This window comes from Manis pentadactyla, chromosome 2, assembly GCF_030020395.1.
Source record: "Manis pentadactyla isolate mManPen7 chromosome 2, mManPen7.hap1, whole genome shotgun sequence".
NCBI classification, from domain to species: domain Eukaryota; kingdom Metazoa; phylum Chordata; class Mammalia; order Pholidota; family Manidae; genus Manis; species Manis pentadactyla.
In genome coordinates, this window is record NC_080020.1 from 23907798 (window position 1) to 24051976 (window position 144179).

The window sequence follows — 144179 nt, forward strand, 5'->3', positions numbered from 1 at the left end:
GTGTGCCTGTCTGAGTTGGTGAGTAACTTAGCTTTTTTGGTATTGTTCTAGAGTGGATACTGGTTAAAATTACCCCAGGAAGCTTTGGCCTGGTTCCAGACACATGGGAAATAGACTTCATGTGCCAGCCGAAGCTGATGCCTTCACGGCCGCTTCTCCTCCCCGTGGGGCTGCACATCCTCAAGGCCCCCACAGCCTGCACTCCAGGCCTCAAAACTTCAGCTGCGCACAGGGGACCCATGGCCTCTAAGGCCTTTTGTGGGGTGAGAGCGTGGGAAGGACTGAGCTGCAGTAGAGTTGCCTAGTCCTGGGAGACTCCGGGTGCCCTGGGGCCAAGGTATTGGGCTGAGAAACTTCTCATCCGGGTGGGATGGCTGGTCCTATTCTTACCAGGCCTCAGACACACAGAGATCCTCAGTAAGTGCTGAATGGTCTTATATGGATGTTGCCTTTTTCTCTTTCTGGAGTCTCAGTTTTCCCATCTGTGAATGATAGATGTGATTTAGGGTTCTCCAGGGTCTTTTCCAGCTTGGCCAACTTCAGGGCTTTAAAGCAGCTTTCGTTCTGGATGTTTAAAGGGTCTAATTCATGAAAAGGCAATGGTTAAGTGTGTGCCTGTTCCCTGGTCTGGGAACCTCACTGGCAGCTGGCCTTTACCAGTTCCCTGGTTTAAAGGCAGCAGCAGGGAGCTCAGAACCTTTGGAGGGCTGGGTCTACACTGTGCCCCAGAACCACCTTTTTGTCTGAGTCTAAATGTTTCGTATTTTCCATTCTTTGGTGGGAAACTCGCACTGCATGAGCACAGAGGCCTCGTTTGCCTCCTTCAGTGCTCCATCTCCAGCATCTAGCACAGTGCCCAGTGCAAAGTAAGGCACAGGGCTTGGTGAATGAACGAATGCATGCATGCGCAGAGGCCTCTTAAGAGAGCCCCAAATCTGCCCCCACTCATGTTGCTCCTTCATTGAAGCAAGGCATTCCCCTCTCCCCCTCCATTCCTCATCGACCCCCAACTCTACACTCTACGGTACCCTCTTTGCCCCCCAGAGTACTGAAATTCTGCTTGGGTCACCTGCTCTAGGGGTGCTGTAGTTTTAAACATCTACTTCATGGCACCCAGGACTACTGAGGGTCAGTGTGGCCTGTTTCCTGTTTTGCCCGACATATTATTTGCCCCTTATTTTGCAAATGCTCCCTCTTCTCCTAGGGAGCTCTGGGGGCCCTTGGGGGCTTCTGTCCTGGCCTGAAGAGGCTAGGGTGGGCTCTGGAGCAAAAGCTTCCTGCCGGGTCCTATGCTCTCTTTCGCTGCTTTCAGGACTCTCTGGCCTTCCTTGTAGGCAGGTAGGTGATGAGATCCAACTCTCAGGTTTGGGCTTGGCTTGGGCATTTTGGCTTGACTTGGTTCTGAGCTGTTCAGGCTTGCTTACCCAGATAAAAGAAGTTTCTGAGGAAGCAGTTCTGCTGCAGTCAGGCTGGGGCCTGGAGCGAAAGGCCCAGTGGAGGACTGGGATTCCAGTGCCACCATCCTGGTTTGCCTCTTCTGTGCACACATCCTTAGGGATGCAAGGGAGGGATGGTTGTTAAGGGAAACTTTTGGTATTGGCCTTGGTCCTCTGGCCTAATACCAACGGTTGTCAGTTACACTGCAGCCCATGGCAGCCATCTTCATTTCAAGCACAGACCAGGAAAAGATGCCATTACACACTGATCTCACTGGACTTGAGAGGAGGCAGGGGTGGGGTGGCACATAGCCCCACCTGCATGTGGTTGACATTGGTTCAGATTTTGGTTCAGGGGTTGTGGGAAAAGACCCTCTCACCTTGGAGCTGCTGGCAGCCATCTCTGACCACGAGAGAAGTAATGGTGCTGACACTGCAGTGCTCAATGCCCACCCTATCCCTGGACTTCTGTGATAGCCAATAAAAAAAACCCTTTTATTGCTTAAGCCAGTTTGACTTTGGTTTTCTGACTTCAGCCAAAAGCATTCTTACCTCCATGTCAGCTTCATAATTCCTGTAATAAGCAACAAATGCATGTTACTTGGACTTTAAAGGCACCATCTCTTTCACTACTACTACCATAACTTCCACATAGTCACAACAACTTCAGAGCCAGTTTGGGCCTCTACCTACTTGAAGGGTATTTAACCCCACGCTGAACTCAATTAAGGAGAAGCTCCAGATTTAAGCTCGTCCTATGAACTCATCAGGAGAGTTTGGACACATTATTTCCTCACTTTGGGCTTTTATCTCCATCTCTACAAACAGGGAAGTTAGCTGGATGACCTCTGGGACTGTTCCTGTGAGGAAAGCCACGGCACTGGTGGTGTTCAGCAGTGTGGTGTCCTCCCTGCCCGAGGCCTCCTCTAGAGCCAGATTTAGAAGTCTGGGTGGGGCTTGGGCATCTGCATTGGGTTAACCTCCAAAGAACTCCACCCCAACACCTTCTTTTCCTTTTTTCTCTGTGGGGGTGAATGTTTGAGGGTGAGGTATGGCTTGCTTGTCTTGCAAGACAGATCCATCATATCACTTCTCAATCCTTGCATAATGGTCAGTTCTGAGGTGCCAAGGAAAAGCCTTCCTCTTTCTACAGCCTGACATATATACCCTTTTCCCACTGGTTGCCAGGAAGCTCAGAACTACATTGCCAGCTCTGGGTAACCATCTTTTCCTTGGGTCCAGTATACTGGTCATCGATAACATGCAACATTGTTGAAAGGCTGGGTGTCTGTAGCAAGTCCTTAACTAGGTACCTCACATCTAGCAAGCCCACAGTAAATAGGAGCCACTATCACGTCTCCCATTTCCTGATCTTCCCTTTTACTTTATTTGTAACCACCTGGTTAGATGTTTCATTGCAGGTGTTGCCTCAGGTACATTTTAGGAGTAGACAATGAAAAATATATAGAAACTGGATTCAGAGTTTGCTGCCTTATATACCCTCCCATAATTATCCCGTTCTCCTTGTTAGAAAGCCAAGTCAGAAGCAGCTTGAGAAAATGGACTTTTATTTCTTCTTTAAAAAAAATAAATACAATGAATACACTGGCATGAATTTCCTTCCCTTCTCTTACCCCCTTAAAAAGAAGCAGGCACTGTGAGAATCCTTAAGATAGAAGAGCAGAGAGCAGGCCACCTGGACCCACACTGGAGGGAGAAGATGCTCAACACGAGGGGTCAGAGAAGGGTTTGGCAGGCGCATGCGGCTGGTACAGCCTTGGCCGCTGTAGGGGTGTCCTGGTCCTCCTTCGGCAAGGGAGAGGCACTCCAAGGCTTTCCCCAGAGCCCTCACAGTTCTGTCTTTACCTTATGCATCAAGTCCTTTTGGTCAATCTTGTCTAGGTCCTGGTACCAGCGGTTATAAGCCAGCAGGGCCACATTTTTGGCAGCTACAGCCGTCACCTCCACGGAGCTGGCCACCCACTCCAGGGCATTGACGTGGAAGAGCAGGTCGTGGAGTGCGAACGGCGGGAGGGTGGCATGGGAGCCGTACAGTGGGTGGGCCTGCCACTCAACCGTCTGCACTGAGTAATAGGAGCGGAAGAGGGTCTTTAGCTGAGACCGCAAGAGGGGCCTGGGGGACTGGACTCGCCAAACGGCTGCCTCCTGAGGCTGCTTCTGCCGGAAGGTGGCTGAGATGTTGACAGGACAGATGTTGTCCAGAGCACAGAAGAAGCTGGGGAAATCTGTGGTGAGGATACTGGCAAAGGGGAAAAGCTTAGGGTCAGGAAAACCAAAGTAGGAGGAATTGAGGTAGCCGTGGACCAAGGACACGACCGCAGGCTGGTAGGTGCCCTGGACGACAACAAGGGGCGGGTCAAAGCCCTCGAAGGTTATGGTGCTGTGGCCATCTCGGTGCAGAGGACTGGCGATGACCACGATGTCATATAAGTCGGAGCCACTGCCCGCCTCACTCTCATACTGTACCTGATACAAGGGTTTTCCTTCTGGAAAGAGAGAAGACAGCACAAAAGTCAATTTATTTCTTGGCTTCAACCCACTGCACTCCCATCTGGGGCCCTGCCTTTAGGGTATGCGACCCCTGGTGCACTGGGCTGTCTAGATGGTGAGCTCTGGTCTTTCTACACTGGTGTGGTTATAGGGCAAGCACAGGATTGGCAGTCAAGAGACCAGAGTCTTCCTCTGGCTCTGCTGCTGACCAGCCCAGAGAACTTGGCTAAGGCTGTGGCTTAGTGGCCCTTGTGGTCCAATGAACAAGGCTAGATTAATGCCAGTCTCACCTCTTTGGCTGACATTTAAATTGGGACAACAGTGCCCTCTGGTGTCTCTTGGCAGTGCTGGGGCTTCCCACTGGTGTTTCAGAATCATTCCCTAGTAGGTCACAGACTGTGGTTTAGGGACAGAAAAGGTGGAAGTGTTTATAGTCAAGGAATGGAATAATGCCCCTGCTGTGTCCACTCACCTGTCTGGAACAGGCCCACAGAGGTCACTGTGGCGTGGATCACATTGGCCTTGGTGAGCTTCAGTAGACCAGAACAAACCAGCTTGTTGCCTCCTTCCACTGACCACAGGCTGCCTTGGGCCCCAGCTAGTGACATGGCTCCTGGGCAACAGGGGAGAGTGGCCAGTGGGTTCTCAGCAGGCAGTGGGGCTGCAGAGCCCAGCACCATCTTACCTAGGCCTCCTTCCCAGGCCAAGACGCTTCCCACCCATGAGCACAAAGAGACAACACACACACAAACCAACAAATAATTCACAAGGCTATTGACTGAACACATTATGCTCAGTCCAAGAGCCATCTACAAAAGATCACAGGCTGTGTGATTCTACACAGACTGCCTAGAATGGGCAAATCCTTAGAAACAGAGCAGATTTGTGGTTGCCTAGGCCTGCAGGGCTGGGGGTGTTGAGGGGGTAATGACTGCCGCTACGGGGGCAATGAAAATGTTCTAGACTGTGGGTACAACCACACAGCTCTACGAATACACTTGAAACCACTGGCCTGGCCTGTACACTTCAAATGGGTAAATGGTATGGTATGTGAATTGTATCTTGGAGGATACACACAAGATATTGGAGGAGTGAGCAGGGAAGCCTCCCGGAGGGGACACTTGGCGGGGCCTGAAGGCTGGGAAGGAGCTAGCTGTGCCAAGAGCCAGAGCAGCAGTATTCTGGCCACATGGGAGGTGCTTGTTAAACAGAAACCTTTTCATTGATTTATTCAACAAAACTAGGCTGAGTGTCTCCAGTGGTCCACTCAAGTGTTTGGGATGTAGCAGTAAACACAGGAGACACAGCTGCCCTTGGGAAGCCTATGTCTAGTGGGAGGAGATCAGATACGTAAATTAAACAGTCTGCTAGAAGATAATACCTGCAGGGTAGGGCAGGTTAGGACTGCTGGGCAAGAGACAGGGGTAGCTTCAACTAAAAGGTAACATGACTGTACAAAGACGAGATGGGGAACAAGTTTACCATGCCCAGCTCAGAGAAGAATGTTCCAGTCAGAGAGCGGCCACCCCGAAGCCCCAGGGTGGGAGACTCTGGAGCTCTGAAGATGCAGTAAGGAGGCCAGAATGGCTGGACTGGGACTAGCATGTGCGGAGGTGTGGGGCCTGGACCAGGTAGGGCTTTGCAGACTGCCAGAAGGACTTTGGGTTTTATTTGAAGGAAAGTAGGAGCTATTACAGCTTTACACACAGGCCTGACATGTCACTTGTTTCAAAAGTATCATCTGGCTGATGTACTGAGACAGCCTATGTGGGGTACGGCAGCAGGCAAGGAGACCTGGTCGGAGACTTGCAGTGATCTGGGTGAGGGGTGCCGGTAGCTTAGACCAGGGGGGATGCAGTCAGGTTCTGGACACATGTGGAAGGTGGAGCAGATGAGATTTCTTGCCAGACCATGTAAAGGATATGAGAGAAGGAAATGAATCACGGTTTTGGCTGGGATGACTGAAGGGAGTTTTTACCAACCAAGCTTGGAGACTCTGGGGAGCAGGTTTGAGGGCAAAGATCAGGAGCTCAAATGCTGAGTTTGAGATGTCCACTAGACCACCCAGTGGAGACATAAGGGTGGCAGCTGACACAAGTCTACAGTTCTGGAGAGAGGTCTGGGCTAGACATCATGTTTGGGAGTCAGCAGGTAGAATTTAAGGCCTTGGAACTGGCTGAGTTCACCCAGAGACCACTAACAGTTGAGAAGAACCCAGACAAGCAGGCTGGGAGGAGAGGTCAGGAGTTCACGTGCAGTTCCCTAGCCCGGAATACCTCCCTGACCCCAACAAACTCCTACGGCACCTTTCACGGCCCAGAACGGGCACTGTGCCATGGGGATGACAGGCCCTGAGCACTCTCCCAGGCAGCTTTAGCAGGGACCACTCTTGTGGCTTGGAGGATGGTGGGCTGGCATGTGCCCACTGTCCCCAGTGATGAGCTGGGAAGATTGCATACACTGAAAATGAATATCCAGGGGCTCAGAGGCCCCAGTGGGGCAGCTCCTGAAACCAATCCAGTCAGGAGTGGTAGAAACACACTGCCCCTGACACCTGCGCCTTGCTTTCACCACCTGTGAAGTGGGGTGAATACCATTTCCTGCCAGCTCAGAGGACTGTGGCCAGAATCAAATGGGGTTGGGGAAACAAAATGCTTAGGTAACTGAGCTAAGCCAGATAAATGTGAGATTATTATGGCAGCTCAGCCCATTATGGGCACCCCTGTGGGCCAGGGAAGGGCAGGGGTGGCAGCCCGAGGGCCAGAGGCTCACCAGCAAAGGCGGACATCGCTGCCGACTGGCCGTAGCTGGCCCGCAGGACGGCAGAGACAACGTCATCGATGAAGCGCTGTGTGACGCCCACCTGCAACAGGGACTCAGCCACGGAGCGCTGCGTCATGTTGATGAAGGTGGACTCCCCCAGCGAATAGAGCAGCTCCTCCACACCCGAGAAGGCATAGCCATGGGCCTGGTATTTATAGATCCTGGGAGACATGTGGAGCTGGAGCCCTCGTGCAGATGGGCCTTTCGCTGACCATTCAGGGCTGGGTCACTGAACCTGGGGGGCCCAACAGGCACCCACCCCTCCTCTCCATGTAGGGGTGAGGGCAGAGGCTATGTTTCCACCAGCCTGTTTGCTGGTTGTGGCAGGCCTGTCCCACCTATGGGGACAGCACAGAGGGAAGGGCAAAGACCCTGGAAGCCCCTAACCCTGGCTTCACACGATGGCTCTGAATGACTTAGCACCTCTCTGCACCACTCCCTGCCTTGGGGCACAAACGTCTCACTCAGCTGGGACAGGCCCACCCCGCCGACATGTCCCTCTCCAGTGGCTTTAGCTCTGCACTGGCTTCAGGGACCACACTGGCCCCGACGGCGGCTGCCTCCCGCTCATGCTATCTGCTAGCCCGGGTCCGGCCTCCCCTCTGGCTCAGTCTGGAAGGGTTCCCACTCACTCTCTGAGTTCATGTCCTGCCCCTCCACAGTTCCCCAATCTCAGGAACTGGCATTTGCCTGGAACCATCTACTGACAGGTTTCTGGGTGGGCTGGCCTTTGAAGTGTTGCCTCTGCCTGGGTTGCTTTGCAAACATGTTGAGTTTGGTTATCAACACGACACCCAGATGGAAGTCATCTCTCACAAACGTGAGAATTCAGCATGGTAGGGTGGATAAAATTGACAAGGGAGAAAAATATAAGAAGAAAGAGGGGCAAGGACATAACCTTTGGGGGATCTGGAGAATATGAGGACGAAGAGCCATAAGAAGTGCAGTCATGGAGGCAGGAAGAGTGGAGAAGTGCCAGGAACCAGGAGGAGGCCTGGGGGCCACACCTGAGTATCTGCATCTAGGCCAGGAGCAGGGAGAGCCTTTGGGCGGGCCTCTGAGGGACAGCTGGAGTGCCAGCCTGGCAAGGAGTAGACTGAAGAGTGGACAAAGTGAGAGCAGACCACCTGTCCTGGTTATCTGGAGGTGAAGGGGTTGGGCCAGGACCCAAGGAGGACAGAGTGGTCCAGAGAGGTGCAGATGGGAAAACTGGGGACAGCAGGGTTGGTAAGTGGAAGGCCCACAGGCTGCTTGTGGCCCACAGATATGTTTCATTCGGCTTAGAAAATGAACTGGTTGCACACACTGAAAAACTGAGCGATTTCACATGTGACTCTGGATTTCCAGCTTCTTTTGATGAACCAGATCTGGCCACAGGAGACTGGCATTCCTGTAGAGGCAGCCTTGCCCTCCAGGGCACTCTGCTCCCTGCGCTTCTTGTCCACCCAGCTGCTTCACTTACTCATACCCCAGGGTGGCCCTAGTAGGTGCCTGAGTTTCCAACCCATGCTTTTATTTATCAGTTTAGCCAAGGGAAAGAGAAGTGCTAGAGTGACAAAACCAGAGAATACTCCTGCACCACATGAGCACATTCCTTATGCCGGGACCCCCTTGGAACCTGGGCTGAGATGTGCTGAGTCCTCACACCCAGCAAGTACCTTCTCCTCTTGGAGGAGTCAGGCTGGTTCCTTCCCCCCTGTATCCCTCTTTGCCTCCCTCCTACAGCCTGCCCAGTCCTACCTCATGAACTTCTCCATGACCTCTTCCACCCACATCTGCAGCCTCAGGAAGCTAATGCCGTATTGCCACCAGAGGCGGAAGAGATTCAGCAGGTACCAGTCGGTCTCCTCCAGCACGAAATGCTCCCCGCTGAAGATGGCACTCCTGCCTGCCACCTCACGCCGGTGCCTCAGCCCTGAAGAGACAAGGAGGAGCCCCTCATGTCCCCCTTCAGAGGGCCCCCCAAGAGACCTAGCAGGGCCTGAAGTGAAAATTCAGGGCCTTCCTGAAGGATGCAGAGGGACTGGCTCCATTAAAGGGAATAGAAACACTGTGGTTTGTTCATCTGGGCTGTTTCTTTAGAACAATGAACAAATGTACTGATAAATGTTTGGCTGGCTGGTCAAATGGAAGGGACAATTAAAATATGTACCATTTTACATTTTGTCAACAATGATTCACTCAGCCATGAGTGATGGAAATTCTGATGTCATCCTGGCATATCCAGGGGCTGACAGCTGCTGGGCTTGCTCTGGGATGGCAGCCCTGGGCATCGAGATCACATGGAAACAGTCATAGCACCTTGCAACCTCCCACACACATCAAACAGAGCACTGGGACTTAAGCATCTCACCTTGGCTTCTCACAGGCTGGGAAGAGGCAAACAGGTGTTGCACCCCCCACAGTAAAGACAGGGAAACAGATGCTTAAGGGTTCCCAGACCTACCCCAAGTCATAGGCTTTTGTTTCTTTTCCTCCCATTCCTGTCCCTGAGCCAAAGTTCCCCTACTCAGAGGGAACAAATACACTTGTTCAGCATCCTTCTGATACTGTGTACACTCATAAATGTGTATGCATCTATGAGTTATGCCTACCCAACCCCTCCATACTGTACACTGCTCTGCACCTTACTGACATATTGTGTCTCAAAGACTGTTCTATAGGCGGGCATGAAGGACTTCCTCATCCTGGCTGCTGAACAGTCTGCTGTGTACTTAAACACTAATTCATTTACTTTCAGACCCCAGTGGGATCTGCCATTACAAACAATGCTGTAATGAATACTCTTGTGTTTATGTCCCTTTGCACCTCTGCAAATCCACCTGCAGGATCACTTCTGAGAAGTGGAATTTCTGCATCAAACAGTGTATGCCCTGTGGTTCTGCTGCATGCTGCTGGGGTTGAATCCAGCTTTCTCACTTACTACCTCATGGCCTTAGCCAAGATATACACATTTTCTGAGCCTCAGTTTCCTCAGGAGGAGATAGATTGCCTACCTTGCAGGCTGGTAGTGAGGATTAAAGATGATGCCTAGATACCAGGTTCCTGGCAAGCACACAGCATATGGAAGCCAATATGATTATGATTATTAAGAGGCAACAAATTGACAGGGAAAGAAACTGGCCTGGGAGTCAAACCTGAGTTCTAATCCCAGCTCTGCAACTAATTCACTGTGTAACCTCAGGCAAGTTCCTTCCCCTCTCTGGTCTCAGCTGCTCCATCTGTAAAATGAGGAGATTGGGCTACATTGACCTTCTGGCTTTGAGCACCAGGGTAGTCTCAAAAGGGCCCAGGGGCTGTGGCCAGCCCCTGGGCTGGATGCTGGGGCCCCAGGATGGCACACTCACCCAGCTGCTTGACGAAGCCCTGCATGTGCAGGCTCAGGGAGTGGAAGGAGGCGGCCCCGCTCTCATAGTGCTGCTTGTTGACTGAGATGGTGGCCAGGCGGCCACCTATAGTCCCCTTCTCATACACGTCGATCTGCACCCGGGGGCCGAAGTGCTGCTGGAGGAAATGGGCCACTGCAGAGCCCCCGATTCCGGCCCCAACCACAGCTGTCAGCAGTCAAGGGGAAAAGACAGAGCATGGACATGAGACTGCAGGTCACACCTTTGTGGCCTCCTGGGTCAGTGGCTCTCAGGTACTTCTATTTTACAGGTTTGTATCATCTCAAGAAGGAAATCTACAGACTAGCTCTCAGCAAAGCTACTAATAAAGAGCAAAGTACAAACCTGAAACCTGAAACCACTTACTGTCATGCTTATTTTATAAAGAAAAAGACTTTAGCAGCAAAAGAGCAGAAAAGAATCTCAAAATTCATGACGATCATTTGAAGAGAATACATTTAGTTTTATACAAACTCATTACATTGTCCCTATTTTTATTGCACTTAATTGGTGAAAACTGGTTTACTGATGGGTACTGTTAGGTTGGATCACTGTTTGGAAACCATTTCTTTTTCTTATTTTAGAGGGAATCTCTCATATTTATTGATCAAATGGTTGTTAACAACAATAAAATTCTGTATAGGGGACTCAATGCTCAATGCACAATCATTTATCCACCCCAAGCCTAATTCTCGTCAGTCTCCAATCTTCTGAAGCATAACGAACAAGTTCTTACATGGTGAACAAATTCTTACATAGTGAATAAGTTCTTACATGGTGAACAGTACAAGGGCAGTCATCACAGAAACTTTCGGTTTTGATCACGCACTATGAACTATAAACAATCAGGTCAAATATGAATATTCGTTTGATTTTTATACTTGATTTATATGTGGATCCCACATTTCTCCCTTTATTATTATTATTATTATTTTTAATAAAATGCTGAAGTGGTAGGTAGATACAAGATAAAGGTAGAAAACACAGTTTAGTGTTGTAAGAGAGCAAATGTAGATGATCAGGTGTGTGCCTGTAGACTATGTGTTAATCCAAGCTAGACAAGGGCCATAAAACATCCACGGATGCAGATTTCTCTCAGAACGGGGGGGGGGGTGAGGTTCTAAGCCTCATCCCTGTTGATCCCCAGTTTCTCACCTGATGGCCCCCCTGCGACTGTGCCTGTCTTAGGTTGTTCCTCCCTTGAGGAATCTTACCCGTCTCTGGTGAACCAGTCATCCTGGAAACCATTTCTTAATCCAGGGGTCGGCAAAGTACAGCTTGTGCACCTAATTGAGGCAGATGCCCGTTTCTGCCCAGTCTTATTGAATGCAGCCACACCCTTTAGTCTATTGTCCATGGCTTCTTTCAGGTAGGTAGAGTTGAGTAGTTGCAATAGAGACTGTATGGCCTGTAAAACCTAAAGTATTTACCCTCTGGCCCTTTACTGAAGCAGTCAGCCAACCCTTGGTCTAGTCCAATCTACCACCTGGCACTTAAATCATTTTGACATCTGTGTTAACAGAGCCTGGAATGTACCCTCTGACAGGACACGCGTTACCGTGTGAGGCACTCTCTTCCATTTGGGCTCTTGTCATGAAGTTTCTGCTCATTGAGGTCTTTTTGGGTCTTATCATCTACTGACTTTACTATTCCTCCTTCCTTCCTGTTATTTGCAAACTTAGTTCATATGCCATCAGTATTCATATCCAAGTCACTGATAAAGACGTTTCACAGGATAGGGTTCTGAGATGCTATTAGGAACCCTGTCCAGACAGATACTAATCATGAAATAGCACTGAGAGGACAGTAAAGCGGCTATGAAATTGCTGAACTAGGCTGCCATGCTACCCACAATTTTCCCCAGCATCTATCTGAGACACAGTTTTCCTCTCATCTGACAGCACAGTAACTCTATCCAAAAAAAGGGGATAAATCTCGTATAATTTGTCCTTACTGGACCCATGCTGGACCATTTTTTGCCCCTGTCAAGGAGGCAGAAAAAAGGTTCTTTTGATTTTGCCTCCACTTATTTACCTCACTCACCTTCTTGTCCACCTCCACTTCTCTTGCTCTGGAGCACAAGACTTGCTCCCTCATGCCTGTGCCTTTGTCTGCATCATTGTCTTTGTCAGGAAGGCTCCATCACCCTTTACCTTGCTGACTTCTATGGCCCCATATGTCATTTTTTAGCTTGGCTTGTCTGACCCACCTAAGATTAGTCAGAACATATGCTCCTGCATATTCCCACAGAATACTCTCCTTGCCCCTGGCTGAGTTATTGGCACACTGCACTCAAAAGGGTCTGTTTAAGGGCTTACAGCAGGTCATCATGCCCCCAGATCCTAGTGGGCAGTAAAGTTCATTATTTGTTGCATCCTGAAAGAACAAACCACTTCTTCCTACTCACTGTTGAAGAAGCCACTTCCAAAAAATCCCTTAACCTTTTTTTTTCTTTCTTTTACTGTTTTTTCTTCCTGTTCTTCTCCCTTGGCTTGAGGTGATCCCGTAACCTTTTTAAACATTGTGTTTCCCTCCCCTCCATTTGCAACAGCATCCCACATTACCCATTTTTCCAAAGAAACTGGTATCACAAGGTCTAGAAGCTGCCCGAGGGCTATAGGGAGGCAGAAGACCCCACCTCACTGAGAACCAGCTCACTGAACACCCACTCTCTATTATGTGAAGCTCTGGGCACAGGATGTACCAAACAGGGCTTCTGTCCTCTAGTCCAGGCAGGAAGTGGACAGACAGACTCACGCACAATTAGCTATGATGAAACATGACTAAATGCAGCAGCATGTTCCAGGGAATTCTGAGGAAGCAGTGAACTCTGCCAAGGGTGTGGAAACTGGAGACATAGCTTTTACAGGGGAAGTAATGTTTGATCAGGACCATGGATAATAATCACCATTGCCAGTATGTGGAAACACATTCTCTGCAAAGGGAACTGCTGGAGCGGGCAGTGTGTGGAACTTTGGGAGACTTTAAAGTGTCCAGTGCCACACTGAGGTGTTCAGATTTGATCTGCAGCAGTCTGAGGGTTAAGCAATCATAATAGGAAGCTCCTCGTTCCCATTGTAGGTAAAGTCTAAAACATCAAGGGTGGACAGAGGCTCCTGTCAGAAGGCTGAGGACAATCAGGAAAGCTACAGGGCAGCTTTGGCATTGCTAAGTGCCCTGCCCTGGATGATCCCTGGGGCAAAGTGGGCAGGGCCAGCTGTAATGAGGGAAGCACCAAGTTCTGCATTGCCAGAAACAGTAGGGCTGGTAGCAGGCCTTCCCATTCCCCAGTGATCAATGTGGAGTGTCTTGCTCTACTGCCCATTCCCAAGAGATGGGGGTGTGTGCTGTACCTCCAGACACTGCCTTCCTCTTTCCCATCCTTCAGAGCCTCGCTCAATAGCTACCTTCTCCACAAGGTCTTCTCTGACCTCTCTAGCTCTTAGGATTCACTCTCCTCTGAAAACCCTGAACTCTCAGTCTCAAGCTGATTTCTGGCATTCTTTAGTCTGTCTTAACCATTTATGGACTGAGCTGTGATTCTGTAATCCAAAAAGCCTTAGCACTGCATTGATCCCAGTAAGTCTGTGGTGCCCCCATGGGACATCCCTGCCTACTGGGATACACAAAGGGTAGCCTAGTGGAGTAGGGACTGTTCCTCTACAACAGAAACCGAGGATCTATGCCTATGGGAATTTTATATGAGGGACTTGAAAATGTTTAGGAGTCATGTACAGTTAAAATCACATTTGTTAAGAGAAAAAAAAAACTAAGTACATATGGAACTCTAATCAATGAATTGCATGATGAAGCACTTAGCAAAGTGTCCTGATGTCTGCAATTTATTTTGAAAAGCATTAAATTGTAAGCTGGATTAATGGATGTGTGATATGTATGTGATAAAGGAAGTATAGTAGCAATTTGTTAATGGCAGAATCTAGGTGGTGGGTATACAGATGATCATTGCATTTCTAGTTATTTCAACTTTGCTGTATATCTGAACATTTTCAAAATAAAATACTGTGATAAAAACCAAATAAGTAAAATGACTGCTGTTAAAAGTTTCCCACTGTTATCAAGCAAAACTATCTCAAGCAGACCTATCATGAGTTCTATCCCCTCTCCCAGAGATTTTGGCACATATGTTACTTCTAGTAAGCCCTCTAGAGCCCTCCCATAAGCTGTCGAAGACCGACGGAAGGCTCTTCCTCCACATTACCGTCTTTTCTCAGCCTTAGCACTAACTTCCCTGTATTGTGCAGTCTCTTCTCCAGAGAGGAACTAGGGTGCACTGTGCCTGCTACAAAGAAGGCCCTCAATAAGTCTTTGTGAATGACGTCACCCAGACCTTGTCCTCTCTGTCATCCGGGCATCCGGCAAAAGGCCAGGTCCACCGTAGATACGCAATGCTTCTGGTGAGATCAACGGCCAGCCCACCCTTAAGCCTCTTTCTCGCCCCAGCGATCCCTGGACACATGCCCATGCCACCCTCCCCATCAGGACCTTGCCTACTACGGTCCCCTTCCTCGCCCAGTCGCAGCTCTCGCCTCCTCCTTACCCAGCTTGTCTCCCAAGGACCCCTCCCTCGCCCAGCTTCCATCCCCTTCCCCCACCCTGCCGCTCCTGGTTAAGAACACTTTTCCCTCGCAACCCGCCCCAGCTCAGCACCCCACCCCGTCCTTCCCGCACCGATTTTGCTGGGCCGGGCATCTCCTGTAGCGGCGGCGGCGAGGAGCGCGGCTAGCGCGGCGAGGAGGCGTGCAGCACGGGCCATGGCGGGCGGCGATTCAGACTGCACGCCGGCGACCTGGCGAGCAGGCTGGCCCTGGGCTCACAGCCCCGCCCTGCGCCCCACCGGCCGTTCCGCCCTGCAGCCTCGCTGGTTACAGCCTCTCATTGGACGAGCATCTGTCCATCTCCAGCACGAGGCCCTCATTAGCGGCCTCGCTCTCGGGGCCGGCTCTGTCACTGGCAGCTTCCGCATCCCGCCTCCTGGGTGCTGGCTCTTCATTGGCTGGCTCATCCTGTTCCGGCGCAGGTGCGCGTGCTTCTGGTGCTCAGCATCAGGACCAGGGCCCAGTTACGGGAAGATTTGTCGAAGAGAAAAAACTCGTTTTGACGACCTCGGTCAAGGCCAACTCTGAGAGTTTGTTTCCATACTCTACCTTTCTAGGTGGTTGTGACAGTCATGTGAGAAAAGGGACGTGAAACGGCTGGGCAGTGTCTACAAGTGCTGTAAATTGCTTACACAGCACGCAGGCAGGGTGGCTAACTACCCTGTGCATTTGCTGGAACAAGGCCAGATGCTTTCGAGACTGCTGTTACGTGTATTTTCAGTTTCTAGTTTATATCTCTTGCCTCTACTTAAAAAAAATAAAAGAGAAGGGTTTTATCCACTTTCTTCTCAGAGGAAGGAAAGGTAGAAGGGATAAGCTTCCATTTTCACTAAGAAAAGAGCAGCTCAGTGTGGTTAATTTATCACACTGTGAAGGCCAGATTCTTCTCACAGAAAATAAAGTAGGGGATGAGCTTCAGAATAAATAAGGAAAATCCGTATTTATTTAGTCAGACTATGGCTAAGAGACAAAAACAAGGTCTTCAGAGAATAGTAAGAGAGTTGAGAGCTGGGATTCTAAATAAGCTTTTTTTAACAGGACCAAACCAGATTACAGTAAAGTTGTAGATGAATAAATGTTTCCCATAATATTTTTTTAAATTTTGGTATCATTAATAAACAATCACATGAGCAACATTGTGGTTACTAGACTCCCCCTATTATCAAGTCCCCACCACATACCCCATTCCAGTCGCTGTCCATCAGCAGTAAGATGCTAGAGTCACTACTTGTTCTGTGTCCCACAGTCTTTTTTTAGAAATCTTTATGGCAATATTTCCATTTCTAAAGACTCAAAATATCCCCTTATATTTTTTTGTTAAACAACATTCATTGATGACTTTGTACCGAGTTCTCTTATGTGCTGACTTAATCTGATTCTTGTAGTTTTAGTAGGGTAAATCATATGAACTTTAATCCTTCACACTGATAGTGTGTAAGTGTATCAAAGTAGTAGGACAAGTTCAAAAGAGCTGTAAGAGGAAGAGCAAGAAGTGTAATTGTGGCCAAGGTGCAAAACAACTAGTGAGGCTGGGTTTTCTATTGTTAACAACCCATCCCAAAACTTAGTGGCCAAAAGTAACAATCATTTATTTTGTCCATAAATCTGTACTCTGCGCAGGGCTCATTGAGATAAGTTCATCTTTGTTCCATGTGGTGTGAGACGGGGCTGTTCCACTCAGGGCTGCAGGATTTACTTCAAGATGGCTGCTTGTCAGCTGAAAACTCAGCTATGGTCCTCAGCTCCACTCCACAGGCTGCTTCAGCTTGCTCTCTTGGTTTAATGGTGGGTGGGCATCCAGAAATCAGCATAGTGACACTTCTACTGTATTCCATTGGACCATCACAAAGTCCAGATTCAAAGAGATTTGTAGTCATGTTTTAAAACCTCCTCAGTGAACTTGTGAATGTGGGCAGTCTGAGTGCATAGAAATAAGAATATACTTACTGGCACTGGGAATATGAGAAACAATGGATTATAGAGCCAGGGTGTACAGGTCACGTTTGGAAAAACGATGAAAATACAAGGCAAAACTGCAGGAAAGGCTGGCTCCAGAAGTTCACCCTTCCAGGAGGTTGGGTATGTGGAAGCCAGGCTGAAGATCAGAACAAAGCCACATGTCAGTAATCCAGTTGAGAGAATGCTCAGAAGCCCAGCAGTTCAAGTTGTGAAAGCAGATAAGACAATTAGAACCAATAAACAAGCAACAGAAAATATGACAATACCCAGATAGGAAGGGAGAAACAGGTGTCCAGACCTAAGAAATATACAGGAACCAGAAAGAAGCAAGTTGAGGGAGAAAAACAGACAAGACTCCAACATCAAGACAGGGTATGGAATACCTGTAGTGTATCCAGTTGGCTGGGCTGCTGTGAAATCTCAAGGGACCTCCACTGAGCAATGGTGAGTCAGCCATCAGTCAAGTGACCATAACATGTCAATATACAATATGAATTAGGCGACAGACACTAAACATGTGAACCCCAGTGATGTCAATTCTGGTTTTATTAAAGTTGTTTCTCAGTATTGTAGTTCATCCTTAGTTTTATTTGGATTTACTTTACGTTTAAGAACCTTTCTTCATTTAACAAATTCTTTGCCAGGAGAGAGCACCAAGTAACTTATGACAATATCAAAGTGATTCCTTTATGACAGTGAGGAAAATCCCTAAGACTTGTGGAATACAAGTACAAAAACATGACTGGGACCCAAAGTCACACAGGTGACTTAGCTAGAATTTATGCTCAAATCTATGCCTACCAAGCCTATACTCTAGTGTGCCATGCTGGCTCCTGCACGCCCTTCAACTTTTTCAGATACCTACAGTTATAGCTCCATCTTCTAAATTTGTACTTTTAACTGTAAAACTACTAAATAGTAAAAGAAGCTAAAATTATTTTCAATCTGTCTCCTTCAAAAGGACGTTGCAAGGCATATCAGAAAACTCTTCAGGTAATCAGAATATTCCATATCTAAAATTATGGGTCTTCTAATCCTGGTAATGACAGCAAGTAATTCAAGAACACATAGGTATTTATAATTGACTTTTTTTGTCACCACCTGTCAAAGGAATGAAGGTAAAAAAAGGACATTACTATTGTGACATCTGGCTACTCATTACATTTACATTGTGCACTTGGTGAAATGCCAAGAGGTTCTGGTTTTAAAATCTTACCGTGAGTCTTTTGTTTGTATCTTAAAAGCATGTATTTGTTCTTTCAAATGTCTAAATCTCGGGGGGATGGTAAGGCCCAGTGAAGAATGGCTTTGTTGATACATGTATATAGTGTGTGTTAGAACTATCTGTGATGTCTAAGAGGATAACTTTTACCATTCCACAGATGGGGTCACAGAGTTCTAATATGAATGCGTTTACTTTATGGGTAACTAACTTAAACCTAAACCTATACAACCTGGACATCTAACAACTTTTAATTGTCTGCTGGGGACATATTTGTATATTCATCATAGAACAGTTTAATCTTAAATGACTGACGTTAATATCTGGTTGTTCTTTATTCAAGTTCTTACTGAAATTCAATTTACTAGTTTCAGAGATTTTTGAGTCTACTAAAATTTTCATTTCATTTTCATATTTCAGAGGAAGCTGAAAGGGCGAGATTAGATAATTAAGGCCTCTTTTAACATAAAAGTATCCGTAACTGACCTCCTTTCTAAAGTCTGATGTATCATTCTATTCACTCATTCACTGAATTAATCTTTTATAGAACTCTAGCTATAGGTAAAACTGAAAGAATAAAAAATATACATATAGGCTCATTAACTCTAGGAGGTCAGTACATAAAAGGGAAGCTGAATGTTTATACATGTGACATAAGACAGGTAAGAAAAATAGGAAATTAAGCTTCTCAATGTAAGAGGTAGTAACTTGTGAATACCAATTAAAACAAAATTCAGCCTAAGTAAATGAAATGAGAAATTGTTGAGAACCTAACATTTCTGTTCTGATTACATCCTGACATAATCACATAAAGGATCATAAGGTAAATATGACAAAGTGACAGAGGATTTAAGGGCTGATGGAAACAGAAATTGTGGGTAACATTACCTATGTAGACAGATTTGGGTCATTAGCTGCTGGTGTCACCTCAGTTTCCCTGGAATAAATACATACCTAGGGAGGCTGAAAATTATTTGAAGATAACTCAGCAGAGAAAGCACAAGGTTTCTTGGCCATATTTGCTTGAAAGGGACCTGGTATCTTAAATTTCTTGACACTTCCTGCCTTCTAAGATTTGCCTGGGCCTTTAGCCCTTGTAAATGAGAATTGGAAAGGAACTGAACACAAGGTCTACCTGGCATGAACTACAAGAACAAAAGATGGCTAAAAGGAAAATAAAATAAAAAGAAGTCTTGAACATCTATGTGCATAAAAATCAACTCAAATATCTAAATTCATACATCTATAAAGCTTTATCATCTAAGTACACAAATGTTGAACCAATCCCTACCACCTCCTTGTCCCACAAAATACAAGATGCTATACAATTCTTGCTACAGGGATCACTAAAAAGGAGTATTTTGCTGCAAATACATAACATATATGCATTTCCACCTTTTAAAAAGATTTTGGATTGAAAGTCATCAGATTACCAATTTAAAAGTAATTTTCTTAAAACGTATTTTGACAAAGGCCATAGGAGCACCTGTCACATTATTCATGTGCCCAATGGCAGGACTTCTGATGATGAGACCAAATAGGTCACAATAAATCAATAGAGTATCTTAGAAATAAAGCCAATATGACTAAATCCACAACAGATTACATGAAATACCTCATGTACAATACAAACCTAGTTTAATAAATAAAGGGAACACAGATAGATGACAGTACTCTGGGAGGATATTCAGTTCCTTGTGGCCCACTCACAGTCTTCTCTGAGACTCCACTGCCACTTCCACCTGGGCAAGTCTAATGGTGCGGCCATGAAGCTTGTAGCCATCTTGCCTTACTAATGCCACGGTGCCAGGCTGCACCCCAGTACCAGCTGGCACATGACAGATAAGTTCATGCTCATGAGGGTCATATTTGTCACCGATGGGTGTCATCTTTTCCAGGCCATGTTTGGCAAATACACTTTTCAGCTTTGCTTCTAAAAGTGACAACCCCCGGAAGATCTTCTCCAGAGTGAGCTTCTGGTCCCCAGGCTCTGTTTCTTCAGAAATGCACTCTGTAGTCTTCTCCAAAATGTCTGCCACCTCCACCAAGTCCTTACAGAAACTCTGAATTCCTACAGAGAAATGACACTTCTTTATTGTTTGTGAGGAAGTCACTGTTGTATGGTGGAGGCCCAGGTAAATGTATAGTATACTGGATACTCCAGGATGTGGCAGGATTGCCACCCAGGACTCAGGGATCATCGTCAGTGATTATCACCTCAAACCACCTGACAAGCCAATGCTTCTCTTAGCAGGCATAGGACTAAGAAGCCTGTCTGTAAATGGGAAGATGCTTAGAACCCAAGAACTAGGTAAGATTATATACAACTGGCTCAGAAACCTGTCCTTCATAAACCTGACCATTTTTATATGCTTCTTGTATTTTTGTTACTATTTACCTTTAGTACTGAGTTGTGTACATTTTAAAAATTCTTGCCTGTCTCAGTTGTGCTAAGGCATGCATTCTCAATAGGGACAAGGTATTAGTATTTCATGGGGGGGACAAAAATGAAAGAAACAGTTGACAAGACTGTGCTAAGCAGGAGTCAAACGTGGTTTACTATTGAGGACTGGCTAAATAGGAATAGGAAAGTAAGATACTCCATAGATAAGGTGAAATCTCTCAACTGCCTGCTATGAAGTTATATATACTTGCTGGAGATGGGCCACAAAACTTGTCTAATCTTTTTCGATAGAGTTACACAAACTGTTATAAGAGTAAACTCAGTTGTTGAGAACTCTTATTACTCCCAATGCTGCATCTTGATTTTTTTTAGGGAAATGATAGTAAAGAATATCATCATTACATTACCTATGATAACATCAAAGCCCTCAAAGGAGTTGGTGAGAAGTGTAAGACTCTGTTGATCTGGTTTTAATCCAGGGACCGGTTTAAGGCCCTGTGCCAGAACAGGCAGCCACCTTAACTGCACTCAGAGGTAAAAAGGAAGCAGCAAGAGATGATAGAAGAGAGATTTCCCATAATTACTGCCTGGATTCTCAAAGGACTGACTGACAGAAAGGTAGGAATTCAACCTTTAACTTCTGGGTGATAGAGATCCATTATAGCTTCTTCTTTTTTTAAAAAATTTTTTATTAAGATATTATTGATATACACTCTTATGAAGGTTTCACGTGAAAAAACAATATCGATACTACACTCACCCATATTATCAAGTCCCCACCCATACCCCTGCAGTCATTGTCCATCAGTGTAGTAAGATGCCACAGAGTCACTATGTGTCTTCTCTGTGCTACACTGTTCTCCCCGTGACCCCCCACACCATGTGTACTAAACATAACACCCCTCAGTCCCCTTCTCCCTCCCTCCCCACCCGCCCTCCCACATCCCTCCCCTTTGGTAACCACTAGTTCCTTCTTGGAGTCTCTGGGTCTGCTGCTGTTTTGTTCCTTCAGTTTTGCTTTGTTGTTATACTCCACAAATCAGGGAAATCATTTGGCACTTGTCTTTCTCTGCCTCCGCTATAACTTCTTAAGCAAAACAAGTGCAATAGGATTCAAATTCATCTAATAATAACATACATAATGGATTTGAGGTGCTGGGGACATGACAGATGGGCAGGAAGATATAAGAAACAGGAGAGCCAACTGAATTAGTCTTGGTGTAATATAGTCTGGCATTTAAGAGGAGGCAACAGAGAGGAAAGAGTGAGACAAGCAGGTATTTCCAGGAAACGAGACTGGTGTGATCAAAGCTCTATCAGATACCTCCCAGACTCCTGCTAGGGACGGCAACCATACATATTCATGGCTGTTAATGAGATCAACTGAAAAAGTACAGGAGATTAGCCAAAGGCTTGAAAATTATGCCAGTAAGATTAAAATTCCACCCAAGAGAAAAGAATGTCTCTGACAGACTATCAGGGACATCAAAGGCAACCCCTGGCTATTCAAAGGAAGACTCTTAACAGAATTTTGAAAGCAGTGAGCTTCTGGGCTGACTTGTACACTGCCATGGTACAAAGAGTCCTGGCTCCTAGTCAGTAAAGTTGTGTTAATTTGGGTAAACAGAAGCCTAGGTTCTCTTGTTTGTATAGTGGGGGGTTCAGTCTCTGATTCTATTCTAATTGTGTTACTTTTATAGACGGCTGGTGTCTGCATCATTTCTTAGGGGTAGAAAAAAAGAATCTATGTGACCTGCTTAAGAGATGGGTTACTGAGACAAAACTGTAGTTTGCCCAGGAGTCACCATGCAATATTATATAACAAGTAACAATAAAAAAACTTTCTACTTTTTCTATGTCAGTGCTCACTGAGCAACCTCCAATTTTTGAAGTATTCCTGGCTGCTAGGAGGAAATGGTCTAAACAATGATTTATGTGGCATGTTTTGCTAGACACATTCTGCTCTAAAAATGAATGAATGAGATTATCAAATTCTTTTGAGTTTAGTGAATGTGTGTTTGTTCCTGGGAACCTTATTAATTCTTCGGGAAAGTGATATAAGCCAGTTCCTAACTCATCAACACTCGACCTCTGGTAAGCCAACTCACCCTGCTCCCAGTAAGCAAGAAGTCTTCCCAAGTCATCACAATTGGTCTATGTTTTACAGAAATCCCCTGTAGCTCAGAGGTCAGCAAACTTCTCCTGTAAAGGGCTATGTAGTAAATATTTAAGGTTTTGTGGGACAAGAAACAAAAATCATGGACAAGAAACAAAAATCACAAAAGTGAAAATAAATTTTCAGATATTTTTATTATGGAATTCAGAACTGTATATATGGACTAACAGGCAGAAGGCTTGGCCTGTAGGCTGTAGTTTGCCCAGCCCTGCCCTGATAGTTGGAAAATGTAGATGAAAACTTGGATGAAATCCTAGGATTACAATTTGGGGGTCAGTACATAGCTGATACTCAAAGCTTTGAAACGTAATGTCTATAGCACTGAAAGAGAAGCAGAAAACTGCCAAAGAACTGGGGCTAGACAGGATAGAACTGAAGAGAGTCCCATGCACAAACAGCAGATAAAACCCAGAGAACAGGGAGTAGTATGATATAGGGGAAGGAATAATACCTTAGGGGTCAGGAGATTAATAGACTCATATCTACATCTATTACCAATTAATTTTTCAGCTCACTTGTGAAAGGAGATTGGACTAGATAGCATCCAAGGACCCCCAAGCACCTTCATTCTATTACAGTGAAAGTACAATGCTCCATATTAAATTGTAATGTTCCATATCAAATTACAGCAAGTAATCACAGATTTGTCCTCTACCCTTGAATCCCTGTTACTCAACTGGTTATTTTTATGAATACATTTAGAACAAGATGTTGGGCATTTAGTGAAATATTTCTGAAAGACTCTGAAACTGATCAGTAAGACTGGTCAATGAAAAAAACACATGTGATCTAGCACAACCTTTATGGCTATCTTCTTCTATATTGTCTAAGCTTTTGTCTTTGAGTTATTTTATAACTTTGCCAAGTTGCAGAATACTGATAGTAATGAAAATGGTTCTTGTCCATAGTAGTGAAAACTGGTGGAGGCAGAGTTGATTACTCCACTATGGATATAGGCCAATATTGCTTTTATAAAGCAAATTTCACCATTCCTGACTGCCTATGTGTCTGCTTTTGGGATTCTCCAATGAGTACCTTAATGATTCACTTGTTCATTAATAAGTTAAACAGGTTTGTCTAAGCACTAGAATGTCAAATGTACATGCCTGAAAAATGAAACAACAAAGCATTGTTTTAGCAAATGGTTCACCTGACAACATTCCCAATAAGCACACAGAAACTTATGAGAAGAGTGGAAGGGCAAGCTAGAGATCAGCTAAGCACCCAGATGTGTTCTTACTATGTTCAGTGTGCAGAACTGCCTAGTAAATGTCATTAAACTAAAAGGCATTTAAATTTTTATTGTCAGTAAATCTCTCACCAAATATCTTGGCGTCTTCTACATATCTCTGGGTCCGCCTTCTTATATTTTCACCATTGGCTACAGCTCTCTGGTATCTCATCTGAATACCAAAAGCAAAGTCAAAATGATGAGAAAACACACGCTGACTGGTGAAAAAGAATGTTTTTGCTTACTTTACAAGTTTTTTCCTCGCAGTAAGTTTTTATTAAAAAAATGAGGTGTTGTAGGAACCTTAGATCAGCTACTCCAAACCTCTGGCCAAAGCAAGAACCTGATCTTATAGCAGCCCTGATACATCATTTATCCTGCTAGTCTACACATTTAACACGTTTTCAAGCTCATCAGCTTGAGATGACAAAGCTTTTATTTTTCACATTCATCCATCACTGACACCCTCAAATTTATTTAACTGAACTCAACTCTAGGACAACCAAAAGTAAGTTTTAAAAATGTGTCATTTATTGGGAGGGGGTTATTTTAGCCCCTTTTATCTTTCCTTTCATTCTCGTAATTCCTGGTTCCTTTAATTGCTCTCATAAGACATGCTTTCCAACCATCTTATCATTCCAGGTGGTCTTGCTTTGGAGTTACTCTAATTACAATCTCCCTAAAGTGTGTCTGTCAACCCAGCAGCGGCAGAGTATGCCAGATGCAGTCTGACTGGCAGAGTATGATGATAAATGACCTCACTCATTCAACATTTACTGACTGTCTACTACATTCTAGGCACTGTAACTCTTTTGAAGCTACCAAAATATCAGATATCTAGGTACTGAGACACAACACAAACTGAAACGAGATTACTATTCTTAGTTATGTTTTGAGCTACCACAGTACTTTGCTAATAATATACCTATAAGAGAGTAAAGGTAGGGTGAGGGATAAAAAGCAAATTAGAGGAAACTTAATTTTAAAAATTGACATAAAAAACTTTTACTTGGATATTAAAACCAGAGAGAGGATGTAACAGATAATATAAAATCTACTCACTGTTAAATCCTGGACTTCCTTCTCCAGTTTAACAGCTTTTAACTTTAAGGTTCGTTGTGCAAGAGAGGGCCCAAGCTCATCAGGAGGGTCCTCAGAAGTGCAGGCCTCACCAGCAGTTCTCTGGGTAGCAGTGCTGAAAGGATGCAGACATCCCCTACAGTGGGAGGGAGGCGGTGCATGATGAAGAAATGCCATCACATACAGACAAAGCCACAGCAGAGTTCAGAGATTGGCAAGTTTCCCAGATTGACTCTCTAGACAAAATGTTTCCAGTCACAGTAACTTATAAAGTGCTTACTAAGTACCAGACAGTGTTGATGGATCTTTATGTAAATTATCTTTTTATTTCCCAACATGAGATAAATACTATGATTCTTCCTATTTTATAGATGAGAAAACTGAGGCTCAGCAAGGATTTTGACTTGCTCAAAATCACATAGCTAGTATTCTCTTAGCCAGGATACTGAGCACCAGGCAACAGAAATTGCCAGAAGTAGGGACATAAAAGTCAGCAGGAGAAAACCAAGTTCTAATACCCAGAACCAGTGGGGCAAAATCAAAAGGGGGAATTCAAAACACAAGCTGTACATTTCTGGTTGAATCCTTCATTTTACAGATGTGGAAAATTAAGCCCAGTAAAAGGACCATGTCAAACTGGAGTTAGGCCTAGAATTCTAAAGCTTTCTTGACCACAAACTCTAAGTAAGACTTTTAGGTAAGAGAACCTCTGCTAAGAGAAACTCTGTGTAAAAAAAGTAAGTCAACTAAATACTTACAAATGCTAGGTGTTATGGACTGTGAACTGTAAGCAGGTGAATAAAATAGATTCTTGTGTTCAATTTTGTTTGTAATCTAGAATTTTGCACAGCTAAAATGTTTGACGTATAGTTCAGTTTACATAGGAAGAAATTTAGAGTAGGAGCTAGTTTGTAGATCTTGGATTGTAGCAGTTCTGACTCCTTCAAAACATTCCCATTATATCCCTCCTGGATGCTCATAATTTGAAGTAAAATCATCAAAAAAATCAATCTGTGACTACAAAAGGTCTTTAAAACACACAGTTTATTTATATAAACTGGCATACAATAAAGAGTAGTTACTGAGGTGACTTCTGAGCAAAGGTTTACGGGGGATAAAGGAGTTTGCTTCAAGAAACACAAGAGGGAACAGTCAGTACAAAGATGTGGGCAAAATGTCTTTTATCTTCCAGACTTTACAGGCCAGCCCTGAACTCAATTATTGTGATCTGATGTCAGATTACATATTGTTCCAAATTTTTGATTCAGAAAATATGGTCACCATAGATCTGGAGTAAATCACACAGGGTAAAATACCTCCCTCTTTCTATATATACCCCTAACAAACTACATTTATCCAATTTAAAGTGGATCAAAATATTCTCAGGGCTAGCTTAAAGGTAAAAAGGCCAGAGCTGCAGTCTGGAAGAAGGGAATTGTGACTGATCCATTCAGTTCCTACTGCTTCAGAACTGGAGTGGGTGAAACTTAATCAGATGCTATCTTTTTTCTTCTGGTCACTTCCCTACAAGCCCTAGGGCAAATTGCTGAGGTCAGGTGTGGTGTGTTAAGATAAAAAGGAGGCCACAGTTGCGCAAAATTACGATTCCCCCACGGCTTGATTTACATTTCAGGGGTCTAACCTTACTACCCTCTCTCCTCAGTCATTTTTACTCTTTCTGAGGAAGAAACAGCTGACGAGGAATCGTCCCTGAAAATAATTCACACCGCTTGCTATTTAAAAGGGTCGCTAGAGTCCTGGTTGGCTTCCAGTCTGGGTTCCACCATTTCCCGAGTATTTAAGTTTGGGAAAGTTACTCAACTTTTCTAAACCTCAGTTTCCCCAATTAAACGTGAGAATAAAAATACTCATCGTTTTGCAGTCGATGTAAAGCTAGGGGTAAGAGCAGCAACTCTTCCTCTTTCTTTGTAGAAACTCTGCCTTTCCACAGGCAAGTGGAAAGGCCATCTGGAGAGACCTAGTCCAACGCCCTCCTTTGACCGACAGGTAGTTAGGGCCGGGTAAAAGTCCACGGACTGGCCCAAGGTCACACAGTGGGTCAGAGAAGAGAATTCCAATTTACCGGCAGACACGTAAGCTGGGGAGAAGAGGCCGGGAGAAGTACATCCCCAATTCGGGAGAAGCTCCGGGCCGAAAAGAGTTCCCACCTTACGAGCACATGACCTAGGATCTTTCCACCTTCCTGGGCCTGGCAAGGAGGCGGGGCTATGAGCCTCAGTTTCCCTTCGTAAAATGGGGCCGTGAGCTCATCCTCTTTGCAGCAGAGAGTCTGGTGGTTCCTCCCTCTCGCCCTGAGCCGACAACCGACCCTCCGGCTTCCTCGTTCCACAGCGTCCTCAAGTTCCAGACATCCGGCCAGCCTCGCTTACCTGCCATCGGACGCGGCAGTCGAGGTCAGGAGGCGCTGCACCCGCCGCAGGGCCGCCCACAGAGACCGCGCGGCCATGTTCCCGTTCTCGGCTGACGGAATCAGCGCAGGCGCACTCCCTGCAAGCGACGAGATGCAAGCGAGATACCACGTTTCCCGGCAGCCTTCGCGGGGGTTTCCCTCTCAGGGCCCAGGACCTAAAGCTACATTTCCGGTTGTCCTCGCGCGCAGGTGGTGTTCCGTATCCGGTCTTCCCGAAGATACGCAGGACTTCCGGTCCCCTGTGTATTTGCCGCGTCCGATGGGTTCCTGCCACAGGTTAGGCTTTGTGCTGTTCGTGGATTCTGTGGCGAACAAAGGGGATCACAAATATACTCCCATATAACTTACGTGAAGTTATAGACACAAACAAATGCAAACGCGATATACAGTCAAAACATGGCTAGTGTTTAAAAGTGTTGGGCATGGCGCTGCGGAAGCCTAGGATACGATATGGCCGTGTGGGGAGTTTTCCCAAACGAAGTAATATTTGGACTGAAAGCTGAAGAATGAGTAGACGAAAAGAGGTGGAAAGTGGTTAAGGTAGAGGTGAACAGCATCTGAAAGACAAAGACTAGGAGAGTATTTCCAGTTAAAGGCTGAAATACTAAGGAAGGGGAGGGGCAATACGGGACACCGGTTAACCCTGGCCAGACCACGCGAGAGATTTAAAAAAGTTGAAGCCTGACTCCCTCCTCTCTCACTCTTTTCATCCTTCCCCACCCACCACGAATTCCCTTGCTTTCTGTTTCTCAGCGTGGTGTATTTCCCCATTTCCCGGCACTAAAATGTAATCTCCATTAGGATGATTTTTTTGGTCTGTTAGTTTCCAATGATCAGCGGAAGAGTGCTTTCATGTAGTTCAAATATTTTTTTTGTTTAATGAACTTCACTGTAATGGAAACACACTACAAACTCTTTACATGCTTAAGGGGTTACCTTGACTGCTGTATGGAAGAGATTGCTTAGTCTAAGAAAAGAGGTAGGGAGAGAAGCTGTTGGACTGGTCCATGCAAGGGAGAGCTCTATTCTGTCCTGGGGTCACCTCTGCAGAGAGACCTTTGTAACTACTTAGTCTAAAGTAACTACTATTTTAGGTCTTTCCCGCACATTTTTGTTTTCCATCTTAGCATTGTATTTCTTTTCTGTTTTTCCACTAGAGTGTGAGCTTCATGAGGGTGCTTTCTTGTTTATAGCTGTGATTGCTGACATCTAGTACAGTAGGTGCATATAGTAGGTGCTTAATTAATACTTGTTGAATGAATGAATGATGTTAGTCTCAATGGAGATCAGAAGAAGTGGATGAATTTTAGATTTAGTAGGGAAAACTGACAGGATTTGAGGATCAACTGACCGATGATTAGGGTTGAGGACACTTGGGGTTGCATGACTAGTTACTGGATAGTCCCTAATGGTCAAAAGTTTTTTTAAAGGGATGGAAGTATGCCTTTATTCTGAATCTTCACCGTAGTGGCTTGCTTGTGCAGGAGTTAATTAGGTTATATTTTCTCTCTGCTTGTCTGAATTCTGTGAGGACAGAGCTGGAGTCTTTTGCATTTTTATATTCTACCAAAGGTTCAGCTCAAATGTGTTGTAATCAACATTTTATGTTTCCTTTTGGCCTTGAAAGGAGAGTAACACGGTGTAAAGGAGGGATTATAATCCCCTTTTACATCTGAGAAAATTGTGGCTCAGAGATATTGATGTACCCGTTCAAGTTCTCTCACGGAGGATCCAGTGACACTAGAAATCTGATAGTCCAGACACTTGGCAGTGTTGGGAAGGATGGAGGGTGTAGTCTTCCTCAGACCCAGAGCCTATACTTTGAAAAAAGACACCCAACAAGGAATATAACAAGAACTGGCATCCATGCTTTAGCCATTTTGCTTACACTTTTCTTAGCTGTCTAATGTACACCAAATGTGCTGCATGCGTGGATCCAGTCATTCATCTTTTTATTAAGGCTAGTGTGCTTCTGAATGCTGAAGTGCATGCAAGGGGAGGGATGGATAAAGACCATGGATAAAATAGAGCCTTGGAACTAAGAAAGACTGCTGTCTCTACCACTTCCTAACTGGCATTCAACAAGTTATCAAACCTCTCTGGGCTTCAGTTCTTGAACTGTGAAAACTGGGATAATGGAAACTGTCTCACAGAGTTTTAGTGAAGACTAAAGGGGTAATTCCTGGAAAAGTGATTATTTAGCACCAAGACTGGCTACATGACTTAAAGGGCCAAAGGAAAAATTAGAGTCCCTTGTTCATAAATTATTAAGAGGACAACAGCAGAGCATTAAACCAAGCCTAGAGCCCAACCAACTTTTGTGACTACACAGGTTGCATTCTATGAAGCTGGCTTTGGCTAACACAGTGCCTGATGTATGGAGTGCTCAATAAATATTTATTACTAATTATCTAGGTTTCCCCACTCAAGGAATCCAAGATCTATTGGCGGTAAAAGACAACCCCAAAATAACTGCATGAGAAAGAATCTGACACACACTGAGGACACAGTTGGAATGTTGGGTGTCATTCCAGGATCCACCTTTTAAAAAACATTGACAGGATTATGTGAGCTCCTTTTTCATTAAAGACATTTAGTGGAATCTGGATGATAACTTTCAGTAATGGATTGGTTGCCTTTTAGCTTTTGGTGACTGTAATTACCATGTAAAGGTCATTTCTTCTTCAGTGCAAAGAACACAGGATTTTGAGTCAGAAAATTCTGACTAATAAGAACCACTATTTACTGAGCATTTCCTATTTCTTGGACACTGCAAGATGCTTCCCATGTATTATCTCATTGAATTCTGCCAATAGACTTGACAGTTATGCCTCTAGCAAGTGTCCAGAGGTTATTCTATGATTTCCCTTCTCTCCCCTTGAGCTAACCTCTGAGCTCTTGTGTTTAAACCGTGTTCTCTTTATTAGAGGGAAGTATGGTAAAGACCTACGAAGTGCCCACAGTGTTGAGAAAGGAGTGAGAGTGGCACAGTCAGGAAACTGCTCAGGATTGGAGGTCCTTACTCCCCTATAAAAGTACCAAGTGTTGGTAAGAGGCACTTAAGTGGCAGAAATGAGCCACTGTCCTCTTGGTTCTCCCTGATAGTTTTACTTGGTAGCGGATAATGGAAGGTTAGACTGGTGGGCCTCTGAATGCAAGATAAAGATAAAGACATAAAGACTGTCACCTGGATTTTTAATCATAGTTCCTGGGTGCCTGAGTGTCATGTAAAATAGGTAAAGGACTTAAATGACAGCAAATGACTTCACCCTACAATGCCTGAAACATCCTATGACCATTAGAAATACATGCTTCTGTCACTGAGTACCACTGGGGGCTTAAAATAATGCCAGCTGCTGAACCTCTCCTTGCCTGCTGCACACTCAGATCTTTGATTTGAAAACAAATCTGGGGTTCCAGTAGCTGCATCTAGTTGTATAATTTGCATATTCTCTGAAGCTTTTGCTCATTTTTATGCAAGGAGGGATAATTCTATTGATTTTTCAGCCTATTTATGTTTCCCAGAGTTTGTCAGTAATGCCCAACGTGAATCCATTAGCACAAATGTGACTGTGAAAGAGCAAACCGGGACCGACTCCATTTTGTTCTGTGCCCTCCATCTTGAGTAACTGTGTCCCTGACGTGACCCCTTTCCGGTTTTTCCCGTGCCCGGGAAAGTTCCCGCGCAAGCCTCCCCGGCCGATCAGCCAAGACCCACAGCCTTCCCAGCCAATCAGCTAAAGCCATAACCATCACCCCACCAACTGCCCCTAGCCCCCTATAAAACCTTTGTGCTTTTGAAACTCGCTCTCTCTCCAGCATCTTGCAGCTGCGTCTGTGCAGATAAGAGACTGAGCTCGAGCTAGCTCGAATAAAGGCTCTTTGCTTTTACATAGGACTCGGCTCCCTAGCAGTCTTTGGGGATCACAAATTCTGGGCATAACAACTGGATTCATGTCTCATGTCTTTGTACTGCACTGTGATGCTTCAGCACTGGCTTCCTTTGGACTGGGAATGGGATGCTGAGAATGGGACGGAATGGCTTATTCATGTATGCTTTCATTTCTTCCGAAAGGAAAACAAAGACATTTCACAAAACTTTTTCAATGTGCAGATTTCTATCTCCTTCCACCCTTGTTTTTCACCCTCTGTAAAGTTACAAGGATGTCCTCTTTTTCTCTCTTCCTTTCTAGTTCTTCCCTCCCCATATCCCTTATAATCATGCAGACAACAAAGGCTGGTCTTTTGGGTGCCCCAGAGAATGGTGTCTTCTGGTGTCTCTTTGTAAAAAAAAAAAGAAAAGATAGACAATCTGGTGTTTCCTTTGGAATGAAATCTTCATCCTCTATCTAGGTCTTCATTTCCCATTCCTGAGGTAAAGAAAGACAAGACATGTCAGTTTGTTGAATATTCTAGTGTAACTTGTAGGATAAGAACACTCCACTGCAGCTAATTATATAAAGATCACTGGCTAGATTAGAGAGCCGTGGGTCTTAGTCCCATTTCCTATTTCTGTAGCCTTGGGTAAGTCATTTCTCCTCACTGGGCCTCATGTCTAAGAGGGCTCAAATGTCACAAAGTTTGTCTTTCTCAAATAAGGAAACAGGCCCAGAAGGAGAAGGATGGGGGGGACTGCAACTGGCTCCAGTGCTGTTCCCACAGCACCTTGGGGTGGCGCAGGAGGCTGATGGGAGAGAAGCCAGAGCATTTTGGTAAGGAGGGTGAAGGCAGGCAGTCCACAGGGCTCCGTTCCTTCTCCTGAGGCTTTTGAGTTCATCTGAGTCATAACCAACACTGAATGGCTTTTTACCCATAAACAATGCACGGGATTTCCAGCCAACCCTAGAGGTGAAGGTGTGAACCTGGGTAGAATGTAATAGTTAAAAAATTCTTGGTGGGAGGATTCTTCAATCCCTCTGTGGGCAAAATTGTATCATTTCCAGAATATCTCGCCTGGCTTTAGTACATCTGCATATCAATAGGTGTTCAGAGGTGGAGAGAAGTATGGCTTTAGTGCATTTGCATCATTCCTCAGGGGTGGAGAGAAGTTCATCTCCATATCAATGGGTAATTATCTGGGCAAGGAGGGTTTATCTGTACCTGAGAGGTGAGGGGAGGGGCGGTTTTTGTCTTCTGCTGGAGCAGGAAAGAGAAATGGCCCCAGACTGCAGTTTGTGAGCAATAAACGGATTTTAAACTTTATTTCTCCCTTTGACTGATTTCGGTTTTTAGAGGTATTTTGCCCCAGGATTTCCTCTCCCCCGACTTAACACCCACCCTGCTCCTCTCCCAGCCTTCATCATCTAAACCACAGTTTCTCGGGGCAATGACCTGGAAGTCGTCCTTGATTCCTTTTCTCCATCCTCCACATACTCATCAGCAGATCCTTCAGCTTTACTTCTAGAGCGAGCCACTTTATATCATCTCCTCTAAACTTGTCTTATCTTTCATCTACATGACTACTTCCAACTGGGTTCTCTTGTCTCTTCATCAATTCTCAACATAGCTAGAGCAGTCTTTTAAATTTTTAATGGTCTTTTAAAATTTATATCCAAAAATTCCTGCTCAAAACTTGTAGTGACTTTCCATCATGTTAGAAGATAGCTTTCCCTTCATGTCAGAACAAAATCCAAGTTTCTTCCAATGGCCTACAAGGTTGAAGGTGAAACAGATTATGGCCCATAGGACACATCAGGCCCACTGCATGTTTTTCTATGATCCACCAACAAATATTGGTTTTCACATTTTTAAATGCTAGAAAAAAATTGAAATAATAATAATTTACCTTGACTTATGAAAACTATATGAAAGTCAAACCTCAGTGTCCATAAATAAAGTTTTGTTGGGATCCAGCCATGTTCACCATTCATTTATATTGTCTGTGGCTACTTTCTTCCTACAGAGGTAGAGTTGAGTGGTTCTGAAAGAAACCATGTGGTCCACAAAACCTCAAATACTTATTTATTTAACTTTCTAATATATATATTTTTTATTTTTATTAAGGTACTATTGATATACACTTATTTAGGTTTCACATGAAAAAACAATGTGGTTACTACATTTACCCATATTATCAAGTCCCCACCCATACCGCAGTGCAGTCACTGTCCATCAGTGTAGTAAGATGCCACAGGTTCACTATTTGCCTTCTCTGTGCTACACTGTCTTCCCCATGATCCTCCCCACATCATGTGTGCCAATCATAACACCCCCAACCCCTTCTCCCTCCCTCCCCACCCACTTTCCTCACCCCTCCTCTTTGGTAACCACTAGTTCCTTCTTGGAGTCTCTGAGTCTGCTGCTATTTTGTTCCTTCAGTTTTGCTTTTTTATTATACTCCACAAATGAGGGAAATCATTTGGCACTTGGCTTTCTCCACCTGGCTTATTTCACTGAGCATAATACCCTCTAGCTACATCCATGTTGTTGCAAATGGTAGGATTTGTTTGTTTCTTATGGCTGAATAGTATTCTATTGTGTATATGTACCACATCTTGTTTATCCATTCATCTACTGATGGACACTTAGGTTGCTTCCATATCTTGGCTATTGTAAATAGTGCTGTGATAAACATAGGGGTGCATCTGTCTTTTTGAGTCTGAGAAGTTGTATTCTTTGGGTAAATTCCAAGGAGTGGAATTCCCGGGTTAAATGGTATTTCTATTTTTAGTTTTTTGAGGAACTTCCATATTGCTTTCCACAATGGTTGTACTAGTTTACATCCACCAGCAATGTAGGAGGGTTCCCCTTTCTCCGCATCCTTGCCAGCGTTTGTTGTTCTTAGTCTTTTGGATGGTGGCGATCCTTACTGGTGTGAAGTGATATCTCATTGTGGTTTTAATTTGCATTTCCCTGATGATTAGTGATGTGGAGCATCTTTTCATGTGCCTGTTGGCCATCTGAATTTCTTCTTTGGAGATTATCTCTTCATGTCCTCTGCCCATTTTTTAATAGGGTTATTTGCTTTTTGGGTGTTGAGGCATGTGAGTTCTTTATATATTTTGGATGTTGACCCCTTGTCAGATATGTCATTTACAAATATATTCTCCCATACTGTAGGATGCTTTTTTGTTCTATTGATGATGTCCTTTGCCGTACAAAAACTTTTTAGTTTGATGTAGTCCCATGAGTTCATTTTTTACTTTTGTTTCCCTTGCTCAAGAAGATGCATTCAGGAAGAAGTTGCTCATGCTTATATTCAGGAACTTTTTGTGTATGTTGTCTAAGAGTTTTATGGTTTCATGACTTACATTCAGGTCTTTGGTCCATTTCGAGTTTACTTTTATGTGTGGGGTTAAACAATAATCCAGTTTCATTGTCTTGCATGAAGCTGTTCAGTTTTGCCAACAACAGCTGTTGAAGAGGTTGTCATTTCCCCATTGTATGTCCATGGCTCCTTTATCATACATTAATTGACCATATATGGTTGGGTTTATATCAGGGCTCTCTAGTCTGTTCCATTGATCTGTTTTTGTGCCAGTACCAAATTGTCTTGATTACTGTGGCTTTGTAATAGAGCTTGAAGTTGGGGAGCTTTATTCTTCCTTCTCAGGATTGCTTTGGCTTTTCAGGGTCTTTTGTGGTTCCATATGAATTTTAGAACAATTTTCTCTAGTTCATTGAAGAATGCTATTTGTATTTTGATAGGAATTGCATTGAATCTGTAGATTGCTTTAGGCAGGATGGTTATTTTGACAATATTAATTCTTCCTATCCATGAGCATGGGATGTATTTCTGAGTCAGTCACTTGTTTTTCATTCCACACTTTCTTATTTGCAATTCTTAAATCCAGAAAGCTCTGAACCAAAATTTTTCTAAAGTGTTTTGGCATAGACTCATTTACTGGCAAGTTTGACCTGAATTAATACAAGGTGTTAGGCTGGAGGAAGGAAAAACAAGGACATGCAAACGGAACAGAGAGATACCGTAAAAGGAGAACAGACCAGACCCCAAGGTCCTTGCCTTATGTGGAAAGGGGACAGCTCTTCCTGAATTCCATCCTTCTGATGTGCCAACTAAGACCCGGATGTCAGCCTCCTCCCTCTTGGAAGGAAAAAAGTTTCTAGTTGTCTATCATGTCACCTTTAGCCAATCATACCTCTCCACGCCCCCTAGGATAACTTCCCACTCCTCCCCCTCCTAACCCCTTATAAGCCCCCACCTCCCTGACTGGGTGTGACTTCCCTGGCCTGTAATACCCAGACTGGGGGAACATCACCTGGGAATTGCACTCAAATAAACTGCCTGGCCCTTTGTTGCCTCTCATCGCCTGCTTATTTCGGCTAGAATTTATCTTACATAAGGTTGTTTTAAATCCAGTTTCTCCACATGGTGTGAGTATTCATGTGTCTGCTGTAAAATTTTCAATGTGTTTGCTTGCAGGGTCATTCCTGAGAACTTGGGGTTTTTCATCATATATAGTATATGTACCATATTACCTTTCTAAGTTTCAAAAGTCTTGAATACAGCTGGCCCCAGGAGTTTCAGAGATGGGACTGTGAGCCAGTATCATGAAGTGGAGTTGAAAGCCAGGCTGCATCCTGGCTCTCAGCGTGAGGCCCTGCGTGATGCTGGGCAAGCCCTCCTCCCTGATCTTCAGTTGGCTCACCTATGGAATGGGTCCTTTTTTGTCTCAAAATACATTGTTGGCTCAGAAACCAGGCAGCTAAGTTTTTTTGGAACTATGTTAAGAAAGAGTAAATAGGTTCTGAATGAGATTTGAAGATCTTCTCTGAGAAAAGTTGATGAGTTTTTTTGTGTGGCTGTATTGGCAATTCTTTGCCTTTCTCACTGGCTGATTTTTTGGTTCTTGGTGAGATCCCATAGAAAGGAGGCTCTGAATTAGATTAGCTGAGCTATTGCCATACCTTGGCTTTCTGTAGCACCCTGCCTTGGTTGGAAGTTACAATGGATGGGCTCCTCTTCCTCAGCTCAGAAACACAGTTGACAGGGAGAGGTTGCTCTGGAGGGTTCTGGGGTTTATTTGCAGTTTCCTGTTGATGACAAGAAATAGTTACATAGGTGAAGTCTCGTGCTGGACACCCATACCTGGCTTACCCTCCAAAGAATGCAAATAGAAGGCACTTTGCAAACCTGCCAGCATCAAACAGGGTGAGGGAAGTAACACACGCAAGTGCCTTGGAATAAAGGGGAATGACAGCTGGAATCACTGAACCCTCACTACGTGCCAGTCATTACATGGATTAGTTTATTTAGCCTTTCCAAGCCTATGAAGTAGGTACTGTTATTAATCATCGTATTTTGTAGATAAGGGAAGTGGGAAGGTCAAGTCATTGCTCAGGGTCACACAGCTAGTGAGTGGGAGAGCCAGGATTCAGAAGCCACAGCCCTGTCTCTTACCCTCTCTCCCATATTCCTTCTCATTTTCTACACTGCCTTCACCCCTTAAAATTTCCAAATAGTTGCTTAGCACCTTACTATGACATATTAACAGGTAAATCTGCAGGGAATTTAGAGAAGACTTCCTTTATCTCCAAAGGCCATCAAAAGTATTTGAAGTGGAGGGAAAAGTCCTCTGGAATGTGAAGATTGGGCATAGTGGTGGGAGGAAGCAGCTGGCATGAGTAAACCACTTCTAGCTTCTCCACCAGCCTTCTGTGACTCTGGGAAGTTTTGTCACTGCCCTTAAGCTCTTCATCTGTAAATGGAGTTGGAAAGCCCCAGGGTGAGGAAGTGTAAGGGCAGAGGAAACAACTCTGGCTTGAGAGTCATGGGGTGTGGTCTGACTAGGCAGAGTGACGTTGGACAATAAGAATAAGAATACAGTTCCCAGTGTCAACTCATACTCATCAGACAAGTAATCTCATCTCTCTGAGTCTCAATTTCCTTGTCTGACAGCAGGTATAACTTATTCAACAAACATTTATTGCACTTTTACTGTTTTTCAGACTCTGTAAAGGGCTAGGGCTATGATGATAAAACATACATAGTCCAGTTCTTAATAAAAATACAATCCAGTGGGGGAGACAGACAGAAAGGACACAAATACACACACACACATATACATATGTATACACAAGCTGAGGTTAAGTGCTATGAGGAAGAATAACAGATTGGACTGTTGGTAATTTAGACTAGTCGTTCCCAAATAGGGATGATATTGCTCTTCCAGTAGTGTTTGGAAATCTCTAGGGACATTTTTGGTTGTCATAACTGGGCATGGAGCTACTGGCATTTAGTAGGTAGAGGCTAGGGATGCCACAAAACATTGTACAGTTCATATGATGGTCCCCTATAAAAAAAGAATTATTGATCCCAAATGTCAATAAGTTCTGAGGTTGAGACACTGGTACAGATTGAGGTCAGAGACTTCCTGAGGAAGTCTCATTGAAGGTGAGAATATCGACCTTGCAGGGTTGCTGGGAGCATTGGAGATAATGGATGTAAATCCTGAAGACAGGGCCTGGTGCGCTGTGGATCCTAGGAAAGAGCACGTGTACATGGCTGAAGCAGGGCTCTGGGGTCAGAATGCCTGGTTTTGGAATCTTGTATCCCTTTTAGAGCTGAGTGACCTTGAGCAAGTCATTCAACATCTCTGAACCTATTTCCTTGTCTGTCAAATGGGGTGATGTGGATAAAATTGTAATATTTCCAGAATATCTCACCTGGCTTTAGTACATCTGCATGTCAATAAGCATTCAGAGGTGGAGAGAAGTATGGCTTTAGTGTATTTGCATCATTCCTCAGGGGTGGAGAGAAGTTAATGTCCTTATCAATGGGTAATTACCTGGGCAACGCAGGGCTTATCTGTACCTGAGAGGAGAGGGGAGGGCCGGTTTTGCTTCTGCTGGAGCAGGAAAGAGAGACGGCCCGTGACTAGTTTGTGAGCAATAAACGGATTTTAAACTTTATTTCTCCATTTGACTGATTTTCAGTTATTTTGTCCCAGGATTTCCTCTCCCCAGACTTACAGGTGAATACACTACCTCATAGGACTGCTGTGAAGATTGTATTAGAGAATACAGGTTAAGATGCTGTACTGGTCTATGGTAGTCAATCAGTACAAGTTTGTTATTCAACAAATGGTAGTTTTATCATCAGTAACCTCAGTGCCATTCTAAGATCACATTCAGGATAAAAAGTCAAATGGTGGGGCTGCAATGGAGAGAACACAGGCCAGAGAACTTGCTCAAAGAGTCCCCTTTCTAGTTGTGCCACCTATGGCATGTCCCCTCTCTGCTTTGGGCCTGTCATCTCATCTGTAAACAAACATAACTCCCACCCCACAGAATGACCATGAAGATCTGTAGCATGTGAAGGGTCAAGGAGCAGAACAGTGGGGACTCACCCCACTCCTGCTCTTGCTGCCCACAGAGAACCCCAAGGCTGGGCCCCCTGCCAGGGACCGCTGCAAGCGCTCCTTCACAGCCACCAGCCGCAACTCCAAGTCGATCCGGCGCTCCTCCTTGGCGCGGCACTGATCTTCCAGGGTGGCCATGCCCTCCTCCAGAACCTTTAACTTTGCTTCTGTGTCCAAAGACAGTGATGAAAAACCGCTGAGCCTGGCCTGGAGCATCAGGGAATTTGGCAGGGCCGTAGTCTCTAGTGTGCCCTTCTTGGAGGGCTTTTCCAGCCCTCAGTCCTGATAAAGAGATAGACTTTGGGCCTAGAATTCCTATGCCAGATTGTGTGTTTTTACCTGCTTGGGACCCATTTCTCCATCTTAGAGACAGAACACTGATTTTCTGCTGGGAAACTACCTTCTCCATTCTCTGCCCCACCCCCATTCCCAATAGTTTGGATGGGGCTGACCTCACTCTTAGTTCCAGGGATTGGTACATAATTTAGACCTGGCCCATAATCATATATCCATTCTCTAGTCACAGTGACTGGTTTAGGGTTCAGAGTTGAACCAATCAGAGTGAATCCTGGGGCTTTTGTGAGGGCCACTGGGAAAGAAGCTCTCTGCTGGGCTGGCTGAGAAGACTGGGTGAGGGCTGGAGCTGCATAGCTCTTATGCCCACCCCCGTGAGGGGTACAGATTGAAACCAACATAGAGGAAGGCAGAATCAAGAATTAGAGAAATAGGATTTCTGTGTGACATTTAAGTCCCTGGTTCTCACTACACCTGATCACTTAATTATATTTTTTCTTACTTTCGATGTCTAAGCCAGTTTGACTTTGGTTTCTCTTACTTGTAACCAAGCTATAACACAAGGCTTTACTTTGACCAGGGGTTCCTACTGGGATTTTGCTTCTTAATCAGTTTAACTCAACAAACCTGTACTAGTATCTTCTTTGTGCTAAGATTTGTGTTGGTTCTTACTCAGGTTTGCCCTGAGGGAGACTGCATTGTAGTATTTTCCAGTAATAGTGAAATCTTCACATCCCATTCTATTCCATGCATGCATTCATTCATTCATTCATCCATTCAGTAAATGCTTATTGAATGCCAATTATTACCAGATACTGTTCTGGGTCCTTGGGATATATCAGTGAACAAAATTGGTGGAGATCCTTGCCTTTATGGTCCATGTGTATGTGTATGAGAGAGAAAAACAATAAAAGTAATAAATGTAATAATCTAATATGTTACAAAGTGATGTACTATAGAAAAAAAGTTAAGCAGGACAAAAAGGATAGCCTGTTTCAAATTCTGTTCTGACACTTAGAAAGTTCATACTTATATTGAAACCAAATTGTCTTCCTATACCTCCTTCCCACTGATTTTGGTTCTTGGCCACACAGAGCAAGTCTTATCCTTAAGTCAGAACATTTCAATCTGGAGCTCATGGATTCTTAGGCAATCTATGGCTGAGTTCAGGGGCACATGGGCTTCTAAAATTGTTCACAACACTGAATTTTTTTTCCTTTAGGAAGGGGTCCATAGTTTCTATCAGATTCTCATAGGGCTATGTGGCCTTGGACAAATTCTATAAATACAGGATCTCTGTTCTCTCCAGCATGTGTAGAAACCTCAGGCTGAAAGTGTGCTGAACTGCAGCTACCGAGAAAATTAAAAGGAAACAGAAGAAAGTGAGGTGCAGAGGAACTCAGAGCAGGCAGAGCCTGCAGGGGTCAAGGCCCTAGATTTTGGGAGGGGATCCTGAAAAACTGTCCCTGTCTATCATTTTAGCACCTGGAACAATGTCTCACAGAGTTGGTGCTCAGCACATATCTTTGAATGAATGAATTACTGTAAGGTTCAAAATGATATTACTTACTTCTTTGGTTCTAGGACACACTTTTTCACATTTTAACATTTCTAAAATCAGATAGCATTTTACTACATTAAATGTACATGTTTTTGTGATGCTTTTTCATTCCCTTACCCAAAAAGAAGTTATTAAATTGATGATACTTCCATTAGGCAGGAGAGATGATGATGCTGAAGAGAAAGAGGAGGATAAGGAGGGGAAATAAGGGGAGGAGGAGTCCCCCTTTCCTGGATAAGAAACTGGGTGACCTGTACCAGTGGAGGTATCAAGGCTGAGCTCCCCATGAATACTCAGGACACACCCACATTGGTACCTGGGCTGCTCCGGATGGCTTCCTTCAGCTCCCTCTTCTCCTGTCTTAGTGCCATCAGCTCAGTTCGGATAGTCTCTTTCTCTTTCTCCAGCTTCTCTTTTTCTACCAGGTACTTTCGGGCATCTTCCTCAGCTCGGTTCTTCCCATACTTGTATTGATTGGCACCTGCAGGAAAAGGCCCTCAGTTTTGACCTCTGGTAAGGGTACTTGGGTGGTGGTAGCTTCTCTCCCAGCCTCAATTACTCCATCTATAAAATGGGTATATTTAGATTTATATACCCTTATATTTATTATATTAATAATTATATTTATTATAATTAATATTATAATAATTATATATTATAATTATAATATATAATAAAAATATATTATAATTATAATTAACCCTTATATTTATTATTATATTATATATAATAATATTTATTATATTACCCTTAGATAAATTTAGTATGAATCCTCTAAGGAAGTAGGGAGCAAAAGGAAGGCAATAGAATACAGGGACTAGGAGCAAGGGCTTTGGAATCAGATAGACTAAATTTGTGTTCTCTTTTGCCCTTTCCTGGTTGAGCAACAGGAGGTGAAAGTGAGTGGTTGGGCTTTTGTGCCTACCCTCTAGACCTTAGTTTCCTCATTTGTAAATGTGGATATTGATCAAATCTCCCTCTCATGTTGTTGTAAGTTTTAAAGTGAGATAATTAATAAAAAGTACTTAGTGTAGTACATGGGAAATAGTAAGTGCTTGGTAAATGTTAGATAATATAAAGCAAATTTTGTGAGGTATAACACACTTTGTTTTTAAAAGGGTATGTTTTATAGTCAACTCTCAGGTATATATATAAGTATAAGACAAGAAGCCAGGTACATATAGTGCAGATCCATAGAGAATTGAGACCTTGGGCTAAACTTAAGCTTGGCACATTTTTTTTACTGGGAAATGGGTGGGGGCAGAGAGGGACCTAGTAGTCTGCTATAGACTGTACAATGGTGCACAATAACAAATAGTTATGGCAAAATGTATCAAGCATTTATTATATGTTCATCTACATGCATTTCCATTTATTCCTCATAAAACTTAGTGCTTGATCTCACTGCTAATGGTGGCAGAGCCCAGGTTTGAACCCATGTCTGTCTAACTTCAGGGTCCATGCCATGTAATACTACTTCAGCTGGGGCAAGGCCAGAGTCCAACTCTCAGGGAAAGTTTTATTTATTTTTTGCTTCAGACAGCCATATACAGCCCTTTGCAATCTGGTGTGCTGTGGAGTGATTCCCATGGGTAACTGATAATTGGGGGTCTTTTCTCTCCAGTTCTTGTAGGCAATGCAGTGGTCACCTAGTGACCCATGCAAAAATGAGTTCCTGTCACAAATACCCTGCAACTTAAGACTGATCATACATAAAGCATGGAGGGTAGAGAAGGGGATCCATACTTCCCCCAGCTTCCTAGATAAACAGTGGCATCCTAGGAGAGTTGGCTATCAGACTTGGATTTTATAGACTGGTAAAATAAAAATTAGTGGGTAGACCACCAAAGGTTGTCAGCATTATATATTATCAGATAAGGACCTTAAAAACTCCAACTACTATCTGTTACTCCCAATATTTTATAAAGTAAACAGTGTTTTAACATCCAAGCAGAGTTGGAAGGACACAAATACAGAATAAATACTCATTTATATTGAATAGATTTATCTTTATGAAAAACTTCATGCACTATGCAAATTTTTCTCATTTCATTGCAGTTGAGTGCAAACTTCCTTAGGGACTGAACCAGCAAGTGGATTCAGCTTTGGGAGCTGCTGCCCTGGTTTCCCTTTATGTGTCAGTACCATGGAGAGCAGCAATTCTCAGACCCTACTCTGTAATACTTAAGTCACTAAAATGGTGGTGAGGAAGCGAACTAGATTATAATGGGTAAGTTGTAAGGGGCTGTAATTCTGTGAGCCTCACAGTACTAGTGATAAAATTTTTGCTTCAGAACTGCCGAAGCACCTTTCAGAAGAATCAGGGCTTCCGTAGTGAGAAAAAAATGTAATGTTTAGTTTCCACGTTTCTAATGTAATTGATGCACAAATGTAGTATGTATCAGCACTTCATTCCTTTTTATTGCTGAATAATATTCCAGGTGATTTTAGGGGAGCAACTTCTGTTGTTTCTGATGAGAAGTCAGCTGTTAATCTTATAGGGATCCTTTGTAAGTGATGAATTGATTTTCTCTTCTGCTTTTAAGACTTTCTCCTTGTCTTTGGCTTTATCATTTTGATGTTAAAAAGACATGATGTGCACATGAAAAGATGCTCCACATCACTAATTATCAGGGAAATGCAAATTAAAACCACAATAAGATATCACCTCACACCAGTTAGGATGGCCAACATAGAAAAGACCAGGGAATTCAAGATGGTGGCGTGAGAGGTGAGACAGAGAATTCCTCCCAAAACCACATATAGTGTGAAAATATAGTTAATACAACTAGCTCTAGAACACCAACAGGAAAGAAGGCTACACCAGACTGCATACAGACCTTATGAACAGAGCAGACCTCAAGAAACAGGGTAACGTATGAAAACCTTGATCTGGTGGGACCCAAGCCCTTCCCCCACATCAGCTCACTGGCAGGAGGGAGAGAAACAGAGTGGGGAGGGGCGGAAGCCTAAGACTGCTGAACACCCAGCCCTGGAGATCTGCTTTAGAGCACAGACCTACATTGTGTGGTGCGCTGGAGGTTGTTGGGGTTAGGGAGCTGGGACAGGTGGAGTGCTTGAGAGACTGAGATTCTGGCCATTTGTGGAGGATGGGGATCTACATCCGGCTGCTCTGGGACAAGGGAAAGGCAGGCGGTTTGAGAGGCTTCCTAGCAATGAGAGGGCTGCTGAAGGGGTGGGATTTGCATGGAGCCCACTGCACGGGAGAAGGGATAGGTGGACAAGGTTGTCTGGGCATGCTCTGCCCAGCAGGTTGGGAACTTTGAGGAGCATCAGGCACTCCATCCCCCTGGCTGCCTACTCATCCCTGAAGCCCCACACTGACACGCAGCTTGCTGCACCTTCGTCCTGGCATGCCGGCACCTGCTCACAAACCAGCAGTCACTGCACTGGCATCAGGCAGCCAGAGGGAGGCCCCACCTACAACAGCTAGAGACATGAAGCACAGAGACTTACACCTTGTGTGCTGAGCCCACTGGCTCTGACACTGGAGACAGGCACTGCAGCTGGGAATCAGGAAACAGCTCTTTCCTCCCCCCAGGCAGCAGCGCTGCTCCCCTATGACCCCCAACCTCAGTCTAGGGGCTGAGCAGCTCCAGAGGCGAGAGCTTCTGGGCACTAGAGGTCATTACATAGAATTATGAAACATCAAAGGAACCTGGTTCAGACCAAAAATCTCACAAACCCCAGAAAAAGGGCCAAATGAAACTGAACTCAACAATCTTCCCGAAAGAGAGTTCAAAATAAAAATCATAAACATGCCCATAGAGGTACATAAATATTCAAGAACTCAGGAACGAATTTAAGATGGAGATTCAATCATTAAGAAATTCCATATCTGAAATAAAACATACAATGGAGGGATTTAAAAGCAGATTAGATGTAGTAGAAGAGACAGTAAATTAAATAGAAATTAGAGAAGAGGAATACAAAGAAGCTGAGGTACAGAGAGAAAAAAGGATCTCTAAGAATGAAAGAATATTGAGAGAACTGTGTGACAAATCCAAATGGAACAATATCCACATTATAGGGGTACCAGAAGAAGAAGAGAGAGAAAAAGGGATAGAAAGTGTCATTAAGGAGGTAATTGCTGAAAACTTCTCCAATCTGGGAAAGGAGATAGTCTCTAAAGCCATGGAGGTGCACAGATCTCCCAACACAAGGGAACCAAGGAAGACAACATCAAGACATATACTAATTAAAATGACAAAGATAAAGGATAAAGATAGACTTTTAAAAGCAACTAGAGGCAGAAAAAAGGTCACATACAAAGGAAAACTGAACAGGCTATCATCAGATTTCTCAACAGAAACCTTACAGGCCAAAAGGGAGTGGCATGATATAGTTAATGCAATGAAGCAGAAGGGCCTCAAACCAAGAATACTCTACCCGGCAAGATTATCATATACATTTGAAGGAGGGCTTAAACAATTATCAGATTAGCAAATGCTGAGAGAATTTACCTCCCACAAATCACCTCTACAGTGCATTTTGGAGGGACTGCTACAGACGGAAATATCCCTAAGGCTCAGTAGATGTCACCAGGGGAAATAAAACCACAGCAAAGTAGAACAATTAGTTACTAAACAGATGAAAAATCAAATCAGTTGCCCCCAAAGTCAATCAAGGGATAGACAAAGAGTACAGAATATGGTATCTAATATATAAAAAATGGAGGAGGAAGAAAAAGGAGGAAAAAAAAGAACCTTTAGGTTGTGTTTGTAATAGCATATGAACTGAGTTAAATTAGACTGTTAGATAAGAAGGGAATTAGCCTTGAAACTTTGGTAACCATGAATCTAAAGCCTGAAGTACATACTTATAGATAATCACCCTAAATGAATGGTCTGAATGCACCAATCAAAAGACATAGAGTCACTGAATGGATTAAAAAAAACATGACCCATCTTTATGCTGCCTACAAGAGACTCACTTCAAACCCAAAGAGATACACATACTGAAAGTAACAGGATGGAAAAAGGTATTTCATATAACTAATAGGAACAAAAAAGTACATGTTGCAGTACTTGTATCAGACAAAGTATACTTCAAAACAGAGAAAGTAACAAGAGACAAACAAGGACATTACATAAAAAGAAAGGGGTCAGTCCAACAAGAGGATACAACTACTATAAATATCTATGCACCCAACACAGGATCACCTACATACGTGAAACAAATACTAACAGAATTAAAGGGGGAAATAGAATGCAATGCATTCATTTTAGGAGACTTCAACACACCACTCACTCCAAAGGACAGATCAATGAGACAGAAAGTAAGTAAAGAGACAGAGGCACTGAATAACATATTAGAACAGATGGAACTAATGGACATCTACAGAACACTCCATCCAAAAGGAGCAGGATACACATTTCTTCTCAAGTGCACATGGAACATTTTCAAGAATAGATCATATTCTAGGCCACAGAAAGAGTATCAGTAAATTCAAAAAGATTGAAATTGTACCAACCAGCTTCTCAGACCACGAAGGTATGAAACTAGAAACAAATTACAGAAAGAAAATGAAAAAGCCCACAAACACATGGAGGCTTAATAACATGCTCCTAAATAATCTTTGGTTCAATGACCAAATAAAAACATAGATCAAGCAATGTATGGAGACAAATAATGACAATAATTCAACACCGTAAAATCTGAAGGCCATGCTAAGAGGAAGTATATTGCACTACAGGCCTACCACAGGAAAGAACAATCCCATATGAACAGTATAAACTCACAATTAAGGAAACTAGAAAAGGAAGAACAAATGAGGCCAAAGTCAGTAGAAGGACGGAGACAATAAAGATTAGAGAAGGAATAAATAAAATTGAGAAGAATAAAACAATAGAATCAATGAAAGCAGGAGCTGGTTCTTCAAGAAAATAAACAAAATAGATAAATCCCTAGCCAGACTTAGGGAGAAAAAATGAGAGTCTGCACACATAAACAGAATCAGAAATGAGAAAGGAAATATCACTGTGGACACCACAGAAATACAAAGTGTTGTGAGAGAACACTATGAAAAATTATATGGTAACAAACTGGATAAACTAGAAGAAATGGATAACTATCTAGAGAAATACAACCTTCCAAGGCTGACCTAGGAAGAAACAATAAATCTGAATAGACCAATTACCAGCAAGGAAATTGAACTGGTAAACAAAAAACTACCTAAGAACAAAACTCCTGGACCAGATGGTTTTATCAAAAATTTAGTGAAGACTTAATACCCATCCTCCTTAAAGTTTTCCAAAAATTAGAAGAGGAGGGAATACTCCCAAACTCATTCTATAGGCCAACATTATGCTAATACCAAAACCAGGCAAAGAAACCACAAAAAAGGAAACTTACAGATCAATATCCCTGATGAACATACATGCAAAAATACTCGACAAAATATTAGCAAACCAAATTCAAAAATACATAAAAAGATCATCCATCATGATCAAGTGAGATTCATCCCAGGGATGCAAGGATGGTACAGCATTCGAAAATCTATTAACATCATCCACCACATCAAGAAAAAGAAAGGACAAAAACCACATGATCATCTCCATACATGCTGAAAAAGCATTTGACAAAATTCAACATCCATTCATGCTAAAGCTCTCAACAAAATGGGTATAGAGGGCAAGTACCTGAACATAATAAAGGCCATATATGATAAACCCACAGCTAACATTATACTTAACAGCAACAAGCTGAAAGATTTTCCTTTAAGATCGGGAACAAGACAAGGATGCCCACTCTCCCCGCTTTTACTCAACAGAGTTCTGGAGGTCCTAGCCATGGCAATCAGACAACACAAAGACAAAAGGCATCCAGATTGGCAAGGAAGAAGTCAAACTGTCCCTGTTTGCAGATGACATGATATTGCACATAAAAAACCCTAAAGAATCCACTCCAAAACTACTAGATCTAAAATCTGTACTCAGCAAAGTTGGAGGATACAAAATTAATACACAAAAATCTGTTGGATTCCTATACATTAATGATGAGCTAGCAGAAAGAGAAATCAGGAAAACAATTCCATTCACAATTGCATCAAAAAGAATAAAATACCTAGGAATAAACCTTAACAAGGAAGTGAAAGACCTATACCCTGAAAACTATGGGACACTTATAAGAGATTTTAAAGAGGACACTAATAAATGGAAATTCATCCCATGCTCTTTGCTAGGAAGAATTAATATTATCAAAATGGCCATCTTGCCTAAAGCAATCTACAGATTCAATGCAATCCCTATCAAAATACCAACAGCATTCTTCAATGAACTAGAACAAATAGTTCTAAAATTCATGTGGAACCACAAAAGACCCCGAGTAGCCACAGCAATCATGAGAAGGAAGAATAAAGTGGGGAGAAGTACGCTCCCTGACTTCAAACTCTACTACAAAGCCACAGTAATCAAGACAATTTGGAACTTGCACAGGAACAGACCCATAGATCAATGGAATAGACTAGAGAGCCCAGATATAAACCCAAACATATATGGTCAATTGATATATGATAAAGGAGCCATGGATATACAATGGGGGAATGACAGCATCTTCAACAGCTGCTGTTGGCAAAACTGGACAGCTACATCCAAGAGAATGAAACTGGATTATTGTCTAACCCCATACACAAAAGTAAACTCAAAATGGATCAAAGACTTGAATGTAAGTCATGAAACTATAAAACTCTTAGAAGAAAACATAGGCAAAACTCTCTTGGACATAAACATGAGCAACTTCTTCATGAACATATCTCCCCGGGCAAGGGAAACAAAAGCAAAAATGAACAAGTGGGACTATATTAAACTAAAAGCTTCTGTACAGCAAAGGACACTATCAGTAGAACAAAAAGACACCCTACAGTATGGGAGAATATATTCATAAATGACATCTGATAAGGGGTTGACATCCAAATTATATAAAGAGCTCATGCACCTCAACAAACAAAAAGCAAATAAGACAATTAAAAACTGGACTGAGTAGCTGAAAGGACTCTTCTCCAAAGAAGATATTCAGATGGCCAACAGGCACATGAAAAGATGCTCCACATCTCTAGTCATGGAGAAATGTAAATAAAAACCACAATGAGATATCACCTCACACCTGTAAGGATTGCCACCATCCAAAAGACAAACAACAACAAATGTTGGTGAGGATGTGGAGAAAGGGGAACCCTCCTACACTGCGAGTGGGAATGTAAATTAGTTCAACCATTGTGGAAAGCACTATGGAGGTTCCTCTAAAAGCTAAAAATAGAAATACCATTTGACCCAGGAATTCCACTCCTAGGAATTACCCTAAGAATGCAGGAGCCAAGTGTGGAAAAGACATATATACCCCTATGTTTATCTCAGCACTATTTACAATAGCCAAGAAATGGAAACAACCTAAATGTCCATCAGTAGATGAATGGATAAAGAAGATGTGGTACATATACACAATGGAATACTATTCAGCCATAAGAAGAAAACAAATCCTGCCATTTGCAACAACAATTTTGATGGAGGTAGAGGGTTTTATGCTCAGTGAAATAAGCCAGGCAGAGAAAGACTACCCAATGATTTCACTCATCTGTGGAGCTTAAAAACAAAGCAAAACCAGCAAGAAAATTGAATTGGTAATAAAAAAAACTGCCTAAGAACAAAACCTGAGGCCAGATGGTTTCACTGCTGGATTTTATGAAACATTTTTTGAAAATCTAATACCCATCCTCCTTAAAGTTTTCCAAAAAGTAGAAGGGGGAATACTCCCAAACTCATTCTATAGGCCAACATCACTGTAATACCGAAACCAGGCAAAGACACCACAAAAGAAGAAAATTACAGACCAATATCCCTGATGAACACAGATGCAAAAATATTCAACAAAATATTAGCAAACCAAATTAAAAAATACATCAAAAAGATCATCCATCATGATCAAGTGGGATTCATCCCAGGGATCCAAAGATGGTACAACCTTTGAAAATCCATCAACTTCATCCACCACAGCAACAAAAAGGACAAACACATGATCATCTTTATAGATGCTGAAAAAGCATTTGACAAAATTTAACATCCATTCATGCTAAAAACTCTCAACAGAATAGGTATAGAGGGCAAGTACCTCAACATAATAAAGGCTGTATATGACAAACCCACAGCCAACATTATACTTAACAGTGAGAAGCTGAACCTCTTCCTTAAGATTGGGAACAAGACATTTTTATTCAATAGGGTTCTGGAGGTCCTAGCCATGGCAATCAGACAATACAAAGAAATAAAAGGCATCCAGATTGGTAAAGAAGTTATACTGTCCCTATTTGCCGATCACATGATATTGCACATAAAAATCCCTAAAGAATCCACTCCAAAAATACTAGATCTAATATCTGAATTCAGCAAAGTTGCAGGATACAAAATTAATACACAGAAATCTGTTGCATTCCTATACAGTAATGATGAACTAGCAGAGAGAGAAATCAGGAAAACAGTTCCATTCAGAGTTGCATCAAAAAGAATAAAATACCTAGGGATAAACCTAACCAAGGAAGTGAAAGACCTATACCCTGAAAACTACAAGACACTCATGAGAGAAATTAAAGAAGATACCAATAAGTGGACACATATCCCATGCTCATGGATAGGAAGAATTAATATTGTCAAAATGGCCATCCTGCCTAAAGCAATCTACAGATTCAATGCAATCCCTATCAAAATACCAACAGCATTCTTCAGTGAACTAGGGGAAATAGTTCTAAAGTTCATATGGAACAGATTCAATGGAGTCCCTATGAAAATACCAACAGCATTCTTCAACAAACTAGAGGAAATAGTTCTAAAATTCATATAGAACCTCAAAAGACCCCAAATAGCCAAAGCAATACTGAGGAGGAACAAAGTGGGGGGAATATGTTCCTCAACTTGAAGCTCTACTACAAAGCTACAGTAATCAAGACAATTTGGTACTGGCACAAGGAAAGACCATAGACCAATGGAACAGACTAGAGATTCCTGATATAAACACAAGCATATATGGTCAATTAATATACAATAAAGGAGCTATGGACATACAATGGGGAAATGACAGCCTCTTCAACAACTGGTGTTGGCAAAACTGGACAGCTACATGGAAGAGAATGAAACTGGATTATTGTCTCTCCCCATACACTCAAGTAAACTTGAAATGAATCAAAGACCTGAATGTAAGTCATGATACCATATAACTTGTAGAAGAAAACATAGGCAAAAATCTCCTGATTATAAACAAGAACAACTTTTTTCTAAATGCATCTCCTCAAACAAGGGAAACAAAAGCAAAAATGAGCACATGGGACTACATCACAGTAAAAGGCCTCTGTATAGCAAAGGATACCATCAACAGAACAAAAAGGCATTCTATATTATGGGAGAATATATTTGTAAATGACGTATCTGACAAGGGTTTAACATCCAAAATATATAAAGAACTCACACACCTCAACACCCAAAAAGCCAACAACCCTATTAAAAAATGGGTGGAAGATATGAGCAGACAATTCTCCAAAAGAAATTCAGATGGCCAACAGGCACATGGAAAGATGCTCCACATGACCAGTTATCAAGGAAATGCAAATAAAAACCAGAATGAGATATCTCCTCCCACCAGTTAGAATTGCCAGTATCGAGAAGACTAAGAACAACAAATGCTGGTGAGGATGTGGAGAAAGGGGAACCCTCCTACATTGCTGGTGGAAATGTAAGCTAGTTCAACCATTGTGGAAAGCAATATGGAAGTTCCTCAAAAAACTCAAAATAGAAATACCATTGGACCTGGGAATTCCACTCATAGGAATTTACCCAAAGAATATAATTTGTCAGATTCAACAGGACATATGCACGCCTATGTTTATTGCAGCCCTTTTTACAGTAGCCAAGACATGGAAGCAACCTATGTGTCCATCAGTAGATGAGTGGATAAACAAGATGTGGTACATATACACAATGGAATATTATTCAGCCATAAGAAACAAATCCTACCATTTGCAACAACATGGATGGAGCTGGAGGACATTATGCTCAGTGAAATAAGCCAGGCAGGAAAAGACAAGTACCAAATGATTTCCCTCATTTGTGGAGTGTAACAACGAAGCAAAACCAAAGGAACAAAACAGCAACAGACTCACAGATTCCAAGAAGGCACTAGTGGTTACCAAAGGGGCGGGGTGGGGGAGGCCAGCTGGGAGGGAGGGAAAAGGGGATTGGGGGTTATTATGATTGGCACACATGGTGTGGGGGTTATGGGGAGAACAGTGTAGCACAGAGAAAGCAAAGAATGACTCTGTGACATCTTACTACACTGTTGGGCAGTGACTGCAATGGGGTATGGGGGCACATGATAACATGAGTGAATGTAGTAACCACATTTGTTTTTCATGTGAAACCTCCATAAGAGTGTATATCAATGATACCTTAAAAAAAAAAAGACAAGGAAGTTCAAAAGGAAATAGCCTTAACTCTTAAAAAAAAACCCCCCCAAAAAAAGCCTTCCCTTTTGTGCAACCTGTCAGAGCACCTCTCTACTTGCGAGCTGGACTACTCCCTGTTTCATGAATTGCTTAATAAAGCTGATTAGGTCTTCAAATTTGAAAAAAAACTGGAGTTGGTATGGTTGTAGCTGAAAAGCCCATTTGGGCCTCCCGTTTGGCCCATACAGTAGCCTGTTAGCCATCACTGTGAAATCATAGGGCTCCTTACAGGGCAGTTGGAAACCATAGGTCCAGTCCAACAACATTTCTCAGATGAAAAAAACCAAATAGCATAAAAGAGACGGGTCTTAGCAAAGATCGTGTATTAATTACATACTGCTACACAACAAATTACACAATATTCCATAACTCAAAAAAAAGCCTATGTCATGTCACAGACTCTATGGGTCAGGAATCCTGGAGCAACTTAGCAAGGCGGTTCTGGCTTGGAGCCTCTTGTGAGGTACTAGTAAGATGTCAGCCTGTCATCTGAAGTCATCTGAAAGCTTGGCATGCTTAGAAATTCTGCGTCCAAGATTGCTCACTCACAGCCTGGCAGGTGTGTGATCGCTGTTGAAGGAAGGCTTAGTTCCTTGTCATGGGGTAGTTCCACTAGACTGCTTGTCTTCAGGACGAGATACCTGGCTTTCCAGAGCAACTGACCCAGGAGGGATTAACAGGGCAGAAGTTACAATGTCTCTGTGATCTGGCTTTGGAAGTCACACTCCATCATTTCTGCCATATCCTAATGGTTATACAGGTCAGCCCTATCTTTGTGTGGTAGGAGACAACAAAATAACATGAATGCCAGAAATAAAAAATCACGGGGGTTGAGTGGATTGCTGAGAAAAATGGTGGCATGAAAAACCCAGCAGAACAACTATAACTGGTGAGAATTATTAAAACAATCATCTAAAGTGTCTGGAAATTGTCCTAAAGGCATATAGCAAATGAAGAAAGATTTATTCCAGAAAACTTACTAAATTTCAATCAGAACAGTGAGAGCTTGTGATGTTTGAGCCACAACCCACTCCTTTACTGTTCTCCCAGGTCAGTGTGACAGAATCTCCACTCTAGGAAGGTATGGACAAGAAAAAGGGGCTCTCTCTCTCCCCAGGAACCAATCAAGGGCTGTGGTACCTCCCTAGCAAACCTATCCTGCATTTCTCATTGTCCCTAGCTCTGTGTTTCAGAGGCTAAATTTGAGGTGAGGGAAGCCAAGAGGTGAAGAAGTATCTTTCTTCTACCCACCCCAACTCATTGGGCAGAGGATCTACCCCAAGTAGGGAAGGTTAAGAATATGTGGGCCTGCTTGCTCTCACCCCAGCTCACTTACAGGGAAGAGGTTCGATGCTGGTAGAGGAGAGCCAAGACCAGAGGTTACTTCCCTGCACTCAGCACCCTGCTCATACAGGACAGATGTCACTCCAAGACAAGTAGGTCACTGTTCTAACCCCTAGATCCAGAGCAGTGACTCTGAGACCTTGTCCAGGGTGAAAGGCAGGCCATAAGACAGATAATTCCAAAGCTCTACCTCAGAACTAATTTTGGTTGGAAAAGAGTCAGAGGTTCAAGCTAAGGGTCCTCTCAAAAACAATGGAAATTTGGTGATAACCAAATAAGGAGACCTGTAGTTCTATGAGAGCAATAAACTAAACCATAGGTCAACAAATTCACCAGAGAGAACCAGGGAAAGAAATAACTAGGAGAAGCCCTCCTGGGGTCAGAACAAAGACTGACCTCAAAAGATCAGCCTCAAAAAGTACCCTGCAATGAAGCTGAACTTAATTGGCTCAGACTGTGGAACAACTGATACCCCAGGGCACTGTTGAAACCAGTCGGCTGATAGATGAGCCTAACAACTGGTTATGAGACTAACAGAGACAGACAGCTTGACAGATAAATGAGGGAGAGTCAGAAAAAGCCCTAAGACTGCTGTCCTCCCAGGGCGCACCCTCTGAGAAGAAACATCAGAGGCTTCACACTGCATGTGGAAATGGGCTTCACTAAGAGAGCCAGCTAAGTCACCGAACAAACAACCCAGGAGAAAGGGGGTGGGGGGACATCAGAATCCAGAAATGCTAAAATATACTACCTAAGATACCCAATTTTCAACAAAAAAATATAGGAAGCATGCAAGTGTGACCCATACAGAGGGAAAATAGCAGGCAACAGAAACTGCCTGTGAAAGGGCCCACATGATGAATTTAGCAAAGACTTCAAAGCATCCATTATAAATATGTTCAAAGAAATAAGGGAAATCATGCTTAAAGAAGTAAAGAAAGGTAGGATGACAATGTCTCATCAAATAAAGAGCATAAATAAAGAGAAAGTATAAAAAGAACCAAATGGAAATCATGATGCTGAAAAATAAAATAACTGAGATGAAAAACTCATTAAAAGGTCCGAATGGCACATTTGAATTGGAAGAAGCAAGGATCAGTAAACTTGAAGAGAGGACAGTAGAGATTATGCAATCCAAACAGCAGAGGGGAAAAAAGAATGAAGAAAAATGAACAAAGTCTCAGAGAAATATGGGGCACCATCAAGTGCACTGACATGTGCATAAAGGGTACACTGGAAGGAGGGAAGAAGGGGGCATAAAAAAAGAAAGATTAAAAACTTGCTAAATTTATCAGAAAAAAATAATTTACATATCCAAAAAGCTCAGTGAAGTTCAAGTATGAAAAAGAGATCCACAAAAGACACATCACGTCTTTTTTTAAAATTTTACATTCTGTTATATCCATTCTTTAAAATTTTGGTATCATTAATATACAATCACATGAGCAACATTGTGGTTACTAGATTCTCCCCATTATCAAGTACTCACCACATACCCCATTACAGTCACTGTTTATCAGTGTAGTAAGATGCTATAGAGTCACTACTTGTCTTCTCTGTGCTATACTCCCCTCCCCATGCCCCCCCAAGTTATGTGTGCTAATCGTAATGCACCTTATTCCCCTTCTCCATCCCTTCCCACCCACCCTCCCCAGTACCTTTCCCTTTGACAACTGTTAGTCCATTCTTGGGTTCTGTGAGTCTGCTGCTGTTTTGTTCCTTCAGTTTTTGCTTTGTTCTTATGCTCCACAGATGAGTGAAATCATTTGGTACTTGTCTTTCTCTGCCTGGCTTATTCCAGTGAATATAATACCCTCTAGCTCCATCCATGTTGTTGCAAATGGTAGGATTTGTTTTCTGCTTATGGCTGAATAATATTCCATGTGTTCCACATCTTCTTTATCCATTCATCTACTGATGGACACTTAGGTTGCTTCCATTTCTTGGCATTTGTAAATAGTGCTGCGATAAACATAGGGGTGCATATGCCTTTTTCAAACTGGAATCCTACATTCTTAGCGTAAATTCCTAGGAGTGGAAACCCTGGGTCAAACGGTATTTTTATTTTTAGTTTTTTGAGGAAACTCCACACTGCTTTCCACAATGGTTGAACTAGTTTACATTTCCACCAGCAGTGTAGGAGGATTCCCCTTTCTCTGCAACCTCGCCAGCATTTGTTGTTCCTATTCTTTTCTATGTTGGCCATCCCAACTGGTGTGAGCTGATATCTATCTCATTGTGGTTTTAATTTGCATTTCCCTGATAATTAGCTATGTGGAGCATCTTTTCATGTGCCTGTTGGCCATCTGAATTTCATCTTTGGAGAATTGTCTGCTCATATCCTCTGCCATTTTTTAATCACGTGATTTGCTTTTTGGGTGTTGAGGCATATGAGTTCTTTATATATTTTGGATGTTAAACCCTTGTCAGATATGTCATTTACAAATATATTCTCCCATATTATAGGATGCCTTTTCATTCTGCTGATAGTGCCCTTTGCTTTACAGAAGATTTTTAGCATGATGTAGTCCCATTTGGTCATTTTTGCTTTTGTTTCCCTTGCCCAAGGAGATGTGTTCAGGAAAAAGTTGCTCATGTTTATATGCAAGAGATTTTTGCCTATGTTTTTTTCTAAGAGTTTTATGGTTTCATGACTTACATTCAGGTTTTTGATCCATTTTGAGTTTACTTTTGTGTATGGGCTTAGACAATAATCCAGTTTCATTCTCTTGCATGTAGCTGTCCAGTTTTGCCAACACCAGCTGTAGAAAAGGCTGTCATTTCCCCATTGTATGTCCATGGCTCCTTTATTGTATATTACTTGACCATATATGTTTGGATTTATATCTGGGCTCTCTAGTCTGTTCCATTGGTCTATGGGTCTGTTCTTGTGCCAGGACCAAATTGTCTTAATTACTGTGGCTTTGTAATAGAGCCACAGTAATTATGTAGGGTTTTTAATAAGGGATATTGGTCTGTAATTTTCTTTTTTTGTGATGTCTTTGCCTGGTTTTGGGAGCATAATCCCCCCAGTCAGGGAGCATAATCCCCCCAGCTTTATTCTTCCTTCTCAGGATTGCTTTGGCTATTCAGGGTCTTTTGTGGTTCCATATTAATTTTAGAACGATTTGCTCTAGTTCATTGAAGAATGTCATTGGTATTTTGATAGGGATTGTATTGAATCTGTAGATTGCTTTAGGCAGGATGGCCATTTGATTATATTAATTCTTCCTATCCATGAGCATGGTATGCATTTCCATTTACTGGTATCTTCTTTAATTTCTCTCATGAGTGTCTTGTAGTTTTCAGGGTATAGGTCTTTCACTTCCTTGGTTAGATTTATTCCTAGGTACTTTATTCATTTTGTTTCACTTGTGAATGGAATTGTTTTCCTGATTTCTCTTTCTGCTAGTTCATCATTAGTATATAGGAATGCAACAGATTTATGTGTATTAATTTTGTATCCTGCAACTTTGCTGAATTCAGATATTAGATCTAGTAGTTTTGGAGTGGATTCTTTAGGGTTTTTTATGTGCAATATCATGTCATCTGCAAAGAGGGAGTTTGACTTCTTCCTTACCAATCTGGATGCCTTTTATTTCTTTGTGTTGTCTGATTGCCGTGGCTAGGACCTCCAGAACTCTGTTGAATAAAAGTGGGGAGAGTGGGCATCCTTGTCTTGTTCCCAATCTTAAAGGAAAACCTTTCAGCTTGTCACTGTTAAGTATAATGTTGGCTGTGGGCTTGTCATATATGACCTTTATTATGTTGAGGTACTTACCCTCTATACCCATTTTGTTGAGAGCTTTAGCATGAATGGATGTTGAATTTTGTCAAACGCTTTTTCAGCATGTATGGAGATGATCATGTGGTTTTTGTGCTTCTTTTTGTTGATGTGGTGGATAATGTTGATGGATTTTCGAATGTTGTACCATCCTTGCATCCCTGGGATGAATCCCACTTGATCATGATGGATGATCTTTTTGATGAATTTTTGAATTTGGTTTGCTAATATTTTGTTGAATATTTTTGCATCTGTGTTCATCAGGGATATTGGTCTGTAATTTTCTTTTTTTGTGGTGTCTTTGCCTGGTTTTGGTATTAGAGTGATGTTGGCCTTGTAGAATGAGTTTGGGAGTATTCCCTCCTCTTCTACTTTTTGGAAAACTTCAAGGAGGATGGGTATTAAGTCTTCTCTAAATGTTTGATAAAATCCAGCTGTGTGAAGTTTTGTTCTTAGGTAGTTTTTTGATTACCAAATCAATGTCCTTGCTAGTAGTTGGTCTGTTCAGATTATCTGTTTCTTCCTGGGTCATTCTTGGAAGGTTTTTTTTTCCCTAGAAAGTTGTCCATTTCTTTTAGGTTGTCTAGTTTCTTAGTGTATAATTTTTCATGGTGTTCTCTAATAATTATTTCTTTTTCTGTGGTGTCCATAGTGATTATTCCTTTCTCATATTTGATTCTGTTTATGTATGTAGACTCTCTTTTTTTCTTGATAAGTCTCCCTAGGGGTTTATCTATTTTGTTTATTTTCTCGAAGAACTGGCTTCTGCTTTCATTGCTTCTTTCTTTTGTTTTGTTCTTTGCTATTTTATTTATTTCTGCTCTAATCTTTATTATGTCCCTCCTTCTACTGACCTTGGGCCTCATTTGTTCTTTTCCTAGTTTTTTTAATTGTGAGTTTAGACTGTTCTTATGCGATCGTTCTTCTTTCCTGAGGTAGGCCTGTATTGCAGTATACTCTCTTCTTAGCATGGCCTTTGCTGCATCCCACAGATTTTGCAATGTTGAATTATTGTTGTCATTTGTCTCCATAAATTGCTTGATCTCTGTTTTATTTGGTCATTGATCCATTGGTTATTTAGGAGCATATTGTTAAGCCTCCATGTGTTTGTGTGGGTTTTCATTTTCTTTCTGTAATTTGTTTCTGGTTCCATACCTTTGTGGTCTAAGAAGCTGGTTGGTAGAATTTCAATTTTTTTGAGTTTACTGAGGATATTTTTGTGGCCTAGTATATGACCTATCCTTGAAAATGTTCCATGTGCACTTGAGAAGAATGTGTATTCTTCTGCTTTTGGGTGGAGAGTTCTGTAGATGTCTGTTAGGTCCATCTGTTGTAATGTGTTGTTCAGTGCCTCTGTCTCCTTAGTTATTTTCTGTCTGGTTGATCTGTCCTTTTGAGTGAGTGGTGTTTTGAAGTCTCCTAAAATGAATACATTGCATTCTATTTCACCCTTTAATTTTGTTAGTATTTGATTCACATATTTAGGTGCTCCTGTGTTGTATGTGTAGACATTTATAATGGTTATATCCTCTGTTGGATTGTCCCCTTTATTGTTAAATAAGGTCCTTCTTTGACTCTTGTGACTTTCTTTGTTTTAAAGTCTATTTAGTCTGATACAAGTATTGCAACTCCTGCTTTTTTCTCCCTATTAGTTGCATGAAATATCTTTTTACATTCCATTACTTTCAGTCTGTGTATGTCTTTGGGTTTGACGTAAGTCTCTTGTAGGCAGCATATAGTTGGGTCTTCTTTTTATTATCCATTCAGTGACTCTATGTCTTTTGATTGGTGCATTCAGACCATTTATATTTAGGGTGATTATCGATAGGTATGTACTTATTGCCATTAGAGGCTTTAGATTTGTGGTTATAAAGGTTCAAGGGTAACTTCCTTACTATCTAAGAGTCTAACTCAACCCCCTTAATATGCTATTACAAACACAATCTAAAGGTTCTTTTTTTCTCTCCTTTTCTTCCTCCTCCATTCTTTATATATTAGATATCATATCCTGTACTCTTTGTCTATCCCTTTTTATTACCTCTGGTGATAGCTATTTAACCTTAGGAACACTTCCATCTATAACAGTCCCTCCAAAATACTCTGTAGAGAAGGTTCGTGGAAGGTAAATTCTATCAGCTTTTACTCATCTGAAAACTGTTTAATCCCTCCTTCAAATTTAAATGATAATCTTGCAGGATAGAGTATTCTTGGTTCAAGGCTCTTCAGCTTCATTGCATTAAATATATCATGCCACTCCCTTCTGGCCTGTAAGGTTTCTGCTGAGAAGTCTGATGATAGCCTGATGGGCTTTCCTTTTTATGTGACCTTTTTTCTCTCTCTGGCTGCTTTTAATTGTCCTTATCCTTGATCTTTGCCATTTTAATTATTATATATCTTGGTGTTGTCCTATGTGGGTCCCTCATGTTGGGAGATCTGTGCATCTCCATGGCCTGAGAGACTATCTCCTTCCCCTGATTGGGGAAGTTTTCAGGAATTACTTCCTCAAAGACACTTTCTATCTGTTTTTCTCTCTCTTCTTCTTGTACCCCTGTAATATGAATATTGTTCTGTTTGGATTAATCACACAGTTCTCTCAGTATTCTTTCATTCCTAGAGAAATTTTTTTTCTCTCTGTGCCACAGTTTCTTTGTATTCCTCTTCTCTAATTCCTATTTCATTTATCATCTTCTCCACCATAACTAATCTGCTTTTGATACCCTCCATTGTGTTCCTCAACAGTTGGATCTCGCTCCTCAATTAGTCCCTGAGTTCTTGAATATTTTTCTGTACCTCCAGAAGCATGTTTATGATTTTTATTTTGAAATCTTTTTCAGAAAGATTTATTATTTCAGTTTCACTTGATCCTTTTTCTGGTGCTCTTGAGATTTTGCTTTGAACCTGATTCCTTTGACATTTCATATTTGTATGTGGCACCCTCTAGTGCCCAGAAGCTCTACTCTTTGGAGCTGCTCAGCCCCTGGAGTGATGTTGGGAGTCTCAGGGGAGTGGTGCTGGTGCCTTGTGGGAAGAAACAGTTGTTTCCTGCTTCCCCTCTGCTGTGCCTGTCTCCACTGACAGAACCAGTGGGGTGAACACACAGGTGTAAGCCTCTGTGCTTTGTGTTTGTAGCTGCTGTAGGCAGGGCTTCCCTCTGGCTGGCCTGATGCCAAGGCAGGGTTTGCTGGTTTGCGAGCCAGGTGTGGGCTGGTTGGGAGGGAGGCGCAGCAGGGTGTGTATTATGGTAGGAGGCTTTGGAGCAGTGTAACCAGCCAGAGGGATGGAGCGCCTGAAGAAAGTGAAAGTTCCCAACCTGCTGCTGTGCAGAGTGCACCCAGACAATTTTGTTTACCTGTCTTTTCTCCTGAGCAGTAGGCTCTGTGCAGTCCTTGCCCCTTTAGCAGCCCTCTTGTTTTTAGGAAATCTCTCAGACTGCCTGCCCAAGTCAGCTGGATATGGATCCCTGTTTTCCACAAGCAACTGGAATCTCAGTCTCTCCAAGTATTCCACCTGTCTTAGCTTTCCAACCCCATTAATCACCAGAGCACCATGCGAAGTAGGTTCGTGCTCCCAGAGCAGATCTGTAGGGCTGGGTGTTCAGCAGTCCCAGGCCTCCACTCCCTCCCGGCTCTGTTTCTCTTCCTCCTGCCAGTGTGCTGGGGTGGGGGAAAGGCTTGGGTCCCACCAGGTCACGGCTTTGGTACATTACCCTGTTCCATGAGGTCTATTCTTCCCTCCAGGTGTATGTAGGCTGGTGCAGTCTTTTTTCCTGTTGCTCTTTCAGGATTAGTTGTATTAATTATATTTTTGTATTATATGTGGTTTTAGGGAGAGGTCTCTATCTCACCTCTCACACTACCATGTTTTTTTTAGAAGCTTCACATTTATCTCTCTTATAAACTGGGTTTCAATATAAGATCTGATTTGAAGAAAGAGTTTGTTTTTTGTTATCCACGTTAGGATTTTTTTTTTTTTTACATTTTGTGATATCTGTAATGTTACATGCTTATTTCAATTTAGTTTCCCATTTTAAAATGGGCATTCTGTAATAAAGTCCTGCATTTCCAGTGACCATGAGAGTAGAGTGTAAGGAATATTACACAACAACCCTCTTATTATTCAGAGAGAAAACTCAGACCCAGAAAGGACAAGGAACTTTTCCAAAGTTTAACGATCAAGTCAGCAATGAACTATAGGTCTCCTGATCCCCAGGAGAGATTATCTGTACTAATGAAGTAGAACTATAATAGAGAAAATAATTTTAAAAGATAAATCTTCAAAAATCAAAGAAAGAATAGAACTTGATTTTTTTCAGGTGCAGGGGGAAGAAATGGAAAGCAATAATACTTGGAGTGGTTCAGTTCTCTACTTATTACCCAGATCACAAATTAGAAAATCGTTAGCTTCTGGAACAGACACTGCTTGAGGGTAAACTAAGTAAGTAAGGAATTGAGGTGAAGTAAAGTGAAGTGAAGAAGTAAGTAAGTAAAGTAAGTATAAGTAAAAAGTGAGGAAAGAAAGAAATAATCAATTTGGCCCCATTTGGTGTTAATATTTTTTTAACTTAGTTGCTAATATTTAAAAATAAGTACATTTCATATAAAGTCTAGATTTCTGGTCTTTTAAATAACTGGCAAATCTAGGCTGGCATTGCTGAGTGGAGGCCACCCTGTGGCTGGAGCCTGAGCACTTGGGTTTCCTACAGCCTCCTCTATCCCTTCCCTGGCATTTCCTCTCTGAGGCCACACGCCAGCTGCCTTTATCACAGGCTTGTGCTGTTATTTTTCATACAGTAGACTGTTTTCTTACACATACCTGCCTGGCCTTTGGTGGAGTCTGATTTTAAGGCTCTCTCCCCTCAGGTACTGTCTCCCTCACCTCCTCCCACCCACACAGAACTCACTGGAGGCATGGCGCTTGACTTTGACCTGTGGATCCACTCGGTGGGACTTCTCACTGCAGGAGGAGGCGTGGCGCTTCACCTGGGCCCCAGTGGGACGCTTGGGCTCCTCGTCCTGGGTGAGAGGTGGAGGAAGAGGGTGAAGTCCAGACAGGCTCAGAGTCATCGGTGTAGGGATGGATTTTGGTCTGTGCTCAGAGGATGAGTGCTGTGGGACCTCTGAGACCTGGCCTTACATTTTTAGTCTTGTGTAGCACTCAACAGTTTATAAACCACCTTCACTAGCAATATATCGTTTGATCCTCCTACCTCCCTGGGGCAGCAGAATGTGACTGTAAGCTGGAATATCCACTGACAGGGAAATTAGCATCTCAAAAGGCTGGGTGGCTGTATTTGATTTATCACAGATGTTTTTGTCCTCATTTCACTTGGCAGTATTCTGCAGATTTTCTGAATTGCTAATATAGAGTCTCCAGTGAAGAAGTCATGGAACACATCAGCCAATGGTAGAAGTTACATAACTTAATAGACTGGCTATACATTTGTGCATGAAGAGTATTAACACTCAAAGTCCTGTCAAAGCTCAGGAAACCATGAATGGAATAAGATAATAATGTAACTTAATAATGATGTCAATAACAGCATTGTTTACTCCCCTGTGCAAGACCTTCCAGTGTTCACGCACTCTGCTAACTTCTTTCCATGATTTAATTTAATTCTTGCAATAGTCCAATCAGTTAGGTTTGATCATATCCATCTGAAGCCAGGGAGTAAGGACCAGAGAAGGGAAGCCTAAGGTAAATCAGATTCAGCCCTGAGTCCAAAGTAGCCCTTAAGTGCTAAGCTGTCTTGATACTAGACTCTGCAACTAAGAAGGATCTTAAGCTGCATTTGCTGGTTTATCCAAGTCTGAAGAAAGAACATGTCAAAAGAAGAAAGACGATTGGGGAAGTTTCTAGAAAAGAGAGTCCTAGAGTGTTATCCAGGACTGTCCAAGGCAGAGGTCCTGGCTGGCAGAGACATGTGCTTTCCTTGGGAGCTTGATGCCCTTTCTCCTCTAGGTGTGGGGCCTGACTCACTCACCAATGTCTACTCAGAAGGTGGTTCTCTGGCTCTGCTGTGTGAGGAGAAGGCACAGGACATGCTGCCAGGGGGAGCCCAGGTCATGTGATGGCTACAGGGGCCTCACTGAATTAATGAGCAGGCATCTCCTTGGTTTAGTGAGCCAGACAGGGAGACTCTGTCCTGGGAGCTGAAGCTGAAGCCCAGAGTGTGGAAGCTACCAGGTGGAGGCCTACTGGAGTGGTCACCCAGTCAGTGTCCTCCTCTGCTTTTACCCCTAGACACCACTGAATCAGCAGTATCAGTTCACAGCACTAAACAGGTAGAGAGCCCCATACCTTACTCAGACTGGAATAGTGCTTCACAGTTTACAGAGCCCTTTTCTCTTTCTGATCTGGGGACCTTTTCCCTGTACCAGCCAGTCTCCCGTGTCAGGGAATCCTCCTTCAGAGCCGCAATCTGTGATAAAAAGGGTCTTCCCTCCCCTTTCAGCTGTTAGTTAAATGAAAAAGATCTCTCTGAGGTAAAGGGAAAAGAAGTAGTGAGCGAGGGAGAGCTAACAGTGGCCTTTGCCGTGCCCCCGGGCAGCCCCAGGGGCCTTACCTGCACCTCTTCATGAGGAACATCGTCGTAGACATGAAGCTCAGGCCGTTGGTCCCGGCAGGAGCTTGCATATCTAGAATAAACAAGGCATGATGATGACAACCACACTGTGGTTTACAGTACTTTCCTGTCCACTCTCATTTGATTCAGGCAGCAGCTCATAAAAGATGTTATAAGGTTAGTAATAGCAAACATGCCAGGCAGCACTGGGCCATCGTTGTGTTAGGAGCTTCATAGTCAGGGGCCCATGTGATTCTCACAACAACCTGGGAAGCAGATAATTCACCACCTCCATTCTATAAATGAGAGAAGACAGGGTCTAAGCTGGCAAGCAACCAGCCCAAGCTGTTGGTCATGCAAGAGCCATAATTTGAACCTGGCCCTTCTAATGTCAGACTCCATGTACCAGCCCTGTGTCTGCCTGGGTGCCCAAGGGAATGAGAATCTCAGGTTCTGCGGCTCATGAGGGTGGAGCCGAGGTCATATGCAGAAGGGCTTTTCCACTTTTGCTCATTCCCTCCACAGCCTTGCCCGACCCTGGGCTATCCCTCCTTTAGCCAGCTTGCCCCTGCTGGTGCCCACTCTGCCTTCCCAAGGAAACAGAGTCCTTCTCATCCCTTCCTCCCTTCCCTCTCTGTGCCCAAGGCTGTTCTCAGAGCCTCTGAGGGAGCCCAGACAAGATAGGTCCTGTACAGCTGTGGGCTGTGGGGTTGCTGACCCTTACAGGAATGAGTTGCGCCCTGCACTGACGATGCTGGTTATGGTCTCCACGTCCACGTAATCATAGTGCAGCGCCTCAGGAGTGACTTTGGAGCCCATCTCCACCAGCAGCAGCCCAAGCCAACGGCCCATGTCCTCTGAGCAGCCTGCCTGAGGGAGAGGAGGTGCAAGCCAAGTTCATTTTGGCACTGTCAGGTTCTCGGGCTACCTGCTCACTTCAGCCAAACCCATAGTCATATAGGACCTGTTATGTACCCAATACTTACAGCTCCAAGAGCACCAAAACTAGGGCACCCACCCAGAAATCCAAGTGGCCCCCACTTTCCCTCTGTTCAGGTCTTAGCTCTAGTGCCACTTCCTCAGAGATGCCCTTTCTGACCACCTCTGTAAGGCACACATCCTCACTTATTATTCTCAGAGCCTTCCTGACCATTTAGATATGAAAACATTTGGGTGTTCCCTGAATTAAAAAAAAAATTTTACTTTTTATTAGAGGAAGCTATTTCTCATATAACCCTATCATTTTTTTTTGTGTGTATTAAAATTGGCAATTGTTTGTAGTACTGTATACAGGAAAATCTCCAAGAAGTTGGTGGTCAACTAAGCACATATTTAAGTTAGTTCTCACTTACAGAGAGCATTATTATAAAGTCAACTTAGCACACAAATGCTAAACTTGAATAAAGGAAGCATATTTTTTGCCAGAAAGCTCTGTGTATAATTTAAGAGAAATAAGAGACCCATCTCAAGCTATCAAAAACAAGTGAGTTACAGAGGCAATATTTCTTGAAATTTAAGAACTGAGAGAGGCAGTAGGTACTAGACAAAGAATCCAAGACCAAGAGGTAGGTTTTAGTTCTAAGATAAAACCAAGGGTCCCCTGACCCTCTGTGGAGCCTTGGACAAAGCACTTGGCTGCCCTGCTTCAGTTTCCTTGTCTGTAATGTGAGGGGGTATTCTTTAAGTTTTCCTTCAGTGTTAACATTTTAAAGTCTTAGTAGCTGAAGGATTGACATATCGATGAGAGTTTCAGTGTATTTTGCATGGTCTCAGAGTGGAGGGCTAATGTCTCCAGGCAGGGGCAACAGTAAATGGGTAGAATGAAATCACATTTTCATTCAGCTATTTGTTCAACAAATATTAACTGAGGCCTTAGTGTGTGCCAGACATCACGCTGGGTTCTGGGAAAGCAAAAGTATGCAGAACAGGCATGGTTACTGCCTTCATGGAGCTTAAAGGTTTCACCTCAAATGGAGAAACTCTTCCTAAAGGTTTAGCTGCTTGCTGGTCAGGGCAAGCTGTCATGAAGGGCAGTGGTGTTTCTGTGGTGGACGGCCACTGGTGGGGAGGTTTTAGAGGGGATTCCAGAATCAGATCCAGCTCAGATCAGACTAGATGCTTTTTAGGCTGGAGATTTTAATAAGGAGAATAAACAAACCTTGATTTTCTAGGGTTGCCAGATTTAGCAAATAAAAATGTGGAATGCTCTGTTAAATTCATATTTTAGGTAAACAATAATTTTCTAGTATAAGTAGATAACCTAATATTATTGCATGGGATATGCTTGATTAAAAACACTATTTATTGTTTATCTGATTCAAATTTAAGTGGGTGTCCTATATTTTTAACTGGCAGTTCTACCTGGTCACTTGGTCATTGCTAGGCTTACTTTCCCTTCCCCCTCAGTCCCTGTAGCACCGGTGCCAAGGTCCCTGAGACAAAGCTGACAAGTAGGTCAGCACTCTCAGCTCCCACCACTGAGGATCACCTGGTTCCTCTCTTCTCACCTCCAAGATGGTGACCTCCTGCTGGTTGCGCAGGATCCTGAAGGCGAATGGGTGTCTGGGCCCAAAGCCTGGGACTACCTCACAGCCATGAAGGGTGATGGCATTTACGTGGGTCCGCAGGTCTGTTCGGTCCTTGTGGAAATACAGAGTGTTGCCATTCAGGCGGCACCAGCGTTCCTTCCAGCCCTGATTCACCAGCACGTTCAGGTGGCCTGAGGGGGAAGACCAGCAGTGTGACCTCCCAGCAGCCCAGCGCTGAGGAAACCCAAGGTGTGGTGTATGGGTCTACACCCCGGGGACCAAGTGCCTGGGCAACCCTTGTACTCTAATTGGAAAAAGGCTTTCTGGGTCTCGGGTCACCTACTTTCTTCAGGTTTTTGACCTCCACCATCCTCTTCTTTTCCTCAATTTCAGTTTCCTGTCTGTGAAATGGGCACTGCTAATTACATTCATACATAGCTGCACAGCCATTGAACCATATTTGAGCTTGGCGATAAGGGCAGGATCTACTATATAGGATAAATAAAAGGCACAATTCTCTTTTGCCTTTCCTTGCCCCAAAAGAGCAAAATGTTTACTGAAGGACAGAAAATAATGGGTGATGCTGACACCTGTGGGCAGCATATGGGGACAGAAACACCCAGCCAAGAGAGTCACTAAACAAGCCGAGGCTTCTCATGACGTTTCAGGTCTAAGTAATTTCGTTTACCATAACATGCTCTGATTCTCTGGTTAGGAAATATTTTTTATAGCCATGTGCTTTTATATCTTTTTCAGGGCTAGTAGAATATTACTTCATATCCAAAATACATGATTTTCTGTTGGATTGCAGTATGTGTAACACTGCATTTATATGAGCAGAATAATAGGTTTTCTCTCCAAATCATGTTTAATTCACATTGAATACACTTATAATGAAAAGTACTTAAGTATTTTCATCTAAGAAATTTCCTAATATAAGACTGGGCTGTAACTTACACACCTGGCATGTTATATACTGGCAAATAAGATACTCTCCTCTCCTCATAGTGGAGTAAACTGAGCCCAGAGACAGTGATCAGAGCTGAGGTTGCAGGGAGCACAGGAATGGGGAAGTTGGTTGGCTTTTCCTCTGCTGACCATCAGGGCCTCAAGAAAGAGAAGTGATGGAAGGGTGTGGATTGTTGATGCAGTGGAGATAGCCCTCTAGTAGCTTGGATTCTTTCCTCTGCCCCGGGGAGAGGTAGGTAGGTCCTCGAGGATTTCCTGGCTTAGTCTCGGGGGCCTGCATCAGCAGGGTCTGAATATCCTCCTCCCCACACCTGGTACCCACCACAGCATGGAAACTCCTCTTCCGTGGGGGACGTCTGCTGGTCATCGGCAGGTAGCTTCTTTTTGGAGAAGCTGATGATGCGGGTGATCTTCCGGCCTGCAGCCCTGCTCATCGAGCCCTTCAGCTCTGCCAGACTGCTCTTCTTTCCTTTGCCTGTTGCCATGGAAATGTATCAGGGGAGGGGAGGAGCCCCAAATCTCAGATCTACCTACCCTCGTCCTCCCTGTGGCCCTTCCGGCCTGTACACAGAGCCTGGCCTGCTGCTCCAGGTGTGGACGGGCCAGGTTACCTTACCCAGGTCTCCAAAGTGGTCAGGACCTGCTTTGCACTGTGTGCACATAGCAAGTCCCCTCCCAGCTCTCACACTCTCCAGCCTGCATCCCCAGAGGCTCCTACCATGGTCACAGGCCTCCCGGCGGCCTAGAGTGGAACAGTTGTCGTTGATGCCCAGGCTGTCGGAGTCTGAGGTCTGCTTCTCTTGAGACAGTCTCTGAGGAGGGACAGAGACAGCCCCATGCCAGAGGCACACTCAGAAGTCTTCCTTTGTTGATTCAGTCCCCCCGAACCCCAACACTCCTGCACATGGTGATTAGCTTATGAATATTTGTCAGCAACACTCAGGTGCCTGATAACCAGGTAAGAGAGGACAGCAATGACTTAGGATGGCTGTGTCTTCAAGTCACTCACAGTCTATTTGGGAAGCAAGGCAATTAATCACAGTGCATTGAAATGAATTCCTCAGACTTTGGAGCATATGTGACAGGGGGCGGGGAAGTATTTAAGTGGGATAGTGCTATAATGTAGCTGGTTAGGAAGTTGCCTCTAGCAGCATTGTGGGGGGGAACAAGAAGGAGCCAGACTGGAAGCAAAAAAGCCACCAAGAGATCGTCATGCTGGGCAAGATGAGCCTTGGTAAGGGGCTGAGCTGGGACTGCAGTGAGGACGGAGAAGAGGAGATGAGTTGGCACATTCAAAGTAGTCATAGCAGGACTTACTGAGTGGTGATAAGAGGAATGTTCACACTCCTGGCTCAGGTGAGAGGGCAGTAAAGATGCCTGCATGTGCACCATAGCAACGACTTCACTGTGACTGACATCGCTTACTCATGCCAGTCTGGGCCAGTCATTCATCCTTCATCTGTTCGTTCATTTGTTCATATGAGAGCAGTTAATTGCTTACTAGGTAGGCAAAATAGGTGGTGTGGAGTGGTCAAAGGGACCTGGGAAGAAACTCAGTCTCTAGTACCACCTGTTCATTGGGGGAAAGTCCTTTCATCTCCTTAAAGCTCAGTTTTCTTACCTGAATCTGACCCTTTTCAGTGGGCTGTGGCACCAGGGAGCCAGCGCAAGTGAAATTGTGAGGCCGACAGATTGTATCACTCCTAGTACCTGTATGGCGCTGCCATCTCACTTTAAGAAGCTAAGCTGTGCCAGCCAAACTTGGGACAGGATTAAAATGGCATCCACCCATTTAAAACAGTGGAATTACAGAGCTCCGAGGCCCCTAAACTTTTCCTGCTAAATTCCTCCCAGATGAGGCTCAGGGATTCTTTGCTATAAGCATGATACAAGAGGTAGGACAGGCCATGCACTCCCAGTTTCCAAAGGCTGGAAAAATGGCAACTGTCAGAATTGGGATAAATCTGTCAAAAGAATATAGAATCACCCTTATAAATTGTGAAACAGAAGTTATGTTTCTATGCATTCTGCAACTATGTACAGATGGTAACTTTTTCATCAAGATGGAAAGCAAATACCAAGAAACACTGGGCACTTGCAAACTGACTGAATGTTGATGACACTTCAATTACAAGATTACATGGGGAGACATGCCCATTCCCATTTCTCCAAAAATACCACCTTATGTATTTTACTGCCCTCCTGGTGTATACTCAGCCACAGGAAAGCCTATCCCTCCAGACTTGCCTCTTCTTCTCTCTCCACACGTTTGAATTGAACAATATAAACACACACACACACACACACACACACACACACACACACACACACACACACACACACACTCTGTCTCATACCGTCAGTGTTGCTTTCCTTCAGACCCCACTAGTGGCAAAGGCCAGTAAGGACACAGCTGAGCGTCTCCTCTAGCATCTGCATGAGACCCCTCCTGTCCTGGTGCCTACCTGCTGACCCCACACCTTTGCTTCTGCTGCTCCCTTCCCCTGCAGTCCCTGTCCCTTGGCACACCTCTGTCCCCGTGCAGTCATGCCCATTCTCTAAGGCTGAACATAGGTGCCTAAGCCCAACCCCCTCACCCTTCCAGCTAGCACAAGCCACCGTCCCACTCACTGGAGCCTTCCAGGACCACTCTGATAGGGCTGACAACCCCTGACCCTCTCCAGGCCCAGCCATGCTGGCCCCTTTCCATTCCATGCTGCCTCCTGCTCCAGGGCCTGTAACCTCTGCTTAGGATGCCTTTTCCCTCACCTTTCTCAATAATTTCTCACCCACGTCTGAAGTGCAGTTCTTTAGGGAGGCCTTTTCTAACCCCTGAGACAAGGGCAGGCCCCCTGGTGTAAGCTTCCAGAGTATGAAAGAGTTTCAGAAGTTTAATTAGGTAATACATGTAAAGCACGTAGAACAATACCATCCACACAGTTATATTCTGTATAGTGCTAGCCTTTATTACACCATACAAGAGCCATGTACATGGGCCTTAAACCTCCTTCTATGGCTTGGGGCTGAGTCTCTTTATCATCTGTAGCATCAAGCAAAGAATAGGCACCAGCATGTTTTTGCTTACAGCCAGATGAACTACAAAATGACTACTTCACTCATGTCCCAGTAAAGCCTGCACCTCTCACAAACTCCAATTTACTTTTCATGGCTCTGTTCAAATGTGACCTCTTCCTATCCTGGTAGGGTTAGTCACTCTTCCTCTGGCTTGTACTGCACCTTGAACATGGACTTATTCATTCCTTAATTCAGTAGACATTTATTGAGCACCTACTGTTGTGCCAGCTCCATGCTGAGCACTCACAGCCTATGCAGTACCACCACGGATGCCTGGCTGCACCAGCCTGTGAGCTCCCCCGGCCCATGCCATGTCCCCACTGCTGGGCCCAGAGTAGACCTTGTAGAGAAAGAGGTACCTTGTCTAGGTCCAGCTTGCACAGGAGGACTGGGGATCTGGGTAGTCCCGCCCCCTGTGCACCTCCAGCAGGCTTGCTCACCTCTCGGATGACCTGTGGAGAGGAGGCACAGTTGTGAGCAGGTGGGCAGGGATTCTGTGGAGGCAAAAGGAAATGGGGTCTGTGTGGTCAGGGCCATCAAGCAGAGGGGTTGGGATCCCTGCGTATATAAGGTGGATTGATGTGACCTGTCACATGTGTGGGTCATGTCAGGGTTTGAACAGGCTTTCACGTGTTTTTGTTTCTTGAGTTGAAAAGATATGGGACTGGGAAACAAGAGGGTTGGCCTCCAGGCCTGCCTCCATCACTAGTAGTTGGGTCCTTGGGAAAGCTGCTTCCCTGTTCTGATTGTAACATGGTGAGAATACTGGTCTTTTGTGTACTTCCTTGGACTGTCTGAGGACCAGTGAGATAATGGGTGTGAAAAACCATGTGAACCAGGTAATGCTGCACAAGCATGAGGGACTTGCTTCTGTGGCCATGTTGGGCCTTTACAGTTTACAGGGCAGCTGTGGCTATTCCCTCCATTTCAAAGATGTAGAAATGGAGACTGCAAGGCCTTCAGCCAAGGTCACATAGCAGAAGCATCCAGATCATTGAATAATAACAGCCACCACTTGTTGCTCACCTATCTTTGCTTTATGTGGATTATCCCAGTGTACTCCATAGCAGCCTGTGGGTCAGGCATGGCTGTGATCCCCAAGTTACAGATTAGGATGGCCTGGCTCCAAGAGGTGAAGCCACGGTTGCCTCCCTTAACCTCTGGACTGCTGCTCTCCCAGGGTCTGGATGCCAGGGCCAGCCTTACACTCTGGGTCTAGGGATCTTTCTGACCCACCAGCAGCCCCCCTGAGGTCAGAAGCTCCCCCATCGGGCAGGTTGTCTCTCTCCCTATCCCTCCTGAGAACAGGGCAGCAGTGAGAAACATCAGCATCTCAGTGGGAGAGCTGGTTATTTCAGTGAGGGAGAGTGGATGGGAGGGAGGGGGGTGTTTGGTCTCTGTTCCAGAAGAATATCAGAGAAGGAGAGAGCAAGGGGTCAGCGCGAAGTAGAGGCAGGGTGCAGGGGCAGAGGGTCTGCTGTAGGGGCCGGAAGGTGGGGCTTCCGCACCATCACCACACAGTAATCCCTGACACGTACAGTGCATACTGCCGGGCAGGCACTACATCACGTTTGCTCTAGAATCTTTATAAAAACCATTTCATAGAGGAGGAAGCTGAGGCACAGAGAGGTGAAGTCATTTGCACATGACCACGTAGCGGTAAGTGCTGGTTGGGCCTTGGACCTGAGCTCAAGTCTGTGCTACCAGAGTCTTCCCTTGTCATCACTCTGCCGTCCTGCCTATGGTCTTTGGAGTATATTTTCTTGTTTGCTTCTAACCCTGACCCCAGTCACTTGGTTGTGTGAGCTTGGGCAAGTCACATAAATTTCCTGTACCTCAGTTTTCTCATCTGTAAAAGGGAAACAATAATAGTCCCCAAAAAATGTGAAGAATAAGTTAGGTCATGTATGTAGAGCTTTTAGCACAATGCATGGCACAAAGTAAATGTCCAAAACAAAACAACTCTGATGTGCAGAAGCTAGACCACAGGTGGATGTTACGAGGATGCACATTTCACCTAAGACAAGGAGGACTTTTCCTTTTTAAAAAAAATAAGATTGGCTTATCTAATGATAAAAATAGCTTCCTTCAAAGATATTAAGCTCCCTGTGCTAGGAGGTGTACATGTGCAGGCTGGACAAGCCCACAGTAATGATGTTAGAAAGCTATTCAAATAACTAGAAGGAAAACAATATTCCAGCCTGAGGTCTGTTTACTGGTGATGGCCATGGCCCATTTCCACACGTGAGCCCTAGCTGTGCAGAGGACACTGACTCCCCGCTACCCTGAGCAGGGTTTTTTCTTTCAGGGACAGGAGCCCACCCCACTGAGGGCTAGGCCTGGGGAAGCGAGGCTGGGTGGGAGGGGCACAGGCTCCACGTACCTTCAGCCATTCCTCGGCCTGCTCCTGGCTCTGCAGTGCCAGCACCAAGACCTCGGTAGCCCCCTGGGAGAAGCGCAGCTCATGCCTCTTGTGCCGGCTGTCCTTGGGCACATAGATGACACTGCAGATGTCCAGCGCCAGCCTCAGGTGTGGCTGCCGGTCCTTGGAGCTTTTGTAACACTGGGCAAGGAGAGAAGGAGTCAGGGTGTCCTATAGTGGAGGATGGGGGAGACACCCTAACACACACTCAGAGAACTCCAACGCACCCCAGAGAGACACCCCCCTGACCAGAGACCTCCCCCACTCCCTCAGACGGGCTGTGCCTCTTGGCCCTGAGGAAGGGAGGCCTGATGGGGGGGTTCTTTGGGCAATCTTCAGATCTCAAGGGTTCCCCAGGGAACAAAACTACCTATTTGGAAGAGGCAGATTTTAGCACAGCACTAGGAAGACCATTCTAGTCCAAAAAGCCAGAGAGGAAACAGGCTGGCTTGGGAGGAAGCCAGCTCCTTGCTACTAACAGGCAACATGGCAGGAATGTGGGAGAGAATTCTGGCGGGGACAGAGGATTGGCTCCGGGAAGTCAGTAGTTTATCAATAACGGTTCTTACTTCCCAATTCTTACTATGCAGTTAGCATTACCTTGACACCAGAACCTGACAATGACATTAGAAAAAAGCAAAATTCTAGGCCAATCTCTCTCATAACATAGTTACAAAAGCCCTAAATGAAATACTAACAAATAGAATTCAGACACATAAAAAAAGCATAGTGCATCAAGGCCACGTGTGGCTTATTCTGAGAACACAAGACTAGGTTAACATTGAAAAACCAACCTTATAATTCAGCATATTTTACAGAAACAAGGAGAAAAACCAGCTATGTCAATAGAAGTAGGAAAAGCATTTGCTAACATTTCATACCCACTTGTATGATAAACTTAGTAAACTAAGGATGGGAGGGAAACTTCCTTCGTGGAATAATAAAGAGCATCTACAAACAACCCACAGCAAACACCAGCTTCGATGGTGGATTACTGCAACTTTCCCTTCAAGATCTGGACTGAGATATTTTACTCACCACTTCTGTTTACATTGTACTAACCAATGCCATCAGTTAAAAAAAAAAAACAACCAGAAGGCATAGGAGTGAAAAGAAGTAAGTCTTGGACTAGTTCTGACCTGGCATGAACTTTTCACTGCTGCAGGATAAGAAAAGGTCATGTTTCAAGTGGATATATGTTGGGCAAAAGGCTTATCAACAGCTTTTTGGGTCAAGAGGCATTATTCATTATTTTTTCTTAAATGATTTCCATCTTCCTTTGGAATTAAAGGTACATTTTCTTTTATGAGATGATGGTGAGAGAGATGGTGAATTAAAAATCATAATAAATGGTGCATGGGCTCAGTTTCAGAAAAGATGTATGGAAATCAAGGTAGATATATGTATATTAAAACTTAACAGTGGTTAGCTTTCATTCAATGTGATTATAGATTTAACAAAATCATTTTGTATAATAAACATTATTTTAAAGTGGCAAAAAATTCATTCTTACCAGAAAAAAAACCTGGTAAACTCTTTATCAGGTCTGAGTTTTGTTTTTGTTTCTGTTTTTAATTCTGCCTGAGTTGGAGCGCCCTGATCTCAGAAGCACTGGGCTTTGAATCTCTGTTTACAAAGTAAGCCCAGAGGAACTGAAGCAGACACCTGCACACACACAGACACACACATATGTGTGTGCGCACAAGTCCATGTGAGGCTTGACCCACACATCCTTGGCCACTCACCAGGAGCTGGTCCTCCTTGATGACAGTCAGCTGCTTGGCCCACTGCCCGAAGCGCTTTTTCCGCAGCAGGAAGGCACATATCCTGCAGTCCCTGACCAGGTGCATGGAGGCCTCCTCTGAGGGCCACTGGTGCATGAGCTGCGGCCCCTTCCCTTCCTCCTCCTCCTCATCATAGGACTCGTAGGAGCTGCTCATTGCGTCAGAGTCATTGTCTACAGGAACCACAGGAAAGGACCCATCACTGTGCCATCACCTGGGAGGCACTTTCTTTCCCTCCATGGGCATCTCTGCCCTGGGGCCTGCGACCCTGAAGGGGTGGGCAAGAGGCGTGATAACGATAATGACTGAACTCCAACACAGGCACTGTGTTTTACAGATTTATCCCTGGCTTGGTGATCTTGATGACTTCACTGCTCAGAGTTTCCGTTTTTTTATTGGTAAAATGGTCATAACAAACAACAGTATCTGCCTCACAGGGTTATTGTGAGGATCAGTGAGTGTAGAGTATTTCACCCAGTGTCTGGCACTCAGTGAGTGCTCAGTAACCATCAGCTCTTGTCATTACCCCATCATCTTTGTATCCCTTGTCTCAGGGATTTTCACAGCACCCAACAAATCCCCATTTTATACAGAAGGAAACTGGGGGCTCAGAGAGAATAAGCAACGCATCTAAGGCCAGTCACCAAGGGCCAAGGCAAGGGGCAGATCCAGGGCTCCTGACTCTCAGGCCAGTGGTCTTTCAGCGAATCCCAGGATCTCTGAGTAAAAGCTTTGGTGCCTCTGGTGACCTCAGGGTGGGCACATGTATGCCAAGGGTTAGGGTAGGACTGGCTCTCGGAGGACAGAACCCTTGTGAACACTTGCCCAATACTTACAGGAGCTCTTCAGCTCCCCATTCATCCTGGTTGCAGGGTAGCTGCTGTCTGCATCCTCATAGTAGCCATCTATGATGGAGTGGGCCGGGCTGCAGCCATCTGTTGGGGGTGGCAGAAAGAGCCACATGTTGGAGAAATGTAGACTCCAGGGGATGTGGCTAGGCAAGACCCTGGACACCATGCCCCTCTTCAGGGAAGAGAGAATGGAGCTTTTTGCAGCTCCCCAGACAGTGTGTGAAGCTTCCTCTGGGCACCCATCTGCTCCAGCTTCCCAAATGCCCTCTGCTCCTGTTGTCAGGAACTGCTAAGGCCCTTTCACCCTTCCAAGCCTGTGTTCTCATTATTCCCTGTGCTCTCTTAGCTTCTGCTAGAGAACTTCTGATCCTTCAAGACCCAGCTCAAAGATCTTTCCTCTGACCTTCCCAGCAAAGAGGAGTTAGCCCCTCCTCAGGGACCCTGGAGCACTGGGGGGTGTGCATGCCCCTTGGTCGCAGTTCTGATTCTGTCCTGTGGGAAGTGGTTCCCCAGCTCCCTAGGTTCAGTCCCTACCCCTGCTCTGCCTCTGCCTCAGCTTCCGCCACCTCAGCCCTTCTGCTCATGTACTGATGCATTTGTTCCCTCTTCTTGTCAAAGCAATTCTCCTTTCAAACCTCTGACTATATAGGAGAACTGGACTAGAGGAGATAAAAATAATGCCTACAGTAGTGAATGCAACAGCTGACCATGCTGAATTTTCACAACACTTTGCCATTCAGAGGCTTGGGTGTATCTGTATCACAAATTGTATTCTGTATCAGAATATCAAAATTACTGGGGATCTTTTTAAAATACAGAACCCAGAGATTTCTGATTCACTGGTGTGGGCTGAGCTGAGGAATCTGCATTTTAGAAAAAAACCTATTTAATAGGACATTATCAAACATACGTAAAAATAGAAAATAAATTGAACTCCAAGGCATTAGATTTTTTAACAAAACAATAAGGTTATTTTGATGCAGATGCAGATGGTCTCTGGAACATATTCTGAAGTTCAGTAGGTTAACGATTGTGCTTTGGGGTTGATCAATCTGAGTTCAAACCTATCTGCACCATTTATCAAGTGACCTTGGAAAGAAAACAGTTTTTCTGCATTTCATATTCTTCACCTTAAAGTGGCAAGAACAGTTTCCACCTTGGATTAGTAACACAGTCTGTATAAATTCTCAGGTAGTGCCTGACACATAGACTGTACTAGACAAATGCCAGATGTCATTATGATTATCTCTTCTGAGTCCCACAGTGTGGAGGTGGGTATCAGCCCCATTTTACAGATGAGGAAACCGAAGCCACACAGTCTGCTAGTGAGAGAGCCTGGATGGGAACTAAGGTTGTCAGGTCAGGGAGTAGGTGCACATCCCCTCCTCCAGGAAGCCTTCCTTCACCTCGTCCAACTCATTCTCACACCATACTGTTCAAAGTGCTGCTCTGGGCTCCCAGCCCCTGCCATCCATCTGTTTCCTGAGGATGGCAGCACTCACTTCCCAGCAATGGAGACACCACGTTCTATCTCCCAAGTAAGATTCAGAGTCTGCCTTTCCCAACAAATATCCTGTGTGGTGGATTGCATGTCAGGGCCAGAGATGGGGGTAGGGGCGGAAGTGGTGTGGTGGGGAAGAGGATGGGGGGAAGGGCAAAGGGCTCAGACACCTTGCAGGGCTGGACACTGTGTGAGAGGAAGGGTACTCCCTTGACAGGCATGGTGCCCTCTCCCTGGACAGGTGCCCTGGCTCTTACTGAGGTCCTCCCCCACCTCCTGCCTCAAGATCCCCTCTGTGTCTGGAGGTGGCTTCTCTGCCCTCTCTGAGAGGTGAGTGGGCACTCTGGGGAGCAGGAGGAGCCTTATCCAGCTGAGGGGCTTGACCCAAATGCCCATCGACTGATGAAGGGATAAATAAAATATGGTATAGTCACACAATGAAATATTATTTGGCCATAAGAAGGAAAGAAGTACTGAATATGCAATGACACAGGTGAACCTTGAAAACATTCCACTAAGTGAAATAAGCTGGACAACGCATTTATGTCTCCATTTATGTGAAATGTCTAGAACAGGCAAATCCACAGAGGCAGAAGCAGACTGGTGGTTGCCAGGGGCTCAGGGGAGAGGGAAACAGGGAGGGACTGCTTAATGGGTGTGGGGTTTCCATCTGGAATGACAGTGTTTGGGAACTAGACAGTGGTGATGGCTGCACAGTCCTGTGAATGTGCTAAGTGCCACCAATTGAACACTTTGGCTGAAATGGCCAACTTTATGTTACATGTATTTTTCTACAATTAAAAAAAAAGGGCCCATGGTAAAAAAAAGTCAGTACAGAAGAGTATGAATGGGAAAATATGTTCCCTTCACCCAGATTTCTATTCATTTCACACAGGAAAATACTGTTGATGGTTTCTTGTGTATCTGAGAAAAACTGTCAAAATGAATGTATGTGGTAACAAATAGAATCATGTTATATGCAGGCGTCTGTGTTTATTTTTTTTTCAATGAATGTATCTTAGAATTCACTTCTGATCAGCACAGACAGACCTGCTTATTTTTTGTTGGTTGGAGATATTCCACTATGCTTCTGAATGATAGTCTCACACAAACAACATCTAACAGGAGTTCAACTGTACATGCTGGGTCATCCAAAAACTGTAATATAATTTCTTGTATGCAATGTTAAATCCTTATACCCAAGCCAGTGACTTATCTGATCCTTAAAGAAACAGACATCTGTTGCAACTCTGGAAGAAACTGATCTCTCAGTGAGTCAAAAATTAAAGATTCTTTCCTTTATAGCTGATTTAAATGATCTTTCAAAGGTGATTTGTACCTGTAAATTATTTAGTGTCCTCTCAATTGTTTTATTGTGCTTGCCTATCAGTAAAAAAATATATATATTTATGTATGTATAAGTTATATATATGTAAAGTAATCACAAATATTATTAGATTACAAATACTACAAAACATTCACAAAGAAATTTTAAAAAGATGTATTAAACTAAATATAAATAAAGCTTCTAATATCTGCCCACATCATTTCATGAATCCCCTGGGGAGCCCATACTCTGCTCTGAAGACCTCTGATTTCGACCATGTACTTTTTTATCTTCTGCATTGACTTTACAACCTAACCCACATTTAAGATGTGATTCTGCTGAAACACAAATTATTGCAGCAGTTCATGGAAAGAGGGGTGTTTAGGTCAATGCCAGCATCAGTGCTAGGAGCCATACTGAGTGGTCGTCTGCATATCTCCATCCTAGCACATTTATACACATGTATGTAGCTCATCTTCCTTATTTTAAGGACAGGGAACAGAGATCCAGATGGGGCAAGGGTCACACAAGGCTATGTGACTGGGACTAGAACCCAGGCCCCTGATCTCTGGGGCAAAATCCCCACTGCCCATCCAGGCCATCGCTAAAGAGGCTGATGCTCAGGCATCTCCTCAGGATGTGGCATGGCTGGGGGTGCCAGGCTTGGAGCTCCAGTCCGTTGGAGCTTCAGGACAGGAGCCTCTTTCTCCTCCTCACCCCCAGCCCCCAGGAGACCAGAACTTACTGTGGGAGCTGATGTACTCAGGGGCTCTGCCAGGCCCTAGGGGAAGGGCCTCCTCGTAGTGGTCCTCGGGTGGAGGCCTGCTGGGGAGTGGCGGAGGCAGGTGGGCTGCCTGGAGGGGAGCAGAGGAGGGCGTAAGACAAGAAGGCCAGGGGCACACACAGGAGCATGTGGAGTGACAGGAGGGTGACTGGGGGACAGGGAGGCCAGGGCTCCTAGAGGACAGGACACAGTGAAGCTGTAACTTCTCAGAGAGAGACCGAAGGGCCGGGTTGAGAAACGCTGAGAATTCATTGGTCCTATGTTTCTAACCCAATAATTTAAGCATCTGGGCTTCTCTGTATCTTAAAGTCTGTGGACTGCCACAGAGATGTAGTTATAGTCTTGATTGAGTACATGCAGGATCATCGAAAGCTGTGAGTTCTGCAATACTTGGCAACTGCTTCTAAATACATGTGAAGAACAGTAGTGCCTCAAAGCTGAGAGCTTAGGTTCTGGGGCCGGGGAAACCCCAGCTTTACAGCTAAGCTCTGTCACTTCCTAGTTGTGTGACACTGACATGTCACTTAGTCTCTCTTAGCCTCAGTTTCCTTACTTGTAAAATGGGGATAACTCTTGCCAACCTCATTCAGTTGGTGTGAGCATATAATGGACAGAGTAAGTGGTCAATTAATGGTACCATTGATGGTGACGATAACAGTGAATCACACAGTCGGCAGACAACGCCTGACATGATTATGGGCCCCTTGCCTTGATTCTATGGCCCTACGGCTGGGGACCCTAGGTAGGATCCAAACCTTCATTTTTTAGGTGAAAAATTCTGGCTCAGAAAGGGGAAATGAATTGCCTATGTCTACACAACAGTAGGAAAGAGGGCAGAGGCCAGTCAGCTGTGGTCCTGAGGTTCCCCACCACTCCGCCTGTAATATAGCAGTCAGTGGTTGGGGTGGGAACGTCCTTTGGGCCTGAAGGGACAGGTCAGTTCCCCACATTATCTTTGTTCAGCATGGGCACAGTGAGCATGTCAAGAGCCATTGAAATGTTCTCAAGGTGCTGTTTCTGCCCTTAACTACCACACAGAGGAGAAAACAGGGCCCTGCATAACCAGGAGGGTCCCCAGCATTAGCAGGGAGGGCAGCTCTTGCCCCTCCAGAGGGACAGAGGGCCTGAGGGTGTGGGAACCCAGGCCGCACTCACCTGTTTCCGAGATGGGCTCTTGGCTGGCTTGGGTCTAGCTACTGTGCAGGGCTGTCCATCATCCTCTGGCAGGTCCCGAAGTTCGCTCAGGTCACAGTCTATGGAGGGTCAAGCCATTGAGGCAGAGAAAGCCAAGGATGAGCACGGCAGTGTGGCAAGAAGTCTGGACTAGGGGTCAGGAGGCCTTTACCACCACTTCCATTAGTAACCCTGAGCAAGTGAGGCTTGCTAGACACTTTGAGTCCTGGTCTCATCCGTAAAGTGGTCATAATAATTATCCCTGCCTTGTCTGTCTCCCAGCATTATGGAGAGGATCTAATGAGATAATATTTGGTGTGGTGCTTTGGAAAGTCTCAGAGATTATGTTATGAAGGTGCAAGGTTTTTCCTAAGTCTGTCAGTCCCTAAACTCTCTCACCTGATCCATAGCTTTCTGCTGGTGTTGAACAGTGCTCTCTTCCTTTGGGATACAGCAGGGACCTCAAATAGCCTGCACACAGCCAGTACCGATGTCACTGCTGTGATGGATGCGAGCAGCAGGCAAGACAGTATCCATGTGTCCTCCCTTCTTTTGCCTGCATGCTCATCCCTACATTTCCTCAAATTTCAGGGATGATTTCCCATAACAGTACAGGTTTTGATGAGACTTTCAGACCTGGCAAGGCCCAGAGAGACCAAGGGACTTGCCCAAAGTGACTCGATGTTGTGACCTTAGAGCTAGGCCTACATGCAGGTATTTTCCCACCCAGTCCAGGGATCCTTCCAGAGACTGGGGTGGTGACACACACTCGCAGGAGAGGATGGCTTCCAGCTGAGGTTGGGAGAGGGTTACTTGCCGAATTCTTCAAAGAGGGACTCCACGAAGCTGGGCCCAAAGTGTAGGTCCGCTGCGCTCACATTCAGGTAGGAGGCATCTTTTGCTGTGAGGAAGGAGAATGTGCCAGGGCGAGGGAGGAGGGGGCTGCTACTGACTCCGAGCAGGGCCAGGGCTGCCCCTCCCAGCTCGGACTTCATCCCACATAGGACACAGCACTTGGTTTACAAAGCATGCGCACGTCCTAAATTACTCCCATGGCTTTCAAACTTCATTTTTATTTTTACATTGTTACTAAGGATCCCTGTCTCCCAAGTGAAAGGATGCCCAGAGCCCACTATAGAAAACGGTACAGGGGCTGCTCTGGGGATGCCTGGGGACAGGCTCTGGCAGGCACAGGCTGTGAAGTGCCACCTCTCTCATCTCCACAGTCCTGTGAGGGCAGCAGATGACATCGACCTATTGGTCTCTGAGAAGTGGGGCTAAAAGAGTCACCAGTGGTGCCTTCCCTGCACATAACTCAGACCCCTCCAACACTGTGGGACGCAGTGCATCTCCTTAGAGTTTAGCAAGCTCTTGGATTTATATGTGTCATCTCGAGAGTTGACTTGGGGTGTAGCGATAAGGCTGGAGCAGATGAGGAAGGCTTGCTGCATGCAGAGCAGACAGACAGAGAGGCTGGGGGACTAGAGGAGGGAGTATGGGTAAAGCTGTGGGGCTGGTGGACCACTTACAAAGTGAGCATGTGTGTGCATGTGCATCTCTGTGTAGGAGTGTATGTTGTGTGTCTAGTGTGCATTTATTGTGTGTGCTATGCACACAGATCTACGTTTGTGTGTGTTCTGTGTCCTGTGTGCTGTGTGTGAGAACAGGTGTGTGATGCTTGATGTGCTCGTTATGTACCCGAGCATGTGCTGTTGGTGAGAGCATATCGTGTATTTGCCTGTGTGCCATATGTAGGTGTATTTGTTATGGATGTGCTAAGCCTGTGAGTTGTGAGAGTGTGTTGCATGCGTGAGTGTATGTGAATATGTGCGGCATGCGTGTTGTGTGTGAGTCCATAGTGGGTTGTGGATGGAGGAGTACAAAGACTGCAGCCAGGGTTGTGGTGGGGAAGGGCCAGAGGGGAGGGGGACGTCGGCCAGGCCACGAGAAGTCCTGTGCCGTGCTCTGAGGCCCCTCCTGGCAGGCCCTGGGGAATGACTGAGGCTTCCCGAGGAGCTCTGTGCAGAGCATGGATGGCTGACCTGGGAGGGGCTGCAGGCTCTGCAGGATGGAGGCCACAGCCATCTTCTTCTCCAGGGTGGTGTCACTGAGGTACTCATGGTCCAGGAGGCTGAGCAGCCCCGTGAGTTCAGGGAGCAGCCGTTCCAGCACTGAGAAGGAAGCATGGTCATGGCTCTGTGTCCAGGATCCCAGCCCCACACCCGCCCACAGAGGCCAGGCAAGCAGGGGCCAGAGGGCAGGGCCCGGCGCAACAGGGAGGCCTCGGAGGCCCTCATATGGCTGTCCCATTGCCCGTCACAAGCCTCCCTTGGGAGAGCCCTGCTCAGTTAACGGTGACATTCTTTGGGCCTCCCCTTCTGCCTCAGACCTCATATGACCTTGAACCTCCTGGGCTCACTCTGGCACCTTGAGCCCAGGCAGCCTGAGCAGAGGCATTTAGGCCTCCCTTGTCCCAGCATGCTCTCTGCTTTGCATACCCAGGGTCCTTCCTCACTGTCGCTTGAGGCTCAGTGCTGGTCCCAGGCCGGAGGCCCCCGCTGTTCAGGACACAGGCAGGAAGGGAGCCTTCCTGTCCCACCGGTTCATACACTTCAATCTCTGGAACCTTCTGTTTCCGGTGCCGTGGCAGGAGCCAAACTAAACATTAACCCTTTTCATCCCAGGCCCCAGACTGTCACCACCATTCTTTCTGTCCATGCTATACCAGTATTTTCCAGCTTGAGTATATATAGGAATTACCTGGGGATCTTATCAAAATGCAGATTCTGACTCAAGAGGTCTGGGGTGGGACCTGAGATCTGCATTTCTGGACAAGCTCCCAGCTGCTGCTGCTGCCGGTTGAGACCACACAGAGCGGAAAAATCCTAGAGCACAGACTCCTTTAAAGACTGGTGCGTGCCAAGACCATGATGTCATTAATGCCTCCCTGTCCTGAACAGCAACACAGCCCTTGGTCTGCCTGAGGAAAACCAGCTTCATTACAGTGGTAGTATTGTCCTTCTCTGCAACCTGCCAATCACTTGTGCATAATAATAAAAGCTAACCTGTGTTGAACAGTGTTCATGAACTGCACTGTGTTCATGAGCCTTTCATACTTACAGTCTCATTTAAGTCTCATATCAAGCATTTTATTATCTCCATTATATAGAGAATGAGACTAAGGCTCAGAGTGGTTAACTATCTTTTCCAGGGTCACACAGACAGCAGAGATTTGACTGGACCTGGTTGCCTCACTCTATCCTTTTAACAAAGGTGCTATATTGCTTTGCAGTATTTTATATGATCCTACCAACAAATTTTAAGATAGGTCTCATGATCACCCCTACTTTTTAGATGAAGAAACTAAGGCTCAGAGAAGATAAGTAACTTGCTTGAAGTTCCACAGAGGCAAGCAGAAGAGCCAGGACTTCAGCTCCAGTCTCCTGACTCCCAACTCCATGTTCCACCCACTCCGGCATCCCCCTGGACTCGCCTAAGGGAACGATGAGACTCAGACTTGGAGCTACAGGGTCTGCCTGTTAGAGGCGCTCTAACATGATGCATAAGAGGACCAGCCCTGGATCCAGACTACCTGGGTTCAAGTCAGACTCCATCATTCATTAGCTGTGGGACCTTCGGTAAGTTACCTAACCCATGACTCGGTTTCCTTCTCTGTAAAGGTGGGTAATAACAGCACCTGCTTTCATAGGGTTGCTGTGAAGAGTAACTGTGCCATGCGTGAAAAGTGCCTTGTCCTGTACATAGTAAATGCTCACCCCAACGCAGCTATTACTGCTGACATTATAATTTTTACCATGCTGATGTATACTGTGCAGATTACTGTGTCCACCTCCCTCAGCAGGCTGGGGAACTCTAGGAAGTGTAGGCTGTACTAAGAATCTCAGCCTCCTTAGGATGTAGTCTGGGGCCTGCTCAGTGTGGGTGCTCACTTTATGTGTTTGATGAGAAAGGAAGTGAACAGACGACCACACTAGGACTTTTTAAAAAAATAGGCATCTTTATATAGATAAGTGGCACTTGTTGGAAAAATGTGATGTTGTTCTCTGTGGTATTCCATCATCACCTCAGATCTGTTGGGAATGAGCTGATACTAACAGCTACCACCTCATGAGCCCCATCTCCTGCCCGGTGCTGAGGCACTGCCTTTCCACGCACTCTCTCACCGCATCCCCACAGAGCGGCCTCAGGAGATCCTGCTTGTGTACCTATGTTCCAGAAGATGATGTGGAGGCTGAGGGAAGCCATGGGATGGTCGCATAGCTTGAAAGAGGTGGAGCCAGGTTGAGTCCTAGTTTGTGTGACTTCTAGAAACTGCTGAGTGGCACGACTCCAGGGGACATTGTTTGCCTCAGAGCCCAAGTGAAAGGTGCCCGGAGTGTCACCGAGCCCATGCAGTGCCACGTCAGCCAGGTCTCCCTCTTTGTAGGAGGAAACAATTCAAAATCATTGTAGACAAATTTTAGCTGTTATGAAGATGATATTTTCAAATGGAATCACAAATTCTCTGTACCTTCAACAGTCACACCCTAAGTCGGTTCACTTAATTCCTAAATATTTACTAAGCATTATGTGCCACTCAAGGCCTTAAGTTAGAAATTCTCATTTATCTTATTCGATGTTCCCCTGGCATTCTCCTTCTCCCCGTCTCCGTTGTCTCTCACACACACGTCATTACGCTCAAAGGAGGCCATGGTGAATGCCACAAGGAAGGCCCCACAGGGCACCACGGGTGCTTTCTTGCGGCCTGCAGCCATGGTTCACATTTGAAAATCCATGACTGCTCTGCTTTGTCAAGGAACGTCAAGGCTACAGGGTGCAGGGGCTGTTTATATCCCTCTACCAGTGGTTCTGAAACTTTTTGGCCTCAGGACTCCTTTACACTTTTAAAAATTATTGAGGACCCCAGGGAGCTTTTGTTTTATGTAGGTTATATCTATTAATATTGACTGTATTAACAATTAACACTGAGAACATTTTAAAATAGAAGAATACATATCTCATTATCCTTCAGAGCTGCTACCACATCATCACACTTGCATAACCTCTGGAAAAAAACGCCACTGTATACCCGTGAGAGAATGAGAGTGAAAAAGGCTTATGAGGTCTTAGTACTGCGCAGAAGCAGCTTGACCTTAGGTACCCGCTGAAAGTACCTTGGGGATTTCCCCAAGGCGCCCACCATCCCAGCCATAGTTTTTGGAGAACGGTGGTCTTTCAGTTGAATGACCTCACATTGCTAAGCTTTTTGGGTGTCCTAAGCCCCTCCATCTGTCCTCCTCTCCCTCTCTCCTGCTTTCTCCTCCCTCCCCCATCCTTCTTTTCTTGAGGTTATAACCCTTTCTTCTTGCTGCTATCAGCAAGATATGTGTGGCAGCATTCCTGCTTCTAAAAGCTCTCCTGCTTCTAATTTAAGTTTTATTACAATTGTTTCTAAAGTAAGAACAATTAGGTTCTGAGAGGGCTGTCTGCATTTGAAAACATGAGCTGTAACTCATGCTTTGTAACCAAGCTCTGTAACACCTTTTCAAATTTTTTTTCCTGTCCTTGATGGGATTCCTAACATGGGACCTTGACTTCTAAGTGTTTTTCATTTAACTGAGATGTGATCACAAAAGTCCAGGGCAAAGGAGAAGGTGGGAACTGAGTGAAGCGGATGGGCAATGGGGAGCTAGTGCTGGTGGTGGTTTCTCCAGGCTGGACTGAGCTGGCAGGCAGCAGGTGGCAGAGGGGGACAGTCACCTGGAATTCTTACAGTGTGTTTGGCAGAGGGGCATGAGCCATGGGGGAGAGCTCAGCTTGCAGGCAGTGAATGGGCAAGAGCCCTTCTCTAGGCTGAGTAGTTACTGTGTGCTAGGCAGTTAATGTGCATCATCTCATTTAACCCTTATAAACTGCACAAAAGGTACATGGTGTTGTTATCTGTGCCCTACAAGTGAGGAGACAAAGGCTTGGAGAAGTAAGGCCACCCAGCCAGTAAGACGTAAGGCCAGCTAGGCCTTGAGTCCAGGTCCGACTGATTTCAAAGGATGTACTGCTGTGCCTGCATCTATCATCAGAAGACTTGGGCTCAGAGCAGCAGAAGCCAGGCCACAGCAGAGACGAGGTGGGTGGCCCTCAAAGCCCTCCCGCTGAGGGCTCTGGACCATGACCTCTTCGGGGCTCCTGACCTGTGGACCCCTCACTGGGAGACTCTTGTTGTGGGGCTGAAAGTCCTGCTCAGTGGTCTCCCCACGGGGTATGTTTGTGAACTTCAGAGCCCCCACTGTGAAGATCTCATGGAAGAAAAACAAGTGACACAAAGTGTATACCTGATGAGCAGCGGTATCTCATCCCAGAGAGAACCTTATACATCATGGATACAAGAAAGCTTTCAGCCAGTGCACTGTTCTTCAAAGACAATACAGACTTCTCCCCCAAAATTCTCAGACACAGTGAATACAGAAGTGTCTTCAATGGCAGCTTTAATGCCAGAGAACCGAAGTCACAGGATTTAAACAATCAGAAAATTTAATTTGGAGAGAAATCCATGTGCATGTAAATGTCATGATTGGTTCTGGCAGGGCACATATATATATATCCTAGGATGGCAATCCCAAATTTTAGCAAGAATAAGAGGGAAGGAGTTTGTTAGAAAGGTAGATTCCTGAACCACCTATCCAGAGAGTCTGATTCCATAGGCCCTGTCCTGGGATCCAGGAGCCTGCATTATAACAAGTATTCCAGGCGATTCCAAGGTTCCACCTTTGAAAAATACCCCACTGGGAAACACCTACTATGAGTCATGTCTGTGAACATAACGAAAGTGGGAAGACCTCTCTTATTCCTTAAAAATTATTATTCCACATCACCTTCTGAAATAACTGAAAGCCCAGGGGAGACTAGGAGCCCCTGTGGAGGATTATAACGCTGGAGCAGAGTCTTGCTTAGAGGATCACAGTGCTTAGGGCTTTGGGGTCAGACCTACGTACTCTGGAATTCTTGTGCTGCTTCTTCTGGGCTGTACATAGACAGGCATGTTAGAGAACTCTGAGCCCTGATTTTCTCATCTGTAAAATGAGAGTAGCAGGATCCCAACCCCCTAGGCTGGGAGAACTAGGTAAGGCCATGCTTGCACTTCACCTGTTGCTATGCCTGCAGCCAGCACTCACTCAATCAGGCTGTGCTCTTGTTGCCACTGCTGAATACTCAGAACTGTGTGGGCTCCAGAGTGCTGATCAGACAGTATTTAGTGACTGATTTGCTATAGTTATGTTGCAAAGTCCATGAGGATGGGGCTGTGTCTCAGTCATAGTAGATGCCCCTTGAGCATTTAATCCATGAACACAATACTTTGATGACCTAGTCCAGCCCTCTCACTGTAAGGGTCCAAGGAAAGTAAGGGTCCAGGTGGCTGACTTAGCTATGTGGTCATACAACCAATTGAAAATAAAAGTACCTAGTGTTAAATTCACACAAAGCTTGATACTTAAATGATGAGTCCTAGAAGAATGGCTAAGGGCACAGGCTGTGTGCAATCCGGGTGCCCCTCCCAGCTCTGCCATTTTCCAGCTACAGGCCCCTGGAAAATTTCTTAGCTTTCCTAAGCTCCAGTTCTTTATCTGCAAACAGTGGGGCAATGATAATAGCCACTTCACATAGTCACATAGTCATTGTGAAGATGAAATGAAGCAATGTGTATGGCACTCACTTTACTTGACAGGTACTCTTGTCATTCACATGTGACCTCCTGGCAGTTTGAGGTGTGGGGGTAGGCTCAACATTGGGGAGAGTCTGGGGGCCTCCGTCAGCTTCACCACGTTGACTGTTCATGGCTCTGGACCTGACACTGAGCTTGGGGTTGGCGATGGTGCCCCTTCCCTCAGGGCGCTCACATCCCAAGGACCCCTCCATGCCAGGTGACGGGACATCTTTTCAATTGTAGGGGCAATAATGCAATCCAAGAATTCTGCTTCTGCAATTTCCATTCAGGAAAGATCTCCTTCACCAATTCTAACCTGCACACCCCTCCCACCTTTGCTCCTGGTCTAGGTCACCTCTGTTTTCTGAGCACAGACTGGGGCATCAGGACAGGACTTTCTTTATGGCTAAAGTTTACTTAGAACCACTAATAAATACATTTCACTGACCTTGTTTAGTTTAGTTGAGACTTAGGGAGGTACAGTGAATTCCAATGAGGAAAAAAACACAGGAAGAAATGGTTTAATCATTGTTTATAAGTCTTCAGTCTTTCACCAAGTGAGACGGGCACAGAAACTCAAGATGGGCGATAATTGTTCTCTGGGATGTACAAATGTTTGCCAAGTAAAATTAGAAACCTATTTAAAGATAGATCTAAGATTAGGCCACTAAGTGCTTATTGTTCCTGGTGAATACTCAACTAAGAGGAAGATCAATTTTCTCTGCTCCTTCACCTTCTCCACCTAATTGAAATAAAAATGAGATTGTATAGAGCAGATATTAAGCCATAGGCAAAAAGCATTTTCCTTGCTCCCAGGACTGTATCTGAACCCTTGATGCAGCCTGAGTGAAACCTTCAGGCAGAAAGCATTTATCACAGCCAGTATGCAGATCAATTTAGAGATCTCAAAGGCAATAAGTCTAATTTCCATTACAAAGTATAAATGAGTAATTAAACTTTAGCAAACTACCAGGTCAGCAAAGTGGGCCCTTTGACTTGTGATCTCATTACTGGCATCTTTGAGACTCTGGAATTTACAAAAATGCTTGGAACAGCTTACAAGCTGCAATTTCATTAAATGGCAAAGCAGTAAGAGGAAACGCAATTTCTCTTTTCCCCATCTCACTAATTGACAAGCTTCTTTAGGGCAAAGATAACTAATCCTTCTTTGTTTCCAAATTCAGAGAAAGTGCAACCAGTCGGATTTAAAAATGGAAAATAGAGTTGTCAGAGTGCGTTTTTAGGAAGGGCTTATAATTTTTCTTTTGGTTTATTCAGATTTCCTTTCTCATTTTCAAACAGCAAAATAACCCAATTTCGATCTCTTAAAAAGGTAACCTGGATACAGAGAAGCCCCTGGGAACAAGAGGAAGCAGAAGGCCAATTTCTCACTGAGCTTAGCTCCCCAAACCCTAATTGGTTGAACTTACTTTCTTCACGTGAATACGGCTACCAATAGATTTAGATTTTGTGATGCATGTTTTGTAAGTGGTGAATTTTAATCCTAACATAGAAATTGGGAAATAATGATCACTAACATATTGAGCAACTCAAACTACTTGAGTTGAAGTCCTCTTTCCCCATTTCTTGGCTGTGCACTTTTAGGACACTTACATAACTGCCTCGTGCTTCATGTACATCACTGGTGAGCTATGACTGTACGTACCTTATCAGTGGGACAGGCCTTAATACATGGGAATGTGCCTAGAGCAGTGTCTGACACACAGGAAGTGCTCAATCAATATTGGCTATTTACATTGCTTTTCCATTACTATTCTATGGCATACCTGCTTTAAAAGATTTATGTGGGTTATTTACATAATTTAATTCTTATGACAAGGTGGGCCAGCCCCATTTTACAGGTGTGGGAACTGAGACTACTGAGAAGCTAGCTACTCAGCGATGCCTGGCCCCCGTGCCCTTCCAGGACGCTGTCTTTGTCCAGCTCTGCAGAGAAGCCCCTACTGATGCACAGGAGGCCTGTAAAATTGCCCCTCTGCTTTGTGGGTGCAGAAATTTCTCCTTCCCTTGCCCATGGTCTCTTCCAAGTTGCTGCAAATCTACCCACTAGGGCCATGGGGATGTCTCACTTTCTTCCTCTGAATTTACAAGCCCTTCTCTCTGAGTCCTAGTGAAGGCCACACAGCGGGCAGAGCCTCAGAGGGGCCGGCACAGTGGTTGGACTCGTATCGTTAATCACTGAAACACACTTCCTGTTGTCCCAGGGTGTTCGGGGAGGACAGCGTTCACGCAGGCTGGAAAAGAACGGAAAAGGAGCAGCAAAGAGACGCAGCTGCAGAGCCAGGGCCGTAGAGCCGAAGGCTTCCGGGAGTTAAATGTAGCTCCTGTGAGGGGGTGCGGGCAAGGGGACAGGGCGCCGTGGAGGGCTCTTGTGGGTGTAATTACAGTTCTCTGCAGAAAACTGAATATCCTTTATGCTGAAAAGAATAGCACAAGTGTGACTCCATGGGACAGAAACAGAATCCCGAGGAAGGGTTGTAGTCAAGAGGAGTGGAAAGATTTGGAATTTGGGATGAGAGGGTCTGCTTTAGGTTGTAACTCCTCCCACTGACGGTGTAGGATTTAGGGTAAGTCATTTAACCCCTCTGAGCATCATTCTCCTCTTCTGTAAGGAGGAGTTTAGTATCCCCATGTGGGAGAATCCCCAAGCAGGAGATGGGGAATTGCTGGGAAAGGGTTTGTAAACTGTGGGGTTATTATCAGGGATGGCAAGGTAGCACAGTTCTCTGATCTACTATTATTTCGGGAGGACAGGGAGGCCAGAGGCCTTGGACGCTGCAGGTCAGTGGGGAAGCAGGTCGTGAGGTCGTTTCTGGTGACTCTCCCAGGAGCCAGGTCAGGGTGACAGGCTCAGGGAAGCCCTGCATCTTAAATGGCCTTTCCAGCAGCCACCCTGCCCAGGTCTGGAAACCACCAGTAGGGCCCCGGTTCTGGGCACGTTGATCCTTAGCCCTGGGCCACCAGGGAAGCCATAGCTCCCTCTCAAGGGGCCATTTCCAGACAGGAGTGGGTGGGGCAAGCCACTGACTCCGAGGAAGTGACTTCTGGCTGTGGGACTGGGCTCTCCCAGAATTGTTCCTTTGTCTGCAGATTTCTCCCTGTTCAGCTCACAAAGGAAATGGTTCCCGGAGGAAGTGGAAAACTGACACACACATGCTTCCTCCACTCCACACAAGATGGCAGCTGTTTCCATTTGCAGCAGTCTGCACCACCTCCTTCCCCAAAAGTTTGGGGAAACAGAAGTAGTCCAGGGAATGGCTTGGGACACCCAATGAAAACAGCAAGTAGGATTTGTGTGCTCTTAAGAGATGTTCCACATGTGCTAAGCTTATTTTGCATGGATTACCTCATTTAATCCTTATAATGACCATGTGAGGTAGACACTGTTTTTACTCTCTGTTCTACACATGAACCAAGTGAGGCTCAGAGAGGCACTGTCATTTGTCTAAAAGCACACAGTTAGCAGAACCAAGATTCAATGACTCTAGAGTCTCAGCTTCCAGTCACTTGCATTGTGCTGCCTTGTGGCCCTCTTCTAATAGTTCCTTACCCCAAAGCTTGCTGAAATAGCAGCAGGCAGCCTCACGACCACTGCACACTGGTATCCATTCATAGGATGGGCACCTAGCCAGAGGCCTAGGTGGGGCTGGTCTGCTGCTGAGAAGTCTGAGTCTGAGGACCCATCTCACCTATTTCTATTGATGCCTGGTGCAGACATTAAGGATTTCTAGCTCGGGGTATGTGGGCAATGCAGGTAATACTAAAGTTATCCAAGAATGACAGAGAACATTTATTGAACAGTTTCTACAAACTGGGCATTGTGCCTAATATTTTTTATTTCTTTTTTAAAATAGGACTTCAGGTGGGTAATAATTGGACTAATCTTCATTCTTGTTTTATGAGACATTGTCATTATTGGTCCTGGCATGCTCCGTTTTTATTTAGTTATTTATTTATGTAATCAATTGTTTTTGCTAATGTAGTAAGCACCCACAAACCTACCATTCAAAGCAAAAGCCAGGATCTGGATGATACGCTGCAGCTAACCGTGATCCCATGCTTCCGCCTCTCCCACCTACCTAACTGCCATCCTGAAGGCTGTATTTGTCATGTCTTTGCTTTTCCTTGTAGACAGTGACACTGCAACTAGATGTATCCATAAAATTAAAATAAAAAACTTCAGTTGTTTTTAACTTTATTAACAGGGTGTAATGCTATAGATAATCTTTTGTGACTTTTTTCTTTGCCATTATACTGCTAAGATTTATGCATCTTGTTTCCTGTCATTGTGTTCATTCATTGTGTTGTATGATATTCCACTGTGGGAATACTCTCCATGCCTAACACTGTGTGCCTATCACTTCATTTAATCTTTTGCAGCAACCCTACCTGGTAGGAGCTCTTCTTATCTTACTTCTACTGACAAGAAACTGAGGCCTAGAGAGGCAAAGCAACTTTCTGGAGATCAAAGGTACCAAGTTTGAATCTTTGTGGCCCCCCATTGTACAGTGTAGAGGAGAAAACACAGAAGCTAGAGCCAAAGCCCAGGGTTTAAGCCTCAGCTTCATATTTACTGGCTGTGTGGCCTTGGGAAAATTGCTTCATGTCTCTGAGCCTCAATTTTCTCAAGATTAAAGTGGGTTGATGATAACTGGCCTACCTACCTTTCAAATCAGACAATGTCTGTGAAAAGTGAAAGCATTCTGTAAATTGAAGTTTTGTACATTGGTAAATTGTGATTAATGGTACATATGCCATCGGCTCCCCTCTCCTCAAACAACAGCCTTTGCAGGATTCCTGAGATGAGACGGAAAAGCTTTTCTGTTCAGAAAGTTGAAGGATTAGCTTGACAATCAGCCCACAGAAACCTCAGTGTGATTTTGTTCATGGTATTTCCTCTGCATGGCCTTTTCTTCTCCAAATGCTACCCACTAATAGCTGTGTCACTTAACTTCTCTGTGTCTCCTCATGTGCAAAATGGATAGTAATAATATCTACACATTAGAGGGCTATCATGCGGATCCAGTGAGGTATAATACAGAATATTTAGAGCAGTTGCTGGTGCATACCAAGTTGACTATTAATGTTATTTAAAATCTCCCCCACTCCCCAGATAGTGCTGCCCACTCATCCTCTGAGAGTTTGTTTAGACCGATTACTCCAGAGACCCATCCTGCTTTCCTGGACAGGTGAGGTCATCCAGTTTTGCCCTCCAGAGCAGCCAGCTTGTGCCATGTCCTTCTCCATTAAACTGAATCCATGAGGGTAGAGACGATGCCTCATTTGATATCTGCCACTGTTTCCCAGTGCCCAGCACGTAACGGGTACATAATACATGCACCAGGGACAGGTTAACTGACAATCTGGAATTCAGAGGAAGGACAGTAGACCAAGGAGGAGACATAAATCCTGCCTATGACAACTGTCTCTAAGAGCAGAACAGCTCATGGGGGTGGGGGAGAGGGAGGGTGGAACAGACTTGTACCCTGGAGCACTGGAAGGGCTGGAGGGCAGACCTGGGCCAGCGGGTGGTAGCTCCGGGCCCACACTATTAGGTTCACTGTATAGAACTTTCAGAATCTGAACTGACAGCAGATGTCCCTTCCAAGAGTGTCCGAGCCCATGGCAGGAAGGCCAGGGAGAGTCAGTACAGTGGGTAGCTGAGACACTGGGCAACTGGGGTGAGAAACACCCAGAATCAGACCTGGGATTTATCCTTCCTAGCCCAGTGATCCCAGGCAGGGGACATCACCTCAGTGCTTTCATCTGTCAAACAGATAATGAGAGCAGTGCTCTCAGGAGCGTGCAGTAAGCAGAGGGGAGATAATGTATGGAGTATGAAGCGTTGTGCCAAGCACATATGAGTCTCTCTGTAAAAGCTGCTTATTACTATTGATGATACTAGCAATCACAGGGGATTTAAGCACCAGCTGGGGTTAGCGTGGCTGTTCTAGGAGGGAGGCTGAAGGTCAGGTTTAGAATGGTCACCCTGCCTGCTGCTCAGGTGGGAAGTCCCTCCTCTTCCCTCTCTCCTTTCCTTCCCCTTGCTTGCAAAAGCCTCCAGTGCTAACCCTGGATTTGGTGCTAGACCAGGTGCCCAGGAACCCAGCCAACAAGGAGCCCAGCCATCCAGTGGCAGCTTTTTTTTTATTTCTTTTTTTTCCCTTTGAGAGGGCATCTCTCATATTTATTGATCAAATGGTTGTTAACAACAATAAAATTCTGTATAGGGGACTCAATGCTCAATGCACAATCATTAATCAACCCCAAGCCTAATTCTCAACAGTCTCCAATCTTCTGAAGCATAACGAACAAGTTCTTACATGGTGAACAAGTTCTTACATAGTGAATAAGTTCTTGCATGGTGAACAGTACAAGGGCAGTCATCAAAGAAACTTTCGGTTTTGATCACGCATCATGAACTATAAACAATCAGGTCAATTATGATTATTGGTTTGATTTTTATACTTGATTTATATGTGAATCCCACATTTCTCCCTTATTATTCTTATTATTATTTTTAATAAAATGCTGAAGTGGTAGGTAGATGCAAGATAAAGGTAGAAAACATAGTTTAGTGCTGTAAGAGGGCAAATGTAGATGATCAGGTGTGTGCCTATAGACTAAGTATTAATCCAAGCTAGACAAGGGCAACAAAACATCCATGGATGCAGAAGATTTCTCTCAAAACAGGGGGGGTGAGGTTCTAAGCCTCACCTCTGTTGATCCCCAATTTCTCACCTGATGGCCCCCCTGTGACTGTGCCTGTCTTAGGTTGTTCCTCCCTTGAGGAATCTTACCCGTCTCTCATCCAGCGGCAGCTTTTGCCAAACCCGTGGGATGATTCCTGCCTCCAGGTCTGGGGGTGGGGAACCAAGAAAATGACGCTTGAAGGTCCTGGGAATGAACGTCTGGAGTCCTGAAGAGCCCCAGACAAATGCCTCCTTGGCCCCCCCAGTAGGCCAGCGATTCTGTTCAGGTGATTCTATTTGTAAATGGACAGAGTTTGAAGTTTTATGTTGCCCTGTTAACATTTAACTTAAACAGGAAGGTGAGTTAATGGTGTACAGTCCGCTGCTCACTGCTGTGTTTACTGCTCCTGACTGGTCACCTCTTTCCAAGCTTCCTTTCCACACTGCCGTCAGCTGGCTGCTGGTTCTGATTTCCCCAAACGGCATCCCGCAGCATGATGCCCTCCTGCTCATGACTCATCAGTGGCTCCCCAGGGCTCAGACCTCAGTTTCCTTTGTGACAGAGATGACAAAAAATTTTCACATGCTGCATGTGTGCCCTGTGGCTTATCCTTAATTCCTCTGTAATTCCATCCCTGCCCAGGAACGGCAGATGGGAGAGAAGTGAGAGGTTAAGTGTTACAGAGAGAGTGGGGGTTCCATTCTAATTCATTAAGAAAGACAATTATTTACAAGTCTGTATTTTAAGTATTAGATTTTTTTTTAATCGAATGTTTCCTATGTCCTGCGTGCTTTCCTTGCCTGAATCCAGTTATGCCCCATATGTAGATGGGAGATTGTTATCTCCATTTTTACTTGAAGGAACTGAGACTCAGGGGATCAGGTGGATTGTGTACAGCTGGAATTCAAACCCTGGCAACCTGACATGGCAGCCGATGCACTGGATCCCACATTATGCTGCCTCTATTATAGTTACAAATCTTGAGCTACACAGCCTCTAGGGCACTGGAACCCACCCAGTAAGGGACCTGCGAGATAAGGCCCTACTTTTGGAAGGACCTGAGGCTCCATTTAACCTCCACCTGCTTCTCTGGGCTGTAGGCACACACCTACCGGACTGCGCTCTGAGCAAGCTTCTGTACCTTCCTCTTTCTGCCATTTCCTCTGTACTCTGCCATTTTCTATACCTGGAAGGCCATCCCCCCTGTGTTTCTGAAGTTCCTGAATAGAAAATATCCCTGAATCCTCTGATCCTTTTTATATTTTCTGTGATGGATGCTGACCAGATATGATCTCATATCACAGGCACTGGTGGCCAAATCTTACTTGTCTGCCCTACTAGAAGATTCTGGGGGCAAAGGGGCCCTGCTTCCCTCTGTGGCCCCTCCAACTGCACTTGACTGCTGGCTGGAGGTGAGGAAAAAGGTCAGTCTCTCTGGCTTCCCAGCACACTCCTACACCAGTGTTCCTCTTGGTTCAAGTGGAGCTAAAAAAATCCCTCTTGGTTTCTTATCGGCTGGATCTGTTCTCAGCAAGCCCTTCAATAAGAATGGGCAGGAAGAAGAAATATTTATTTTACAAATGAATAAATATGATTCTGTCTTCAAAAGAAAGCTTTAGTGTAAATTATAATCTCTCCATTCTAAGATGCCACTGATTTAAGGATGTTTCATCTGCTGAATAATTTGAAGAAAAAAAAAACAGAGAAGAATGAACAAGTTAATATCTTAGTTATAAGAGATTTTCTGATTTTTATAAAAACATATCTTGGTGTAAATAAATTTTAAAAAAGATCCAATTCAACTTTTATTTTCTTTCTTTGGCTCCAGTGCTCTCAGAAATAAACCTTGACTCATCTACTGTGAAGCAGGGGCAGGTATCGGCGATGTGTTCCAGCCGAGTCACAGCCCTGAACCCTGTGCGCTGCTAAGTCAGCGAGGCGTGTCTTGGCCACTAAGGCAGCCCTGAGGCCCCCAAAGGAAATGGGCATGTCTTCTCCCCAGCAGAGAGCTGTCTGTGCACTGCTGATGCCTCATGACCATGTCAATGGTTCTGTGGAAATCTAGCTGGCATTCCATCATGTGACCAGGGGAAGACACTGCCCCTTGAGCTTCAGTTTCTCTGGCTCTTAAATGAGGGACATAGGATCAGACAGGTGGTTTCAAGTGCTCTTCTGATGGAGCTGTGGGATCTGTATCACTTCCTTAGGGGCTGCGCTGGGAGTAGACGGAATGGAGTGGCTGGACTCAGTGTTCCCATTCCCACTTCATCCAGAGCAGCTTTATCCCTTAACATTTTGTTTGCAGAAGGATCGTAGGTAGGGCTAAAGGTAGCTCAAAAAACACTGGTAAATGGCATTCTGGGGTCTTTTCATCATTACTTTTGAGTACATAGTCTTGTATGTTCTAAAAGACAGTGCTTCGCTCCTCAGCCTGGACGCCCCTCAGAGTCACTCTCACCTCAGTGCCCCAGGTAGACCCTCCCAAACTCTCTGCAGTCCAATCCAGGGGTGGGAAAGGTTTTTCTGTAAAGGACCAGATAGTACATATTCTGGGTTTTGCAGGCCACATTTGGTCTCTGCTGCCATGACTCAACTCTGCCCTTGTAGTGAGAAAACAGCCACAGCCATACATGTGTCTGTGTTCCAATACATGTGACTGCGTTCCAATGAAGCTTTACCAAAAGAGATGGCAGGCTGGATTCAGTCCATGGGCTGAAGTGTGCAGATCCTGCATATAATACTTCCACCTGGATGTTGAAAAAACTGAAGCCCAAGATGGGGCTTCAAGGACCTGGGTCTGGTTGGGATCCCTGTCTCCCAGAGAGTGAGCATGCTTCCCTCACCCCACATTGCTCACTTAGCCATGACTCTTAGCCTACTTTGAATTGTGGGCATCTAGGACCACACAGCTGAGGGAATGGTGCCTAGAAAAGACACGTGCCCCACTTCTCTCAGGGGATCAGTTTTCCCCTAGGTTCTTAGAGAGCTATAAAAAGCCCCTGAGCTTGCCTCCTGCAGGACATGCTGTTGGTAAATTCCCCAGAGCTAGAATGACTGCAATGTGACGCCACATCGTGCCTCCGCAGCAGCCTGACAGCTGTGCCAGGGAGAAGAATCACACCCTTTGGCCCTGCACCCCTGCCCCCACTCTGGGCATGGCTGAGATTCCCGGAATGGAATTTTAGATGGAGGCCAAACCCTGCCTGTGCCCCCTGGGGCAGCCTCTTTGTTGATTTCAGGAGAATGAGGGTTTCTTGAATTCTAAATACCAGAATTATGAGGGCCATAGTGAAGGCAGTGTGAATGGTAAGAAATAAAATCTCATGCCAGCTGCCTGGCCACACCACTCACTGACAGGGGATGACCCCTGGAATTTTTCAGATCCCCTTTCCCTCCTGTGCTTTTTGGCACCCTCTCTGCCTACCACTTTGATATCTTTGCCTTCTAAGTCCTTGTGGCTTATTGAGCAAGTCTTGCATATAACTGACCTGGGGATGATCCTCCAGCATTTAGTAAAGAACTTAGATTTGGAGGTGGGAAGGACTGGGTAAATAAATCAACCTTTCTAAGCTTCAGTTTCTTTATCTGTAAAATGGGGATAATTTTATAAATACATATATACACAAATTTTTAATTATGTACTGAAAATGAATTATGGGCAATAATAACTTTTAATGCAACTTTAAATACAAAATTATGTATTTATAATTTATAAACATGCCCTATCTGTGATTTTAGAAAATACAAGCTACTCACTGTATAGATACTCTTAACTCACAGCAGTAGGCAACATTTTTGGGTAGAATTTCTTTCCTAATGAAATTCATGGCATATTCTATGTACATGAAGGCTAAACTTCATCAAATTCATGGTTGTTAAATGACTCAGTGCATGTATTTAAACTGCCTGACTCATGGTAAGTGCTTAGTTGGCTATTATTATTAAACATCTGCTGTGTGTTAGACACTGGAAATGAGATGAAAAGACAATCTCAAACCACAGGACTCATATATATGCATTTAAGTTTGTGCAATAAAACCTCAAAGCCAAGACTGAGGAGGGTGGTGGCCACCCAAAATCAGAGAGGAGGTAGAAGGGGGGATGTGACAAGGAAGTTTTCATAGGGAGGTGATGCTAAGCTGGTCTCTGTCAGGGAGGGGACAGCAGAGTCTATTTCTGAGCCTCAGTTTTTGTATCAGTCCAGTGGGGAGATGTCTCAGCTGTCTACTTTGTAGGGCTTTTGCCAGAGTTAAGGGAAATCACAGAAGAGAAACTCAGGGCTGGAAGGGTCCCCAGAAAAAGAATTTTAGTGTCAATTGTCTGAATATCCCTCTTATTATACAGGTTCCTTCTTGCCCCCAGTGAGCCTCCCAGTGTACGACTGCTGAGTTAGGAGTGTGTATGATTCCCAGAGGCTCCCCAGGCTCTGGACGAAGCACTTCATGGCACTCAACATCTCTGACACTAAGCTAAAATGGACACAGCTGGTAAATGTGAAAATGCTTCTAAAAGTTAAAAGCTTTATGAAAATGTATGTTCTCATATTAAATAAGCAAGTGACTGAGCCAGGACTAGGATATGGGATTCTGCTTCTATGTACAGACCCATTTTCACTCTGGTGCTGTGCATTAGACATTTATTGGAGATTTGTCTTTTCAGGTGTGAGTTCATATACCCTGGGGGAGCCCATGGTGAAGGGCCATGTGGGGTGGGAAAAGAGAAACCCTGAGATAAACGCAGTGCATCTTTAAAGTTCACTGTGCAAAGACTTTTGCGGTGGGGGGGGGAGAATGTTAAGACATATTAGGGACTATCATAGAAAATTTGCTTGGCTTTCTAAAGATAAAATGAGACATTTCAGAAGGCTACTTTGGATATCAGACCCAGACCCTAGAGTCCTGCTTGGTTGAAAAGCGTGCAAGGTGGTGCTAGAGTTAGCAACCAGGAATCCCAGAGGGTGTCTGAACAAGGTCAGGGATCATAATGAAGGCGGTATGTTAGAGCAGTGAGCCTATCAGACCCACCTGGCAGCTTTGCAAAAAGTACACATTCCCAAACTTCATTTCAGACCCATTGATCTCTGGGGATATATTTTCAGTAAACTTCATAGGAGATGATTCTGAGCCCAGCTGGATTTTAGAACCGCTGCTTTTTAGGTAAACAGAGAGTGATCCCTAAGGCAGGCTGGAGAAAGCAAGAGTGGAAATAGGAAGGTGGAGACAGGATAGAGAAGAAATCAGGCTACATTTTTCAGTAACAACAGGATTTGGGGTTTTATTGTGAAAGCATGAAGGCCAAGGAGAAGATGAATATGAGGAAGTCTATGTTTCTGTCCCTAAAATGAGAATTATTGAAATGGAGAATCCTGGAACTGAAAGTGGCCATATCCAACTTCTACTCCGTGAATTTTGTATTTTTCTTTCATTTATTCATTATCCATGATCTCAACAGACATTTTTTGAGCATCTCCTATGTGCCAAGCATTATCCTAGGTGCCACGGAAAGAGCCATGAACAAAGGCAAGAAGGGCCCTGCCCTCACAGAGCTCCTGCTAGCAGCTAATTCAACCCCACAGTTCATTATAATGTGAAAAGTGCAACCACAGAGAAACAGGGGCACCTGTAAAAGGGTGATGTAGCTTGGGAGATTTGGAAAGATTGCCTTGAGGAAGTAGTGTTTGAGCAGATTGCTAAGGGTGAGCAGGAATTAGCCAGGTGAAGGTACAAAGGCCAGTGTGAGGAGACCCCACAGCAAGAGATGGACCAGGGCCCAAAGTAAGTTGGTGACAGATAGGGAACAGCCTTGAGGGCCATCACAGGGATTATAGTTTACGTATTAAGAACAGTGAGAAACCACTGAAGGGTTTAAGCATGATCAGATCTACACTTTTAAATCACTGGCTTTAATTGCATCAGGACCTCTTCTTCCTCAATTCTATCCTTAAGCACAGATAATTCCTAAGACCCGTTAAAAGTTATAATAGAGTGTACATTTAAATAAAAGATGAATGCTTTAGGTTAAAGTATGTACTCCTAGAAGTCCTGGTTTCTATAGTTTGCAAAATCATGCCTAATGAAACCTCTTGAATATTAAGTGACAGTTGTTCTTAGGGTTTATATTATTGTGGTCCCCAAAGGAGCAATTCTGTGGCTTCCCTATCTGTGGCCATTCAACCTCTGCTTCATTATATCCTTGGGAACTCCAATTCTATTATTGAATAGCTCTTTTCATTTGTATGTTTTGCCTAGATCAAGCCCAAATTGGCCTCTGTTTAACCTCTTGTGCAGCCTTCTGGAGTTTTTCTATTACAGGACTGATCCCACGTCCCCTCTTCAAATTTAGTCTTGTTCACAATCAGCCCTATTTCCTTCATAGCTCTTCACGTGGTTATGTTGTTAGCAGAAAAAGAGGAACAGGAAGGGTGATATGATTTGGTGGTGAATAAGATGAGTTCAAAATTGGGTCACTCGGAGGTTCGGTTGACCTCCAAATGGAAATGTACCACAGCAGGAGGCAATGCAGGAGTGGAGCCCAACTCATCCTGAAGATGGACATTGGCAGTTACCCTTATAGAGGGCTTGATATACTATGGGGGTGAGTGTACAGAGAGGGCTGTGGTGGTGAGGACAGGGGCAAGAACCATCAAAGAAGAAAAAACAAGTGAGCCGGGGGAAGATGGGAAATAACAATTAGTAAATATATACGAGAAGCCAGGCACTGGGTGCTGGGCAAATACTACCACATTTCTGTCTCCTGTTTCTGGGTGTCATTCTTCCTGCTTTACAGACAGAGGGAACAAGACTTGGTTGGGTAACTTGTCTAAGGGCAAGAGAGCCCAGAGGCTATGAACATCCATAACAGTGGGGCTGGGGAGCCTGAGGAGAGGCAGAAAGGCTTCCTGGAGGGATGGAGCAGAGGTCATCTACCCTAGACTGACTTGGTTCCCAAATCAGGGGCTTTCTCTAGCCCTGCAAATTAGAAAACATCTAGAAAGGAAGAGGAGGTCAGCACAACTGCAGAACTACAAAGAAGTCCAAGAGATGGGGCCTGGAAGAGGCAAAAAATCAGACAGAATGGAGCCACTGTGACCCTGAAGGTGGGCTCTCTGCAGACCATGTGATTGGGCATGAGACCGGGCGGGGGATATGTGGGAAGGGACAAGAGCCTGTAAGCACCGATCATGTGTTTGAGAAGAGTGGCCAGGAAAGGAAGGAGGAAAAGGGTAGTGGGTGTGTATGGGGGGCTTTACTTTTTTGTTCAGTTGTAAGTTTTTTTGGAAGAGTAAGAAGGGTATGAGAAGTTGGTAGTATCCAAAAACAGGATTGTTTTCCTGACCAAAGATCAGAAGAATGCAATAATGACAGGCTCCCGGCAGAGGGTGAGGAGGGAGGAACTTATTTGGCAGGGCGCTCACCCATGTGAGAAGGCGGGTTTGAAACTGATATTTGAGGGAGAGGCAGGAAAAACCTTGTCTGAAAAAGAGGAGCCAAATGCCATGGAGACTGAGTAGATAAGGAAATGGAAGCACTGCCAGGGTAGCAGCCTGGAAGCCTCTACAGGAGAGAGTAGGATCAAATCTCATGGCCCTGTATGACTCTGTAATATAGCTATCACAGAGAATGGTCAAAATTCAAATAATTGTATTTGATAAATACAACATCTATTACTACTGAATGTTTCCTAAGTGCAAGCCTACATGTATTACCTTTCTACATGGCATTCAAATGAAATGAAACTGAAGTTCAGAGAAATTAAGTTAATTTACTCAATTCATACAAGTTCGTACAACCAGAAAGTTGCAGTCAAAACTTAAACCCAAGTTTATCCATTTCCTGAGCCATCAGCCCTACTGAGTCTTCAGGATGGCAAAGATGACCTCAGAGGACATATTTGGATGGAAAAGATGAATATCAATGAGAAGTCCTTTCTGAAAGACAGTAACCAACAGAAGCAGTAGAGAATGAACTTGGGATGTCTGGGGAGAGGTGTATCTGTGTGGGAATTCATAGCCATGGGGACAGAGGTTGGGTGGTAAGTCACTGGACAGGAGCTCATCATAGGAGAAGCTACAGGTTACAGGCTCTTGGCCCTTGGACACTATGAATAGGGAAGATGTGGCTTTCCTAACATGGATCTCAAAGCTGGTCTAATAGAGGCAAGACAGAATGGTTTCTTCTGTCATCTCTGGAGCAGTAAAAATCTCATTTACTAAAAAGCAGAGCTTCAGATTATTTCTTGAGTTTCCTGGTAGACAGTACAATCTCCCAAAGAATACAGACTGCAGCAAAAGATAATCCCACCTTGGGTTGAATTCAGCTACTTAAAAAAGAAGTAGTTGTAGCCCAAAGTCAGTAAAAGGAGGGACATAATAAAGATTAGAGCAGAAGTAAATACAATTGAGAAGAATAAAACAATAGAAAGAATCAATGAAAGCAAGAGCTGGTTCTTCAAGAAAATAAACAGAATAGATAAACCCTTAGCCAGACTTATCAAGAAAAAAAGAGAGCCTGCACACATAAACAGAATCAGAAATGAGAAAGGAAAAATCACTACGGACACCACAGAAATACAAAGAATTATGAGAGAATACTATGAAAAATTATGTTAACAAACTGGATAAACTAGAAGAAAATGGACAACTTTCTAGAAAAATACAACCATCCAAGGCTGACCCAGGAAGAAACAGAGAATCTGAATAGACCAATTACCAGCAAGGAAATTGAATAGGTAATCAAAAAACTACTTAAGAACAAAATGCCTGGACCAGATGGTTTCACTGCTGAATTTTATCAAACATTTAGTGAAGACCTAATACCCATCCTCCTTAAAGTTTTCCAAAAAGTAGAAGAGGAGGGAGTACTTGTAAACTCATTCTACAAGGCCAACATCACTCTAATACCAAAATCAGGCAAAGACCCCACCAAAAAAGAAAATTACAGACCAATATCCCTGATGAACATAGATGCAAAAATACTCATCAAAATATTAGCAAACCAAATTAAAAAATACATCAAAAAGATCATCCATCATGATCAAGTGGGATTCATCCCAGGGATGCAAGGATGGTACAACATTTGAAAATCCATCACCAACATCCACCACATCAACAAAAAGAAGCACAAAAACCACATGATCATCTCCATAGATGCTGAAAAAGCATCTGACAAAATTCAACATCCATTCATGATAAAAACTCTCAACAAAATGAGTATAGAGGGAAAGTACCTCAACATAATAAAGGCCATATATGATAAACCCACAGCCAACAGTGAGAAGCTGAAAGCTTTTCCTTTAATATTGGGAACAAGACAAAGATGTCCACTCTCCCCACTTTTATTCAACAGAGTTCTGTAGGTCCTAGCCATGACAATCAGACAGCACAAATAAATAAAAGGCATTCAGATTGGTAGGAAGAAGTCAAACTGTCCCTGCTTGCAGATGACATGACATTATATATAAAAAACCCTAAAGAATCCACTCCAAAACTACTAGATCTAATATCTGAATTCAGCAAAGTTGCAGGATACAAAATTAATATACAGAAATCTGTTGCATTCCTATACACTAATGATGAACTAGCAGAAAGAGAAGTCAGGAAAACAATTCCATTCACAAGTGAATAAAAAAGAATAAAATGCCTAGGAATAAACCTAACCAAGGAAGTGAAAGACCTATACTCTGAAAACTACAAGACACTCATGAGAGAAATTAAAGAAGATACCAATAAATGGAAACACATCCCGTGCTCATGGATAGGAAGAATTAATATTGTCAAAATGGCCATCCTGCCCAAAGCAATCTACAGATTCAATGCAATCCCTATCAAAATACCAACAGCATTCTTCAATAAACTAGAGCAAATAGTTCTAAAATTCATGTGGAACCACAAAAGACTCTGAATAGCCAAAGCAATTCTGAGGAGGAAGAGTAAAGGTGGTGGTGGGGGGTGGGATTCTGCTCTCTGACTTTAAGGTCTACTACAATATCACAGTAATCAAGACAATTTGGAACTGGCACAGGAACAGACCCATTGACCAATGGAACAGACTAGAGAGCCCAGATATAAACCAAGCATATATGGTCAATTAATATACATAAAGAAGCCATGGATATACAAGGGGGAATGACAGCCTCTTCAACAGCTGGTGTTGGCAAAACTGGACAGCTACATGCAAGAGAATGAAACTGGATTATTGTCTAACCCCATACACAAAAGTAAACTCAAAATGGATCAAAGATCTGAATGTAAGTCATGAAGCCATAAAACTTAGAAAAAAACATAGGCAAAAATCTCTTGGACATAAACATGAGCAACTTCTTAATGAACATATCTCTCTGGGCAAGGGAAACAAAATCAAAATGAACAAGAGGGACTATATCAAACTAAAAAGCTTCTTTACAGCAAAGGACACCATCAGTAGAACAAAAAGACATCCTACAGTATGGGAGAATATATTCATAAATGACAGATCCGATAAAGGATTGACATCCAAAATATATAAAGAGCTCATGCACCTCAACAAACAAAAAGCAAATAAGCCAATTAAAAAATGGGCAGAGAAGCTAAACAGATAGTTCTCCAAAGAAGAAATTCAGATGGCCAACAGGCACATGAAAAGATGCTCCACATCACTAATCATCAGAGAAATGCAAATTAAAACCACAATGAGATATCACCTCACACCAGTTAGGACGGCCAACATCCAAAAGTTAAACTAGAAATGTTGGCGAGGATGTGGAGAAAGAGGAACCCTCCCACACTGATGGTGGCAATGTAAATTAGTTCAACCATTGTGGAAAGCAGTATGGAGGTTCCTCAAAAATCTCAAAATAGAAATACCACTTGACCCAGGAATTCCACTCCTAGGAATTTACCCTAAGAATGTAGCAGCCGAACCAAATAAAAACAGAGAAAAAGCAATATATGGAAACAAATGACAACAATAATTCAACACTGCAATATCTGTGGGATGCAGCAAAGGCGGTGCTAAGAGGGAAGTATATTGCAATACAGGCCTACCTCAGAAAAGAACGACAATCCCATATGAACAGTCTAAACTCACAGTTAATGAAACTAGAAAAGAAGAGAAATTGAGGCCCAAAGTCAGAAGGAGGAGGGACATAATAAAGATTTGAGCAGAAAAAAATAAAACTGAGAAAAATAAAACAATAGAAATCAATGAAAGCAGGAGTTGGTTCATTGAGAAAATAAAATAAATAACCCCCTAGCCAGACTTATCAAGAAAAAGAGAGTCTACATGCATAAACAAAATCAGAAATGAGAAATGAAAAATCACTACAGATGCCACAGGAAAAAAATTATTAGAGAATACTATGAAAAATTATATGCTAACAAACTGCATACACTAGAAGAAATGGACAACTTTATATAAAAATACAACCTAGCAAGGCTACCCAGGGAGAAACAGAAAATATGAACAGACCAATTACCAGCAACGAAATTTAATTCATAATCAACAAACTACCTAAGAACAAAATCCCTGGACCACATGGATTCAAAGCTGAATTTTATCAAACATTTAGTGAAGACCTAATACCCATCCTGCTTAAAGTTTTCCAAAAAGTAGAAGAGGAAGGACTTACACTCATTCTATGAGGCCAGCATCACTCTAATGCCAAAACCAGACAAAGACACCACAAAAAAGGAAAATCACAGTCCAACATCCCTGATGAATATAGACGCAAAATACTCAACAAAATACTCCAAACCAAATACAAAAATACATCAGAAAGATCATCCATCATGATCAAGTAGGATTTATTCCAGGAATGCAAGGATGGTACAACATTTGAAAACCTATCATCATCATCCACCATATCACCAAAAAGGGTAAAAACCACATGATCATCTCCATAGATGCTGAAAAACTATTCAACAAAATTAAATATCCATTTGTGATAAAAACTCCCAACAAAATGGGTATAGAGGGCAAGTACCTCAACATAATCAAGGCCATATATGACAAACCCACAGCCAACATCATACTTAACAGAGAGAAGCTGAAAGCTTTTCCTTTAAGATTGGGAATAAGAGAAGGATGCCCCCTCTCCCCGCTTTTATTCAACATAGTTACAGAGTTCCTAGCCATGGAAATCAGACAACACAAAGAAATAAAAGGCATCCAGATTGGTAATGAAGAAGTTAAACTCTGACTGTTCGCAGATGACATGATATGGTACATAAAAAAACAAAAAGAATCCACAACAAAACTATGAGATCTAATATCTGAATTCAGCAAAGTTGCAGGAAACAAAATTAATACATAGAAATCTTGCATTCATATACAATAATGATGAATTAGGAGAAAGAAATCAGGAAATCAATTCCATTCACAATTGAATCAAAAAGAATAAAATACCTAGGAATAAGCCTAAACAAGGAAGTAAAAGACATATACCATGAAACTACAAGACACTCATTAGAGAAATTAAAGATACCAATAAATGGAAACATGCATGGTGCTTATGAATAGGAAGAATTAATATTGTCAAAATGGCCATACTGCCTAAAGCAATGTACAGATTCAATGCATCCCTATCAAAATACCAACAGCATTCTTCAATGAACTAGAACTAATGGTTCTAAAATTCATATGAAACCACCAAAGACCCCAAATAGCCAAAGCAATCCTGAGAAGGAAGAATAAAACAGCGGGGATCTCGCTTCCCAACTTCAAGCTCTACTACAAAGCCACAGTAATCAAGACAATTTGGTACTGGCACAAGAACAGACCCACAGACCAGTGGAATGGAATTGAGAGGCCAGATATTAACCTAAACATATATTCTCAATTAATATACGATAAAGGAGTCATGGATACACAATGGGGAAATGTCAGCCTCTTCAACAGCTGGTGTTGGCAAAACTGGACAGCTACATGTAAGAGAACGAAACTAGATCATTGTCTAACCCCAGACACAAAAGTAAATTCAAAATGGATCAAAGACTGGAATGTAAGTTATGAAACCATAAAACCCTTAGAAGAAAACATAGGCAAAAATCTCTTGGACATAAACATGAGCAACTTCTTCATGAACATATCTCCCCGGGCAAGGGAAACAAAAGCAAAAATGAACAAGTGGGACTATATCAAACTATAAAGGACACCATCAGAAGAACAAAAAGACATTCTACAGTATGGGAGAATATACTTATAAATGACATATCTGATAAGGGGTTGACATCCAAATTATATAAAGAGCCCACACACCTCAACAAACAAAAAGCAAATAAGCCAATTAAAAAATGGGCAGAGGAGAAAAAAAAGAATGCAGCAGCCCAGTTTGAAAAAGACATATGCACCCCTATGTTTATGCACCACTATTTACAATAGCCAAGAAATGGAAGCAACCTAAGTATCCATCAGTAGATGAATGGATAAAGAAGATGTGGTACATATACACAATGGAATATTATTCAGCCATGAGAGGAAAACAGATCCTACCATTTGCAACAACATGGATGGAGCTAGAGGGTATTATGCTCAGAGAAATAAGCCAGGTGGAGAAAGACAAGTACCAAATTATTTCACTCATCTGTGGAGTATAAGAACAAAGCAAAAACTGAAGGAACAAAACAGCAGCAGACTCACAGAACCCAAGAGTGGACTAACAGCTACCAAAGGGAAAGGGACTGGGGAGGATGGGTGGGGAGGGAGGGATAAGAGGGAAAAGGGGACATTATGATTAGCACATGCAATGTAGCGGGGGGCACCTGGAAGGCAATTTAACACAGAGAAGACAAGTAGTGTTTCTATAGCATCTTACTACCCTGATGGACAGTTACTGTAATGGGGTACGTAGTGGGGACTTGATAATGTGGGGAGTCTAGTAACCATAATGTTGTTCATGAAATTGTACATTAATGATAGCAAAAAAAAGAACTAGTTGTTAAGTGGAAGGAAAAGAACTTTGGGGAAATGAATTACTTCATATGAGCTAGGCAGATCAGACATAAATATGGACATTAAGAAGGCATACTAAAAAGCAGAGAAGATTTAGACCAAAGACTGTAAAGAGAGGATGGCTTGAGTAGACCAAAAAGTTCACAATAGCAAAATTGTGAAGACACAGCCACAATCAATAGGCACAAATAAATAGAATAAATAAGAGAAAATGGACATGCTGGGATATGTATTAGTATTTTATCAGTCACTCAGAAATGGCAGTTGTATAGTGGTCCAGTTATTGAAGATCAGAAATGAGTCTGATGAAAAGATACTGTCATTATTACAATAGCCATCATTTATTGAATGGGTCCCACATGCAAGGCATTGTTTGAAGTATTTTCCATGCATTTAATATTTACAATCCCAAGAAATAGGTATTATTAATATCCATATTTTATCCTCATATGGGGACAGAGAGTTGGTTAACTTGTCCTGTAGAAGGTGGTGTCTACAGTCGTTACTGTAAGTGAGGGTGTTAGCTTCACCAATGGCTGATTCTCCTTGTATGATATTCAGGAATTGTGAAATCCTACTGGAAATAATTTCATTATAGTGGTTTCTGTGTCTGCTATCACATCATGTAGATCCTGCTTTACTCATGGGGAGACACATATTCTGTTAGAAGAGAAATCCTGCTCCCCAGGTTTGTTCTCCTTCTTGAGTCAGTTGACTTTGATGCTGAGCTTTTATGCTATAATTGTTCCTGGGAATCTGAACAGTGCAGCTGAGGCACAGTGGACCTGGAGCAGGAAGACTTGGCATACAGGGCCTGCCCTAAGGCTTGGACAGGTCACCTGCCACCATGGAGGCCGTCAGCAGCAAGCTTAGATCAAGACTTTGGTTCATGGTCAGTTCTGCCTCACAGATGGTGAAAGACTGTGCAAGTTAATGTCAGCAACCCAACCCCACTGCTCTGGACTGGACTGTATCTTCCCAATTCATATGTTGAAGCCTTAATCCCCAGTGTGAGTATAATTGGAGTTTGGGCCTACAGGGAGGTTCTTATGGTTAAATGAGGTCATAAGCGTAGAGCCTCATCCAATATAACTGATGTCTTTCTAAGAAGAGGAAGATAAATTAGAGATATCTCTCTCCATACATGCACAGAGAAGAGGCCATGTGAAGACACAGTGAGAAGGCAGCCACTTACAAGCCCAGAAGAGAGGCAGGCCTCACTGATAATCAACCTGAATGGCACCTTGATCTTGGACTTCTAGCCTCCTGAACAGTGAGAAGATAAATCTGTTGTTTGAACCACCCAGTCTCTGGTATTTTGTGATGGCAGCTCTAGATGATTAATAAACCTGCCAAGCCTACTTTCCTACCAGGTGGGGACTAATGATAATACATGCTCATAGCCGCTGTCTGCTCATGTGTTCTAAGAAAGGCCATATAAAAAGCTGAGGGTAGTGCCTCATGCACAGTAAGAGCCTGATGATTTTCAGTTATGTTATTAATACTGAAATGTAGTTTCTTCCCCAGTATCCTGGATATGACAGTCTTACTTCCCGCACAGTAGTTATGGGGCTGCAATGACACCTGTGTTTCTTAAGTCTTCCTTCCCTGACAACAGTCCAACAGGAGAGAGTGCACACACCCACCTGGGGACAGGGGTGTGACAGGAAAGGTCTGCTGGAATGATTTTTGAAGTCTCATGTTTTATCTTAAAAACACTTATGCATCTTGCACTCTAATTCATATATAGTCGTGTTTCCTTTAATTCATAAGATGTTGGCATAATTTATCGGGTAGACAACTTACAACCTAGATAGAAACTTGGTCTTGTGCGCCTCAACCACGTGACCATTTTACTCGAATTTTGAGAAGGCCTTTGCAAGTCACAAAGAATTGTCCTGATGTGAAGATTTAGTAGATTCTTTTTAAAAAATCAACATTGCAATTAATCAATTTGGGGTGCACCATAAAGTGTCTTTCATATACTAATTAACTAACTGAACCAACTGCTATTAGTGAGCTTCTACTGTGTGCCAGCAGAGCAACCACACAGATGCATTCCCAGCCTTCCAGAAGCTTACAATCAGGCAGGCAGGACACCAAACACACAACCCAATAAGTAACTCTTTGAGTTATGGCACATTGTGACAAGAGTTGTAAAGGAAGTATGCTTTGAAAGCCTGCAGCAGGGGAGCAGGTAAGAGCCCTAGAACATTCTGAGTACCAACAGATTCCTGGGGAGCCCAGCTTCCTAGGAAGAGTGCTCTGGAGGCAGCCTCCTTAGGTGAGGTGTTAGTTATTATGCTTTTAAAGCTCAGTCAATTATTGTCACCCTTGGTTCATCTAAGGAGGGTATTGTTTCCACAAGTCTGGGAAGGCTAGGTATGGATTTTTATACTGGGGACCAGACAGGGTGATATTTGACAACTTTCAGGGAGGTGATGGACTTGGGGGCAGTGCTCTTTGCCTTAGATGTATGATGTGGGAGGTGGGAATGCAGGCCTGAAGGGGCATTAGAGGTGCCTCCTTTCTCGTCCTGTTTTTCTTCCCTAGTGAGCGTGTATGCACTTTGCAAACTTGACCAGGCGTCAGTTAACAGGTGAGAACCGCTCTACAGATCACAGTCTTAGTGCCCAAAGAGCCAACCAGAAGCCCCGTCCATTTCCTGCCTGCCTTTCCAGGTCCTGAGAGGAGGAGGTGTCTACAGTATTTTGTTGGGATGGGGTGGGTGGGGACATTGTATACATCATGTTGGACTGGAAGCCAGCGGTTCTCTACAGAACTCCTTCCGCCTGGCTTTGCCTGTACTAGGAGTGCAGGGGAGCTTATGCCCAAAGCTGCTCATGGGCTCATCCCTGCCACCAGGCCTCCTGTAGCTTCCACATCCCCAGTCAGTGCGTGTTTCCTTCCTGGGGGCCTCAGCACAGCAGAGGCAGATGGAAGAAAGGTGCAAAATTATTGTAGGGAGGGGGAGGGACTTTCACAACAGCAACAATGCTTCAGGAATGTTGGCACAGCACTCAACCACTCACAAGCACATTCACACCTGCTATCTGTCTGGCTCTCAGAGGTGGGCGCTGATCCCCAGCCTTAGACTCTGCCTCCCATTTCTTTACAGACACATGCCCTTTGAGATGTCTAGGCCTTTTCTAGACCACGGTCCCAAGGAAGGCTGAACTCTTTCCTCATGTCAATTCCAATTTCTGCAAGCCCTCACCACTTCTGTGAAACTTCTATCAAACATACTTCTGAAAGAGTCGGGGCAGGAAGGGGTTGCAGAGAACATCTAGTCCAACCTAGCCACTAGCCCAGAGAAGAGAAAGGACTGAGCTAAGGCCACGCAGCCTGTCGGGAACCCACCGGGGCTCAGACACCTGAGGGCTGACACGCACGCGCACACTGCCCGCATTCTCCTAATGCCGTACATAGCTGCAAACTTCGCCCTCCTGGGGCTTCTCACGGGCGCACAGTGGGTGCTCTAAGTCGCGGTGTTTGGGAGTGTAACCTGTCACCCTTATTTTACCCTTCCTGCGGGGAATGGGGTGGGAGGGGCTCGCCATTCTCAGGGATCCTGTAGGGGATTCTTCGACAAAGTTAAGACTCTAGTACGCACACTGGAGGCGACTCAGCCCCGGGACTGAGGGACCGGCACACGCGGGCTGCCCTGGCAGGAGAAACCTGTGCACAGAGCACCGGCCTTTCCACAGCCTGCTCGCGCGTCCCCTCCGACCGCTGCCCGGCGCCCACCCCACCGACACCCCTCCGCCGCCTCCCTCCTCCACCTCTCGGGACGCTCGCGCCCCGTGGCAGCCAAGTTCCGGCGCCGCGGCCGCTCTTACCCCGGCTTTGGTCCATGGCGCCGGCCGATCCCCGCGGCATGTCACGCAGGGCGCAGTGGCCCCAGTGGGGCCGGCGGCGGGGGACGCGCTGCGCACTCCAGCCCAGGCCGCGGGAGCGCCCCCCTCGCGTCTCCTCCCCCGGACAGGATGCTCGCCGGGTGCCCCCGCCCCTCCACACGGCTCCCGGAATAGAAGCGGAGCACGCCTCTCTCCTGGCGCGGCCGTCCGGTGTCCCCCGTCCCGCGCACGCCCTGCCTTCCGCACACTCCCCGCCCTCCTCCTGCTGGGGGCCGCCGCGCTGCCACTCTGACCCGGACCCGGGCGCTGTTCAGCTGCATCTGCACTCAGCTAGCGAAGGGGGCCTTACTGCCACCTGCCAGCCCATTTCATCTTCAGATAGCCGGGACTGTTGACAACGTGTTTTTGCTTTTTTCCGATGGAATCAAACCCTCTCTCCCTGCAGCTGCCACGCATTTCCTGGCTTTGGGCTTATCTTCAACAGGGCCCTCCTGAGTACCTTCTAGTGCCAGCTGGTGGACCAGGTACTATGCTGCTGCAACATCAGTAATGATATGAAAGAGGAGTTAAATAATAATAAAGATCTTGGGAAAACAGGATTGCTAAAAGGTGGGCAATGGCTGAGACACTTCCAACTTTTGATGTTCCCACACTGTGTATTAAAACGTGAAGAAATGCCAAAAGGAGTAATAAAAATTGCGGAAATGAATCCTTTAGCATGCAAAATACAATGCAATATAATTGTACTCTTCAGATAATTGCAGAACATAGAAACAAAATATTGCTATGGCCAGTGGGGTCCAGAAATGGGATTTAAGTTTCAAGTTGTATGAAGAATGTCAGTTTCTTTCATACTATTAGTATCTCTCTGTGAAAACAGGTATAACTCCTTCAGAGACAATGCCTGACGCCTAAATTTAAGGCCCTTTACAAAGTGAAGTCCAAGCCCAGCTGTCCTTCTAGACACCCTCTTCCCCAAGATGGGCCAGGTCACGGTTTTCCTTTCTGACTAGGCCACTCCTTTAACTCAGAACATTCTGGCATTGGGAACACCTACCTTGTGTAAAGGCAGAGAGACAAGAAAGGTCCTGGGAACAGCATCCTGTACTTTCCCAGACTGGGAATATTTTGGGCAAGCTGAAATGAACACTCTTTGCAAAATTGCATGGGTTAGTTTGTTTAGTGTGTATGTGTATGAGCATGCAGAAGAAATGTGTAGTGAAAAAATGGGACTTGGATCTGAAAACGTGTGAGCTCTTGCTCTATTTACTAAGTGCATAACTTTCAGTCTATGAAGCCTGCCTGCTCATCTGTGTTGTGGGAAACCTCATTCTGACCTCACAAGGCTATTGGGAGAGCAAATGAAATGATGATACAGATCCACTTTATAAACCATAAATAGCTATAAAATGTGAGCCATTATTATTTTCCAAGTTATTCTTTGTTCCTGCCCCCTTTTCCAATTTGAAAAGGTCGGTTTAAATTCTGAAGCAGACAACCAACAATTTACCAGTGGATTAAGTTCCAAAAGCTCACTGTTTGAACTCAGAAACCCTTGGAATCAAAGCTGTAAATTGTAGTTAAGTTCCCAGGCTAACCCATTAATACTTTTTAAAACATAATATTTCACTTAAAATAATTTTAACAAAAACAGATAGAGACTTTGGTAGATTTTTAAAAGAACTTCCAAAACTTTCAAGTGCTTGAAATTGGAACAGAAAAGTCAGAAGGGATAAGGAGAATTTACACATATCTGTGGAATAATTTATGGAGTGGAATCTACTAAGCTGTGGTCTTGGAAAGACGTAAAGATGAGAGAACATGGTCTGTGCCCAGTACTACTAAGGATTAACTAAAAGAAGCACCTAGCTGTTCTGGTTTAATTACCCATAATGCCCACTAGGTGGCACTGTTGACTAAATTGACTGCAGCTTGGTTGCTGTCAGCAATGGAATGAGATGAATGAGGCAGCTGTGTTTTAAACAATGAATCACTATATATTTCAGTTTTCAGTTTACCTTCAGGCTTACAGTGTGGCGTGGGTTAGGCTGAGGGTAAGGAGTGAGGACGCACAGGTAGAGTGAGGATGAGGGTGAGGGTGAGGATTAGGCTGCAGGTTGAGCATTCTAATTCCCAGCATGATAAGCAGAATGATTACCTCTAACATAGGACATCTGGCGTACCACCCATACCCCTTGCTTGTTGTAGGAAAGTGATTAAAAGGCAGCCTATGAGCAGGTCCCAGGCAGGAAACTCACTCTCCAGGGCCAGGCAGGAAACAAATGGCTTCCTCTATGATCCCTATAAGTCATGGTAGCCCAAGCACAAATAGGGGACTTTGATCTGTGTTCCACTTTCTCTAATGCTGCCAGGCCCATCACTACCCACCGCTCAAAGGTCCACATGCACAACTGAGGCCCCAGGCCCTAATCAGTGAAAGTGCTGTCCTACCATACAGCCTGTTTCCAGGAAACAGTTGTCACAGTCACCTCTGTGACATCATGGATGTATAACAACACTGGTGCTCATGCAAGTCATCTGGAGCAGAAGTGCTTCCCATCTGAAGCATCCCCTGCAGAGCCCGAGATGCTGAATTTTCCCAGATGGCAAACATCAGGGGTTCACTCCCACATACAGAGAACCCCAGCACAAGTTTCACACCCCCTGCATCCATCCAGCCTCACAGGCCTCTATTCCCCTGGGTCCTGGTCAGGGATCAGGATGAAATTCAAGGATATGCTCTCAGGGTTCTGATGGGTGCTGGGTTAGTTTTTGGATTTGTTCAGGGATTTGTGTTGGGGTTCATGTGTTGGATTCATGCTCAGGGGTCAGACCTGGGGTGGGCTTCATTTGCAGTGGTTAGGTGTTGGGTTTCTCTTCAGGACTTCATGGTGCAGAATCAGGTTTAAGCCTCAGAACTTAGGGTTCAGCCTTGTGAGTTCAGGGTTTCTGGGTTAGGCTCTCGGTGGCAGGGTGCAGGCAAGGGTTAAGGTTTAGGGTTGAAGTTAATATTCAAGGTAGTTTTGATTGTTAGGGTTAGGGCTAAAGGTTAGGGTCAGGGTTAGGTTTAGGGTGAGGATTAAAGTGATGTGTGGGTGAGGGTTGGTGTATGGGTTAGGGTAAGAGTTAGGATTAGGGATATCATTAGGCAGTTTTAGAATGAGGGACTCCCTCCCAGGTAACTTACACATGATATTGTCACTGAGATGAAATTACAACGTGGAGTCCCCTTAACCATAGGAAACTAAACGAGTCAGTTGTGGGTCATGGTAATGATGATCTTGTGTGGTGGGTTATGGTTGCATCTTGAATTAGTGTTTGATAAGGTTAGATTTAATGTGGAGTTATGTGTTGTTTAGAGTTAAGGTAGTGGTTTAAGTTAAGGAATGGTAAAGTCTTTCTGTCAGTTAACAGTGAAGATCAAATGAGGATGAGGTTAGGGTTCAGGGCAAGGCTTTGGGTTGGGTTAGGGTTAGTTGTAGCATGAAGTTATGGCTTGGCTTAGAGTTAGCTTAAGGGGTTAGGGTTAGTGTGAGGGTTCAGTTTAGCTCCATGTCATCAGTGAGGTGTGGGTGAGGCTTAGGGTGAGGGGTGAGGGGTGATGCTTAGGATGAGGGTGAGGAGTGATCTTCAGGCAACCACTCCCATACCCATCTTCCCAAGGGTAGTGCTGGGCTCAGAGAGCTTCCATTTGGCATTTTTCTGGAGTCTCTGCTTTTCTAGGAATGTGGCTACAGTACAGCACAGGAGCAGGACCCACACTCAAAAGGGTCAGGAAGGACCTGATTGACTTTCTCTATCAGCCATGTGGCTTACCACCACACACACACCACACAACACCACACACACACCACAAAAGAACACACCCCAAACACACCAGAGAAAACACACACACCATACCACACTGCACAATCACCACAGACCCTACCATCAAAACACATGCTAATCACACCACACACATCACATACCACAGACATCACAAACGGCACACTGCACACTACACACAACCAACACACCACACCAAACAACACACAATACCACACACCAAAAACAGCACCACACAACACACACCACACACCTCAAAACTCCACACACATCACATTGCATATGCAATGCAAAACACGTGACACACACCACAGACACAACACCTCAAACACATGCCATACAACATACACCATACACGACACACTGCAAATACAACATAAAACACATACCAAAACATGACACACACATCACCACAAACACAACAGTCAACACACCACACACAATGTCACACACACGACACACTGCAGCACACACCCCCCAAACACCACACATGACACACCACATATGCAACACAAAACACATGCAACACACTGCACACATCACCACAGACACAACACTCAACACATATGCTACACACCACATAACACACACACAATATCACACACATGACACATTGCAAATACAACACAATACACACAACACACAAAAACCACACCACATGCACCCCAACACAACACACATGACAGTCCACACATACAACACACCACCCACATCACCACAGGCACAACATCCAACACACATGCCACACAACACATGCAATGTAAAATACACCACCCACTCCTTCACAACACACAAAACCCACACCATATGCACCCTAACAGAACACACACATGATACTCCACACATACAACATACCACCCACATCGCCACAGACACAACACCCAACACATGTGCCACAGAACACACACAATGTCACCCACACCACACACCAAAACACAAGACAAAAAAACCACACCATGTGCAACACAACACAGTTGTGTGTGTGTTGTGTGCATGTGGGCTGTGTGTGTGTAGTGTGTGTTGTGTTTTGTGTGTTGTGTGTTTCTGTGTTGTATAGTGCATGTTGTGAGTGTTGTGCATGTGTGTTGTGTGTTTTGTGTTGCATTGTGTGTTGCATTTTGTGATGTGTTGTGTGCATTATGTGTTGTGATTGTCGTGTTCTGGTGTTTTGTATTTGTGTGTTGTGTGTGGTTGTGTTTTGTGTGTTGTATGTTGTCTGTGAGTTGTTTTTGTGTTGTGTGTGATTGTGTGTTGTGTGGGGGGGTTGTGTGTAGTTTTGTGTGTTGTGTATTGTGTGATGTTTCTGTTGTGTTTGCTGTGTGTGTGGTTGTGTGTTTTGGTGTCTGTTGTGTGGGTTTCTGTTTGGTGTGTTGGGTGTGTGGTTGTGTGTTTGTGTAGGGTGTGAAGGGTGTGTTGTGTGGGTGGTTGTGTGTTTGTGTTGTGTGTTGTGTGTGAAGTGTGGTTTGTGTTTGTGTAGTGTGCTGTGTGTGATGTGTTGTGTTTATGTGTGTGAATGTTGTGTTTACTGTGTTGTTTTGAGTGTGTGACTTTGAGGTTGTGTGCTGTGTGCAGTGTGTGTGTTGTGTGTTTTGCATGTTGTGTGTTGTGCGGTTGTGTTGTGCATTGTGTTTTTTTTGTGTGTTGCATGTTGTGTGTTGTATGTGTGCTGTTTGGCCTGTTTTGTGTTTTTGTTTGTGGTTAGTTGTGTGTGTTTTCTGTTGTGTACTGTGTTGTGAGTGTTGTGTGTGTGTGGTTGTGTGTTGTATGTGTTGTATTGTGTGTATTGTGTGAGTGTTGCTTGGTTGTGTTGTGTGTCATGTTTGTTGTGTCGTGTTTTTTGTGTATTTTTGTGTGTGGTGTTGTGTTGTATGCATTGTGTGTGTTTGTGTTTCCTGTGTGTTGTGTGTGGTTTGTGCTGTGTGTTGTTTGGATTTGTTTCTTGTTTTTGTGTTGTGTGTGGTTATGTGTTTTGTGCGTGTGGCTGTTTTGTGTGTGTGTGGTTGTGTGTATGTTGTGTTGTGTATTGTGTGTGTTTTGTGCTGTGTGTTGTGTGTGCTATGCTTTGTGTGTGTTGTATGTTGTGTTGTGTGTGGTGTTTTGAAGTGCATGTTGTGAGTGTTGTGTGGTTGTATGTGTGGTATGTGTTGTGTGTTTTGTGTTGTGCATATGGTTGTGTGTTGTGTGTTTGTGCTAGTGTGTGTTGTGTTGTGTGTGATTGTGTGTGTTGTGTGTTGTTTGCTGTGTGGTTTGGTATGTTGTGTGTGTGGTTGTGTGTTGTGTCTGTGTGGTTCTCTGTGTTGTTTGTGTGTAGTGGATTTGGTGTGTGTTTTATGGTAGTTGTGTGTTTGTGTGTTTGTGTGTTATGTTTGTGTGTTTGTGTGTGTTGTGTGTTGTGCCTGTGGTTGTGTGATGTGTGTTGTGTGTGTTTTGTTTTGTGTGTTGTGTGTGTTTGTGTGGTTGTGTGTTCTCTTGGCAGACCTGCCACATTTTAAAAGTGCTGTGTAACTGGGCTTTAGCAAATGTATTTTTTTCCTGCTCTCTGCAGAGGGGTCTACTGCCCAGACCTTTCTTGGGGGAGGACTCTTTTCTCCTTTGTCTCTGGGTGAGAAAGACTGGAGGGGAGGCACTGCTGGGCCAGCAGGAGGGAGAACCCCTTGATTCCCTACCTGGGAGGGGCCTGGCACAGACCTGGAGAGGGGATGCTGTGAAGGGGTTACTGGAGAGAGCCAGCAGACTGGGGTGCTTCAGGAAGCCGAGGCAGTGGCAGACACTGCCCAGGGAGGGATAGGGAATGGAGAGAATTTGGGAGCCCAAGGCTCTGGGTTAGGAAGGGAAGCCTGTCCTGTCCTGCCTTTCCAGGAACATGGCTATGGGTGTGGGCTCAGCCCATGTGGGTCCATCTCCTGTGCAGAGGCAGCTGAAGTGCTGTGAATGCAGCAAGTGGATGGAGTCTCCTAGAATGAATGCATTGCATTCTATTTCCTCCTTTAATTCTGTTAATATTTGTTTCACATATGTTGGTGCTCCTGTATTAGGTGCATATATATTTATAATGGTTTTATCCTCTTGTTGGACTGAACCCTTTATCATTATGTAATGTCCTTCTTTATCTCTTGTTACTTTCTTTGTTCTGAAGTCTATTTTGTCTGATAGAAGTACTGCAACACCTGCTTTTTTCTCCCTATTGTTTGCATGAAATATCTTTTTCCTTCCCTTGACTTTTAGTCTGTGCATGTCTTTGGGTTTGAGGTGGGTCTCTTGTAAGCAGCATATTGATGGGTCTTGCTTTTTTATCCATTCTATTACTCTGTGTCTTTTGACTGGTGCATTAAGTCCATTTACATTTAGGGTGATTATTGAAAGATATGTACTTATTGCCATTGCAGGCTTTAGATTCTTGGTTACCAAAGGTTCAAGGGTAGCTTCTTTACTATCTAACCGTCTAACTTAACTCTCTTATTAAGCTATTATAAACACAGTCTGATGATTATTTATCTCCCTTCTTATTCCTCCTCCTCCATTCTTTAAATGTTAGGTGTTTTATTCTGTACTCTTTTGTGTTTCCTTTGACTGCATTTGTGAGTAGTTGATTTTATTTTTTGCCTTTAGTTAGTATTTGGTTGGTCTGCTCTCTTTGCTGTGATTTTATTTTCTCTGGTGACATCTATTTAGCCTTAGGAGTGCTTCCATCTAGAGCAGTCCCTTTAAAATACCCTGTAGAGGTGGTTTGTGGGAGGCAAATTCCCTCAACTTTTGCTTGTCTGGGAATTGTTTAATCCCTCCTTCATATTTAAATGATAGTTGTGCTGGATACAGTATTCTTGGTTCAAGGCCCTTCTGTTTCATTGCATTAAATATATCATGCCATTCTCTTCTGGCCTGTAAGGTTTCTGTTGAGAAGTCTGATGATAGCCTGATGGGTTTTCCTTTGTAGGGATCTAGTCTGCTCTTAAGTCCTTCCAGAGATTATTTTATTTCTGTATTCTCCCTCCCAACTTGATCCTTTAGCTCTTGCATATTTGTCCACAGGTCCATCAGCATGGTTATGACCTTTATTTTGAATTCTTTTTCAGGAAGATTGGTTAACTCTATCTCCCCAGGCCCTCTCTCGGGGATTGTCTGGATAATTCTGAACTGGGACCAAATTCCTCTGCCTTTTCATGGCGATAGAGGTAGCTGTAGGCAGGTAGCATGTGTGTCAGCTGGGAGAACAAAGTCCCTTCATGTTTGCTGGTCGCCTTGCCCTTCTCCACTGCCTGTGTCGGTTACCTGCACTCCTGGAGCAGCCTCCAGGTTAATCCCCTAAGCTGCTGTTGGTGGGGTTGCCATCAGGGTAGCCCAGAGCCCTGCAGGGAGTGGCAGGCCCACCGGGTGTGCTCTCCAGCGAGAACGGCGCCCCTTCGCGCCTTGCCCGTTTCCTCTGCCTGTGCTGGGCAGCTGTGCATTGGTGGCAGCCTCTGGGTCTGGCCTGGGTAGCTGTGCACCAGGAGGAGATTCTGGGTGGTTGCTGTGGGCATGGCTGCTCTCTGGCTGCTCTGCCGCTGCGGCGGGGCAGAGCCAGAGGGGGAACGACTGGCAGGCTGCTTATTGCCGTGAAAGGCTTCAGGGCTGCATTGCCTCCCAGGGGGCTGGGGTGCCTGAAGTTCCCCAGGATTCCCAGCTGCTGGGCTGAGTGTGCCAGGACGCTTCTATCCAGTTGTGAGGCCCCTGTCCCTTTAAGACTTTCAAAAAGCCCTCGCTTTTCTTTTGTCCCAGGGCCACCGGCTGTGGGACCCATGCTTGTGGATTTTACTTTTTCGTTTCCCTAGTATCCAGCACCCCATGCATGCACTGTGTGTCTGGGCTCTGGTCCGGATGGCTAGGGCTGGGTGTTCAGCAGTCCTGGGCTCCCTCTCCCTCCCCACTCTGACTCCTCTCCTCCCGCCGGGAGCTGGGGTGGGGGTGGGGCGCTTGGGTCCCCATTCGCGAGGTGCTGGGTTCTCGCAGGTGTGGATGTAGCCTGGCTGTTGTACTGTATCTTCTGGTCTCTCTTTTAGGACTAGTGGTATTTGTTGTATTTTCAAAAATACATATGGTTTTGGGAGGAGATTTCTGCTGCCCTACTCATGCTGCCATCTTGGCTGCTCTCAGCAAGTGGACGGAGAAGGTGTCCCCTAAACTCCAGCACTGGCATTTAAAAGTCCAGACTTGCTTGTGACATCACCTAGTTCTCCTCTTGGTCACCAGTGGCAGTAGCCAGTGGGTAATGTGGGTTCTGTTACTAAGAAAATGGGACCAGTTGCTTAGACATTCTTTGTGCTCTTCAATGTTAACAGTCTCTCCATTAAATTAAAATTACAGGTCTGGGAAATTTCTCCCCTAACTACACCGTGATTGTCCTTCCTTCTGAACACTCAGACAGACATGAAGTGACTCCAGTGGGAGTGGGGCTCCTGTTGCTGCTGGAGACACTGTGGTTGGGAGCCCCCTCCTCCCTGGCAGGGGTTTTCCCAGGCTGACCCCTGGGAGGAGCTGAGCCCCTTATGGAGCTGAGGCCGTGGGACACACACTGAAGCTGTCAAGCTGTGCTGACTCCAGGAACTGTGTTCTCTGCAGACCCCTGTGTGGCAGGCTGGGTGCAAGTGGTGGCTGCTTTTCCCTTTGCATGCCAGGGGATTGGAGAGGGGCTGATCTAAAACAGACCCTAAAGCATCTCTCTTCCACCCCTGCCACATGTCCTTAGGGAGGAGGGCCACCTCTACTTTGGCATATGCTGGAAATGTTGACTTCCATCCTCTGGAAACACATCCTCTTTGGCTCAGGTCAGTGCCATGACTAGGAAGGAACTGGGGTGCGAGTGGGGAGCTGCGTGCCTCCTCTCGTGGAAACTCAGGTTCCCATCTGTATTATGGGCATGTGGGGACACCAGTCCTGGAGATGGCTGGACCTGTTGGCCCAGTGACATAAGCTTGAAGCTGGGAGGCAGGGGCCCTGAGCCCTAACTGCTCATCCTGGCCTCAGTTTCTCCACCTGGTAAACAGTAGAGACCAAACTCTGAGTCTTTCCTCCCATAGCCTCCTGCGAACCACTTCTGGTCTAATTGTGAACTTTTTTCTGGCTCCCAGGCTGGATCCATAATTAGGTGCTCAGTGAAGTGTTGAATGACAGCACCGAGCTGTCACTACCTTCTCCCTCCTTCAGTGTAGACCTGGAGCCTGGGCTCAGCATATTTCCATGACAGCCCTGCTTTTCACTCTAGGAAGGAAGTGAATTCTTTGCCAGGTATCAGGAAAAGATGGCAGGTTCCTAAAGACACAGTGGAATTAAGGGGATAGGAAACTGGTCTACAAAATAGCCACACTCTGTAGACCACTGTGTTGGGTTTTGCAGTGGTTCCCATGGAGGTCAGGACCGGTGTGTCAGGATTATGTGCAATATGGCCTGTGACCGTCATTACATATCAGTCCCCAGAACCCTGTGAGCACTTGGGTTTGAGTGTGCAAGCTGCTGTTGGTCTCTGACATTTCTGGGCACAGAGAAAGTGCTCACTAAAAAATAAGTGAATTTCCTGCCCTTTAGAAGGGAATGGAGAATTATCTGTCTGTTCTGTGTGAAGGATTCATAGGGGAAAAAGTGATTCTCTTCAGAAAGAGAGATTTTGAATGACTCTAGGGGGTTTGTCCAGGGGACCTGGGAACTCACCATTTTGCAGGGCAGCCCAGTCTGCCTCGCATGGGTCATTTTAATTAGAAGAGGTGGGAACTGAGCCATCTGATTCTGTGCAGGTGTAGTACTGGGTGCAGCATTTTTATATGAAGTTGTGCTTGTTGACTGTACAAAATATAAAATAGGAAAACAGTAACTGTACATCAAATACAGAAATTTAATCAGGTAACATATCATCCCTATGTAGTAGATAAAGGTACTCTTATTTCTATTGTAATCTGAATTTTAAGACTATGAAAAATGGTTAAACAGTGTGTCAGATAAGTGTAATCATAGTAACTCCAGGAAAATTGATGTTTAAATTCACATTCTAACTACTTCAGATTTAAGAAAATTCTGAAAGTACTTGTACTGGGAGTTTTTAGCTGAATGTAACAGAATATGCAGCAGAAATAGCTGTACTGGATGGACACATTCAATCCCAGTTCATGAGTCCAGGGGAAGGAAATTGTGGAGCTGGTTCAGCAAGCAGTCACCCAGCTCCTTTCCCTCAGCCTATCCCAGCCTTTGGACTTCATGTCACAGAATGGCTATGACAGCTCCAGGCATCACATCCTTAAGCAGCCATATGTGAAAGCAGAAAAAGGAAATTTGTCTAAAGTTCTAATGAGGAGAGACACCTGATGTCCGCTCCCTCACTGTAGCCAAGTCGTATCACATACCCTCTTCCTGTGTTCATCCTTGAATGGGATCACCAGGCCTGCTGGCAAGCTGGTGACAGGATGGCATTCATGATCATCACCAGGCTCCCTTTCTTACCTTATTACTGTCCCCTGAGTTGGGCACAGGGCTCCTCCCTCCCTCCACCATGGCTGCAGCTCCCAGAGAACTGTCACAGCCTCTTTCTTCCCATCCACACTTCTCCTAAAGTGAAGACAAGAGCTGTTTGCCTGAGGCACCTTGGAGCCTCCCTCTTGCCCACAGGATAGACTGCCCCCTCCATGGCATGCCTGCAAAACCCTTGGGGTCTGAACCCCTCCCCTCACAGCCTCCCTGCCAGCAGGGTCCGCCCTCCACAGACAGCCCCAATTCCCCTCTCTCCGGGCCAGGACCCTCCTTGCCACTGAAGCTTTTCTGCTGCTCCTGTGTGAAAAGACAGTCCCTCTACCGCACAGCCAGGGTGGCTGAAATGTGATTTTCCCTATAGAGGTGCACTTGTGCTGAATTTATATGTAGCCCCCAAGTCTCCTTGGAGACACAATGCATGTATTGCAAGCACAGTTGGTCAGGGAAGTAAGTCTGAGACTGATGGTGAGAAAGGAAGGCTTCTCATTTCAGTCATAAAGTTGATCAAATACTGGTTTTTCCTTCATCATGAGAATTTACAATAATCACATTTCATGAATAAATATACTTGAGTGAAAGCCACTTGTACACATCCAGCATGGGATGAGGGGGCTGATGCCTATATTTTGCTCCAGCTTTGGCCTTCTCAGCACCAGTGACCTATGATCTTCCCCATTTTCCTATCGCTACAATGTCTGTTGCTCTAATGGAGCACGTGCCTAAGCAAGGATAACAGACTGTGCAGGGTTCATTTGTTGACTGAAACACCACTAGAGTGGCCGGGGTGAAGGAGGTGAGAGCACAGCCTTGTCCAGAGGGCATAGCAGGATGCCCCGCCAGTGTCTGCCACAGCGGAGTGTAGCCACTGATGACTCCATCACCATATGCTGCTCTCAGACTCCACTTAGTGGAAATGCACAGGTATATGTACCATAAAGTGTGTCCAAGGTGGGTGGCAGCCCCCGGAACTGGTCAGAGCAGCAGTTAGACATGAGCAGAAGGGGAAAAGGGAGCGTGGTGGATCACCCAGTCTCCACCTGGAGACCACCCTGTCTCCCTCAGACCAGCCCCTTTTGTGGTTCGGCATCAACTGGTAAGTGAAAGACATGGTCACTGGGACCTCCCTGAATTTGGAGTATGGGCAGCTAAGGAGGACCTGGTCTACTAGTAACCCTGAGGCCATTATAATGTCATTATAGTATCACTTGCATTGCCGTTTTGGCCCCACCCTCAATTTAGCCTTGGCGCTCAGGGGAAAAACTAGGAACACAAATTTGCACAAAGAGGCTGAAGGGGACGAACCAAGGTAGATCCAAAGGATGATGTAAGAATGACAAATGGGGGGAGGAAACCAAATAAGCCTCCATAAAAAGACTATTCTGTATTTGAAGCATACTTTCCTTTCACTTTGCTAAATAATAAGCCCTTTGTGACTTTAGCCCTCTATCAGATCTCATGTCTGAATTCTTTCCTTCGAGAAGACAAGAACTGAGGTGCTGCGCATGCCACTGCCTGGCAGCAGTAACCCTCCCACACCTGCTGGTATCAGCACCATGGCACGCTACTGCAACAGAGTGTCACACAGCACCGAATGGCACTGACCACACGCAGCTCAGGTCACTCACACAATGGTGATGCTCAGAGAACAAAGCCATGCAAGTCCATGCAAGTGATGCTCCAGCCAAGCCAACCTACTCTGTGCTTGGGGGTGGGCACTGTGGAGGGACACTGTGGCTCCTGGGAGACGATAGCATCTTTTCTAGACCTTAGCACACAGATGTTTACTCTGTCAAGTTCATGAAGCTGCATATGACTATGTAAACTTTTTTTTATTTTATTAAAGTTTGCTTTTTAAAGGAGCAGTTCTACTAAAACCAAACCAGCATCTGATCCCTTTGGGCCATCAGCATCACCTGGAGAGGACTGGGCACTGGCTGATGGCTGCACTAGGTCCCTATTGTGCCCACACACCAGGGTCGTGGAGGACTACTCAGGTCACCTGGCTTCCAGTGGCAGGACAAGGTGTGAGGCTGATGTGACTCCGAGCCTGCACCCTTTGTCCACACTGAGCCCCTGGGCACAGCACTGGCTCCAGCAGAGACACTGGATACCCACCTTGAGCAACCTGACCTCAGCACAGCACTTCTCACCCAAGCGCTCTGGTGCAGGCCAGCCTGTGGCTGATGACTTTAGATCTCACTCCAGCCTGTGCAAAAATTGGCAGGACACAATTGCTGTATCAGAAACCTAACCTGATTCAGAACCTTGGCATCAAAAACACTATTATGTAAATCAAAAGCATCCAGCTAGTGAGAGGGAGTCTATCCTAGGCGAGCCTGCCCAGTGGTGGCCTCACTGCATAATCTTCCCATGAGGTCTCTCCACCAGGAAACTACTCCTCAGCATGACAAACATGTACTAAAAAAGGAACACAGGGTGCTGGGCCAAATCCCTGTAAGAGGTGGAGTCAGCTCGTAGTAGCCTTGCTTGTACTTTCAAGTAACGTGCGCACACAGCACAGGGCCTCTCCGCTAGCAGTGGTAAAATGGCTGCCCCTCCTCCCTTTCCTGCTGGAGCAGGAAGACTCACAGGGGATAAGCCGCCGCGGCGGTCCTCGGACGGAGCCACAGGTCAGCGCAAGAAATGAGCACGTCCTGTCTGGAGCAGCAGCAGCTCTGAGTCAAACCCCCCACCCCCTGCTGTAGCCTCGTCCAAGGACTCCACAGACAGCCTCTCACACTCAGTGTGGCCGCACCTTCTGCTGTCACACTGGGCCGTGGGTGACTGCTGTCACTGTGGGACACACAGCCCAGCACAGAAGCACTACCTATACCATTTTAATTGTTAAGGAACCAAAAGGCATCTGACATGAGTTTTCCTTCTTCCTAAAGGGCAGCAGACATTTTCACATCAGTGATCAACACTGAGAGTGAGCCCGAGACCCCAAGTAATTGGGGCCCCGGCTGGGGGCCACCGTCAGGGTGGGAAGGGGCTGCTGTAACAAGCAGATGCCTGAGCCTCACGTTAAACCTGCCCTGAACCAGACCTGCGGTTTGCCTGGGGTGAGGAGGGCAGGAATGTGCATTGTAAAAGCTTCCTCAGTGCTCCCTGTGGCACCCACATCAAGACCCACTAGCTGGCACCTCTCACTGAGCCGCTGCCCCAGCTGACAGGTCTCCTGTCCACTACCCCAGCAGCCCTTGCTGGAAGCAGCGGCTCTCCCCAAGCGCAGGGAAGGCAGACAAGATGCTCATTCTGCAGGTAGCTGCTCTAGCATCCGCTACCTGAGAAGACACAGAAGGTGTAAGAAGCACCCCCAGAGGAGAAACAGAGGAGAAAGCCACAAAGGCCGAGGCCAGGGCCAGACCCCCGCAGCAAGTGAGTCCCACCCCTAGACCACTTTAAATTTCACTGAAGGAAAAAGTAGACCTACCTAAATGGAGCTCAATACACTACTCTTGACTGGACGACACAATTAGGAAGATGTCAATTCTCCCAAGTTAAATCTGTAGATGCAAGCAATCCAATCAAAATCCCACTGGCATATTTAAAAACAGAACTTGAAAACCTGGGTTTGAAGCTCACATGAAAAACAGAGTGCACAGCCAAGCAATGTTGTAAGTGAACGGAGCCTTACAGCCTTCAGAGGCAAGCCTATGCACCAGGTGCTGGAGGGCGGGGTGCCAGGGCCAGCACGAACAAACAAGGCAGAAGGACTGGCATGAGGCAGACCCTTCTCCATGTGTGCAAGCAGGGAACACATGTGCACCATGCCCCCTGGCCCACTCTGCGAGCACACGTTGTGCACATGTACTTGGTTTTTCTCAGCTTGAGTTGCTCTGCATTTCAGTTTTTTTATACATATTTTTATATTAAGTGAGAAGGAGTATTTCTTTAGAGTACATTCCTAGAAGAGAATCTGGGATCGAGGTGTGCATGTGTAGAACTGCAGTGGAATGATGGCGGCTGATGACATGCTGATCAGTGGGAGTCCCTGACTCCAGCCCATGCCCACTGGTGTCTGCTATTGTGGTTTCTTTATGGCCTTTGCTCAGCTTTCCATAGAGATTGCTGCTTACAACTTCACAGAAAACCTCTATTTTGACTGTGAGCTCACTTTACGCTATAGATGTTTTCTCCGCACCCGCCGCTGTTCTCAACCTTGCTTTTGGCACCATTTCCCATACAAAACCTTCACATTTCACATGGTCAGATCTGTCCATCTCTGGTTCCTAGTGCAATGACTTGCTTAGGGAGCCTTTCCTTAGTTATCCTTGTTTCCTAAACCTGGTGAGTCACAGACAACTCTAACAGCAGAAGGTGCTGTTCACTTTCCTCTCCAGTCCTGTAGGCAACTTCTGGTGCAGGGTAAGGGGAGGGCTGTGACCTGGGATGGTGATGCACGGAGCGTTTTAGGAAGGCTGGAGCCCAGCACTCAAGATGACTAAGGGTGTGAGATGACAAAGCCAGAAATGGACATCTGTCATTGCTTAATAGTTTGTGTATATCATTGATGACTTTTGGCATCAAGGGTTAAAAATAGAGCAAGCCTCAAACATAAGGCATCTTATAACTACAGCAGCCCCTGAGCTCTGATGAGCAGGAGAGACACAAACATCAGGCTGGGCATTTGAAATTTCCTGGCAGGCAAAGTAAGAGGCAGGCCTGGGGACAGGCGCTCTACCTCCTGACTTCCAGATTTGTATGCAAAAGTCTGCACAGGTGCCCTCAGATGGACACACCCACATGGCCCTCACATGCTCTGCTGAGACACACCCACTGCTCTGAGGCACCACGACCACCTGTTAATAGGAAGGTGACAGGATGCAGCCACACAGCTCTTGGCCAGCTCCACGGGTGCGGGACCTCAGTGGCAGGAACCAGCAACTGCATCAGGTGCCAGACCACTGCACACAGGCTCAGCCAGCGTGCACACCTGACAATCATCTTCTCCTGCCTTTGATGGGAAAATTCCTGAAAAATCCCTCCAAGGATAAGTTCTCCTAAGTCAAAAATCAAACGAACTTGCATGCATTCCTGAATAGCAAAATAAACATCCACTTGTATTTACAAAACCCCACATCCTATTAAAATGGGCACAATTATGTCAAAAGTTAACATTAGTTACAACACAAACTGAGGGTATTCTCTTTTTATTAAACATCTATAATAAAGCTGTTTGTGCCTGCCTCACTGATTCCCTTACCAGGTGTTCAGCACAGGACACCTACAGCTACCCTAACAGATAAAACTGACTGCAACAGGTCCCCTCTACAGAACCTTACTAGTTCTTCATTTTAAAAGATTTAAGCCGAATATAAAGGCAGACGGAGCAGCGGCCACGATGCTGTGGGGCTGCACCCCAAAGGACGCTCTCACTATCATAGCCCTCCGTGCTGGAGGGGAGGCGGCTGCACGGCCACACCAGCCGGGCTCTGGGCCTCGCAGGGCTCTCTGGGCTTACACGGGTGCGTTTCAGAGCATTACTGGTTCGAGAAAAATATCAAGGCAGAACTGTGGTCCGTGAGCACAGCCCACGAACCAGCGTGCTGATCTGCCGGGACAGGTGGCCGAGGACAGGAGCGCCAGGGCTCCTACCCGGGGCAGACATCCACCTCGCACCCCCACGGCTGCTCCCGACGTCAGCACAGACGACGCAAGAGAACCCAGCACCCCAGACCCTGCATCAGCAGAAGTGTGAGGATGAAAGTGCCCGACTCTGCCCGAGCCGTCCTGCTTCTCCCACGGCGGCCACACGGCTGGGTGTCCGTCACCCTGAAGGCCCCATCTCCACGGGGTGAAGGAAACGCTCCAGGACCGAGACCGGGGGTCGCCACGCCAGAGATTCCGTGAGAGGGAGAAAGGCAAGTCAAAGCATGTGGTTAAAAAGGCATTTCCAGAAAAGGAAAAATACCGTCCCTGTAAGGGAGTGTATTTCAACCAAAATTAGAGTGAGTGCTTATTTCACATAAATAACCTCTACAGATGCAAATGCAAGAAACAGAGATTTGGAGAATTTTAAAGGCAATTTACAGACTATCTGGTCTAGGGCTGTTTGTCAAAGCAGTGGAACTATTTTTTTCAAACAAAAGCTTAAGTGAAGCCTGAAGGTAAAAACTGGATATAATACCACCCACTCCACCCTCACCCCCAAAACTCTAGATGCCTGGCCTCCTACTCACCCCAAGCACACTCAGTCTGGAAGGTGTGCCCTGTCTACTCTCCTTATCAGGGCCTGTCCTCTCTCTCATTCTGAGGTGCTGGAACTCAGAGGCCACACTGGAACCACCACAGACACAGGACCACTAGCCAACCAGTGACTGACATAGCCCTTTTCCTCAAGAACTTGCTCAATAATGTGGCACCTGCAGACGACACTGTTTCAGAGACAGTCCTCATCTGGTTGGTTCTACTGTCAGCTGACCTGTACTGTATCTAAGGGGCAGACTTCACAGCAACAACTCCTGCCAGCAGCCCACAAACCTGGGGCATGATGCTCACTCAGTCAGCTCCTGGCACAGGGTAGACAGCAGGCTGGCCTGCCAGGGGAGTCACCAGCTATGGGGCCAGACCGCAAAGCTGACAGCAGGTCAGTGCTTCTCACCACGTGGGTGCAGGAAACAGCTAGAGGACATTCTTTCTGGGTAAGTGGTGGCCACAGCAGCAGGGGCAGTGAGGCCAGGGGACAACTGGGTCAGGTGCAGCTGAGCATCAGGATGCTCCTGAGCACTCTGTGTGCATGCCTACCTCCCTAAGAAGGTGCATACTGGGAGGGTCAGATGGTGGTTCTCAGGTGGCTGTATCCCGGGCACCCAATGGCTTCCACTGTGGTGGGGCCCCTCTGCCCTGTTGGCACTTAGGGATGCTGCAGAGCCATGCCTGTCTCATATGCTGCTCCTGCCCTGGACTAACTTGGAGATCCTGGGGACACACCTAAGTGGGACACGGCCTCCCCACTCCCACTTTCACTCTAAAACCCCAGGGGTCTACCAATCACTTCAAATCTTTAGAAGAGATGTGATTAGCTCAGGCCCAAACGTAACACATTTTCTGAGCTTCATGAAGTTTGGTCAACCACATGTGCTACACAGTATGATGGCATTTTGAGACGTCACATCATAGGCTGATTAATGCCACAGGATACTACTACAATAAGAAACACTACAGAGAGGAACATACAAGGCACATATGTACATAATATGAAATAGACATGCACAGAAATAGGAATTACATGGGCTGAGAAAAAATGCAAATACAAATCAGTGTGAAGAATGCACAATGGGCTTACCTTCCTTTTGTTTGTTTTCTTACAATGAACATTTGTTACTTAACACAATCAGTTTTTAAAACCATCCTATAAAAATGAAGTTAAACTCCAGGCAAGAAAAAAAGAGACTGCACAACAGAGCCATCTCCACATCCCACTCCACTCAGTCAAGGCCCAGGCCACCCCACTGAGGCCTCCCGAGATCTGCAGGCACATGCCGACAGCCAGGATCTGAGGGCTTTATATCGGCCTACTCAGAGGCAGCGAACACCAAGGAAAGGGTTAATGCACCATTCGGGAGAAGAGGAAAGCTTCCATTTCTGATGAGATGGAGCAACTGTCCCATAGTAGCCCTTCCACTGTGAACAGGGAGAAAATGGGACAAAACCTGTGATGCAACTGTAATCAGACAGCAGGAAGTGCAACTGTGACCTGCGAGGCAGTGGCAGAGTGAGGTGAACTCTGACTCCGGAGGCAGTCTCTGTGCCCTGGGCCAGGGAATGGAGCCCAGCAGAGCGGGGAGCCTTGCTGCAGAGGAGACAAAGGTACGAGTTCAGGAATGCTGAGGAAGCTGGAATCTGCACAGCAGAGTAGCAGAGACAGCCCAGAGGGGTCCCCTGCAGCCTTTGCACACTACGCTGCACATCTGCAGCATGAGCCCACAGGAAGCTATGGGGCTGAAAGTTTGAACATGACTCGAACTTACACAGGCTGAGAGTCAGGCAAGTTCCAAGCAGACAGAGTGAAAAGTGTCACTCAGCACACAGCATTCAGTAGAGACCCCAGAAAAGCCATACCCTAGGGCCAAGCCATCCCTAAAGAAAGCCTCAAAAGGACTGTAATGACCTGCAAGTGACAAGACCACTGCCCAGGACAGAGCTCAGCATTCACTGGTAGGTGAGACCGAAGTCTAGTCACCAGGCAGTGTTCACCAAGTGCAGCATCTAAGCACACAGTTCTACAGGGAACGTGACCCGTAGTAAGGAGAAAGGGCAGGCAACAGAGATCCAGGAATGACAACATGAGAGAAAGAGCAGACGAGGACTTGAAAACAGCAATAAATGTCCAAAAATTTAAAGGAAAACATGAACATAACACATATGGAAACAATAATCAAGAAGCAAATTACTTCTAGAGCTGAAAAATACCATATGTAAAATAAAAAATTCTCAAGTTCACAGCACATCTATATTGGCTCTGAAGGGCAATAAAAACTCTCCAAAATCAAGGTAAGAGAGAAAATAGACTGAGGAGAAAAGGTTCACTGTCCTGTTGGATACTATTAAACAGTTTAACATACATGTAATTGGACTTCCATAAAATCACAGAGGTACAACAAATTCAAATTGCTAAGAAAACAAAGATAAAATCTTTTAAGCAGCCTTAGATGGAGTGAAATAGATCCACTAGATACAGGAGAATTACGAATGACCACTGACCTTTCGTTAGAACAATAAAAGCCAGAAAACAGACCATCTTTCAAGTTCTAAAACAGTTGTTAACCTAGAATTCTATATCTACCAAAAATACCCTGTAAAATGAAGACATTTTCACTTAGGAAAAAAGCTGAAAAAAATGTGTTGCCAGCGGAGATCCGCACTTCAAGAAATAGTAAATGAATGGGCTGAAGGAAAACACAGATCTGCACAAAGGAACAAAATGTGCTAGACCTGGTAAATTTAGAAATCAGTGTGACATTTTTTCTTTCTCATTTTAAAATTTATTTAAATTATCTAAAGTAAAAACAGCAACACTGTATTGTGGGACCTCTAATACATATGGAAATAACCTTCATGACAACAGCAGCACGAAGGACGAGCATTCCACTGTAAGCTTCTTGCAGTCTGTGAGAAGTGGCGGAACATCTCTGAACACAGACTTCAGCGAGCTGGTGATGCATACTGCAGACCTGAGAGAGACCCCAAAAACAAACAAAAGTGATGGATTGCCAATAAACCAACAGAGAAGATAAAAAGGGGATATTAAATACAATCAACCCAAAAAAGTGCAGAGCAAAATAGAAAAAGGAATACAGAACTGGGGCAAGTAGAAAAATCAAAGAAATTGACAGTCATATCAATAATCACATTAAATGTAACCAATTAAATGCACCAATTGAAAAGCAGACTGTCTGCATGGATAAAGAAATAAGACCTTCTTTACAAGAAATTTGCTCTAAATGTAAAGACACAAGTGGGTTAAGAGTAAAAGGATGGAAAAAGATATACCACATAAACAAAAATCCTAAGAAATTGGTGGCTGTGCTAATAACAAAGTGAACTTCAGAAGATAATCAAGGGGAAGTCCATGAGGATATGGAGACATGAACACTGCCAACCCACCTGACCTCTGGAGGACACTAGCCAACACCCAGAGATGGTATATTCTTCTCCAACATACACAGAACATATACCAAGGTAGCTCATATGTTAGGCCACAGTATAAGTCAAAAAATTTAGAAGGACTGAAATTATACAAAGTGCTCTCTGACTACAAAAGAATTAGAAATCAGTAACAAAAAGATATCTGGGAAATCCCCAAATATTTGTAAATATATTTGTAAATAACACACTTAAAAGTCACCCATAGGTCAAAGAAGACATCTAAAAATTAAGTCATTTTGGTCTGAATGGTAGTGAAATAAACAAAATCTGTGGGAAGCGGCTGAGACAGTGACCAGAGAGAAATGTGTATCTTTAAATGCTTATATTGCAAAAGAAGATTTAAAATAAAGACCTATGTTTCTACCTTAAGAAGCCAGAAAGGGAAAATTAACCCAAAGTGGAAGGAAGGAAACCCTAAAGTAAAAATAAAGAAGAAATTATTGAAAAAGAAAAATGGGTAAATAATAGAGAGGGAAAAAAATCAAAGACCTGAATATCAAGAAAATGGGAAAACCTTGACAGAAACACTGGAATGAAACACTTTTGTTTGGGATCTAATATTGAGATTTCTAAGTCACCTGAAACTTTTTCTACCTTCTTTCAAAAATGATTTCAAAATTGCTTCATGAGAGGCACTAGGCAAACTATTTCCTGACAAATTCACACTAGAACCATCTTCTAAAGATTAAAATGTAGGAGGCACCTTAATCACCCAATACAACCCCAGTCACCTAATACAATGAGAAAGAAGAAACCAAGGCAAAGAAACCAAGCAAATGGCTGATCACCAGCATACGGGACACCCATGTACGGGTCATGGAGCAAAGCCAGACTACATCCAAGGGCCTGTACTTCCAGTTCACATCAATACAAAACAATACCCCAAAAGGAGTCCTTAAAATATACCAGTTAAAGATAAATCATGATAAAATACATTAGTATTTACTGTTATTATTTTTTAGCTCTTAAGGAAATATATAATAAAGACTTGTCACCCCTAAAAACAAAGGACATGGATTTTAGGGTAAAATCAATTAATCTGTTCTCTTCCTTTCCTCAAAAAAAAAAGCATGTGTATTGCACTTCCAGTTGGCACTTGTCTTCTAGAGTTATTGATGATACTTAAACATCTCTACTAGCATTTTCTATGGAAAATTAGTTTGCATGCATGTGTCAAAATGGACAGAAGTCACTATTGTAAAAACACACAGATCACTTTCAATAAGATGTTTCAAAATTCTAGTTATTTCAAATAATCAACCCCATTCAAATATTTTTAACCAACTATTTGAGTAAAAACAAACAGCTCTATGTTACAACAAAGCAAGAAAAAATGAATAAAGAAAAACTTAGGTTAAGAAAAGAAAAATGAATGAAATGGCTAATCTGGGAACTAGCAATAGGATATTATAATTCATACTCAAAGGCTTCAATCTAATCCAAGTTAAATGTTATTTCCAAATTATCTGTATTTCATAACTGTTGAACAAATGAAATGGCATATCATCTAAGAAGGGGATTGTTGGTAAAACTGTAATGTTTCCATAATATTTCACCTGGCTTTAGTATATCTGCATATCAATAGGCATTCAGTGATGAAAAGAAGTACGGCTTTAGTGCATTTGCATCATCCCTCAGGGGTGGAGAGTTCATCTCCATATCAGTGGGTAATTACCTGGCCAACAGAGGGCTTATCAGTACCTGAGAGGTGAGGGGGAGGGCCGGTTTTGCTTATTCTGGAGCAGGAGAGAGAGACGTCCCCAGACTGCAGTTTGTGAGCAATAAATGGATTTTAAACTTTATTTCTCCCTTTGACTGATTTCGGTTTTAGAGGTATTTTGCCCTGGGATTTCCTTTTCCTGGACTTACAGGGATCTATTTAGATCACTGACCAGTGCCAAATTTCTCCAAGAACTTATTTTTATCAAGGTCACTGTGAGTTAAACTGATCTTATAATAAGAAGATTCTAAAATATCCAGTAGAAGAAAAAAATTATTTGTAGAAAGCCAAACCAAATTCAACTCAAAACATAATACAAAAACAATAGGTTCAGGGCTTGTAAGGATGTCTTAAAGAGTTTATTTTAAAGGAAATCAAAGCACTTTTTAAATTAAGGTATCATTGATAAACTTTTATGAAGGTTTCACATGAAAAACATTGTGGTTCTACATTTACCCATATTATCAAGTCCCCCCATACCCCAGTGAAGTCACTGTCCATCAGTGTAGTAAGATGCCACAGAGTCACTACTTATCTTCTCTGTGCCACACTGGAAGTCAAAGCACTTCAACAAAATTACTTCTAATAATACTTCTCCTTCTAAGATAAGGATTCTTCTTCTTACAGGGGAGATAATCAAGCCTTGAGCTGGACTATTACATGGCTCTTCAGAGGACACCTGGCAGAACTCTAGAGAAAAATGAAGTCACTGGCTGGAAAGGGATGGAAGCAGTCTTTTTTCCCTACACCCTGCTCACTCACTGCATTGTCAAGCTTACTGAGAGAGTTTACACCCCCAGGCAACCTTATGGGTGTATAAATTTTGGAGCTAAAGTGATAAAAAGAAAACACCTTAAATATTTATATGCATGCACACACACACACATACACAATGGTTTTGCAGTCACTGTTCAAGCTCGCTGACAATCAGTGTCCTCTGTCTGGATCTGACAAGAGCAAGGTAGAACAGGGAATACCTGATGAGAGCTCCATGCTCCTCGCTGGCTGCCTCACCGGCATCTGCTCTCCCACTTGGCCCAGGAGGCTCTACGCTTCTGGGGATTTGGGTTTGCTTGTTGAAGTCTCAACTGTAATAAAATCCTGCCTGGAAAACCTGAAGTTCATAACTCTCTCACCAAATGGAAAAAAAAAGCCCAACGTAGTCCAAAATAAACACACAGACTCTGTGAATGGATTTTGACACCAACCTCATGCTTCAGCTTCATGAAAGCCGAGTCCTAAGAATGTGTGACAGTCTCAGGACCAAAGAAAACATAAAATACAGAGCAGCATGAGAAATGGTGATCAGAGCATTCTACTGCCATATCCCAGACTCAGACTGCGCCTCGGTGCCTCACCTGTGAAAGATGCTCAGCATGTCCTGCCTGAATGACCCAGGACTCCTGCAATGACATGACTGCTCAGCTGTGGCTCGGGAATGCTCACCCTTTCTGCATCTCAGACAGACACTGCCAGGGAATTTGGCTCACTTCATGAGGAAGCCTTTGATATGCAGGAACTCTTCTCCATAAACTACTTACTGCTCATTAAGGCACTAAGGGTGAGAAAACACTGATGACATTCTTAAACCATATGGAAATCTTCTTATTTATGAGAGGATGCATTTTGTGTCAAGTGGGTCTTAGTTACTACTTAGGTAGAAACAACCACCACATGAATAAACATTAGCTCATGATCTTCACTTCCCCTTCCTCACCCGCACCCCCATCCCAGACAGCTCACTCACCCCTGTCCTCAATAGTCCAGGCAGAAGAGTGTGAACATCCTTTCTCCCCCAGGAAATCGTGTGCAGGGAGAGCAGGCAGGTGAAGCCTGCACAGGCCATCAGGCCACACATCCAGCAGATGTTAGGACCTTTCACTTCCTCCCCCTGCACCATACACATTTTGGAAAAGGTCATATAAACTCTCAAAATACATTAAAATAAGCCTCAGCCCCCAAAATTCCAAGATCCAGGGGAAAAGAAAATAAAGTACATAAAGTTTCTCTTTCTACTGCTTTTGCTCTGGATTAAATATAAAGAATATGAATTCTCACATAAGATACATTAAACTAGTCCATAATGAGCAAGCTTTTATGTCTCAGAATATAATGTAGATTTGAACCACAGTGACCTTTAGGCAAAACACTTTATAACTAATTTTCTGTTTCCCATCACTCTGATTCATTGGGAAATACCAAGTAAAGAGCAAGCCAACTTTTTTTCTTATTAAGATATGATTGATATACACCTTATAAAGATTTCACATGAAAAACAATGTGGTTACTACATTCACCCTTATTATCAAGTTCCCCCCATACCTCAATGCAGTCACTGTCCATCAATGTAGTCAGATGCCACAGATCCACTATGTGCCTTCTCTGTGCTGCACTGTTTTCCCTGTACAAACATAATACCCATTAATCCCCTTCTCCCTGCCTCCCCACCTGCTCTCCCACACCCCTCCCCTTTGGTAACCACTAGTTCATTCTTGGAGTCTGTGAGTCTGCTGCTATTTTGTTCCTTCAGTTTTGCCTCATTGTTATACTCCACAAATGAGGGAAATCATTTGATACTTGTCTTTCTCTGCCTGGCTTATTTCACTGAGCATAATGTCCTCCAGCTCCATCCATGTTGTTGCAAATGGTAGGATTTGTATCTTTCTGATGGCTGAATAGTATTCCATTGTGTCTATGTACCACTTCTTCTTTATCCATTCATCTACTGATGGACACTTAGGTTGCTTCCATATCTTGGCTATAGTAAAAAGTGTTGCAATAAACATAGGGGTTCATATGTCTTTTTGAATCTGAGAAGTTGGATTCTTTGGGTAAATTCCAAGGAGTGGGATTCCCGGGTCAAATGGTATTTCTATTTTGAGTTTTTTGAGGAACCTCCATATTGCTTTCCACAATGGTTGAACTAGCTTACATTCCCACCAGCAGTGTAGGAGGGTTCTGCTTTCTCTGCATCCTTGCCAGCATTTGTTGTTCTTAGTCTTTTTGATGCTGGCCATCCTTCCTGGTGTGAGGTGATATCTCATTGTGGTTTTAATTTGCATTTCCCTGATGATTATTGATGTGGAGCATCTTTTCATGTGCCTGTTGGCCATCTGAATTTCTTCTTTGGAGAACTGTCTCTTCATATCCTCTGCCCATTTGTTAATCAGGTTATTTGCCTTTTGGGTGTTGAAGCGTGTGAGTTCTTTATATATTTTGGATGTTAACCCCTTGTCGGATATGTCATTTACAAACATATTCTCCCATACTGTAGGATGCCTTTTTGTTCTGTTGATGGTGCCCTTTGCTGTACAGAAGCTTTTTAGTTTAATGTAGACCCATGAGTTCATTTTTGCTTTCATTTCCCTTGCTTGAGGAGATGCATTCAGGAAGACGTTGTTCATGCTTATATTCAGGAGATGTTTGCCTATGTTTTTTTCTAAGAGTTTTATGGTTTCATGCCTTACATTCAGGTTTTTGATCCATTTTGACTTTACTTTAGTGTATGGGGTTAAACAATAATCCAGTTTCATTCTCTTGCATGTAGCTGTTCAGTTTTACCAACACCAGCTGTTGAAGAGGCTGTCATTTCCCCTTTGTATGTCCATGGCTCCTTTATCATATATTAATTGACCATATATAGTGGAGTTTATATCAGGGCTCTTTAGTCTGTTCCATTGGTCTATAGGTCTGTTCTTGTGCCAGTACCAAATTGTCTTGATTACTGTGGCTTTGTAGTAGAGCTTGAAGTCGGAGCAGAATTCCCCCTACTTTATTCTTCCTCCTCAGAATTGCTTTGGATATTTGGGGTCTTTTGTGGTTCCATATGAATTTTAGAACTATTTTCTGTAGTTCATTGAAGAATGCTGTTGGTATTTTGATAGGAATTGCATTGAATCTTTAGATTACTTTAGGCAGGATGGCCATTTTGACAATATTAATCCTTCCTATCCATGAGCACAGGATGTGTTTCCATTTATTGGTATCTTCTTTAATTTCTCTTAAGAGTGTCTTGTAGTTTTCAGAGTATAGGTCTTTCAGTTCCTTGGCTAGGTTTATTCCTAGGTATTTTATTCTTTTTGATGCAACTCTGAATGGAATTGTTTTCCTGATTTCTCTCTCTGCTAGTTCATTGTTAGTGTATAGGAATGCCACAGATTTCTGTGTATTAGTTTTGTATCCTACAACTTTGCTGAATTCAGATATTAGTTCTAGTAGTTTTGGAGTGGATTCTTTAAGGTTTTTTATATACAATATCATGTCATCTGCAAACAGGGACAGTTTTTCTTCTTCTTTACGATCTGGATGCCTTTTATTTCTTTGTGTTGTCTGATTGCTGTGGCTAGGACCTCCAGTACTATGTTGAATAGAAATGGGGAGAGTGGGCATCCTTGTCTTGTTCCCAATCTTAAAGGAAGAGCTTTCAGCTTCTCGCTGCTGAAAGTATGCTGTTGGCTGTGGGTTTGTCATATATGGCCTTTATTATGTTGAGGTACTTGCCCTCTATACCCATTTTGTAAAGAGTTTTTATAATGAATGGATGTTGAATTTTGTTGAATGCTTTTTCAGCACCTATGGAGATGATCATGTGGTTTTTGTGCTTCTTTTTGTTGATGTGGTAGATAATATTGATGGATTTTTGAATGTTGTACCATCCTTGCATCCCTGAGATGAATTCCACTTGATCATGCTGAATGATCCTTTTGATGTATTTTTTAATTTGGTTTGCTAATATTTTGTGGAGTATTTTTGCATCTATGTTCATTAGGGATATTGGTCTGTAATTTTCTTTCTTTGTGGTGTCTTTGCCTGGTTTTGGTATTAGAGTGATGCTGGCCTCATAGAATGAGTTTGGAAGTATTCCCTCTTCTGCTCTTTGGAAACCTTTAAGGAGGATGGATATTAGGCCTTCACTAAATGTTTGATAAAACTCAGCGATGAAGCCATCTGGTCCAGGAGTTATGTTTGTAGGTTGGTTTTTGATCACCAGTTCAATTTTGTTGCTGCTGATTGGTCTGTTCAGATTTTTTGTTCTTTCTGGGTCAGCCTTGGAAGGTTGTATTTTTCTAGAAAGTTGTCCATTTCTTCTAGGTTATCCAGTTTGTTATGAAACAATTTCTCATAGTATTCTCTAATAATTCTTTGTATTTCTGTGGTGTCCATAGTGATTTTTCCTTTCTCATTTCTGATTATGTTTATGTGTGTAGCCTCTTTTTTTTTCTTGATAAGTCTGGCTAGGGGTTTATCTATTTTGTTTATTTTCTTGAAGAACCAGCTCTTGCTTTCATTGATTCTGTCTATTGTTTTATTCTTCTTGATTTTATTTATTTCTGCTCTAATCTTTATTATGTCCCTCCTTCTACTGACTTTGGGCCTTATTTGTTCTTCTTTTTCTAGTTTCATTAATTGTGAGTTTAGACTGCTGTTATGGGATTGTTCTTCTTTCTTGAGGTAGGCCTGTATTGCAATGTACTTTCCTCTTAGCATGGCCTTCTCTGCATCCCACAGATTTTGCGGTGTTGAATTATTGGTGTCATTTTTCTCCATATATTGTTTGATCTCTGTTTTTATTTGGTCATTGAGCCATTAGTTATTTAGGAGCATGTAATTAAGCCTCCATGTGTTTGTGGGATTTTTCATTTTTTTGCGTAATTTATTTCTAGTTTCATACCTTTTTGGTCTGAGAATCTGGTTGGTACAATTCCAATCTTTTTGAATTTACTGAGGCTATTTTTTGGCCTAGTATATGATCAATTCTTGAAAATGTTCCATGTGCACTTGAGAAGAATGTGTATCCTGCTGCTTTTGGGTGTAGAGTTCTGTAGATGGCTGTTAGGTCCATCTGTTCTAATGTGTTGTTGAGTGCCTCTGTCTCCTTATTTATTTTCTGTCTGGTTGATCTGTCCTTCAGAGTGAGTGGAGTGCTGAAGTCTCCTAGAATGAATGCATTGCATTCTATTTCTCCTTTTAATTCTGTTAGCATTTGTTTCACATATGTAGGTGCTTCTGTGTTGGGCACATTGGTATTTATAATGGTTATATCTTCTTGTTGGATTGACCCCTTTATTATTATATAATGTCCTTGTCTCTTGTGACTTTCATTGTTTTGAAGTCTACTTTGTCTGATACAAGTACTGCAACTTCTGCTTCTTTCTTCCTATTAGTTGCATGAAATATCTTTTGCTATCTCTTCACTTTTAGTCTGTGTATGTCATTGGGTTAAAATGAGTCTCTTGTAGGCAGCATATAGATGGGTCTTGTTTTTTTATCCATTCAGTGACTCTATGTCTTTTGATTGGTGCATTCAGTCCATTTACATTTAGGGTGATTATCAATAGGTATGTACTTATTGCCATTGCAGGCTTTAGATTCGTTGTTACCAAAGGTTCAAGGTTAACTTCCTTACTATCTAAGAGTCTAACTTAAGTCACTAAATATGCTATTACAAACACAATCTAAAGGATCTTTTTTTTCTCATCCTTTTTCTTCCTCCTCCATTCTTTATATATTATGAATCAATTCTGTACTCTTTGTCTATCCCTTGATTGACTTTGGGGATAGTTAATTTAATTTTGCATTTGCTTAGTAATTAGTTGTTCTACTTTGTTTACTGTGCTTTTATTACCTCTGGTGACAGCTATTAAATCTTAGGAACACTTCCATCTATAGCAGTCCCTCCATAATACACTGTAGAGATGGTTTATGGGAGGTAAATTCTCTCAGCTTTTGCTTATCTGGGAATTGTTTAATCCCTCCTTCAAATTTAAATGATAGTCTTGCCAGATAGAGTATTCTTGGTTCAGGGCCCTTCTGCTTCATGGCATTAAATACATCATGCCACTCCCTTCTGGCCTGTAAGGTTTCTGCTGAGAAGTCTGATATTACCCTGATGGGCTTTCGTTTGTATGTGATCTTATTTCTGTCTCTGGCTGCTTTTAACAGTCTGTCCTTATCCTTGATCTTTCCCATTTTAATTACTATGTGTCTTGCTGTTGTCTTCCTTGGGTCCCTTGTGTTGGGAGATCTGTGCCCCTCCATGGCCTGAGAGACTATCTCCTTCCCCAGATTGGGGAAGTTTTCAGCAACTACCTCCTCAAAGACACTTTCTATCCCTTTCTCTCTTTTTGCTTCTTCAGGTATCCCGATAATGCGAATATTGTTCTGTTTGGATTGGTCACACAGTTCTCTCAATATTCTTTCATTCTTAGGATCCTTTTCCTCTCTGTGCCTCAGCTTCTTTGTATTCCTCTTCTCTAGTTTCCATTTCATTTATTGTCTCCTCCACCATATCCAATCTACTTTTAATACCCTCCATTTTGCTCTCCAGGATCTCCGACCTGAATTCATTCCTGAGTTCCTGAATATCTTTCCATACCTCCATGAGTATGTTAATGATTTATATTTTGAAATTCCTTTCAGGAAGATTCATTAGACTGATGTCATTTAAATCTTTCTCAGAAGTTGTCTTAATAATTTTGCTCTGAACCAGGTTCCTTTGGCATTTCACATTTGTATATAGTGCCCTCTAGTGTCCAGAAGCTCTACTCTCTGGAGCTGCTCAGCCCCTGAATCAATGTTGGGGGTTGCAGGGGAGTGGTATTTGTGCCTGTGGGGAGGAAAGAGCTGTTTCCTGCTTCCCAGCTGCTATGCCTGTCTCCACTGCCTGAACCAGTGGGCTGAGCACACAGGTATAATCCTCTATGCTTTGTGTTTGTAGTTGCTGTAGGCACATCTTCCCTCTGGCTGGTCTAACACCAGAGTATGGTTTGCCTGTTTGCAAGCCAGGTGGTGCTGGCCGGGAGAAAGGTGCAGTAGGCTGCATGTCACGGAAGGGGTCCTTGGAGCTGTGTAGCCAACCAGGGAGTTGGAGCACATGAAGATCATGAAAGCTCACAACCTGCTGGATAGAGTGTACCTGGACAATTTTGTCTACCTGTCCTTTTTCCTGAGCAGTAAGCTCTGTGCAATCCTTGCCCCTTTAGCAGCCCTCTTGCTAAGGGCTTCCTTGTTAGGAGGTCTCTCAGACTGCCCACCTTTCTTTTGTCCCAGAGCAGCAGGATATGGATCCCTGCTTTCCACAAGTGGCTGGAATCTCAGTGTCTCCAGGAATTCTGCCTGTCTTAGCTTTCCAACCCCCTAATCATGAGAGACAATGCAAGCACCATGAAATGTAGGTTTGTGCTCCCAGAACAGATCTCCAGAGTTAAATATTCAGCAGTCCAAGATCTCCACTCCCTCCCTGCTCCATTTCTGTTCCTCCCACTGGTGAGCTGGGGTGGGGGCAGGGCTTGAATCCCACTGGGCCACAGCTTTGGTACATCACACTGTTCTGTGAGGTCTGCTCTTTTCTCCAGGTGTATGCAGTCTGATCCAGTCCTCTTTCCTGCTGCTCTTTCAAGATTAGTTCTATTAATTGTATTTTCATATTATATGTGGTTTTTGGAGGAAGCCTCTGTTTCACCTCTCATGCTGCCATCTTTAATCCTCTCCCTAATCCAAGAGCAAGCCAACTTAACTACAGGATGTTATTAATAAGGCATACATATACAATGGAGCTCCCAGGCAAAGCAGCTGAATTCAGCATTTCAAAGACTTTCATGGCACTAATTCTCCAAAGATAGTTAAAGACTATTAACTCATGCTTGCATGAGGCACCTCTGAGCTTGTGAGCCTGCTTTCCGTTGCCATCAAGACAGCAGCATTCTTGGGCTCAGAAATCTAACAGTAATCTAATGAGGCATCAGCACAGGGCTGGCAGCTTGCCATGGTCCCTGGTCCTGGTCCCAGCTCTTGGCCTGTAGTCCTGGGTGGGCAGACGATGCTCTCAGTAATAGGAGTAGGCTCTGTGAAAGGACTGAACTTAAGACCCACCTACTTTTGAGAATCCAAGCTTACTAATATCTGATTTTTAAAACTGAGAGCAAGGACATCCTTCTTTTGCAGATTAACCTGTTTTTTTGTTTTGTTTTGTTTTTGCAGATTAACAGACTAACCTGTTAGTCCAAATGCTTGCGAGCCTTCTGTGCTCGATGCATCGGTGCAGTCCTGGCAGGCAGGCCCTCCTCTCAGACCCAAGTTCAGGTCTGAGGCCTGAATCAGGAAAGAAAAGCATGTCCCATTCAGGGAGCTTCCATTGTGCCGTGGTTGGCCCGCACGTGGCAGCTCCACACAGGAGGTACCACTCCCTCGGCTTATCCGTGGCACCATGGCTTGTTCCCAGTGCCAGGTTATAATCA

The 144179-nt window shown here is 44.3% G+C and overlaps 3 protein-coding genes across 10 annotated transcripts; all 3 read right to left on the minus strand.

Annotated features, from left to right (window-relative positions):
• Positions 1–2987: 2987 nt before the first annotated feature.
• PCYOX1L (prenylcysteine oxidase 1 like) lies at positions 2988–15000 on the minus strand. Its single transcript, XM_036881559.2, has 6 exons — positions 14846–15000; positions 10118–10324; positions 8511–8685; positions 6720–6931; positions 4420–4560; positions 2988–3943 (listed from the first exon to the last, which is right to left on the minus strand). The coding sequence occupies exons 1-6, from the start codon at positions 14928–14930 to the stop codon at positions 3285–3287; spliced, it is 1479 nt and encodes a 492-aa protein (XP_036737454.2). The 5' UTR covers positions 14931–15000; the 3' UTR covers positions 2988–3284.
• A 681-nt stretch (positions 15001–15681) lies between these two features.
• GRPEL2 (GrpE like 2, mitochondrial) lies at positions 15682–27367 on the minus strand. Of its 2 annotated transcripts, XR_008993449.1 has the most exons (5): positions 27235–27367; positions 24827–24980; positions 23855–23936; positions 17115–20024; positions 15682–16689 (listed from the first exon to the last, which is right to left on the minus strand). XR_008993449.1 is itself a non-coding variant. In XM_036881451.2 (4 exons), the coding sequence occupies exons 1-4, from the start codon at positions 27309–27311 to the stop codon at positions 19660–19662; spliced, it is 678 nt and encodes a 225-aa protein (XP_036737346.2). In that variant the 5' UTR covers positions 27312–27367; the 3' UTR covers positions 15682–19659. The 2 variants fall into 2 exon arrangements, 1 of the variants encoding a protein (XP_036737346.2); XM_036881451.2 differs by having other exon boundaries at positions 15682–20024.
• A 3937-nt stretch (positions 27368–31304) lies between these two features.
• Positions 31305–112655, minus strand: AFAP1L1 (actin filament associated protein 1 like 1). Of its 7 annotated transcripts, none has more exons than XM_057490937.1 (20): positions 112239–112653; positions 82104–82232; positions 80879–80962; positions 80044–80141; positions 78850–78958; positions 75262–75360; positions 74387–74598; positions 72603–72782; positions 70579–70671; positions 67863–67956; positions 67467–67619; positions 66155–66366; positions 64372–64517; positions 63654–63720; positions 61986–62097; positions 40768–40932; positions 38585–38763; positions 36144–36269; positions 35239–35319; positions 31305–31645 (listed from the first exon to the last, which is right to left on the minus strand). In XM_057490937.1, exons 1-20 carry the CDS (start codon positions 112276–112278, stop codon positions 31625–31627), a joined length of 2400 nt encoding a protein of 799 aa, XP_057346920.1. In that variant the 5' UTR covers positions 112279–112653; the 3' UTR covers positions 31305–31624. The 7 variants fall into 7 exon arrangements, 4 of the variants coding, with proteins under 4 accessions (XP_057346920.1, XP_057346911.1, XP_057346928.1 ...); XM_057490928.1 differs by having other exon boundaries at positions 63648–63720; positions 112239–112651; XM_057490945.1 differs by lacking the exon at positions 112239–112653 and adding an exon at positions 82560–82577 and having other exon boundaries at positions 63648–63720.
• Between the last annotated feature and the right edge of the window lie 31524 nt (positions 112656–144179).

What these genes read in the sequence shown, in the direction of transcription:
- PCYOX1L (XM_036881559.2), bottom strand. Translation starts at nt 14,930, where the DNA reads ATGGCCCGTGCTGCACGCCTCCTCGCCGCGCTAGCCGCGCTCCTCGCC. An exon ending in GGGCTTCGTCAAGCAGCTGG is followed by an intron (nt 8,686 to 10,117) that starts GTGAGTGTGCCA and finishes TTGTCTCTTCAG; the next exon opens with GGCTGAGGCACCGGCGTGAG. An exon ending in AGCGATGTCCGCCTTTGCTG is followed by an intron (nt 4,561 to 6,719) that starts GTGAGCCTCTGG and finishes CCTGTTGCCCAG; the next exon opens with GAGCCATGTCACTAGCTGGG.
- GRPEL2 (XM_036881451.2), bottom strand. Translation starts at nt 27,311, where the DNA reads ATGGCCGCGCGGTCTCTGTGGGCGGCCCTGCGGCGGGTGCAGCGCCTC. An exon ending in ACTGCCGCGTCCGATGGCAG is followed by an intron (nt 24,981 to 27,234) that starts GTAAGCGAGGCT and finishes CTCCCACTGTAG; the next exon opens with GGGATGTCTGCATCCTTTCA. An exon ending in AGAAGACGCCAAGATATTTG is followed by an intron (nt 20,025 to 23,854) that starts GTGAGAGATTTA and finishes ATTTCTCTGTAG; the next exon opens with GAATTCAGAGTTTCTGTAAG.
- AFAP1L1 (XM_057490928.1), bottom strand. Translation starts at nt 112,278, where the DNA reads ATGCCGCGGGGATCGGCCGGCGCCATGGACCAAAGCCGGG. An exon ending in GCAAGCTGGACCTAGACAAG is followed by an intron (nt 67,957 to 70,578) that starts GTACCTCTTTCT and finishes GTCCCTCCTCAG; the next exon opens with AGACTGTCTCAAGAGAAGCA. An exon ending in AGGAGGTCACCATCTTGGAG is followed by an intron (nt 64,518 to 66,154) that starts GTGAGAAGAGAG and finishes CCTCTCCCTCAG; the next exon opens with GCAGGCTGCTCAGAGGACAT.